This window comes from Chiloscyllium plagiosum, unplaced genomic scaffold, assembly GCF_037043375.1.
Source record: "Chiloscyllium plagiosum isolate Xiang-an unplaced genomic scaffold, Cpla_swu_hap1 HiC_scaffold_34, whole genome shotgun sequence".
NCBI classification, from domain to species: domain Eukaryota; kingdom Metazoa; phylum Chordata; class Chondrichthyes; order Orectolobiformes; family Hemiscylliidae; genus Chiloscyllium; species Chiloscyllium plagiosum.
This window is the reverse complement of record NW_028270172.1, coordinates 42,432,048-42,576,226: the sequence shown is the minus strand read 5'-3', so window position 1 is coordinate 42,576,226 and position 144,179 is coordinate 42,432,048. Positions and strand designations below refer to the sequence as shown.

General features: G+C 41.9%; 2 long non-coding RNA genes across 4 annotated transcripts; one reads left to right on the top strand and one right to left on the bottom strand.

Annotated features, from left to right (window-relative positions):
• The first annotated feature begins 23,948 nt into the window (after positions 1 to 23,948).
• On the top strand, positions 23,949 to 34,875 carry LOC148141151 (uncharacterized). Its single transcript, XR_015752790.1, has 3 exons — positions 23,949 to 24,433; positions 33,307 to 33,518; positions 34,718 to 34,875. It is a non-coding gene; the product is annotated as an uncharacterized LOC148141151 (long non-coding RNA).
• Positions 34,876 to 76,736: 41,861 nt separating this feature from the next.
• On the bottom strand, positions 76,737 to 139,987 carry LOC148141150 (uncharacterized). 3 transcript variants are annotated; one of them, XR_015752895.1, is made up of 6 exons: positions 139,476 to 139,987; positions 109,056 to 109,433; positions 101,257 to 101,864; positions 78,757 to 80,169; positions 78,113 to 78,209; positions 76,737 to 78,003 (listed from the first exon to the last, which is right to left on the bottom strand). It is a non-coding gene; the product is annotated as an uncharacterized LOC148141150 (long non-coding RNA). The 3 variants fall into 3 exon arrangements; XR_015752893.1 differs by lacking the exon at positions 101,257 to 101,864; XR_015752894.1 differs by lacking the exons at positions 101,257 to 101,864; positions 139,476 to 139,987 and adding an exon at positions 114,556 to 114,732.
• Positions 139,988 to 144,179: the final 4,192 nt, after the last annotated feature.

Sequence of the window (144,179 nt, the reverse complement as noted above, 5' to 3'; positions counted from 1 at the left end):
GGAGTTGACATGTAGGTGATTGTGGAGGGCTCGATCGTAACACAGAATTTATAGCAAAAATTTGCAGTGAGATGTTTTTCTCACACTCTGGTGATCCTGGACACTTCCATTGTTTTCACTTTAGATTTAGAGCAGAGTCAGCACAGCTTCACTAAGTACAGGTCACACCTGACATATCTGTTAGAATTCTTTTGAGGAGGTAACTAGCAAGTTAGACACAGGAGATCCAGTGGATGTGGTCTATTCGGTTTACAGGAAGGCTAGGTTCCACACAGGAGGCTGCTAAATAAGACATGAGTCAATGACACTGGGGCCAAGATACTGGCTTGGACAGAGGACTGATCAACTGGGAGAAGGTGCAAAGCGGAGATAAAGGAGTCATTTTCAAGATGGCAGCTGGTGACTAGTTTTACAGGGGTCAGTGTTGGGACCACAATTATTCACAATAGCAATCCGGATGAAGGAACTGAGGGTATTGTTGATAAATTTGCAGAAGAAGATAAATTTGCACAAAGGTAGATGAGAGGGACAGGTAGTGTTGAGGAAGCAGGGAAACTGCAGAAGGTCTTGGACAGGCCAGGAGAATGGGTAAAGAAGGGGTACATGGAGAACAACTTGCGAGAATGAGATAATACAGTTTAGTAGGAAGATTAGAGGTGTTGACCATTTTCTAGATGGGGAAAGTCTTTGGAAATCAAAAGCACAAAGAGACTGGGGACTCTGAGTACAAGATTCTCTTTAGGTTAACATGCAGGTTCCATTTGGTAGTTAGGAAAGCAAATGTAATGCTGGCATTCATTTCAAGAACTGAAAATGTGTTGCTGGAAAAGCGCAGCAGGTCAGGCAGCATCCAAGGAGCAGGCGAATCGACGTTTTGGGCATGAGCCCTTCTTCATGCCCTTCCTAAAGAAGGGCTCATGCCCGAAACGTCGATTCTCCTGCTCCTTGGATGCTGCCTGACCTGCTGCACTTTTCCAGCAACACATTTTCAGCTCTGATCTCCAGCATCTGCAGTCCTTACTTTCTCCTAGATTCATTTCAAGAAGTCTAGAATACCAGAGCAGAAATGTAGTGCTGACGCTTAGGCTGTGGTCAGACTGCATTTGGAATATTGTGTGAGCAGTTTTGGATCTTGTATCAAAGGAAAGATATGCTGACGTTGGAGGGGTCCACAGACAATTTACATGAACGATCCCAGGGATGAAAGGTTTGTCATATGAGGAGCGGTTGAACATCTGGGTCTGTACCTGAGGGAGTTTACAAGCATGGGTTTGGTGATCTCATTGAAATTTATAGATTACCAATAAGCCTGGATAGAATGGATGTGGTGAAGATGTTTGCTCTAGTAGGTCAGACTAGGACCTGGGGACACAGCCTCGTGGTGAAGGGATGACCCTTTAGAACTGAGATGGGAAGAATTTCTTCCAAGTGAAAATGGTTAATCTGTGGAAGTCATTGTTGCAGATGGATGTGAAGGCCAAGTCATTGAGTGTATTTAAGGTAGCGAGGTTCTTGATTTGCAAAGGGGTCCGGGGTCACTCGGAGAATGGGGCTGAGAGACATAGTCATGATCAAATGATGGAGCAGATTGAATGGACTGAATGGCCTAATTCTGCTCCCATATCTTCTGGTTGTATTTCCAATATCCACAATAATGAGCTTTAGCAAGATGAAAAGCCATGGATATTTTAAATTGCATTTAATTAACATGCTATAAACCTTCTAAGTAAGGGAATCGTTGAAGTGTTAACATGTCTCATGATCCCAGCATTGGGTTGTGCTTTCCAGAGGGATGGAAGATTTATCTATACAAAAGGTGGCATGGTGGCTCAGTGGTTAGCACTGCTGCCTCACAGTGCCTGGGTTCGATTCCTGTCTCGGGCAACTGTCTGTGTGGATTTTTCATGTTCTCCCCATGTCTGCATGGGTTTGCTGTGGTTTCCTCCCACAGTCCAAAGATGTGCAGGTTAGGTGAATTGGCCATGGTGTTAGGTGCATTAGTCAGGTGGTCAATGTAGGAGAATAGGTCTGTTGGGTTGCTCTTCAGAGGGTTGGTGTAGACTTGTTGGGCCGAAGGGCCTGTTTCCACACTGTAGGGAATCTAATCAAAGTTAGTGTAATCTCTCCAGTTCTGAAGAGCAATCATATCAGATTAAACTTATACTATTACCTTTTCTCTATCTCTCAACAGATGCTGCCAGACTAGCAGAGTTTCTCTGGAATTATCTATATTTGTTTTGGATTTCCAGCATCTGCAGTATTTTGATTTTTATGTAATCTTGTGCAAGATATCCTCCTGCGTCTGCTCATATAATTTCTGTTTACTTTATTACTGATTTTGGAATGGTTATAAATGGCAGACATTTATTCTGCATATTCTGTAGCCAGAGCTAGTCACAATTCTATGATCTGTCAAGAATGTAAGAAATATGAGGAGGATTGAGACATTTGCTCACTCAAGCCTGCTGCATCATTCAAAATGGCTGATCTGCCCCAGCCCTCAACTCCTGGTGTGCCAGCTCTCTCTCCCAACCCAAGCTTTAATAATTATTTTCAGTGATAGCGACTCAGTTGCATGGTCAGCTGGTTTGCAATGCAGTGTGATGTCAATGGCATGGGTTTAATTCCTATTTCAGCTGAATTTAAAATTCATGAAGGACTCTCCTTCTCAATCTCTCCCCTTGATAAAGCTTCCCAGCCATCTCTCTCTCATTAGAGACAACGGTAACTTTCCTTCTTACTTTCAGTGTTTAAGCCTCTACAAATGCCTGAAGATATTTCACAGAATCACAGAATTCCTCCAGTGCAGATAGAAGCCATTCGGCCCGTTCCAGCCTGCGCCAATCTTTGAGAGAGTATCCTGCCCAGACACTCCCCCCGCCATTTTCCGTATTTCCCTTGGCTGACCCATCTAACCTGCACATTCTTTGACACTATAGAGTTTTTTTTAAACATGGCCTTCCCACCTAAGCTGCACATCTTCGGACATCATTTAAAGACTTCTTTGTTCTTTCTCTCTTTGCTGTTCTCAAGCTTGACAAAAGGGTCTCCCTATTAAAAACGAAAGAACTGCGGATGCTGTAAATCAGAAACAAAAACGGAAGTTACTGGAAAAGCTCAGCAATTCTGGCAGCATCAGGTCTGAGGAAGGGTTACTGAATCCAAAACGTTAACTTTGATTTCTCTGCACAGATGCTACAAGACCTTCAGAGCTTTTCCAGCAACTTCTGGATTTGCAAAGGATACCCCTGCTTTTTTTTAAAGATTAAATTCCCTACAATGTGGAAACAGGCCCTTCGGCCCAACCAGTCCATACCGACTCTCTGAAGAGTAACCCACCCAGACCTATTTCCCTCTGACTATAGCACCTAACACTATGGGCAATTGACCTTTGTGACGATGAGAGGAAACCAGAGAACAACCACACAGACATTGGGAGAATGTGCAAACTCCACACAGACAGTTGCCCGAGATAGGAATCGAACCCGGGACCCTGGCGCTGTCAGGCAGCCGTGGTAACCGAAGGTAGCAGTGCTAACCACTGAGCCACCGTGCTGCCCCAATTTATTTTTGTGTGCGCAGCAATAATTATTTATGTCACCTTAACTTTTTCTGTTTACCGCTGGTCGATGCAACTTGGAATTCGCCCTCAAGGGCCCCCTCACCTGAACTAAACTATAATCGCCAAGCAAAGGCTAAAGGCGCGGTTTCAAAGGTATTGCTAGAATTCTGCTCTTCAATCCTCGAGTTTGAAGATTAACAGTTCCCCTTTTTCTCCTGCTTTAGGCAGGAGCTTCAATTGTGTAAATAGTTCAACTGTATCCTAACTTTCAAACATCGCTGTTCATGATCGAGAATCAATGTGTCTCAAAAACCGCGTATTCACATTATCCCTCCGGCTCGCACTGGGGCTTCTCCCACCTTTTTCACGGAGCCAGGACATCACTGTCCCTTGGGAGGGATTTTTGGATTTGTTGAGTAATTAAGGGCAGAATTGTACCGTTTTGCAGATATCCACATTTGGATGTACAGCGGGAATCGAGCCGTTTTTCTCTCAGTCCAGTCCAGCTCAGCCCAGAAACCCTGCCGCAGTTACACACAGACACCACACTCTCACTGAGTGCTGGGCTGTCCTGCCTGCGGGAACTGCTCGCTTCAGCGGGAACAGTGCTCCGGCCTGAAGACATCAGCCACACAGACACGGCGTGAGTATAAACACCGCTCCTGGATTGCATTGGGTGAGGGTATCGCCCCGTTGGGAGAGTGCAGCGACCGCGCTAAGTTCCAGCCTGCGGCGTCTGAACTCGCTGTGTCCGGGATCCAGCGGGAAACCTAGTGCTTCAGTCGATGGGAGGACTTCAGCAAACAGCCTGCACGTTGGTGGAATATGAAGATATGATTTATTTCATTCTTGTCCAATGTACCTAGGTACAAAGTCAAGCCTTTGTGCAGTACAAGCAGAGTATACCATACAAAGTGCATAAGGATAATAGAACAGAGCGAAAAATACAATGTTAAAGCTGTGGAGAAGGTGCACAGAGAGTGAGATCAAGATTAGATTTAAAATTTGAGAGGTCCTTTCAGATCCTGTGCTGAATTATGGCTTTTTCAGAAACCATAATAGTCTACCCTGTGAAGTCGGCTCCATAAGGACCTATTTAAAGGTAGCTTCACACTGCAGTCGGCATTCATCGAGTTGGCTCCTGTTGCAGCTCTTTCTGCTAAGCATCCCACACCTCCACCACCACTGGAATATATAACTTCTTTGAGTTCAATCAAGCCATCAAATTATTAACACATCTTACCCAAGATTTGATTCTCATTCAGTTTTCAAAGTTATTTTCCCTGGTCCGGTAACTCACTTCCTGAGTTCCCTAAAACTGGTGTCGAAATGTTGCATCATTTGACAAGGCACACTGCCAGGGCTCCTTCAGCATCTGCCAACTTTGCAATCGTTTGTTATTTGGGGGAAAAAAAGTAGTTTTTTTGGGAAAGAAAACTGCCACCTGGAATATCCTAGATGAGGCACCAGCCCCCATAGTAATAGCATTGGTTCTGAATTGTCTTAGTAAACTCGATAATTCTGTATATGAAACCATTAAACAGCCTAAAAAAAAGTAGTGAATTACCTCATGTTAACCTAGTCACTGGAAACAGCAAATTTAACTGTCAACACTTCAGAGTCATCCTTACCAAAATCTGTTTACTCATTGTTAAAGTACAGATTTGAGACGGCCCAGGGAATCCCTTGTGGACTCAGACCTGTAAAGCCTCTCTTGGTTCATCCCGGAAATTGCACTCTTCGGAAGTCGAGAATAAAAATCTCTTACAGACAGTTTAGTTTAATTTTAGTCATCCCCATTATTTACCAATAGCATCGCTGTTACAATATAACACTCAAAACTTATAAGCTAAACTAACCAGGTTCTAATAACCTAGGAGAGTAGGGTACCAGCTCTTCAAGTGCCCCAACACGCTACTCCGATGTATTGATACAAAATAGCTTGCTTTACGCAAAAGTTTATAAAAACATTGCATGTTCTTAATTATACAGATTACAGTGAAAGACAATAATTCGTAAGGAAGAAAAGTTAATTGACAGATCTGTGTGCGTTTGACTGATCACTCCTACAGGCCTTGAGCTATCCATCAGGTGAGAAAAACAAATCCAGCTGAGTTAGGCATCTGCTGGCGAGATACGTTCCTATAAGGAAGTGCTGGTTTAAATTAAGTGGGAGATGTCATAAGGCAACCTTGGGCAACTCGCATGTCTGATATCATTGTTTTACAAAATATTGCTGGAAAAGCGCAGCAGGTCATGCAGCATCCAAGAAGCAGGAGAATCGACATTTCAGGCATGAGCCCTTCTTCAGGAATGAGTAAAGTGTGCCAAGCAGGCTAAGATAAAAGGTACGGAGGAGGGACTTGGGGGAAGGGCGTTGGAAATGCGATAGGTGGAAGAAGGTTAAGGTGAGGGTGATAGGCCGGAGTGGGGGTGGGGGCGGAGAGGTCAGGAAGAAGATTGCAGGTTAGGAAGGTGGTGCTGAGTTCGAGTGTTGGGACTGAGACAAGGTGGGGGGAGGGGAAATGAGGAAACTGGAGAAATCTGAGTTCATCCCTTGTGGTTGGAGGGTTCCTAGGCGAAAGATGAGGCGCTCTTCCTCCAGCCGTCGTGTTGCCATGGTCTGGCAATGGAGGAGTCCAAGGACCTGCATGTCCTTGGTGGAGTGGGAGGGGGAGTTGACATGTAGGTGATTGTGGAGGGCTCGATCGTAACACAGAATTTATAGCAAAAATTTGCAGTGAGATGTTTTTCTCACACTCTGGTGATCCTGGACACTTCCATTGTTTTCACTTTAGATTTAGAGCAGAGTCAGCACAGCTTCACTAAGTACAGGTCACACCTGACATATCTGTTAGAATTCTTTTGAGGAGGTAACTAGCAAGTTAGACACAGGAGATCCAGTGGATGTGGTCTATTCGGTTTACAGGAAGGCTAGGTTCCACACAGGAGGCTGCTAAATAAGACATGAGTCAATGACACTGGGGCCAAGATACTGGCTTGGACAGAGGACTGATCAACTGGGAGAAGGTGCAAAGCGGAGATAAAGGAGTCATTTTCAAGATGGCAGCTGGTGACTAGTTTTACAGGGGTCAGTGTTGGGACCACAATTATTCACAATAGCAATCCGGATGAAGGAACTGAGGGTATTGTTGATAAATTTGCAGAAGAAGATAAATTTGCACAAAGGTAGATGAGAGGGACAGGTAGTGTTGAGGAAGCAGGGAAACTGCAGAAGGTCTTGGACAGGCCAGGAGAATGGGTAAAGAAGGGGTACATGGAGAACAACTTGCGAGAATGAGATAATACAGTTTAGTAGGAAGATTAGAGGTGTTGACCATTTTCTAGATGGGGAAAGTCTTTGGAAATCAAAAGCACAAAGAGACTGGGGACTCTGAGTACAAGATTCTCTTTAGGTTAACATGCAGGTTCCATTTGGTAGTTAGGAAAGCAAATGTAATGCTGGCATTCATTTCAAGAACTGAAAATGTGTTGCTGGAAAAGCGCAGCAGGTCAGGCAGCATCCAAGGAGCAGGCGAATCGACGTTTTGGGCATGAGCCCTTCTTCATGCCCTTCCTAAAGAAGGGCTCATGCCCGAAACGTCGATTCTCCTGCTCCTTGGATGCTGCCTGACCTGCTGCACTTTTCCAGCAACACATTTTCAGCTCTGATCTCCAGCATCTGCAGTCCTTACTTTCTCCTAGATTCATTTCAAGAAGTCTAGAATACCAGAGCAGAAATGTAGTGCTGACGCTTAGGCTGTGGTCAGACTGCATTTGGAATATTGTGTGAGCAGTTTTGGATCTTGTATCAAAGGAAAGATATGCTGACGTTGGAGGGGTCCACAGACAATTTACATGAACGATCCCAGGGATGAAAGGTTTGTCATATGAGGAGCGGTTGAACATCTGGGTCTGTACCTGAGGGAGTTTACAAGCATGGGTTTGGTGATCTCATTGAAATTTATAGATTACCAATAAGCCTGGATAGAATGGATGTGGTGAAGATGTTTGCTCTAGTAGGTCAGACTAGGACCTGGGGACACAGCCTCGTGGTGAAGGGATGACCCTTTAGAACTGAGATGGGAAGAATTTCTTCCAAGTGAAAATGGTTAATCTGTGGAAGTCATTGTTGCAGATGGATGTGAAGGCCAAGTCATTGAGTGTATTTAAGGTAGCGAGGTTCTTGATTTGCAAAGGGGTCCGGGGTCACTCGGAGAATGGGGTTGAGAGACATAGTCATGATCAAATGATGGAGCAGATTGAATGGACTGAATGGCCTAATTCTGCTCCCATATCTTCTGGTTGTATTTCCAATATCCACAATAATGAGCTTTAGCAAGATGAAAAGCCATGGATATTTTAAATTGCATTTAATTAACATGCTATAAACCTTCTAAGTAAGGGAATCGTTGAAGTGTTAACATGTCTCATGATCCCAGCATTGGGTTGTGCTTTCCAGAGGGATGGAAGATTTATCTATACAAAAGGTGGCATGGTGGCTCAGTGGTTAGCACTGCTGCCTCACAGTGCCTGGGTTCGATTCCTGTCTCGGGCAACTGTCTGTGTGGATTTTTCATGTTCTCCCCATGTCTGCATGGGTTTGCTGTGGTTTCCTCCCACAGTCCAAAGATGTGCAGGTTAGGTGAATTGGCCATGGTGTTAGGTGCATTAGTCAGGTGGTCAATGTAGGAGAATAGGTCTGTTGGGTTGCTCTTCAGAGGGTTGGTGTAGACTTGTTGGGCCGAAGGGCCTGTTTCCACACTGTAGGGAATCTAATCAAAGTTAGTGTAATCTCTCCAGTTCTGAAGAGCAATCATATCAGATTAAACTTATACTATTACCTTTTCTCTATCTCTCAACAGATGCTGCCAGACTAGCAGAGTTTCTCTGGAATTATCTATATTTGTTTTGGATTTCCAGCATCTGCAGTATTTTGATTTTTATGTAATCTTGTGCAAGATATCCTCCTGCGTCTGCTCATATAATTTCTGTTTACTTTATTACTGATTTTGGAATGGTTATAAATGGCAGACATTTATTCTGCATATTCTGTAGCCAGAGCTAGTCACAATTCTATGATCTGTCAAGAATGTAAGAAATATGAGGAGGATTGAGACATTTGCTCACTCAAGCCTGCTGCATCATTCAAAATGGCTGATCTGCCCCAGCCCTCAACTCCTGGTGTGCCAGCTCTCTCTCCCAACCCAAGCTTTAATAATTATTTTCAGTGATAGCGACTCAGTTGCATGGTCAGCTGGTTTGCAATGCAGTGTGATGTCAATGGCATGGGTTTAATTCCTATTTCAGCTGAATTTAAAATTCATGAAGGACTCTCCTTCTCAATCTCTCCCCTTGATAAAGCTTCCCAGCCATCTCTCTCTCATTAGAGACAACGGTAACTTTCCTTCTTACTTTCAGTGTTTAAGCCTCTACAAATGCCTGAAGATATTTCACAGAATCACAGAATTCCTCCAGTGCAGATAGAAGCCATTCGGCCCGTTCCAGCCTGCGCCAATCTTTGAGAGAGTATCCTGCCCAGACACTCCCCCCGCCATTTTCCGTATTTCCCTTGGCTGACCCATCTAACCTGCACATTCTTTGACACTATAGAGTTTTTTTTAAACATGGCCTTCCCACCTAAGCTGCACATCTTCGGACATCATTTAAAGACTTCTTTGTTCTTTCTCTCTTTGCTGTTCTCAAGCTTGACAAAAGGGTCTCCCTATTAAAAACGAAAGAACTGCGGATGCTGTAAATCAGAAACAAAAACGGAAGTTACTGGAAAAGCTCAGCAATTCTGGCAGCATCAGGTCTGAGGAAGGGTTACTGAATCCAAAACGTTAACTTTGATTTCTCTGCACAGATGCTACAAGACCTTCAGAGCTTTTCCAGCAACTTCTGGATTTGCAAAGGATACCCCTGCTTTTTTTTAAAGATTAAATTCCCTACAATGTGGAAACAGGCCCTTCGGCCCAACCAGTCCATACCGACTCTCTGAAGAGTAACCCACCCAGACCTATTTCCCTCTGACTATAGCACCTAACACTATGGGCAATTGACCTTTGTGACGATGAGAGGAAACCAGAGAACAACCACACAGACATTGGGAGAATGTGCAAACTCCACACAGACAGTTGCCCGAGATAGGAATCGAACCCGGGACCCTGGCGCTGTCAGGCAGCCGTGCTAACCGAAGGTAGCAGTGCTAACCACTGAGCCACCGCGCTGCCCCAATTTATTTTTGTGTGCGCAGCAATAATTATTTATGTCACCTTAACTTTTTCTGTTTACCGCTGGTCGATGCAACTTGGAATTCGCCCTCAAGGGCCCCCTCACCTGAACTAAACTATAATCGCCAAGCAAAGGCTAAAGGCGCGGTTTCAAAGGTATTGCTAGAATTCTGCTCTTCAATCCTCGAGTTTGAAGATTAACAGTTCCCCTTTTTCTCCTGCTTTAGGCAGGAGCTTCAATTGTGTAAATAGTTCAACTGTATCCTAACTTTCAAACATCGCTGTTCATGATCGAGAATCAATGTGTCTCAAAAACCGCGTATTCACATTATCCCTCCGGCTCGCACTGGGGCTTCTCCCACCTTTTTCACGGAGCCAGGACATCACTGTCCCTTGGGAGGGATTTTTGGATTTGTTGAGTAATTAAGGGCAGAATTGTACCGTTTTGCAGATATCCACATTTGGATGTACAGCGGGAATCGAGCCGTTTTTCTCTCAGTCCAGTCCAGCTCAGCCCAGAAACCCTGCCGCAGTTACACACAGACACCACACTCTCACTCTGAGTGCTGGGCTGTCCTGCCTGCGGGAACTGCTCGCTTCAGCGGGAACAGTGCTCCGGCCTGAAGACATCAGCCACACAGACACGGCGTGAGTATAAACACCGCTCCTGGGTTGCATTGGGTGAGGGTATCGCCCCGTTGGGAGAGTGCAGCGACCGCGCTAAGTTCCAGCCTGCGGCGTCTGAACTCGCTGTGTCCGGGATCCAGTGGGAAACCTAGTGCTTCAGTCGATGGGAGGACTTCGGCAAACAGCCTGCACGTTGGTGGAATATGAAGATATGATTTATTTCATTCTTGTCCAATGTACCTAGGTACAAAGTCAAGCCTTTGTGCAGTACAAGCAGAGTATACCATACAAAGTGCATAAGGATAATAGAACAGAGCGAAAAATACAATGTTAAAGCTGTGGAGAAGGTGCACAGAGAGTGAGATCAAGATTTAGATTTAAAATTTGAGAGGTCCTTTCAGATCCTGTGCTGAATTATGGCTTTTTCAGAAACCATAATAGTCTACCCTGTGAAGTCGGCTCCATAAGGACCTATTTAGAGGTAGCTTCACACTGCAGTCGGCATTCATCGAGTTGGCTCCTGTTGCAGCTCTTTCTGATTAGCATCCCACACCTCCACCACCACTGGAATATATAACTTCTTTCAGTTCAATCAAGCCATCAAATTATTAACACATCTTACCCAAGATTTGATTCTCATTCAGTTTTCAAAGTTATTTTCCCTGGTCCGGTAACTCACTTCCTGAGTTCCCTAAAACTGGTGTCGAAATGTTGCATCATTTGACAAGGCACACTGCCAGGGCTCCTTCAGCATCTGCCAACTTTGCAATCGTTTGTTATTTGGGGAAAAAAAAGTAGTTTTTTTGGGAAAGAAAACTGCCACCTGGAATATCCTAGATGAGGCACCAGCCCCCATAGTAATAGCATTGGTTCTGAATTGTCTTAGTAAACTCGATAATTCTGTATATGAAACCATTAAACAGCCTAAAAAAAAGTAGTGAATTACCTCATGTTAACCTAGTCACTGGAAACAGCAAATTTAACTGTCAACACTTCAGAGTCATCCTTACCAAAATCTGTTTACTCATTGTTAAAGTACAGATTTGAGACGGCCCAGGGAATCCCTTGTGGACTCAGACCTGTAAAGCCTCTCTTGGTTCATCCCGGAAATTGCACTCTTCGGAAGTCGAGAATAAAAATCTCTTACAGACAGTTTAGTTTAATTTTAGTCATCCCCATTATTTACCAATAGCATCGCTGTTACAATATAACACTCAAAACTTATAAGCTAAACTAACCAGGTTCTAATAACCTAGGAGAGTAGGGTACCAGCTCTTCAAGTGCCCCAACACGCTACTCCGATGTATTGATACAAAATAGCTTGCTTTACGCAAAAGTTTATAAAAACATTGCATGTTCTTAATTATACAGATTACAGTGAAAGACAATAATTCGTAAGGAAGAAAAGTTAATTGACAGATCTGTGTGCGTTTGACTGATCACTCCTACAGGCCTTGAGCTATCCATCAGGTGAGAAAAACAAATCCAGCTGAGTTAGGCATCTGCTGGCGAGATACGTTCCTATAAGGAAGTGCTGGTTTAAATTAAGTGGGAGATGTCATAAGGCAACCTTGGGCAGCTCGCATGTCTGATATCATTGTTTTACAAAATATTGCTGGAAAAGCGCAGCAGGTCATGCAGCATCCAAGAAGCAGGAGAATCGACATTTCAGGCATGAGCCCTTCTTCAGGAATGAGGAAAGTGTGCCAAGCAGGCTAAGATAAAAGGTACGGAGGAGGGACTTGGGGGAAGGGCGTTGGAAATGCGATAGGTGGAAGAAGGTTAAGGTGAGGGTGATAGGCCGGAGTGGGGGTGGGGGCGGAGAGGTCAGGAAGAAGATTGCAGGTTAGGAAGGTGGTGCTGAGTTCGAGTGTTGGGACTGAGACAAGGTGGGGGGAGGGGAAATGAGGAAACTGGAGAAATCTGAGTTCATCCCTTGTGGTTGGAGGGTTCCTAGGCGGAAGATGAGGCGCTCTTCCTCCAGCCGTCATGTTGCCATGGTCTGGCAATGGAGGAGTCCAAGGACCTGCATGTCCTTGGTGGAGTGGGAGGGGGAGTTGACATGTAGGTGATTGTGGAGGGCTCGATCGTAACACAGAATTTATAGCAAAAATTTGCAGTGAGATGTTTTTCTCACACTCTGGTGATCCTGGACACTTCCATTGTTTTCACTTTAGATTTAGAGCAGAGTCAGCACAGCTTCACTAAGTACAGGTCACACCTGACATATCTGTTAGAATTCTTTTGAGGAGGTAACTAGCAAGTTAGACACAGGAGATCCAGTGGATGTGGTCTATTCGGTTTACAGGAAGGCTAGGTTCCACACAGGAGGCTGCTAAATAAGACATGAGTCAATGACACTGGGGCCAAGATACTGGCTTGGACAGAGGACTGATCAACTGGGAGAAGGTGCAAAGCGGAGATAAAGGAGTCATTTTCAAGATGGCAGCTGGTGACTAGTTTTACAGGGGTCAGTGTTGGGACCACAATTATTCACAATAGCAATCCGGATGAAGGAACTGAGGGTATTGTTGATAAATTTGCAGAAGAAGATAAATTTGCACAAAGGTAGATGAGAGGGACAGGTAGTGTTGAGGAAGCAGGGAAACTGCAGAAGGTCTTGGACAGGCCAGGAGAATGGGTAAAGAAGGGGTACATGGAGAACAACTTGCGAGAATGAGATAATACAGTTTAGTAGGAAGATTAGAGGTGTTGACCATTTTCTAGATGGGGAAAGTCTTTGGAAATCAAAAGCACAAAGAGACTGGGGACTCTGAGTACAAGATTCTCTTTAGGTTAACATGCAGGTTCCATTTGGTAGTTAGGAAAGCAAATGTAATGCTGGCATTCATTTCAAGAACTGAAAATGTGTTGCTGGAAAAGCGCAGCAGGTCAGGCAGCATCCAAGGAGCAGGCGAATCGACGTTTTGGGCATGAGCCCTTCTTCATGCCCTTCCTAAAGAAGGGCTCATGCCCGAAACGTCGATTCTCCTGCTCCTTGGATGCTGCCTGACCTGCTGCACTTTTCCAGCAACACATTTTCAGCTCTGATCTCCAGCATCTGCAGTCCTTACTTTCTCCTAGATTCATTTCAAGAAGTCTAGAATACCAGAGCAGAAATGTAGTGCTGACGCTTAGGCTGTGGTCAGACTGCATTTGGAATATTGTGTGAGCAGTTTTGGATCTTGTATCAAAGGAAAGATATGCTGACGTTGGAGGGGTCCACAGACAATTTACATGAACGATCCCAGGGATGAAAGGTTTGTCATATGAGGAGCGGTTGAACATCTGGGTCTGTACCTGAGGGAGTTTACAAGCATGGGTTTGGTGATCTCATTGAAATTTATAGATTACCAATAAGCCTGGATAGAATGGATGTGGTGAAGATGTTTGCTCTAGTAGGTCAGACTAGGACCTGGGGACACAGCCTCGTGGTGAAGGGATGACCCTTTAGAACTGAGATGGGAAGAATTTCTTCCAAGTGAAAATGGTTAATCTGTGGAAGTCATTGTTGCAGATGGATGTGAAGGCCAAGTCATTGAGTGTATTTAAGGTAGCGAGGTTCTTGATTTGCAAAGGGGTCCGGGGTCACTCGGAGAATGGGGCTGAGAGACATAGTCATGATCAAATGATGGAGCAGATTGAATGGACTGAATGGCCTAATTCTGCTCCCATATCTTCTGGTTGTATTTCCAATATCCACAATAATGAGCTTTAGCAAGATGAAAAGCCATGGATATTTTAAATTGCATTTAATTAACATGCTATAAACCTTCTAAGTAAGGGAATCGTTGAAGTGTTAACATGTCTCATGATCCCAGCATTGGGTTGTGCTTTCCAGACGGATGGAAGATTTATCTATACAAAAGGTGGCATGGTGGCTCAGTGGTTAGCACTGCTGCCTCACAGTGCCTGGGTTCGATTCCTGTCTCGGGCAACTGTCTGTGTGGATTTTTCATGTTCTCCCCATGTCTGCATGGGTTTGCTGTGGTTTCCTCCCACAGTCCAAAGATGTGCAGGTTAGGTGAATTGGCCATGGTGTTAGGTGCATTAGTCAGGTGGTCAATGTAGGAGAATAGGTCTGTTGGGTTGCTCTTCAGAGGGTTGGTGTAGACTTGTTGGGCCGAAGGGCCTGTTTCCACACTGTAGGGAATCTAATCAAAGTTAGTGTAATCTCTCCAGTTCTGAAGAGCAATCATATCAGATTAAACTTATACTATTACCTTTTCTCTATCTCTCAACAGATGCTGCCAGACTAGCAGAGTTTCTCTGGAATTATCTATATTTGTTTTGGATTTCCAGCATCTGCAGTATTTTGATTTTTATGTAATCTTGTGCAAGATATCCTCCTGCGTCTGCTCATATAATTTCTGTTTACTTTATTACTGATTTTGGAATGGTTATAAATGGCAGACATTTATTCTGCATATTCTGTAGCCAGAGCTAGTCACAATTCTATGATCTGTCAAGAATGTAAGAAATATGAGGAGGATTGAGACATTTGCTCACTCAAGCCTGCTGCATCATTCAAAATGGCTGATCTGCCCCAGCCCTCAACTCCTGGTGTGCCAGCTCTCTCTCCCAACCCAAGCTTTAATAATTATTTTCAGTGATAGCGACTCAGTTGCATGGTCAGCTGGTTTGCAATGCAGTGTGATGTCAATGGCATGGGTTTAATTCCTATTTCAGCTGAATTTAAAATTCATGAAGGACTCTCCTTCTCAATCTCTCCCCTTGATAAAGCTTCCCAGCCATCTCTCTCTCATTAGAGACAACGGTAACTTTCCTTCTTACTTTCAGTGTTTAAGCCTCTACAAATGCCTGAAGATATTTCACAGAATCACAGAATTCCTCCAGTGCAGATAGAAGCCATTCGGCCCGTTCCAGCCTGCGCCAATCTTTGAGAGAGTATCCTGCCCAGACACTCCCCCCGCCATTTTCCGTATTTCCCTTGGCTGACCCATCTAACCTGCACATTCTTTGACACTATAGAGTTTTTTTTAAACATGGCCTTCCCACCTAAGCTGCACATCTTCGGACATCATTTAAAGACTTCTTTGTTCTTTCTCTCTTTGCTGTTCTCAAGCTTGACAAAAGGGTCTCCCTATTAAAAACGAAAGAACTGCGGATGCTGTAAATCAGAAACAAAAACGGAAGTTACTGGAAAAGCTCAGCAATTCTGGCAGCATCAGGTCTGAGGAAGGGTTACTGAATCCAAAACGTTAACTTTGATTTCTCTGCACAGATGCTACAAGACCTTCAGAGCTTTTCCAGCAACTTCTGGATTTGCAAAGGATACCCCTGCTTTTTTTTAAAGATTAAATTCCCTACAATGTGGAAACAGGCCCTTCGGCCCAACCAGTCCATACCGACTCTCTGAAGAGTAACCCACCCAGACCTATTTCCCTCTGACTATAGCACCTAACACTATGGGCAATTGACCTTTGTGACGATGAGAGGAAACCAGAGAACAACCACACAGACATTGGGAGAATGTGCAAACTCCACACAGACAGTTGCCCGAGATAGGAATCGAACCCGGGACCCTGGCGCTGTCAGGCAGCCGTGCTAACCGAAGGTAGCAGTGCTAACCACTGAGCCACCGTGCTGCCCCAATTTATTTTTGTGTGCGCAGCAATAATTATTTATGTCACCTTAACTTTTTCTGTTTACCGCTGGTCGATGCAACTTGGAATTCGCCCTCAAGGGCCCCCTCACCTGAACTAAACTATAATCGCCAAGCAAAGGCTAAAGGCGCGGTTTCAAAGGTATTGCTAGAATTCTGCTCTTCAATCCTCGAGTTTGAAGATTAACAGTTCCCCTTTTTCTCCTGCTTTAGGCAGGAGCTTCAATTGTGTAAATAGTTCAACTGTATCCTAACTTTCAAACATCGCTGTTCATGATCGAGAATCAATGTGTCTCAAAAACCGCGTATTCACATTATCCCTCCGGCTCGCACTGGGGCTTCTCCCACCTTTTTCACGGAGCCAGGACATCACTGTCCCTTGGGAGGGATTTTTGGATTTGTTGAGTAATTAAGGGCAGAATTGTACCGTTTTGCAGATATCCACATTTGGATGTACAGCGGGAATCGAGCCGTTTTTCTCTCAGTCCAGTCCAGCTCAGCCCAGAAACCCTGCCGCAGTTACACACAGACACCACACTCTCACTGAGTGCTGGGCTGTCCTGCCTGCGGGAACTGCTCGCTTCAGCGGGAACAGTGCTCCGGCCTGAAGACATCAGCCACACAGACACGGCGTGAGTATAAACACCGCTCCTGGATTGCATTGGGTGAGGGTATCGCCCCGTTGGGAGAGTGCAGCGACCGCGCTAAGTTCCAGCCTGCGGCGTCTGAACTCGCTGTGTCCGGGATCCAGCGGGAAACCTAGTGCTTCAGTCGATGGGAGGACTTCAGCAAACAGCCTGCACGTTGGTGGAATATGAAGATATGATTTATTTCATTCTTGTCCAATGTACCTAGGTACAAAGTCAAGCCTTTGTGCAGTACAAGCAGAGTATACCATACAAAGTGCATAAGGATAATAGAACAGAGCGAAAAATACAATGTTAAAGCTGTGGAGAAGGTGCACAGAGAGTGAGATCAAGATTAGATTTAAAATTTGAGAGGTCCTTTCAGATCCTGTGCTGAATTATGGCTTTTTCAGAAACCATAATAGTCTACCCTGTGAAGTCGGCTCCATAAGGACCTATTTAAAGGTAGCTTCACACTGCAGTCGGCATTCATCGAGTTGGCTCCTGTTGCAGCTCTTTCTGCTAAGCATCCCACACCTCCACCACCACTGGAATATATAACTTCTTTGAGTTCAATCAAGCCATCAAATTATTAACACATCTTACCCAAGATTTGATTCTCATTCAGTTTTCAAAGTTATTTTCCCTGGTCCGGTAACTCACTTCCTGAGTTCCCTAAAACTGGTGTCGAAATGTTGCATCATTTGACAAGGCACACTGCCAGGGCTCCTTCAGCATCTGCCAACTTTGCAATCGTTTGTTATTTGGGGGAAAAAAAGTAGTTTTTTTGGGAAAGAAAACTGCCACCTGGAATATCCTAGATGAGGCACCAGCCCCCATAGTAATAGCATTGGTTCTGAATTGTCTTAGTAAACTCGATAATTCTGTATATGAAACCATTAAACAGCCTAAAAAAAAGTAGTGAATTACCTCATGTTAACCTAGTCACTGGAAACAGCAAATTTAACTGTCAACACTTCAGAGTCATCCTTACCAAAATCTGTTTACTCATTGTTAAAGTACAGATTTGAGACGGCCCAGGGAATCCCTTGTGGACTCAGACCTGTAAAGCCTCTCTTGGTTCATCCCGGAAATTGCACTCTTCGGAAGTCGAGAATAAAAATCTCTTACAGACAGTTTAGTTTAATTTTAGTCATCCCCATTATTTACCAATAGCATCGCTGTTACAATATAACACTCAAAACTTATAAGCTAAACTAACCAGGTTCTAATAACCTAGGAGAGTAGGGTACCAGCTCTTCAAGTGCCCCAACACGCTACTCCGATGTATTGATACAAAATAGCTTGCTTTACGCAAAAGTTTATAAAAACATTGCATGTTCTTAATTATACAGATTACAGTGAAAGACAATAATTCGTAAGGAAGAAAAGTTAATTGACAGATCTGTGTGCGTTTGACTGATCACTCCTACAGGCCTTGAGCTATCCATCAGGTGAGAAAAACAAATCCAGCTGAGTTAGGCATCTGCTGGCGAGATACGTTCCTATAAGGAAGTGCTGGTTTAAATTAAGTGGGAGATGTCATAAGGCAACCTTGGGCAACTCGCATGTCTGATATCATTGTTTTACAAAATATTGCTGGAAAAGCGCAGCAGGTCATGCAGCATCCAAGAAGCAGGAGAATCGACATTTCAGGCATGAGCCCTTCTTCAGGAATGAGTAAAGTGTGCCAAGCAGGCTAAGATAAAAGGTACGGAGGAGGGACTTGGGGGAAGGGCGTTGGAAATGCGATAGGTGGAAGAAGGTTAAGGTGAGGGTGATAGGCCGGAGTGGGGGTGGGGGCGGAGAGGTCAGGAAGAAGATTGCAGGTTAGGAAGGTGGTGCTGAGTTCGAGTGTTGGGACTGAGACAAGGTGGGGGGAGGGGAAATGAGGAAACTGGAGAAATCTGAGTTCATCCCTTGTGGTTGGAGGGTTCCTAGGCGGAAGATGAGGCGCTCTTCCTCCAGCCGTCGTGTTGCCATGGTCTGGCAATGGAGGAGTCCAAGGACCTGCATGTCCTTGGTGGAGTGGGAGGGGGAGTTGACATGTAGGTGATTGTGGAGGGCTCGATCGTAACACAGAATTTATAGCAAAAATTTGCAGTGAGATGTTTTTCTCACACTCTGGTGATCCTGGACACTTCCATTGTTTTCACTTTAGATTTAGAGCAGAGTCAGCACAGCTTCACTAAGTACAGGTCACACCTGACATATCTGTTAGAATTCTTTTGAGGAGGTAACTAGCAAGTTAGACACAGGAGATCCAGTGGATGTGGTCTATTCGGTTTACAGGAAGGCTAGGTTCCACACAGGAGGCTGCTAAATAAGACATGAGTCAATGACACTGGGGCCAAGATACTGGCTTGGACAGAGGACTGATCAACTGGGAGAAGGTGCAAAGCGGAGATAAAGGAGTCATTTTCAAGATGGCAGCTGGTGACTAGTTTTACAGGGGTCAGTGTTGGGACCACAATTATTCACAATAGCAATCCGGATGAAGGAACTGAGGGTATTGTTGATAAATTTGCAGAAGAAGATAAATTTGCACAAAGGTAGATGAGAGGGACAGGTAGTGTTGAGGAAGCAGGGAAACTGCAGAAGGTCTTGGACAGGCCAGGAGAATGGGTAAAGAAGGGGTACATGGAGAACAACTTGCGAGAATGAGATAATACAGTTTAGTAGGAAGATTAGAGGTGTTGACCATTTTCTAGATGGGGAAAGTCTTTGGAAATCAAAAGCACAAAGAGACTGGGGACTCTGAGTACAAGATTCTCTTTAGGTTAACATGCAGGTTCCATTTGGTAGTTAGGAAAGCAAATGTAATGCTGGCATTCATTTCAAGAACTGAAAATGTGTTGCTGGAAAAGCGCAGCAGGTCAGGCAGCATCCAAGGAGCAGGCGAATCGACGTTTTGGGCATGAGCCCTTCTTCATGCCCTTCCTAAAGAAGGGCTCATGCCCGAAACGTCGATTCTCCTGCTCCTTGGATGCTGCCTGACCTGCTGCACTTTTCCAGCAACACATTTTCAGCTCTGATCTCCAGCATCTGCAGTCCTTACTTTCTCCTAGATTCATTTCAAGAAGTCTAGAATACCAGAGCAGAAATGTAGTGCTGACGCTTAGGCTGTGGTCAGACTGCATTTGGAATATTGTGTGAGCAGTTTTGGATCTTGTATCAAAGGAAAGATATGCTGACGTTGGAGGGGTCCACAGACAATTTACATGAACGATCCCAGGGATGAAAGGTTTGTCATATGAGGAGCGGTTGAACATCTGGGTCTGTACCTGAGGGAGTTTACAAGCATGGGTTTGGTGATCTCATTGAAATTTATAGATTACCAATAAGCCTGGATAGAATGGATGTGGTGAAGATGTTTGCTCTAGTAGGTCAGACTAGGACCTGGGGACACAGCCTCGTGGTGAAGGGATGACCCTTTAGAACTGAGATGGGAAGAATTTCTTCCAAGTGAAAATGGTTAATCTGTGGAAGTCATTGTTGCAGATGGATGTGAAGGCCAAGTCATTGAGTGTATTTAAGGTAGCGAGGTTCTTGATTTGCAAAGGGGTCCGGGGTCACTCGGAGAATGGGGTTGAGAGACATAGTCATGATCAAATGATGGAGCAGATTGAATGGACTGAATGGCCTAATTCTGCTCCCATATCTTCTGGTTGTATTTCCAATATCCACAATAATGAGCTTTAGCAAGATGAAAAGCCATGGATATTTTAAATTGCATTTAATTAACATGCTATAAACCTTCTAAGTAAGGGAATCGTTGAAGTGTTAACATGTCTCATGATCCCAGCATTGGGTTGTGCTTTCCAGAGGGATGGAAGATTTATCTATACAAAAGGTGGCATGGTGGCTCAGTGGTTAGCACTGCTGCCTCACAGTGCCTGGGTTCGATTCCTGTCTCGGGCAACTGTCTGTGTGGATTTTTCATGTTCTCCCCATGTCTGCATGGGTTTGCTGTGGTTTCCTCCCACAGTCCAAAGATGTGCAGGTTAGGTGAATTGGCCATGGTGTTAGGTGCATTAGTCAGGTGGTCAATGTAGGAGAATAGGTCTGTTGGGTTGCTCTTCAGAGGGTTGGTGTAGACTTGTTGGGCCGAAGGGCCTGTTTCCACACTGTAGGGAATCTAATCAAAGTTAGTGTAATCTCTCCAGTTCTGAAGAGCAATCATATCAGATTAAACTTATACTATTACCTTTTCTCTATCTCTCAACAGATGCTGCCAGACTAGCAGAGTTTCTCTGGAATTATCTATATTTGTTTTGGATTTCCAGCATCTGCAGTATTTTGATTTTTATGTAATCTTGTGCAAGATATCCTCCTGCGTCTGCTCATATAATTTCTGTTTACTTTATTACTGATTTTGGAATGGTTATAAATGGCAGACATTTATTCTGCATATTCTGTAGCCAGAGCTAGTCACAATTCTATGATCTGTCAAGAATGTAAGAAATATGAGGAGGATTGAGACATTTGCTCACTCAAGCCTGCTGCATCATTCAAAATGGCTGATCTGCCCCAGCCCTCAACTCCTGGTGTGCCAGCTCTCTCTCCCAACCCAAGCTTTAATAATTATTTTCAGTGATAGCGACTCAGTTGCATGGTCAGCTGGTTTGCAATGCAGTGTGATGTCAATGGCATGGGTTTAATTCCTATTTCAGCTGAATTTAAAATTCATGAAGGACTCTCCTTCTCAATCTCTCCCCTTGATAAAGCTTCCCAGCCATCTCTCTCTCATTAGAGACAACGGTAACTTTCCTTCTTACTTTCAGTGTTTAAGCCTCTACAAATGCCTGAAGATATTTCACAGAATCACAGAATTCCTCCAGTGCAGATAGAAGCCATTCGGCCCGTTCCAGCCTGCGCCAATCTTTGAGAGAGTATCCTGCCCAGACACTCCCCCCGCCATTTTCCGTATTTCCCTTGGCTGACCCATCTAACCTGCACATTCTTTGACACTATAGAGTTTTTTTTAAACATGGCCTTCCCTTGGCTGACCCATCTAACCTGCACATTCTTTGACACTATAGAGTTTTTTTTAAACATGGCCTTCCCACCTAAGCTGCACATCTTCGGACATCATTTAAAGACTTCTTTGTTCTTTCTCTCTTTGCTGTTCTCAAGCTTGACAAAAGGGTCTCCCTATTAAAAACGAAAGAACTGCGGATGCTGTAAATCAGAAACAAAAACGGAAGTTACTGGAAAAGCTCAGCAATTCTGGCAGCATCAGGTCTGAGGAAGGGTTACTGAATCCAAAACGTTAACTTTGATTTCTCTGCACAGATGCTACAAGACCTTCAGAGCTTTTCCAGCAACTTCTGGATTTGCAAAGGATACCCCTGCTTTTTTTTAAAGATTAAATTCCCTACAATGTGGAAACAGGCCCTTCGGCCCAACCAGTCCATACCGACTCTCTGAAGAGTAACCCACCCAGACCTATTTCCCCTCTGACTATAGCACCTAACACTATGGGCAATTGACCTTTGTGACGATGAGAGGAAACCAGAGCACAACCACACAGACATTGGGAGAATGTGCAAACTCCACACAGACAGTTGCCCGAGATAGGAATCGAACCCGGGACCCTGGCGCTGTCAGGCAGCCGTGCTAACCTAAGGTAGCAGTGCTAACCACTGAGCCACCGTGCTGCCCCAATTTATTTTTGTGTGCGCAGCAATAATTATTTATGTCACCTTAACTTTTTCTGTTTACCGCTGGTCGATGCAACTTGGAATTCGCCCTCAAGGGCCCCCTCACCTGAACTAAACTATAATCGCCAAGCAAAGGCTAAAGGCGCGGTTTCAAAGGTATTGCTAGAATTCTGCTCTTCAATCCTCGAGTTTGAAGATGAACAGTTCACCTTTTTCTCCTGCTTTAGGCAGGAGCTTCAATTGTGTAAATAGTTCAACTGTATTCTAACTTTCAAATATCGCTGTTCATGATCGAGAATCAATGTGTCTCAAAAACCGCGTATTCACATTATCCCTCCGGCTCGCACTGGGGCTTCTCCCACCTTTTTCACGGAGCCAGGACATCACTGTCCCTTGGGAGGGACTTTTGGATTTGTTGAGTAATTAAGGGCAGAATTGTACCGTTTTGCAGATATCCACATTTGGATGTACAGCGGGAATCGAGCCGTTTTTCTCTCAGTCCAGTCCAGCTCAGCCCAGAAACCCTGCCGCAGTTACACACAGACACCACACTCTCACTCTGAGTGCTGGGCTGTCCTGCCTGCGGGAACTGCTCGCTTCAGCGGGAACAGTGCTCCGGCCTGAATACATCAGCCACACAGACACGGCGTGAGTATAAACACCGCTCCTGGGTTGCATTGGGTGAGGGTATCGCCCCGTTGGGAGAGTGCAGCGACCGCGCTAAGTTCCAGCCTGCGGCGTCTGAACTCGCTGTGTCCGGGATCCAGTGGGAAACCTAGTTCTTCAGTCGATGGGAGGACTTCGGCAAACAGCCTGCACGTTGGTGGAATATGAAGATATGATTTATTTCATTCTTGTCCAATGTACCTAGGTACAAAGTCAAGCCTTTGTGCAGTACAAGCAGAGTATACCATACAAAGTGCATAAGGATAATAGAACAGAGCGAAAAATACAATGTTAAAGCTGTGGAGAAGGTGCACAGAGAGTGAGATCAAGATTTAGATTTAAAATTTGAGAGGTCCTTTCAGATCCTGTGCTGAATTATGGCTTTTTCAGAAACCATAATAGTCTACCCTGTGAAGTCGGCTCCATAAGGACCTATTTAAAGGTAGCTTCACACTGCAGTCGGCATTCATCGAGTTGGCTCCTGTTGCAGCTCTTTCTGCTAAGCATCCCACACCTCCACCACCACTGGAATATATAACTTCTTTGAGTTCAATCAAGCCATCAAATTATTAACACATCTTACCCAAGATTTGATTCTCATTCAGTTTTCAAAGTTATTTTCCCTGGTCCGGTAACTCACTTCCTGAGTTCCCTAAAACTGGTGTCGAAATGTTGCATCATTTGACAAGGCACACTGCCAGGGCTCCTTCAGCATCTGCCAACTTTGCAATCGTTTGTTATTTGGGGAAAAAAAAGTAGTTTTTTTGGGAAAGAAAACTGCCACCTGGAATATCCTAGATGAGGCACCAGCCCCCATAGTAATAGCATTGGTTCTGATTTGTCTTAGCAAACTCGATAATTCTTATATGAAACCATTAAACAGCCTAAAAAAAAGTGGTGAATTACCTAATGTTAACCTCGTCACTGGAAACAGCAAATTTAACTGTCAACACTTCAGAGTCATCCTTACCAAAATCTGTTTGCTCATTGTTAAAGTACAGATTTGAGACGGCCCAGGGAATCCCTTGTGGACTCAGACCTGTAAAGCCTCTCTTGGTTCATCCCGGAAATTGCACTCTTCGGAATTTGAGAATAAAAATCCCTTGCAGACAGTTTAGTTTAATTTTAGTCATCCCCATTATTTACCAATAGCATCGCTGTTACAATATAACACTCAAAATTTATAAGCTAAACTAACCAGGTTCTAATAACCTAGGAGAGTAGGGTACCAGCTCTTCAAGTGCCCCAACACGCTACTCCGATGTACTGATACAAAGTAGCTTGCTTTACACAAAAGTTTACAAAAACATTGCATGTTCTTAATTGTACAGATTACAGTGAAAGACAATAATTCGTAAGGAAGAAAAGTTAATTGACAGATCTGTGTGCATTTGACTGATCACTCCTACAGGCCTTGAGCTATCCATCAGGTGAGAAAAACAAATCCAGCTGAGTTAGGCATCTGCTGGCGAGATACGTTCCTACAAGGAAGTCCTGGTTTAAATTAAGTGGGAGATGTCATAAGGCAACCTTGGGCAGCTCGCATGTCTGATATCATTGTTTTACAAAATGTTGCTGGAAAAGCGCAGCAGGTCATGCAGCATCCAAGAAGCAGGAGAATCAACATTTCAGGCATGAGCCCTTCTTCAGGAATGAGGAAAGTGTGCCAAGCAGGCTAAGATAAAAGGTAGGGAGGAGGGACTTGGGGGAAGGGCGTTGGAAATGCGATAGGTGGAAGAAGGTTAAGGTGAGGGTGATAAGGTGAGGGTGATAGGCCGGAGTGGGGGCGGGGGGGGAGAGGTCAGGAAGAAGATTGCAGGTTAGGAAGGTGGTGTTGAGTTCGAGTGTTGGGACTGAGACAAGGTGGGGGGAGGGGAAATAAAGAAACTGTAGAAATCTGAGTTCATCCCTTTTGGTTGGAGGGTTCCGAGGCGGAAGATGAGGCACTCTTCCTCCAGCCGTCGTGTTGCAACGGTCTGGCAATGGAGGAGTCCAAGGACCTGCATGTCCTTGGTGGAGTGGGAGGGGGAGTTGAAGGGTAGAGCCACAGGATAGTTGGGTTGGTTGGTCCGGGTGTGCCAGAGGTGTTCTCTGAAACGTTCCGCAAGTAGGCGGCCTGTCTCCCCAATATAGAGGAGGCCACATCGGGTGCAGCGGATGCAGTAAAAGATGTGTGTGGAGGTGCAGGTGAATTTGTGGCGGATATGGAATGATCCCTTGGGGCCTTGGAGGGAAGTAAGGGAGGAGGTGTGGGCGCAAGTTTTGCATTTCTTGCGGTTGCAGGGGAAGGTGCCGGGAGTGGAGGTTGGATTGGTGGGGGGTGTGGACCTGACTAGGGAGTCACGGAGGGAGTGGTCTTTTCGGAACGCTGATAGGGGAGGGGAGGGAAATATATCCCTGGTGGTGGGGTCCGTTTAGAGGTGGCGGAAATGATGATGGATGATACGATGTATATGGAGGTTGGTGAAGACCAGTGGGGTTCTGTCCTGGTGGCGATTGGAGGGGCGGGGCTCAAGGGTGGAGGAGCGGGAAGTGGTGGAGATGCGGTGGAGAGCATCGTCGACACCGTCTGGGGAGAAATTGCGGTCTTTGAAGAAGGAGGCTATTTGGGTTGTTCGGTATTGGAAGTGGTCCTCCTGGGAGCAGATGCGGCGGAGATGAAGGAATTGGGAATATGGGATGGCGTTTTTACAGGGGGCAGGGTGGGAGGAGGTGAAGTCTAGGTAGCTGTGGGAGTCGGTCGGTTTATAGTAAATGTCCTTGTTGATTCTGTCGCCCGAGATAGAAATGGAGAGGTCTAGGAAGGGGAGGGAGGAGTCTGAGACGGTCCAGGTAAATTTGAGGTCGGGGTGGAAGGTGTTAGTAAAGTGGATGAACTGTTCAACCTCCTTGTGGGAGCACAAGGCAGCGCTGATACAGTCATCGATGTAGCGGAGGAAAAGGTGGGGGGTGGTGCCAGTGTAGCTACAGAAGATGGACTGTTCCATACATCCTACGAAGAGGCAGGCATATCTGGGGCCCATGCGGGTGCCCATGGCTACTCCTTTGGTTTGGAGGAAGTGGGAGGATTGGAAAGAGAAGTTGTTCAGAGTGAGGACCAGTTCAGTCAGTCGAAGGAGGGTGTCAGTGGAAGGGTCCTGGTTGCTTTGGCGGGAAAGGAAGAAGCGGAGGGCTTTGAGTCCTTCGTGATGGGGGATGAAGGTGTTCAGGGACTGGATGTCCATGGTGAAGATAAGGCGTTGGGGACCGGGGAAGCGAAAATCATGGAGGAGGTGGAGGGCATGGGTGGTGTCCCGAACGCAGGTGGGGAGTTCTTGGACTAAGGGGGACAGGACCGTGTCGAGGTATGCAGAGATGAGTTCGGTGGGGCAGGAACAGGCTGAGACAATGGGCAGTCAGGTTTGTGATTTTGGGCAGGAGGTAGAAACGGGCGGTGCGGGGTTGTGGGACTATGAGGTTGGAGGCGGTGGATGGGAGATCCCCTGAGGAGATGAGGTTATGGATGGTCTGGGAGATGATGGTTTGGTGATGGGAGGTGGGGTCATGGTCAAGGGGGCAGTAGGAGGAGGTGTCCGCGAGCTGGCATTTAGCCTCAGCGGTGTAAAAATCAGTGCGCCAAACTACCACTGTGCCTCCCTTGTCTGCCAGTTTGATAGTGAGGTTGGGGTTGGAACGGAGGGAGTGGAGGGCTGCACGTTCTGAGGGTGAGAGGTTGGAGTGGTTGAGAGGGGTGGAGAGGTTGAGGTGGTTAATGTTGTGGCAGCAGTTGGCTATGAAGAGATCAAGGGCAGGTAAGAGGCCAGTACGGGCTGTCCAGGTGGATGGGGTGTGTTGGAGGTGGGAGAAAGGGTCGTCAGAGAGTGGGCGAGAATCCTGGTTGAAGAAGTAGGTGTGGAGGCGAAGGCGGCAGAAGAATTGTTCGATGTCTCGCCATGTGTTGAACTCGTTAATCCGAGAGCATAGGGGAATGAAGGTGAAGCCTCTGCCAAAGACTGATCTTTCATCCTCAGAGAGGGGTAGTTCTGGAGGGATGGTGAAATTACGGCAGGGCTGGGAGCTCGGACCTGGGAGCTAGTGTGGGGCTGGAGCTGGGAGTGGGGGCGGGGCTAGGCGTGGGGGCGGGGTTAGGCGTGTAAACGGAGATCGGCATGGGGGCGGGGTTAGGCATGCCGACGGAGATCGGCGTGGGGGCGGTGTTAGGCGTGCGAACGGTGATCAGCGTGGGGGCGGGTTTAGGCGTGCAGACGGAGATCACCGTGGGGGCGGAGATGCATGCGGGCGTGATCGTTGTGCAGGTGAGTGATGGCACTGGGGGCGGAAGTGGCTGCGGCGACGGCAATCCCAGGGGCGGACGTGGCTGTGGCGACGGTAGGAATGGTGTTGTTCCCGATAGCCGTGGAGGCTGCGAATCTGTCGGCGATGGTTTTCCTGGCAATCGTGGAGGCGGTTGTCTGGGCGGTGATCGCGGAGGCTGCATGGTTGGTGGGGACAGAAGTGATGTCATGGTTCGCGGCGGCGGTTGCTGCCACGCGTGCTGCAGCAGCCACGTGGTTAATGGCGCCCAAGTGATTCCGGAGGCCGATGGAAGATTCTGGAACAGTTGAGGAACCCAGAGTGTGGGGGTAAGTACATGAAAGTTTTTGGTACTTACTGTCTTTAATTTCCAATATGGCTAGGAAGAACTGTTTGTTTAGTGTATGGATTCTTCTGTGGATGAAGAATAGTAGAGGTCCTTTGCAAGTCTGTGAGAATGTTGTCCTGAGCTGGGGTAGCACTGATTGCAGGGAATGTAGGTAGCGGCGCATGGCTGCAAGCGTGGACCGGAGGGAGGTCTGTTACTGGAGGCTTCAGATTTGTTGTAGGTACTGGTTATCCTGGTTGGGTTCAAATTTTGTTGACCATAAAATGGCTTTCCAACAGATTGTGTCAGAATCTCTTCAATGTTAGGTTTAGAATAACTTTAAGCTGGGAGCAGATTCCTGCCTTTTACCTTAAGCACAGAATCATTTTGAAAATGAGGGTTAAATGTTACTGCAAAGTTATATTTAAAATGATTAATTAGTCTCGAATTAAACATGCCTTCTTTTCAAGTTTGTGATTCAAATTCAAATAAGACATAAGGCCTGATTAGTTAGAATTGACAGTGGGGCAGTCTGTAAGGTCTGTAGTGTGGTCTGCAAGAACAGCAAGTAGGTTAAGGCTTCATCAATATTAGCTTTTATAGAGTTTGTATTTGATAACTGGTAATGGCTACTCAATGTCATCAAAGTCCCAAAATGCAATAAAATTCAATCCATGGCAGATAAGCACCAAGAGGTAACTTTCTCCTGGCTTCAACAGCCTCAGCACTAAAATGGTCTCTCTCTTCAGTGTCCTTTTGAACTCTCGTCAGGGTTTTGTAACAGCAAAAAATTTTTCTCTCTGTGTCTGCCCCGCTTGCAAGGGATAATAAGAATCCACTATAATTAACAGCATCTGACTGTTAATTACAAAGTTTTTGATTGTACTAATTAAACTTATAAAATGTCTTTGGATTTTGCTTTATTTTAGCTACTTTTTCTCCATGCCTCCTCTTCATAATTTCTTCATTTGTAATACCCTGCACTTTCTATCCTCCTCTCAGATCCTGCTGTTTCAGCTCTCAGTACCTACCATAAGCTCCCCCTTTTCCCCCTTAACCAATCCTACGCATTCCTTGACATTTCTGGTTCCCTGGACCTATTTCCCTGCCTCTCTCCATTTACGGGAATGCGTTAGCCCTGCACTCTCACTACTGTCTTTTTAAATGACTCCCACTGCTCTGTGGATTTTCCTACAAATAGCTGCTTCCAGTCCACTCTCCACTCTCATCAAATCCTGCCTTGTCATTTTCAAATCAGCCTTTTCCCCAATTCAGCACCTTTTTATTCCTTGTCAAACTTTTCTGTACTTTTCTGTAACAATGTTTTTAAATAAAAGACTTATGGTCACTATCACCTAAATGCGTCTCCATTGACACTGCTTGAATTTGTTCCCTAAAATTAGGTTGAACAGCTTCCTTCACTTTAATAATGTTCTATGTGTTGGCTTTAATTTTGAGAATTCTGTACCCTTTTCCTTTCACACTTTGTTTATTCCAGTTAACAGTGGAAAAGTTGAAAGCCCATAATATTCCTCCCCGATTAGTTATACATTTGAGATTTCAAACTTTTTCAGATTTTATGTATTGTCATGTGTGCCGAAGTATAAGAGTGTTGGAGTACGGTGAAAAGTGTACAGAGTTGCCACTCTCCAGCACCATCTTAGAAACCAATAGATGGAATTAAAAACAAGCTGAAATGAAAGAAACAGAAACAAAAAAAATCCAGATCACCTTCGCCATTGTCATGAGTCTCGGGCCAGACTCACCAACACTGCCTGTGCTGGGCATGCCAATACCATGGTGCCACCATTGCTGCAGCCGCCAATGCCAATACCTCAAGTCCTGCGCCAGACCCACCAACCTGGAAGTCACCACACACCGGCACCGTTACTTATCGCTGGTGGCACCTTTTTGATATCGCCCACTTGGAATCAATTGAATTATCAGAGTCCACAAACTTTCTGAACAAATGCAAGAGTGTAACCCTTTATGAACCAGCACTGCCATGAGAGAAGCTGTCAATGCTGGTGCTGCCACATCTACTTTCTATCTCTCTGTTTGGGAGTTTATAGTACGCTCCCAACAAAGTTATTACCCATTGCTGTATATTAAGTTCTCCCTGTTTGGCCTCAATTGGAGAAGTCTTAATGACATCATCTCTTCGTGCAGTAATTTACTTCTTGATCAATACTGCCACACTGCTTCCCCTTTTCCACATCCTACACTTGTCTTACCTCAAGTTTGGAATATTGAGTTGCTGTTTTGCCCCTCCCTCAAACATGTCTCTATGACAGTAACAAAATCATATCCATGTCTGTTAATCAGCACCCTCAACTATCTGCCTTACTTGCAACCCTGTCATGCTCTCTTACTCCATATCGAGATAAGTGCTCTACCTTTCACATTGGCTTGATATTTTTCTTCTACAACTTTTCTGTGCATCATCCCCACTGCACCTGCAGTTTGTATCCTTTCCCCCTGTGAATTTAATTAAACTCCACAGACAGCCCCAGCAAACTCCTCGCATTGATGCTTGTCCAATTTCGATTCAATTCACCCTATCAAATTTGTATACATTCAGCCTTTCCTGGAATGTAAGGTCCTCCATTCTGCATTAACCATTCATCTCTCAATCAATCTATTCTGTCTGCTTATTCCTGTACTTAGCACGTGGTACAGAGTGTAATCCAGAGATTACAACCTTTTAAGGTCCTCACAAACTTTAATTCTTTAATATTCCAAGAGATATCAATGGAATAAGAAGTGAGGAACTGATTGCCTTTGCGAAAGTGATTATGAGCTGCTTCTTGAACTGTTAGTATAGGTTTGCCTACACCTGTTAGGCAGGCAGTTCCAGAACTTTTACTCAACGACTATAAAGGAACAGGTTCGAGATAGCATGGCATGTAGCTTGGAGATAAACTTGCAGGTCGATCTGTACACTTGTGTCTGCTGCCCTTGTCTTTCCAAGTAGTAGTTGGTTTGAAAGGTGCTCTTAAAGGAACCTTGGTGTGTTATCTTAGTGCAACTTGTACATAGAATGTACTGCTGCATTGTCTGTCAGTGGTGGAGGGTGTAAATGTTAAAGCTTTAGATAAGACGTTAGTCAAGGAGCTGCTTTGTCCCTGATATCATTGTGTTTCTGGAGTATTGTTGAAGCTACATCTGCCAACTTGTGCTTTGGAGATAATGAAAACATTTTGGGGAGTCAAGAGATGAGTTATTGATCGTTTCTTCTCTGCTCTTGTAGCCTACAGGATTTATAATGTTGTATTAACCACGTGAGTGGTTATCAATACCCTTCTTTTAAAATCCTCCCTTTGGTCAGTCAAAAGAAACTTTAATTTTCAATAGCAGAAGCTATTGCAATTCAATTAAGTTAGTTGAGTGAAAAATCGGCATTTTAATCATTTATCAAACCTGGGAAATATGAGAAAATGACATTAAACACACACAAACAGAGGTAATAAAAAGTTTCAAAAAGGTGGTGTCTGTACAGACAGGAAGATAAAGGCAGATGCTGTTTACAATTTTTAGAGTCTCAGTTATAAGACTGAAATATTTAGTTGATGTCTCGATGCCTCAAGAGTAGTGAAACTGAGTAATAACGTTAATGTCTTGAATAGTGGTTATTCTAAATTACTTTTTCACTGATGCTGGTTTCTGAAGTTGAGAGGAGACAGAGAGAGACTTCAGTGTCTTTGCTGTTATCATTCCATGTTGCTCTCTATCACTTTTGTTCCTCAAAGGATGCTGTTGGTATAGAGATTCTTTGCAGATTCATTTGTTTCAGTCAAAGCGAATCTTGGCAACATTTCTTCTCTCAATATGTGAATGAAAATTTTCACGCTAGTGTGAGTAAAACAAACAAATTTCTTGGGACCAAACTCTTTCAGTTTCAGGAGGAATCAATTACTAGGGGACACTGGTTCAAGGTGCCGGGGATGTTTAAACGAGATGAGTGAGGCAAAGGTTTCACACACAGAGTGGTAAGTGCCTGGAATGCGCTGCCGGAGGAGTGGTGGAAGCAGAACACAATAGCAGCATTCAAGAAACATCAGAACAAATTCATGAAGAGGAAAATAATAGAGGGATATGGATTCTTTGAGTGAAGATACTTTTAGTACGGAAGAACAAAGGGTGTTGGCACAGGTGTGGAGGGTCAAAAGGTTGATCTTGTGCTGTATTGTTCTGTTCTTTCGTTCCTCTAAATTAAAATGGTCATTCTAATGCAAATGACTTTATATTTTCTATGTGGGCAGCCTGAGTTTTTTTAAGATGAACACAGCAGCCACATTTAGTCAGTAGTGTCCTTTTCAAAAACAATTTTAGCCTGTGAAAGATTAATATATTAAAGTCAAATGATGAAAATTGAATATTGATCATCCATTTTCACTATGGTTGTAACAATATGGCTCGGTCATTTCAATTCATGTCAATGGTAAGTCCCAGAATTCACCACAGATCCTTAGGCAACTTCTTCCAAACACACACCACTTCCATCTAGAAGGATAAGGGTAGCAGTTATGTTGGAACATTACCGCCTGCAAGATCCCCAAGAAGCCACTCACCATCCTTACTTGGGAATATATCACTGTTCTTTCCCTGTCACTGGGTTAAAATCCTGAAATTCCCCCCAATGGCATTGTGGGTCGACCCCACAGCAGGTGGACTGCAGCGGTTCAAGAAGGCATCTTACCACCACCTAGGAATGGGCAAGCCAGAGACACCCACATAGCATGTGTGATTAAAATTAAAAAATGGTGAATGTTGATTGTAAGCACTTCTGGGATGGTAATGTCATTGAATGATAAGAATAGATGTTTAAATTCTCTTGTTTGAGGTAGTGATTGCTTGGCAATTATGATGCAAATGTTACTTACCACTTGTCTGCTTAAGCTTAAATGGTGTCCAGATTTTGCTTCATGAGAGTACAGTTTTGTCAGTATCTGAGGAGTTACAAAAGGTATTGAACATTGTCGAATTGTCTTCAGACATCCCCATTTTTGTTACTTGAAGGCTATTGATGACTTCTCACTTGGGCCGTGGAAAATACAATGCCATCTGAAATCCAAGTTTCTTTTAAAGATGCTTATTAAGAGATCTGGAGAACAAGCTCAGCATGTGACTTTGTAATAAATTTCAGATTTGAGCCAAATCTGTAAAAGTATTGTTACATTTTGTGTTATAAAAAGACAGAGGCAAGTTTAATTATTCTTTTGACTTTTGTTTGTCCTTGAATGCCTCATTTTGCAGTTGAGAATCGCTGATGAGTTATTCTGGAAACAGAAACATGCGATTACTCTGTTCATGAAATGGATATTACCAGATCAGCCAATTTCTCACCATGCCTGATATCCCTTCCACAGACATCCATGAAATGATAGTGCAAATTCACACCATGACTAATTTCATTACCCTGCCGTCTGTAAAGATGGCTGCTTTCTTGGCCTTCTCCAAGATTCTATTTCTTGAAGATGTCAGAGCTGGTTTGCTTCTACTTAATGCTCAAGGACACTAGCTGTTCATAAGCCAATCACATGTCATGTTCATAGACTTGTACTTTGTTTTCTTGAAGACATCATTATTAACTGTCTTTTTAAAAACCTGCAGAAGATGCAAATTCAAATTTTTAGAGAAATTGTATTTTGTTAACTTGGTGTTCATGATGATTCCTTCAAGGATTCTTACCTCCAGGGAATTGGTTTAGTTCAACTGGCTGGATCATTGGTTTATCGAGTATGATGCCAACAGCATGGGTTCACTTCCCATCATCGGTCTGAAGTTACCATGAAAGACTCTCCTCGATTGCTTGCCTAAGATTTGGTGGTCCTATGGTTAAAATCACCACCAATAACTTCTCTCTCTAATGTGAGAGCAGCCTCTACGGTCTGGTAAGATGATGGTGACATAACTCTTACCTGCATTACCAGCCTGGTGTTTGCAGACATTTGGATACCCAGTCTGTTGTTAATATTCAGAGAAACAAATTACGTTTTACTTTCCTAAAATAGCTGAGACAAAGGCACTCTTTAAATGAAATAATAGGCTTTTAGTAACATATCTGGTCTTGGGATTTCTAAATGAGTCCACAATTCTTCAGATTGTTGATTTTTTTCCCATGTTTTATCAAAAGTGCATTCACTTCATCAGAATGTGCATTCAATATCACATTTAAAGGAGTTGTTATACAGCTAAAATGATAAAATATTGCAAGGCAATACATGCTGTTGTTTTTAAGATGATACATGCCCTCATAATTTCATAAACCTTTTTCAGGTCAGCCCTCAGCCTGCAGGGAAAATAGCCCCAGTCTATTCAGTCTCTCCCTATAGCTCAAACAGTTCAACCCTGACAACAGCCTTGGAAATATTTTCTGAACTGTTTCAAGTTTAACAACTTCTTTCCTATAGCTCAGGGATGAGAATGGAATGCGGTATTCCAAAATGGCTTAACCAATGTCTGAAAAACAGCAACATGACCTCCCCACTCCTACAATCAATGCGTGGACCGATAAAGACAATTGTACCTAACACTGCCTTCACTACCTTATCTACGTGTGACTCCACTTTCAAGGAATTTTGAAGTTGCTCTTTGTTCAGCAACTCTCCCCAGGACCTTACTATTAAGTATATGCACCATGCCCTGATTTGCCCTACCAAAATGAAGAGAGTGAAAGGTTGTAGGTGTATACAGGAAATCTATTATTACCTATGAGTGAGCTTCCAAAGGTGTAGTCAATCCTGATAATCAGATTGCACAGTTAATTGTTTAAGGGAACATTTTTGTTCTCATGATGAAAATGTAGTAAACTAGACTAGCATATTTATATCCATTTCCGTTCACTTCTCATGGAATATTCATTGGAACATTTTAATACATTGCTGTGATATTCATATTGTTTCTCTCTAGAGAAAAACGTATCTAAATAAGGTTTAAATTGTGATAGGTGAAAATGAGCCTGTTTCAAAAGAAGGAAATTGGCAAGCCATTAAAGGTCTTTTCCGATTGTTACACTTGACTCGGGGTTTTATGTTGCAATATCTGAGTCTGTTCTTTTATTCAATTATACATTGAACTTTAATATACACAGAAAAGGTCACTTTACAATTCAAATGGGAGTGGAATGCAGGACGTGTGTTGCAATCCATCTTGGTCCTGTCAGAAAGATGAAGAATGGACAAATGAGGAGGAGAAAACTTTAATGGAAATAAAAATGTTATTCAAATTAAAATCGTATTTATGTGCACTCTATTTTTCATGTCTGGTGTTGTTGGGTATCTGGGCGTCAACCCAGTATGACATGTCCTGGGAATCTAGGCCTGAAGAAGGGTTACATCCGAAAAGTCAACTCCTGATGCTGCCTTGCTTGCTGTGTTCTTCTTTCAGCCTCCTGCCTGTCTACGTACTGGGAATTGAACACCCGTGTTTTACTGAAAGAGCCAAGTCATTTAACAGCTTGAGCCCTTCTATAAGACATTCTGTCAGGGAATCTTAGTCATTTTGATGTCAAGCACCTAAGATAGCACCAATTGACCACTAGGTGTTTTTGCTTACTATATTCCAAAACGAGTAAGTGTTAAAATGAACAGTCCTTTCACAGTTCTTACATGAAGCTTTTCCAAGTAGACAGTATATTCTTCAAGATCAATGTGTGTCTGTGTGGTGAAACATTCACTTTGCTGTTAGATCAGGAGTTCCAGGATTTTGACATGGTTTCTGACAGCAACTCTCCCACTAAGGGTTCTACGAGTGAATATTTCAGGTGAACTGGGAATCATGACCATTTTAAGTTGCGAGCTGGTTAAGTGTTTCAAGACAATTGGTAACTGATATTCCAACAGACCTATGTTATGATTTGAGGATATTAGCAACAGTTTATTGACAATCTACGTATAATGATATAGTGCACAAATATAACATGAGCAACATTGAGTACAGAAAGTAATTAATGCTGTAAATTTAGTGGTCTAATACTTGGATGCGCACTAGTGGTAGTCCTGGAAAACATCTCAATTACAAATTGAAGTACAAATTAAAATCAATAACACTGAAGCACTTTACAATGGCCATCCAGTGAAGTCCCATTTGTAAAGACTAATAAAGTACAGGGACTAGCATAAAGATACTGCCCTAATATAGGATACCCTGGGGATTTCTTTAATAAGGTTGGCACCAGTTATGTCTTGTATTTGATGTTATTGTCAATTCTTGCTGGATATGCTGTGGCCAGCAGAACAATGTGAGAAAAAAATCTAAACAATTACTTCAATCTGGACCAGACATACTGACTCATCCTTCACAGGCAAGTGTCAATGATTTTGAAAGTTCCTTTTGCCCAGTTGTTAGGATTAGTGAATTATTTTTATTTGTAGCTGCTGTTGCTATTTCATGTTGCACTGCAATAGAACTGTCTCTTTCCATAATGCGATTGGTAGCATTAGTTCAAGATTAGCACTTAGACCTCTGAGATAGAATGCCAAGAAATCAAGCCCTACTCACGGGACATGAGAATAGGCTGACATCTCGATACACAATTTGAGTACAGCACTATTGATACTTCCTTTCAGATGATTTGAAAAAAAAACTCATGAAATTATTTGAAGAGCAAGGGAATTCTCCTGGTGACCTATCCACTGGTCATCTTAGTCATAGAGTCATAGAGATGAACAGCATGGAAGCAGACCCTTCGGTCCAACTCGTCCATGCTGACCAGATATCCCAACCTAATCGAGTACTGCTTGCCAGCACCTGGCCCATATCCCTCTAAACCCTTCCTATTCATATACCCATCCAGATGCCTTTTAAATGTTGCAAAGATACTAGCCTCCACCACTTCCTCTGGCAGCTCATTCCAGACACGTACCATCCTCTGCATAAGAAAGTTGTCTGTTAGGTTTCTTTTATATCTTTCCCTCTCACCCTAAACCTGTGCCTCTAGTTCTGGACTCCCCCACCCGAGGGAAAAGACTTTGCCTATTTATCCTATCCATGCCACTCATAATTTTATAAACCTCTCTAAGGTCACCCCTCAGCTTTCAACACTCCAAGGAAAACAGCCCCAGCCTATTCAACCTCTTCCTATAGCTCAAATCCTCCAACCTTGGCAACATTCTTGTAAATCTTTTCTGAATCCTTTCAAGTTTCACAGTGATAGTCCTTCCAATGGGAAGAAAATCAATTGCGCGCAATATTTCAAAAGTGGCCTAACCAATGTCCTGTACGGCCATGACATGACCTCCCAACTCCTGTACTCAATACTCTGACCAATAAAGGAAAGCATACCAAACACCTTCTTCACTATCCTACCTATGATTCTACTTTCAAGGAGCTATAAACCTGCACTCCAAGGTCTTTTTGTTTAGCAACACTCCCTAGGACCTTACCATTAAATGTACGAGTCCAGCTCTGATTTGCTCAGACCAAGTCCCAATTTAGTCACTTATCTTTTGTAGTTGTAGTTTGAGAGAGATTACTGGCAGATGCATTCATTTACATTCCAATAGTGCAAGTTATTTTCAAATCTCAGTGCATACAATGCACTACAAAAATGCATTTTTCTTAGTGTTTATTGTATAGTAATTTGAGCAATCTAAATACCGGCTCCAGCTAATGTTTTTCAGTACTACTTCACGTAGTAAGTTACAGATCTGACTGTTCTATTTTACAGATAATTAGTTGGGGAATTACTGTATGTAAGTGACACTGTTGTAATTATGGAATAAATGTGCAAGGCACATATGATTTGTTGTAGTAGTTATGGATGATGTTGATTGAATTGAATCCATTGTCACACCACATAAAACATTGCAAATTGCCAATGTGATTCATGAAGTAGCTGTTGCATCATGCCAATAAAAAGCAAAGCTTAATACAATAAGTAGTTTGTAATTTCTGACACAGCTAGAGGTTTGTGCAGAGAATGTGATGTTTTCTTTATTCAGCCCTTAAGTATCAGCATACCCAAGTACACATCTTGGTAAACACTCTATATTTATTTAATCCAATGCAAGAAGGTTTTTGTACATTCACCTCCTCATTTTTTGCTAGATCTTCCCAAGTATGTAAACAATACAGATGATAAAATTGTCCAAAGCACAGTACATACAAATTCTGTAATACATAAATGCATCATTCAATGAAGTGGTCTATGCTAGTGTTTACACTTGACAGTAGTCTCAATCCAACTGTTATCACAGACTCAGAGGTTTACAGCATGGAAGAAAGCCCTTCAGCCTAACTTGTCCATGCTGCCCAGTTTTCACAATAAATCTAGTCCTATTTGCCGGTGTTTGGTCCGTAGCCCTCCAGATATATTGTTTCTTAAATAACAAAATTGTACTTGCCTCCACCACGACCTCTGAAAGCCCATTCCAGACACTCTCCACCCTTTGTGAGAAAAAATTGCCCCACTGGATACTTTTGTATTTCTTCCCTCTCAACTTAAACCTGTGCCCTCTAGTTTAGCCTCCCCTACTGTGGGTAAAAGCTGTTGGCTATCTCCCTTATCTATGCCCCACATCTGTTTATAGACCTAGTTAAGGTATGTCATAATATCTCAGAACAGGTTGATTATGGAAAATGTATATCAAGTCCAAACACTGAAGAGAGGACTAGACTGTAGTGATGCACTCAACATCGTTCATTGGGAAATGGAAGAGGAGCAGGATGCAGAGCAGAATAGTGCTCATGCTGTGTAGCAAGTTCGCCAGTACAGCTCAGCATTTAAAGTTGTCAACAGGTTACCATTGAAAACAAGGATATTTCTGATCTAGGAACATTGCATCTAAGTGCTACTGAACTTGCATGACTCCAATTGCTGCCAGTCAGGATGATCTGCCTGGGAGAACTGGAATGGCAAGTTTAAACCTTTATTGCTTCAAAATTCTTTAAACATTTATTCATGCACTAAAAATAGTGTATAGCTCAAATCTTTATTCCAAGAACAGTTTTATTTTAACCATTTTTACAGATAAACTTCCGATTGACTGACTTCCTTACAGCTCACAGTTTCCAATCAAAAGATGAAACATTTATTCGCCTATGTTTCCATCCAGCTTTGTTTGAATAGTTAACATTCTAAATTGGTACACATGACTATATTAGCCAAATATATTCAAATTAATAAATTTATTTATTGCCCAATTATATCAATACATATTTGTATCTCTGAGCTGAAATATGTGCTTGAGACTGCAGGAAAATCTACCCTATTTATTTCCCCTCCCTCCTGCTGGCCCTTGGTAAATACCCAAGACGACAAAACACATGGCTTAATGACTAGGCAACAGTAAGGACTGCAGATGCTGGAAGTCAGAGTCAATAGATGTGAAGTTGGAAGAGCACAGCAGGTCAGACAACATCTGAGGAGCAGCAAAACCCTTCGTCAGGACTCTTCCTGAAAAAAGGGTTTCATCCTGAAACATTGACTTTCGTGCTTATCAGATACTGTCTGACCTACTGTGCTCTTCCAGCTTCGCATCTATTCAGTGTCTACTGACATGCGGGCCTTTGTTCCTTTAGAAGAGGGATGATGTGGGGATTGCGTAGAGGTATTATCTAGCTAAACAGTCAATTCAGAAACTCAAGCTAATATTCTGGGGACCTCGGTTCAAATCCTGTCATGGTAGATGGTGGAATTTGAATTCAACAAGGAATCTGGAATTAAAGATCCAAAGATGACCATGAAACCTCTGTTAATTGTCAGAAAAATCCATCTGCTTCACGCCGACCTGGTCTGGCCTATATGTGACTCGAGAGGGTTGATTCTGAAGTGCTCTCTCGGCAATTAGAGATAGACAATAATTGCTGGCATAGACTGAGACATCCACATCCTGTGAGAGAATAAAAAATATTAAATTTTCTCACCAAGTGTGTCTTGTTCACTGTTAGCTGTTGCTTAATCTTCTTTTCGATGTCATACCTACACCCTGATCAATTATAAGTTACATTTTGATTGAGCTAAGCTAAGCAAGATATGGGGATGATGGACATTGTCCAAAGTCACCTCCCACTATCTCCTGACAGGCTGCTTAAGTTGTTAATTATCCATAGGTCCACCCTCTTCGTTAAGTTTGTTCTTGCAACTTTGTTAAGATGATTATTCTTTGCTGCTTTGTGAAGAGTAAAGTGAGGCCTCTGTCATCTTGACCTGCTGTCCCAATCCTAGCTTAATTAGTGAAGTTCCCATCAAATCAGACACTTCCTTATCACTAACCATTTGTTTTTCCCCCAGGTTTTTTTGCAGACACTTACAAACAGTTTATATTCCTTATATACCTTCATTTAGAAGATAAGGAAGTGTTAATTTCTGCAAATTATTATGAATTCTATACGGTCAATTCCTCTACTTTATGCTTCATAAATACAACAATACAAGGGCAGAGTTTTGTTGACGAATTGTGACCACAGCTAACAACCTTGGGAGTATATCATCTGTAACTGGATCTTGAAAATCTGGATTTTTGTATTTGAAACTAAACAGTCTGTCTTGCAGCTGCAGTTATCTATCTGTACGCTCTAAGCTGGTTTAAAAACAGAAATTCAGTTCCCTCATTGGACACCCATCCATGCTGTCTTTAAATTATTTGTTGTAACTTGTCACACTTTTTAATGAAGGCAAAAATGACACTTTGTTTTTCTTTGCTTCCACATTGGCACATTCCTATCATCAAGGGTGACTCTAATTCTAAGCTATCTCATGTGCTGTTCAATTTCAGAATAGAGGAGCGATGTAAAACATGATGTTCTGCTCTTAGTTTATATACTCAAAATGTGGGTTACCATGCTATCATTTCACTGTCATTATAACTATTAATACAGTATTACCATTGTTAAAAGATGAAATTCAATCATTGAAGTAGTGTGTGGGCCTTTGGTGTCCTTATCGAAGGAAAAATATACTTGCCCGTTGAGGTCTGTAGTTCTCCACCCTTCCTTTTCCTTCAATAGTGGAGTTACAATTGATAACCTTCTATTTGGCTAGAACCTTTCCCGAACCTTTTGACAATTATGGAGGAAAGTTATCGGCGCATTTGTTACCTATGTTGATACTTTCTTCAAGGAGCTCGGATAAAGTTTGTCTGGTCCAGGAGATTTATCAAATCGCAATCCAGCTTTTTTTAAAAGAAAAAGTACTATTTCTACACAAATACTAAATTTATTTTAGATCTTTAGTTACACTGCCTTGATCATCTTTATTTTTGGCAATTTCCTGTATCTGGTCTGTAGACAGCTGTGAGGGAACAGCTTAGTTTTTCTGCTGTTTCCATGGCCTAGACTATAAATTCTCTTGTCCCTAACTGCCCAGTTTTGCCATAGCTTGTCTTATACCTTTCATTATGTCAATGAAAGCTTGTGCAGTCTGCAAGTGTGTTAGTTGCTAGTGTGCCTTTGCATTCTCTTATCAATTTCTTAGATTTCCTTTGGGTCTTAAATTTCTCCCAATGCTTAAGCTTGTTGCATTTCTGACATTTCTATATGCCATTTCCTTTGACCTAAGGCAATCTTTAATTTATTTCATGAGCCATGAATGATTTACCTTTCATCTATCAGGTATTTTGTAGACCTTGCAGTATTTATTTAACTTGCTTGTCTGCTGCCATATCTTTTACATTATTTTGCCAGTCCATCCTAGTTGACTTTCCCTTCAGATCTTTATAATTTACTTTGCACAGATTTAAGATCCTGGTTTGAGAATGAACTTTGTCAGATTCAAAACTTCATGAAAAATTCTATCATATTATGGTTGCTATTACAGCAAGTTTGTTAATTAATTGACCCCTTCTCACTAATCCATACCAACCCCAAAATAGCCTGATCCTTAGTTATCTTCTCAGTATTATGCTCCAGATACCCATCTTCTACATGTTCTAGGAATTCCTCCTCTACAGCATTAGTGTTGACTTGGTTAACTCAGTTAATATACAAATACAAGTCATCAGTTATTACGATATTATAAAGGCATATAATGTGATTAATGTCAAGATTTATAATGCGACTAATATTAGTATTACAGTTTGGTGGTCTATGAACTTGCTTCAATGTTTGCTTCTCCTTGCTTTTGCTTAGATCTATGCAGACAGATTCTATCCTGTCCCTTCAGTCTATGATCCTGTCTTACTAATGTATTGATGACATCCCTCATTAGATATGCTACCTCATCACTTTTTTCTTTTCTGGTTGTCCCTTCTAAATGTAGAAAATACTGAATGATCAGTTTCCAATCTCAATCACCCTGTGGCTATGTCTCTGCAATAGCAATTAAATCATCCATTACCTTAATTTATGCATTTTGAAAATAATACATGCCGACAGATTAGAATACTTTGAATTCAGTCTATTTAAACATTATTCTCCATTTTGATCTGATTTGATGCCTGTCATTGTTCCATCGCTCTTATTTACTTACTACACTTCTACCTCCTTTTGATTGGATCTGCTTTTCTTGGATCTGACTTCACACTTGGGTTCCCAACTCCCCAACAATCTAGTTTAAAACCTTCCCAACACCAGCACCAAATATCCCTAATGAGGAAGTTAGTCCCATGCCAATATTTTTAAAAGGGAGCCTGAGAGAAATGGGGAACTACAGAACTCTTACCCTCATACTAGAGATAAGGAAATTGCTAGAGCCTATTATAAAGGTCTGGATAAATATCCAGTTGATGATGAGTTTAAGCCCATTGGAGTTTTAAAAAAAACATTGTTACTAACAAAATTGATAAAGTAGAGCTCCTGGATGTAATATACTTGAGTTTCAGAAGACTTTTGATGAAGTCCCCCACAGAAGACCAATTGGAAAGATTAAATGATTTGGAGTAAAATCCAGAAAACAGTAGGAATAAATGGTTCACTCGTGTTGATAGACTGTGAGTAACAGAGTACTGTAAGGACCAGTGCTTGAGCCATGGCTGTTTCCTCAAATAAATGACTGAGGTGGAGACCCAAAGCAATATTTTTTTCAACATTTACAGATAATACAAAGCTAAGTGGGAATAAGTACTGTTTGGAACATGTCAAGCAACTTCAGAACAATGACAGACTTAGTGAATGGGCAAGAACATAGTAGATGTCATATAATGAGAGGTTATTGACTTTGGTAGGAGAAACATATGCGGAATATTTCTTAAATGATAAGAAGTTGGAAAGTGTAGATAAACAGAAGATATAGAAAAGGTACAGAAGAACGGCAAGGTGATGGTGATCATGAGGGGTTTCAATATTCAGGTGGACTGGGAAAGTCAAGTTGGTAGTGGATTGCAAGAAAAGGAATTTGTGGAATGTCTACGAGATGGCTTTTTGGAGTAGCTTGTGGTGGGGGTCCACTAGGGAACAGACAATAGTGGATTCAGTGTTGTGCAACGAGGCAGACCTTCCCAAGATGAAGGAACTCTGAGAAGCCAGTGACCATAATATGATAGAATTTACTCTACAAACTGAGAGGGAGAAGGTGGAATCACATGCAATGGTATTGCAGCAGATTAAAAGGCAACTACTGTACAGAGGCATGAAGGAGGAGCTGACCAGAACTGACTGGGACAGGAGCCTAGCAGGAAAGATAGTGGAACAGCAATGGTAGGAGTTTCTGGGAGTAATTCAAGAGAGACAGCAAAAAATTATCCCATGGAAAAAGCAGCATGGTACAGGGAGGATGAGGCAACCAAGGAAGTCAGGTGCCGCATAAAAGCAAAAGAGATAAAAAAACACAGTCACTGGTTTCCACAACGTGGTGAAGGGCAGTCAGAAGCCAGGGGATTGGGAAACAAACAATGACAAACAGAGGAAAACGAGAAAAGAAATAAAGGAGGGGACAAGGTAAATATGGAGATAGCTAGCCAGTGATATTCGGAAAGATTGTAAGAGTTTCTTCAAATATATAAAAAAAGGGCAAAAGAGAGGCAAAAGTGGACACTGGGCCACTGGAAAATGTTGAAGCAGTAGTAAATCAGGAACAATGAAATGGGTGAGAAGCTGAATAAGTACTTTTTGTCAGTCTTCACTGTGGAAGACAAGTAATATCCCAAAATTTGAAGAGAGTCGGGCGGGGGGAGGAATGCAGAGATGAGTACAGGGGCTTTCACCAAGGTGAAGGTGTTAGAAAATCTGAAAGTGGTAAATCACCTGGACCCAATGGGCTACACCCTAGAGTTCTGAAGGAGATAGCTGAACAGATAGAGGCTTTAGTAGTAATCTTTGAGAAGTCACTGGAGTCAGGGAGAATCCCAGAGGACTAGAAAATCGCTAATGTAAACCAGCCCCCAGTATTTAAGTAGGGAATACTGCAAAAGATGGGAAATTATAAGTCAATTAGCCTGACGTCAGTCATTGGTAAGATTTTGGAGTCCATTGTGAAGGATGAGATTTCTGAATACTTGGAAGTGCATGGTAAAATACGGCAAACTTGGCATGGTTTCATCTAGGGGAGGTCATGTCCGACAAATCAGTTAGAATTCTTGGAGGAGATAATGGGCAGGTTACACCAAGGAGAGCCAATGGATGTTGTCCATCTGGACTTCCAGAACGCCTCTGATTAGATAGCACACAGGAGGGAGAGTGGGGTTAAAAGGGTCCTTCTCAGGATGGAAACCAGTAGCTGACAGTATTCCAAAGGGTCAATGTTGGCACCACAACTTTTCACTTCATACTTTAATGATCTGAATGAAGGAACGGAGAGCATTCTGGCCAAGTTTGCAGATGACACAAAGATAGATGGAGGGGCAGATAGTATTGAGGAAGCTGGGAGGCTGCAGAAAGTTTTAGAAAGTTTAGGAGAGTGGGCAATGAAGTGGCAGATGAAATACAATGTAGCAAAGTGTGAGGTTATGCACTTTAGTAGGAAGAATAGAGGCATGGATTATTTTCTAAATGGGGAGAAAATTCAGAAATCTGAAGTGCAAAGTGACTTGGGAGTCCTAGTCCAGGTTGAGTCAGTAGTTAGGAAGGCAGATACAATGTTTTCATTCATCTCAAGAAGAATAGAATACAGAAATAAGGATATACCTCTGAGGTTTTAAGAGGCTCTGATCAAATCACATTCAGGTATTATGAGCAATTTTTGGCCCCACACCTCACGAAGGATGTATTGACCCTGGAACGGTTCATGATCCCATGAATGAAAGTCTTAACACGTGAGGAATGTTTGGAGGACTCCAGGAGTATACTCGATGGAGTTTAGAAGAATGAGGGGGATCTGACTGAAACACAGAATACTGAACGGTCTGGACAGAGAGGACATTGGGAAGATGTTTCCTTTGGCAGGACATATGAGGACCCGAGGGCACAGCAGAAGGAAAGAGGAAAGACCCTTTAGAATGGAGATAAGAAGAAACGTCTCAAGCCAGAGAGTGGTAAATCTGTGGAATTCACTGCCAAAGAAGGTTGTGGAGGCCAGGTCATTGAGTATATTTAAAAACAGTGATAAATAAATTCTTGATTGACAAGATGGTCAAAAGGTTACAGGGAGAAAGCGGGAAAATGGGGATGAAAAACCCATCAGCCATGATTGAATGGCAGAGCAGATTAGATGGGCTGAATGGCCCAATCTGCTCCTATATCTTATGGACATAGGTGTCCTTGTCAATGGGTCACTTAGGACTCACATGCAAGACTTGCAACTATTAGGAAGGCCATTAAAATATTAGGTTTTATTGCAAGAGGATTTGAGTACACGAGTAATGAAGTTTTGCTTCAATTCAGAGTTTGCTGACACCATACAGAGCCAACTTTGTGCAGTTTTGGTCTCCTCTCAGGACGAATATTTTTTACCATGGAAGGAGTGCAACTAAGGTTTATCAAACTTGATTTGCAATGGTGGGATTGTCCTCACAGAGATTGGGCAAACTAGGCCTGTATTCTCTACAGTTTCAAAGAATTAGAGGCGATCTTATTGAAACTTTGAAAATGTAAAAAGGGATAGACAAGGTAGATGTAGGTAAGATGTCGCTCCTGGTTGGGGAGTAGAGAACCAGGGCAAATTTTAAAAGTTACATGTATGATTCTTAGGTCCAAGATAACAAGGGATTGCTTTACTCTGTGTTGTGATTGTTCAAAATTCTCGACCACAGAGAGCTGTGGAGGCTAAGTCTTTGTGTATGTTTAAGGTAGAGATTGATAGACTTCTGATTAATAGTAGCAATTCAGGGTTACGGAGATGGAGTGAATAAAAGCCACTGAAATGTTCAATCAGCCATGATCATGGGGAATGCCAGGACAGTCTCTCTGGGCTAAACTGCGAAGTCTGTCAGTGGAATGTTTTCCAAAGGTTTCCCTGTTAGAGGCTCATTGGCCAATACTACCCTGGTTTATCCCCACCAACCTTCTTGGATAATGGCATCTATTAGTGGTTTCCAGTCCCCTGACCAGAAAGTATTTGAAAATTTAATGTCAGAGCCCATGAACTATCCTCTCTTGCCTCCCATAGCAGTCTGGAATACACCTCATCTGAACTTAGGGAATTATCTAACATGAAGCCTGCTAAATCCTCTAATATCTGCTCCCTTCCAATGTTGACTTGTTTGTTTATCACAGTCCCCCTTCACGGTTTCTATACCGATTTGGTCCTCCTCTGTAGTGAATATAAATGCAAGGTACTCATTGAAAACCTGACCTGTACCTTTGAGCTCCATGCACAAGTAGTGACTCTGGCTCCTAACGGACCTGCTCTTTCCTTTTCCTTTATCCTCTTGCCTTCCTTAAACTGGTAAAATATAATTGGATTTTGTTCTATTTTAGCCTTTTTTAAAAAAAATCATGCCTCCTGTTTGCTGTAATAATTTATTTATAATTAATACCCTACACTTTCTATCCTCCTCTGGCATTTCTGTTGTTTTAGCTCTCAGTACCCATCATAAGTTTTCCTTTTTCGCTTTACCCAATCCTATACATTCCTTGACATCTCTGGTTCCTATTTGTCTGCCCCTCTCCATTTATGGGAATATTTTGGCCCTGCACACACACTACACTTTTTTTAAAAATAAATGACTCCCACTGCTCTATGAATTTTCCTACAAATAGCTGCTTCCAGTCAACTTCACACTCTTGTCAGATCCTGCTTTGTCATTTTAAAGTCAGCATTTCCCCAATTCGGCACCTTTTTATTCCTGGTCAAACTTTGTCCTTTTCTATAGTTGTCTTTTTAAATCTTTCAAGTGACAGAGTTATGGTCACAATCACCAAAATGCTTCTGCACTGACCCTGCTTCAATTTGTTCCCTAAAGTTACGTTGAATAGCATTCCTTCTCTTGAATAACATTCTAGATGCTGTCTTAAAAACCTTTCTTAGATGCAAGGTTTGTCGCTCAGGTTGAGATTTAGGGTGTAGGTTTGCTCGCTGAGCTGTAGGTTTGATATCCAGACGTTTCATTACCTGGCGAGGTAACATCATCAGTGGCGACCTCCAAGTGAAGCAAAGCTGTTGTCTCCTGCTTTCTATTTATATCTTTCTCCTGGATGGGGTTCCTGGGGTTTGTGGGGATGTCATTTCCTGTTCGTTTTCTGAGGGGTTGATAGGTGGCATCTAGATCTATGTGTTTGTTTATGGCGTTGTGGTTGGAGTGCCAGGTCTCTAGGAATTCTCTGGCATGCCTTTGCTTAGCATGTCCCAGGATAGATGTGTTCTCCCAGTCGAAATGGTGGCTTTTTTCATCCGTGTGTAGGGCTACGAGGGAGACAGGGTCGTGTCTTTTTGTGGCTAGCTGGTGTTCGTGTACCCTGGTGGCTAACTTTCTTCCTGTTTGTCCTATGTAATGTTTGTGGCAGTCCTTGCATGGAATTTTCTAGATGACGTTGGTTTTGTCCATGGGATGTACTGGGTCTTTTAAGTTTGTTAGTTTTTGTTTGAGAGTGTTGGTGGGTTTGTGTGCTACTAGGATTCAGAGGGGTCTTAGTAGTCTGGCTGTCATTTCTGAAACTTCTTTGATGTATGGTAAGGTGGTTAGGGTTTCTGGTTGTGTTTGGTCTGCTTGTCGTGGTTTATTCTTGAAGATTCTGCGCACTGTATTTTTTTGAGTATCCGTTCTTCTTGAATACATTGTATAGGTGGTTCTCCTCTGTTTTGCGTAGTTCGTCTATACTGCAGTGTGTGGTGGCTCGTTGGAATAGTGTTCTGATACAGCTTCGTTTGTGTGTGTTGGGATGGTTGCTGGTGTAGTTAAGTATTTGGTCAGTGTTTGTCGGGGGTTTTCTGTATACGCAGGTTTGTAGTTCTCCGTTGTCCTTTCTTTCGACTGTGATGTCCAGGAATGCAGGTTTGTTGTCGGTTTCTTCCTCCTTGGTGAACGAAATGCCTATGAGGGTGTCGTTGATGATGAAACGTCTGGATGTGAAACCTACAGCTCAGCGAGCAAACCTACACCCTAAACCTTTCTTAGATAAAGTTTGAGAATTCTGCACCCTCTCCCTTTCATGCTTGGTCTATTCCAGTTAAAAGCCCTTAAGTATTCCTATCCAATTATTTTTACATGAGACATTTTCAGATTTTATTTATTGTCACATGTACCCAAATACAGAAGTACAGTGTCACCACTATCTTAAAATGCATTAATTAAAATTAAAAACAAGCCAAAATTAAAGAAACAAAAAAAAATTGTCCAGGTCACCTCCACCATTATAAGTCTTGAGCCAGGCACAACAACACCACCTGTGCTGGACACCAACGCCATGGTGCCAACACCACTGCAGCCACCAATGCCATGCCTCAAGTCTGAAGTGGACCTGCCAATGTCGAAGCCACCACACTCTGGCACCATTACCCGTCACTGGTCACACCTTGCTGACGTTGTCATCTTGGAATCAATTGAAATATCAGAGTCAACAATCTTTCTGAACAAATGCAAGAGTGTAAACTTTGAAAACCAACACTGCCATCAGAGAAGCTGTCAGTGTTGGTGCTGCCACATCTCCCTTTCTATCTCTCACTGTTTGGGAGTTTATAGTACGCTCCCAAAGTTATAATCCATTGCTGCATTTTAAGCTCTACCTGTTTGGCCTCAATTGGGAAAATCTTAATGACATCATCTCTTCTTGCAGTAATTTACTTCTTGATTAATACTACCACACTGCTTACCTTTTTACACATCCCACACTGGTCTTGCTGAAACCTTGGAATATTGAGTTGCTGTTCTGCCCCTCCGTCAAGCACGTCTCCGTGACAGTAACAAAATCATATCCACGTGTGTTAACCAGCACGCTCAACCTGTCTGCCTTACTTGCAAGCCTATGTGCATTAAAATAAATATCATCCAACCCTGTCATGCTTTCTTATGGTATAACTTGGTAAGTGCTCTATCTTTCACACTGACTTGATCCTTTTTCTTCTACGTTTTACTTGCACTCTGTATCCTTTCCTCCTGAAAAATTAACTTAACAGCCAAAAACAACCCCAGCAAACTCCCTGCATGGATGTTTGTCCAGCTTTGACTCAGGTTCAACTTGACAGATTTGCCCATATTCTGTCTTTCCTGGAATCTAAGGCCCTCCCTTCTTCACCACCATTCAGTTTCTATCTGCTTATTCCTATACTCTGTACCACGTGCTGAGTGTAATCTAGAGATTACCTTTTGAGGTCTTGGAATATTAAAAAATTATCAAAACAGATGAATGGAATAAAAAGTGAGGAACTGATTGCCGTTGAGAAAGTGATGATGAGTTGCTTCTTGAACCACTGGTGCAGATTTACCAGAACTTGTTTGGCAGAGAGTTCCAGAATTTTGACTCAACGACTGAAGAAACAATTTCAAGGTAGCATGGTGTGCAGCTTGGAGACAGACTTGCAGGTCATTGTTTTCACTTGTGTCTGCTGCCCTTGTCTTTCCAAATAACAGTTGTTTGAAAGGTGTTCTTGAAGGAACCTTGGTGTGTTATTTCAGTGCTACTTGTACATAAAATATACTGCTGCATTGCACGTCAGTGGTGGAGGGTCCAAATGTTGATGGCATTAGATAGGGCGCCAGTCAATGAGTTATTTTGTCCCTGTTAACATTGGTGTTTCTTGAATGTTGAAGCTACATCCAAAATGACGTCAAACACATACACAAACAGAGGTAGTAAAAAGTTTAAAAAAGATGGTGTCTGTACTGACAGGAAGGTAAAAGGCAGGTGCTGTTTACATTTTTTAAGAAGAATCTTAGAGTTGAGAGTGAAATCCAAATCCAAACTATTTCGCTGGCATCTCCATTCCTCAAGAGTGGTGAAATTTAGAAATAACCACTGTTCAAGAAATTAAAAGTTATTCCAAGTTGCTTTTTCACTGATGCTGGTTTCTAAAATTGAGTGGAGAGAAGAGCTTTCAGTATCTTTGCTGTCTATCATTCAGTGTTGCTCTCAACCTTTATAAATCAAACCATCCATACCCAGCAACAACCTGGTATATCTTTTCTTCATCTATCCCAGCTTAATTATATCCTTCCTACAAAACAGGGCAACCTAAATTAGATACAGTACACCAGAAGAGGCCTCACGAATATCCTTTGCAACCTTATCATGACATTCTGACTCCTTTACTCAAAAGGTCTGAGCAATGAACACAAGCATGCTAAACGTCTTTTTTTAAAAATCACCCAGTCGACAGGTGATGCAAACTTCCACAACGCTACCCAATAACAGAAATAAAGATTTACGTTAAGAAAAAGAAGGAAGCATATGCCAAGTACGGACAACAGAGATCAAATGAATCCTCGGAGTGGAAGGCAGTAGGGGTATAATTAAGCAAAGGAAGTGATTGCTGGGCCCCTTGCTAAGATATTTGTATTATTGATAGTCACAGGTGAGGTGCTGGAAGACTGAAGGTTGGTTAACATGGTGCCACAATTTAAGAAAGGTGGTAAGGACAAGCCAGGGAAGTATAGACCAGTGAGCTTGACATTGCTGGTGGGCAAGGTGTTGGAAGGAATCCTGAGGGACAGGATTCCATATATTTAGAAAGGCAAGGAATAATTAAGGATAGTCAACATGGCTTTGTGCATGGGAAATCACGTCTCACACACTTGATAGAGTCTTTTGAAGTAGTAACAGAGGATTGAGGAGGGCAGAGCATTGATGTGATCTATATGGACTTCAATAAGACGTTTGACAAGGTTCCTCATGGGAGACTAGTGAGCAAGGTTAGATCTCCCGGAATCCAGGGAGATCTATCCATTTGGAAAAAGAACTGGCCCGAAGGTAGAAGACAGAGGGTGGGGGTGAAGGGTTGTTTTTCAGACTGGAGGCCTGTGACCAGTGGAGTGCTACAAGGATTGGTGCTAGATCCACTACTTTTCACCATTTATATAGGTGATTTGGATGCAAACACAGGAGGTATAGTTAGTAAGTTTGCAGACTACACCAAAATTGGACGTAGTGGACAGAGAAGGTGTTTATTGACGAGTACAATGGGATCTTGATCAGATGGGCCAAAATCGGCTGAGGAGTGGCAGGTAAGTTTAATTTAGAAAATTCTAGGTACCTTCGCATTTTGGAAAAGCAAAATCAGAACAGGACTTACCCACTTCATGGTAAGGTCCTGGTGTGAGCATTGCTGAATGAAGACACCTTGGAATGCAGGTTCATAACTTCTTGAAAGTGGAGTCACAGGCAGACAGGACATTAGGTATGCTTTCCTTTATTGGTCAGAGTATTGAGTATAGGAGTTGGGAGGTCATGTTGCGGCTGTACAGGACAATGGTGGCAACTTTTGCATACAATTCTGGTCTCCTTCCAGTTGGAAAGATGTTGTGAAACTTGAAAGGGTTCAGAAAAAATTTACAAGGATGTTACAGGGTTGAAGGATTTGAGCTGTGGGGAGAGGCTGAATAGGCTAAGGCTGTTTTCCCTGGGGCGTCAGAGGCTGAGGGGTGACCTTATAGAGGTTTATAAGGGGCATGGAAAGGATAAATAGACAAGGCCTCGTGCTCATGGCATTAAGGAAAATAAGTCCCACTGGGAGATCTGCTCTGAAATGAATTGCTGCAATGCCAATGTGGTTTAGCACAATACGGATTAGGTCAACCTGGAAAATTGTTTAATTGTTGTAGATATTGTGCCCAAAATAGTTTGTTACATGCCAGTGTTCATTGCATTTCTGAACCTTACAAAAACCCATTGGTGTGATTAAGTTTACACATCATTCACTGCAAACACCCTTATCCTCGCTTCATGTTTGTTAAAAAGATCATAAAGCAAAATTTTCAGGGTAGAAATACCTTTCTTTATGTTACAAATGGTAGTCACCTAAAATACTTTGGATTCCAAACTTGTTCAATGTTCACAGTCCCTTCCTCAGAGCCATCAGCAAGTTCTAACAATCTTTCAACCTGTACCACCAAGTAAAATAGGTTTAAATCTGGTGTACCTTAAAACGCAATATATTATAAAAGTGAATAAAGCATTTTAACTTTTTTAAAAACTGAGTTGTCAATTGTTTATGACAAGTCTATTAGGTTATTGTTAAACTGTAGATACAAGTTTGTTCAGGACAGATTATACATCTGAAATACAATACGACGACTTATTTTCTGCCATTTAGGCTTTCATTTCAGTGCTTATTACCCACTTCAGCTATCACTGCTTGCTGTTGGTCTTTAAGACAGACCACTGGAGGAACATTACCCATGACTTGCTGGGAAATGAGAAGGTACCTCTAACCTTTCACAAAAAAAATATTTTAATTGGAATTTGCCCATCTCAAGTCAATAAATGCTCCCAGTGCATTTTCACTATGAATGTTTCTTTATGAACTATAGATAAAACAAAATATGGTTTGGTTAACATCTACTGTAACAAAAATGGTGCAACTTTACAGAAAAGGTGGTAATGATGACAATTACATGTGGAGAGTACTTTCCTAAGAATTGCTGGACACGATTATCTTTTTTCCACCAAACTGCTTGCCACCTCATAAGTTCGACATGCTGAAAAGTCCACAGTCAACATTAACTATAATGCAATCAATGAATTTGTGAAATCTGTATATGGGTGAATTAAATCTTGATTACCAGATCGCCACGACTCAGCAATTTAAAATACCTTGAAATATTATTACAACCAGATCAGTCATTTCTATTTATACCAAACAAATTATTTTAGATTTCAAATATAAAATATAACTAATTGTCAAAGAAGCCAAGAGTGATTAAGCAAATTGTTTAGAGAGTGTAAAAGTTGTACCCTTTGGAGTAAACGTTCCATCTTTTTGTTTTGATTTTTATAAAAAAAAAGTTAACAAGTTTCTGCAGTCTTTTTGAGAATAGACTTTATCTTGAGACTTTGTTCCTTTTCTTACATTACGATAAAAGATAACTGAAAGATCGGTTGTGAATTATTTCTCAAAAACTTTACATGTTCTTGACAAAGACTTTTAAAACCACAGTCCAAATAGCAAAAGGAAAAATTCCTTCAGTGATTTCTGAACTGTAACTGCTTGCTTACGATCAAGCTCATTCAGTCAACATCTACTATTGATATTATTACAATCTAACCATAAACTGCTGGAATACATAACAGCTGCACTGTTTTTATATTGAAGAATAAAGTCGCATTTGGGTGTTTGAGGCATGACTGACAGTTCAAGATACTGAGGAAGTCTGGAGGCAGATATCCAAATCAAATCTGTAGAATGTTCACCAAGGCTGCATTTAAAATATGTAGTCTCAACAGCATATTTATATAAAAAGGTGGGATATGAAAACAGGGAAATTGTAGAATATTAAGTCATCCTCAGATTTGACTCTCTACAGGGAAAGGATGATGTGGCATATGGTATAGCAAAGACCTTTACAGGTTAGGAGAACCTGTATTTAAGAATGTTCTTCCTCCAGCCATAAGCTTGTAACATAAAATTAGTATTCAAAATGTGACATGTGAAAGATCAAGAGCAAATCTAAGTATTTTTGATTTGGAAGGGTGATAGTGGCACATTGGAATGAAAACATATGGTATGTTTAAAAAAAATCACACTGTGACAAAAAAATAAGAGTTTCAGAGGGATAACTAGATGGATTAATGTTCTGCTTGCCCTAAAACATTGATGTATCATACCTTGTACCATGTTTTGTTTTATTAAAAACAATCCAGTTCAACATTAATGCATGCTCAGATAGTTCATACACTGATGATCTTTCAGTTCTGAGTAAGTTTTTGAAAGTAATATCAGAACAACTTGAATTGTTTCCTTATGATGCATTTAACCTTTGGGAAGAATAATAGCTTCAGAACATAAATTTGTACTTTGGATCTCTCAACATTATAGTCATATTTCTGAGCTAACTTCAGTGACAGTGGGTTCACCTGAATTCTTGCATTGTCTTAGCATCACCACCTAAATCCAAAAGCCTTTCTAATAGGCTGGTTAGTGCTGGCCAGAGGGCAAGAGAGAAGATTTAAACTAATTTGGCAGAGGCAAAGATCCTAAGGTAAGTCTGGCATAAATAAGGGGAGGGATAAGTTCTTAATACAGGAGGGAAGGGATAGAAAGTGGATGACCAGTTAATCAAAGAAACTGTTCCAGCACCAGAAAGGGATGATATAGATAAGTGTTCTAACATAGATTGTTTAGAATTAAAGAATAATAGAGAACCTGTTATGATGTTGTATGAATGCGTCGAGCACCAAGTTGTAGAAAGTTTTAGACAAATCACAACAAGGTGCAAGAATTTGGAGACTCGTGATAATGGAGCTCTTCAATTGCTTGAGAAATTAACAGCATGGTGGCACTACTGCTTCAAAGGGCCAGAGACCCGGGTTCAATTCCTGCCTCAGGCAACTATCTGTGTGGAGTTTGCACGGTCTCTCCGTGTCTGCATGGGTTTCCTCCCACAGTCCAAAAATGTGCAGGTTAGGTGAATTGGCCATGCTAAATTGCCTGTAGTTTTAGGCGAAGGGGTAAATGTAGGAGAATGGGTCTGGGTGGGCTGCTCTTCGGAGGGTTGGTGTGGACTTGTTGGGCCGAACGGCCTGTTTCCACACTAGGTAATCTAATCATAAAGCACAGAAGTTACAAATTCCTGGAATGTTTATCAGAAAACTCCCTTGTTCATATTCCTTTCTAGTTGGGGTGGAAGCAATAAGTATTGGATCTAGCTCTGTGTTTCAATAGGGAAATAAAGAAAAAATAAGTTGGTGATTTATGATCACAATGTTATTAAGGTTTAGATTGTCATGAAAAAGAACCAGGAAATAGCAAATTTGAAAATACTCAACTGGAGCAAGCTAATTACAATGACGTGAGAAGGGACCCCTAGTGTACTGGAACAGAGTTTCACAGGTAAAACACTGAACGAACAATGAGAGGGCTTCTACAGAAGATGATTTGGATACAGGTTAGCTAGTCACACTCCTATGAATGGGAAAGAAAGAGAATACAACTTCCTATATTACAAAGACAGAAATTCAGACTCAAAAGAAAAAACAATGTTGTTTAGATGGACTTTACTGAAGCCTTTGACAAGGTTCTGCAAGGTAGACTAATCAGTAAAACAGAATCACACACATTCATGGTGAGCTTGCCAAATGGCTACAAAATTGGCTTTATTCTGGGAGACAGAGGGTGGATTGCTTTTCAGAAAGGAGGCCTGTGACCAGCAGAGTTCCGCAAGGATTAGCACTCAATCCACATTTGTTTGTCATTTAAATCAATGATTTGGATGAGACTATTGTTCGTAAGTTTACAGATGGCACCACAATTGGTGGGATAGTGAACAGTGAAGAAGGTTATCTAAGATTAGAAAAAAAGATCTTGATCAATTGAGTTAATGGGCTGAGGAGTAGCTGATGGAGTTTAATTTGGATAAATGTGAGGTATTATATTTAGGTAATACAAACAAAAGGACAGGAGTCGAAACACTACCCAGGGCCCTACCATTAACTATACAAGAACAGAGACCACATGGTTCAGGTACATAATTCTTTGTAATTTGCGTCACAGGTTGACATGGTGGTTAAGAAAGCATTTAGCACACTTGCCTTCATTGCTCAGACCACAGAGTATAGGAGTTGGGACATGTTGAGATTGTACAGGACATTGGTGATGCCTCTTCTGGCATTAAATGGTAGGTTTCTTTTTCCAGGATGCAGGGATATCAACACTAGGAGGTATATTTTTAACATGAGAGGAAGGAGATTTAAGAAAAAAAACATGAAGGGCAATTTCTTTCTTAAAAGACGGTGTTTCGCACATGGAATGAATTTCCTGAGGAAGGGGTGGATGCAGGCATAGTTACAATGTTTAAAAAGATAGTTCGATAAGTATATGGAATACAACTGGTTTGGATGGATATGAGCCAGGAGCAGGCAGGTGCAACTAATTTATATTTGGCATGGATTGCTTGGACTGAAGGATCTGTTTCCGTGCCATATGACTCGATGAGTCAAAGTGATAAATGTTAAAATCATTATTCAGCTCCCTAAATGACAAAGACAGAGATTAAGACACAAAAGAGAAAGGAGTCAGAGTGTGATGAACGTTACACACATTATTTCATAGAAAACCAACCTGAATACGAATAGAGGAATTGAAAAAAAAACCCCACAAGACAGACTACACGTGCCCAGATATGCTGCTATCATTATAGGAAACCCAAGGAGCTCTTCTGGAAATTTGCAAACAGGAAAAACTTAGTCAAAAGGAATTTTTCACCACTTAAGACCAAAAACATGGAGGCCGAGTTTCTAAATGAGTACCTTAAATTAGTTTCATTCCAGAAGAGGATGCTGCAAATGTAACAGTTAAGGATACGATAGAAATAGATAAAACAAGATGGTTGGAAGTTCTCATGAGAGAAAACAAAATCATCTGATCCAGAGAAGATGGAACCTAGATTGTTAAAGGATTAAAACAGTAAAGAAAAATTGAATGATTAATTGATTTGACATTTATATTTGTTGGTGATTACCCAGTTTTGATGTTGATCTTCACAGTTGATGGATATTATTCATTCTTTCATGTCATGACAAAAACCAAAGTAGTACTTATAGCTCAACGCTCAGTACTGATGAAGTTCTTAATTCGAGAGCTTTGAGAAGATTTGTAGCTCAGGTTGAGGTTCTCGTTGTAGGTTTGCTCACTGAGCTGGAAGGTTTGTTTCCAGATATTTGTCACCATATTAGGTAACATCAGTGAGCCTCCAGATGAAGCACTGGTGGCATGGCTCACTTTCTATTTGTATGTTTAGGTTTCCTTAGGTTGGTGAGGTCTTTTCCTGTTCTTTTTCTCAGGGAGCAGTAAATCGGATCAAAGTGTTTGTTGATAGAGTGCTGGTTAGAATGTCATGCTTTTAGGAATTCTTGTGCATGTCTGTTTGGCTTATCCTAGGATGGGTGTGCTGTCCCAGTCAAAGTGGTGTCCTTCCTTATCTATATGCAAGGATATTAGCGAGAGGGGGTCACGTCTTTTTGTGACTAGTTGATGTTCATGTATCCTAGTGGCTAGCTTTCTGCCGGTTTTTCCAATGCAGTGCTTGATACAGTTCTTGCAAGGTATTTTGTAAATTACATTACTTTTGCTTGTTGTCTGTATAGGGTCTTTCAAGTTCATTAGCTACTGTTTTAGTTTGTTGGTGGGTTTGTGGGCTACCATGATGCCAAGAGGTTTGAGTAGTCTGGCAGTCATTTCTGAGATGTCTTTGATGTAGGGGAGAGTGGCTCAGGTTTCTGCAGTAAACCCACATAAACACAGGGAGAATATGCAAACTCCACAGTAGCCTGAAGCTGGAAGCGAACCAGAGTTCCTGGCGTCGTGTGGCAGCAGTGCCAACAACTGAGTCAGAGGACTTTACTATGAAAACACTAAACTCAGACCATATTTGAGTGTATTGTGCACAGTTTTGGGCCCCATACCTCAGGAAGCATATCCTCATTCTGGAGCATGTTCAGAGGAGATTCATGAGAATGGCACCAGAAATGAACAATTGAGGTCTGTGGCTCTATATTCAATTGAGTTGAAAAGGATGAGGAGTTATCATATAAGTTTCAATTACTGAATGGTTTGGACAGTGGATATTGGGAAGATGTTTGCGTTGGTATGAGACACCAGGACCCAAGGACATAGCCTTAGCATAAAGGGAAGGCCTTTTAGAATGGAGTTTGACTGAAGAAGTTTCACTTTGAGAGAGTAGTGAATCTACAGAATTCGTTGCCACAGAAGGCTTTGGAAGGCAAGTCATTGAGTGAATTTAAATAGAGATAGGCTCTTGACTGTCAAGGGCACCAAGGGTTACAGGCAGAAGCAGGAGACTAGAGTTCAGAAACTTATCAGCCATGAGTGAATGGTGGGGCAGACTCAATGGGCTGAATGGTCTAACTTCTAGTCTTATCTCTCTCCAATGAGAATGTCCCCATGGTCCTCTAGGACTTTGATAGTAGGCACAAACAAAGCCTCAAGGAACAGCTGGAGTATTGTAATAACAGTTAACAACAGGGTGAAGATATGCACAGAGTGGCCTCGGCACAGTGGTTGGGGTGGCACGGTGGCACAGTGGCTTACACTGCTGCCTCAAAGCACCAGAGACCCTGGTTCAATTCCCGCCTCAGGCGACTGTCTGTGTGGAGTTTGCACATTCTCCCTGTGTCTGCGTGGGTTTCCTCTGGGTGCTCCGGTTTCCTCCCACAGTCCAAAAATGCGCAGGTTAGGTGGATTGGCCATTCTAAATTGCCCGTAGCGTTGTGAAGGGCTAAATGTAGGGGAATGGGTCTGGGTGGGTTGTGCTTTGGGGGGTCGGTGTGGACTTGTTGGGACGAAGGGCCTGTTTCCACACTGTAAGTAATCTAATCTAATGTAACTTTTTATACCACATAGTCACAACTAATATTACCATTTTAATTCATTGCTTTTGTGCAATTCTGCAGCACTACAAAGAAGTATACTGCCCATTAAAACTCAGCTCATCGGACAGCATGGTGTGTAAAGAGAAACACTTAACATTTCCAGTCCAGTGAACCTTTATCGACTCATCCTCACGTGTTTTGTTCACTAATCGCAAGAATACAAAACTCTGGAGTTAGAGTCACTGATTATCGTTCGCTCGTTATCCTCCCGAAAAAGCAAAGGCTTGCTACTCAGCTCTGCATTGGTTGTTAGTTCATTAGTTTTTACAATACAATTTTGATGCATAAATACAAATTCTATTTAAACGAGGACATACAATATAATTGCAGCATCTGCTTGACATGTACGACGTTGAGATCTTATCTCGGTGGTAACAGGAACTTTAAACCGCCTTCAAAAATTTAAACGTGCAAATCTGACCACTTGGTATGTTTGATACCTCTTACTTACTAGTAAATATAAATTGATTATGTACAAATACTCACTTTGATTTAGAGAGGAATTTCTTTAGTAAGCTCTTGTTTGCATACAGACAGCCAGTGCTGTGCACTTGCCTGCACTGACCTCCGGTCAGAGACAGACCCTGCCATTTGTACCAACCACCAGGGACCGCATACCTGCGCAGTGCGCTCAAAACTCCAACTGCTGCCATGAGGCCAACTGGGAAAACTCAGGAAAAGGTTCAGCCTCCATCCATAGACGCTCCTCCATCGCTGACTCTAGGGAAGCGAGAAGAAAAAAGGACATTTCCTTCCAACCAGAACTCTCGTTATATCAAAAACACAAAACTATCCCTGAACTGCTCTTCACTAAGACACCCTGCCATTGCCGCTCATGCGCGGTCTGGATCAGGTACATGGTCACATTGGTGCACGTGCGAGTAGCACCTCATGGGCACGCGGTTGTTGGTGCGCACGAGCCTTCTTAGCCGTTGGGTTTCCCGGCAAAGTGCGCGTGCTGCTGACAGCAACCCTTGTCCGAGATGACAATTGCTCTTATGGAATTTGTAATGTACCGCAGTTAGTATAAGACTTATATTTGAGCTCCTAAAGTTATTTCGTTTGTGAATAGCAGAAAAATGTCGGTGGTGAAAATTTGCAATAAAATCAGAAACGACGGGAAATACCAGCATCTGTGAAGAGTTATCGCATAATTTCAGATCAGACAGGTAATGTAATTTCAAAAAATTGCAAGGACCATTATATGTGACATAAAGGTAACCACCTTTTCTTCAGTCACACTCTGGGTAAAATAAAGTCAGCGTTGTGTGTTTGGTCAGTCAATTATGTCTGTGTAATGTACAGCAACATTCAGCATCAAATCTAGAATATGTAGAAGTTTGTGATGTTATAACAATGGAAATGCTTTGTGTTAATTAAAGCTTAAGGCATTTGTCTCAATAAGCACGTGATATTTATCATATACTTTACGTGAGCTAACATATATGCCAGTCTCATATTGATAGCAGTGCTTGACCCAAGAAACCATATCTTGGTGACACATTATTTAACATTCCAGATCAATTTTTTTTTATTAAAACTGGGGAAAGTTAAAGAGCTAATAGACTTTGAGGCTGAACAGGTGGGGTCTGTTTTCCTTGGAACGTCGGAGGCTGAGGGGTGACCTTATAGAGGTTTACAAAATTATGAGGGGCATGGATAGGATAAATAGACAAAGTCTTTTCCGTGGGGTCGGGGAGTCCAGAACTAGAGGGCATAGGTTTAGGGTGAGAGGGGCAAGATATAAAAGAGACCTAAGGGGCAACTTTTTCATGCAGAGGGTGGTACGTGTATGGAATGAGCTGCCAGAGGATGTGATGGAGGCTGGTACAATTGCAACATTTAAGAGGCATTTGGATGGGTATATGAATAGGAAGGGATTAGAGGGATATGGGCCGGGGGGTGGGACTAGATTGGGTTGGGATATCTGGTCGGCATGGACAGGTTGGACCGAAGGGTCTGTTTCCATGCTGTACATCTCTATGACTCTATGACTCTAAGAGGTGAGGACAAAATGAAGATCTGTGATAAGATGGAGGACAGGAGAGATTGAATGATAAAAAAAGTTACTTCCATGGGGTAGAAGGGAAATGTGGTAGGGCAAGAACAGAAACAAAACAAAAGAATGTCTGGAGCACGTGTGCTACTGGAATTAAAGGCTAAAGCTCTCAACTGCATTTTGTGGTTATGATCTGTTGTCATCACAGCCTCCATACCCACTTTGTTGGCCAGGAATCCACACTGAACACCAGTTCTCCAACTCTTCTTATGAGGATTATGACTTCACCGTTGACCATCAAGCCACCATTTTGAAAGCAGACGCTTCCCACATCTCTTCATAAGCAAGTTTGAGGAAGCAAATGGCCTCCTCCTGTTCCTATTTCTTATGATCTTTATGGGGTTCTGGAATTTTCTCTGAACAGCTTTCTACCTGCCTCCCAAGATCAATAACCAGCTCTGCTCTGGTGGACACAACCTTCCTGCCCCAGTAAATTAATTTCTTCCAATTTTGACTCCATTTGTCTCTCTCTAAACTATCTGCATGTATCATTATTGCTTTGTGTTTAGACTAAAAATGTTTTAAAAAAGCATTTTTTAAAAAGAATCATCACCCAATGTGGGAATCTAGACAGTGGCTCTGGGAATAAGAGACCTTGAAAATTAGCTAGCTGCGCTGTCCAAATATTGGGATTTGCTGATAACTGCCACTCTTGCCAGTATGTCCCACCATTTCAGATGTCCTTCTGGTTTGTATCAGGTGTTACAGTGTTCATGAGTGGGCACAATTTATTACTATTTCAGAAAACAAAATTTCATTGCTTCTGCCACCTGAAACTGATGATAAAACTACCAATAGACTTCAATAAAAAAGACGGTTACCAAGACTGGTTAAAAAAAGTCCTTGTCAAGGTAACTATTCATGAGAATGTATGATTCTCATCAGTTCCAGTCTGGCATAAAATCAAAGCTGATGGTGATATTTCAGTGCAAAGCTCTTCCTGAGGAGATTTTTTTGATTTTATTGTCACATGTATTTTACAGTCAGAATGCAATAACAAAGTTTTCATTTGTCACCACTGTGAAATATTGTATTATAGATCTCATTACAAACCCACTCACAAGCGCCTTAAGTTTATTCATCCGTAACCCCTTTCTTACCCACTCTCAAGCGAACACAGTGTTCCCGTTTCATTCATTCGTAACTCCCTACTATAACACAATTTCATTTGTTCATTCATAAAAATGCAGATATGTATTATAATTTTACTATCATAAGATAGACCAAATTAAAACCCTAATATAGACCAAATTCTAAAATAGACCAAACCCATTACTGCATGTTCACACCTTATCAGCCCTTGCAGTGTTTAGGCCTATTTAACTCTGAAAAAGTGGAACATATTCAGAACAATACCAACTCCACCATCAAGTCTCCATGAAACATTATAATATTAATGAGCCCTTACCAACTATCTCTCAGACCTGATAAGATTACAGAACACCAAACATTTCCTCCAATTAGTATGTACCTGTTAAATACCTTTCAACTGGGCTGTTATGTAATTAAGAAACCAATTGTCATAACAGCGCTGATGTGAAATTGCATGAATGAATGAAACGCACACCAGCAAATACTAAACAAATTTCACAAACCGGCTGTGATAATCAGTTTAATATCCTTTATTCTTTTCTTAAGTACAGGTACAATCGCTAACTTATTTAGAGCATGATTCGGAGATGCCGGTGTTGGACTGGGGTGTACAAAGTTAAAAATCACACAACACCAGGTTATAGTCCAACAGGTTTAATTGGAAGCACACTAGCTTTCGGAGCAACGCTCCTTCATCAGGTGATTGTGGAGGGCTCGATCGTAACACAGAATTTATAGCAAAAATTTGCAGTGTGATGTAACTGAAATTATACATTGAAGAATTGATTGTCGGTTAAGCCTTTCATCTGTGAGAATACAGTGATAGTTTCACTTCTTTCATGTGTAAATCACAAAACCCTTTTTTTTAAAGTTGCATTCTCGGGTTAGCTGTTAACAATGGTGATAGCTAGACAATATGTTGAAGGTCTTAGCCCCCTGTGTTCTCTGTCTATGACCTGATGTTTAGATTGATTCCATCTAAAAAGTGAGATAACAGAGTTTTACATAAATTCATGCAGTTTTTGAGCTCAGAGTTCTACATGAATGTATGTGGTTTTTGAGCAAAGTGCACTGTAACTCTGAAAGTACCAAAAAAATTCACCACACAAAATATATATGTGTATGTGGGTCTTTGTCTGTGTGTGTGTGTCTGTCTGGGGTGGGGGTTGTGAGTGTGAGAAAGTGTGTGTGTATGTGTGTGTGTAGTGAGTGCAGAGTGTCTTAAGTCTGTGAGGGGGCGCATGTGTGCGAGTCTGTGTGTCTATAAGGGTGTGTGTGGGTGTCTGTGTGCGCGTCTGTGTGTACCCTTCGTTGTTCAGTACTTCCCAGGGGCTGAAAAATTACGCCATGTTCTTTGTGACCTGCAACACATTATCAATGAGGATGAGCACCTCACCAAGACCTTCCCGACACCTCCACGACTTGCCTTGAAACAACCGCCAAACCTCAAACAGATCATTGTTCATAGCAGGACAACTCCATACAACCCTGTCACGGTGGACGCTGCAAAACATGTCAGATTGTGGACATAGATACCACTATTACGCGTGGGAACACCTCCCACCGTGTACATGGCAGGTACTCATGTGACTCAGCCAACATTGTCCATCTTATACGTTGCAGGCAGGGATGCCCAGAGGCATGATACATTGGGGAAACCGAGCAAAGGCTATGACAACGGATGAATGGGCACCGCACAATAATCAACAGACAGGATGGTTCCCTCCCAGTTGGGGAACACTTCAGTGGTCCAGGACATTCAGCCTCGGACCTTCGGGTGACCATCCTCCAAGGTGGACTTCGGGACAGGCAGCAGAGGAAAGTGGCCGAGCAGAGGCTGATAGCTAAGTTCTGTACCCAGAGGGAGGGCCTCAACCGGGACCTTGGGTTCAAGTCACATTACAGGTGATCACCATTGCACTACAAACACACACACAGATATTCCTACACACACACACTCTCACATATACACGGACACAGATACAGACGCGCACACAGACACCCACACACACCCTTATAGACACACAGACTCGCACACATGCACCCCCTCACAGACTGAAGACACTCTGCACTCACTACACACACACACTCTTTCTCACACTCACAACCCCCACCCCAGACAGACATACACACAGACAGACAAAGACCCACATACACACATATATGTTGTGTGGTGAATTTTTTGGTACTTTCAGAGTTACAGTGCACTTTGCTCAAAAACCACATACATTCATGTAGAACTCTGAGCTCAAAAACTGCATGAATTTATGTAAAACTCTGTTATCTCACTTTTTAGATTGGAATCAATCTAAACATCAGGTCATAGACAGAGAACACAGGGGGCTAACACCTTCAACATATTGTCTAGCTATCACCATTGTTAACAGCTAACCTGAGAATGCAACTTTAAAAAAAAGGGTTTTGTGATTTACACATGAAAGAAGTGAAACTATCACTGTATTCTCACAGATGAAAGGCTTAACAGACAATCAATTCTTCAATGTATAATTTCAGTTACATCACACTACAAATTTTTGCTATAAATTCTGTGTTAAGATCGAGCCCTCCACAATCACCTGATGAAGGAGTGTCGCTCCAAAAGCTAGTGTGCTTCCAATTAAACCTGTTGGACTATAACCTGGTGTTGTGTGATTTTTAACTTTATTTAGAGCATGTCAACCTAGTAAATGTTTTATTATTGTTTACTAACAATTGAGACAAAAGGATTAACACCTCTTAATTATGCAAGTAGACAGGACAGTCACTCTTAATCCTATCAGGAGTAGCAGCTAGTATTTAGCACATGTTTTAATCAATCTCCTGTCTCCCAGGACAGAAGCCTGTCAAACCATTGTGTATTATAGATAAAACAATGTAACATCACAGTAATGGGAATTTTAATATATGTAAGAACTGTGCATAAAGAGGCTCGTGTAAGATCTGTATTTTGGGACTCTGTTGCCACCTTGAAATTATGCTTCTTGTGGTTGCTGAATAAAGAGGCTATTTTTTCCACTCACTGATTTCGATCGTTATTTGAAGACGATCCCACACCACAAATCGGCGGCCTTTTAAATAATTTAAGAATAGGGACAAAACAAATTTCAGAAAGGCACTGTGATCCACTTGCACAAGAAAGGTTTAATTGAAGAAATAGATCAAATAAGTGTGAAATTTGAGAATGGGGGACTATCAAGGAAAGAATTTTGCTTCTCTGGGATTTGTTCATATCCCACCTTGTCAACAGTGTAGTCTGTGTTATACAATCAACCAAAACCAACTTAGCAGTTACATCTGGACTTATGAATGTCGTTCAGCCGTTGGAAATGTGCAAAAATAAACTTACCTAGGACAGCATCTGAAATATGTGCAAAAACTGCAAACATCTGAAGATAAACAATTTCACTAAGGGCAGAAGTATGTGACCATCCTTGCAAGCAGTTGTGTCACAGCGTCATGGAAATGGGGAATGAATTTGATCCTAAAATTGTCAAAAAGTTAATTTCTAACATTGAATATCAAATGTACCAAGAGCAATTATTGATGCAACAACAATGCCAAAGTTAATGGGGTACTGAAGGCGCTAAACTCAGGGACGAATCAAATTTTGATATTATACAACTAATCTGCTCATATATATTTTATGGATCCATGCAGAGACAACACTATTTTGTATGAACGTAAGTTTCATTTACTGTGCTTTAAATTATTTACATTACTGTTTTCTGAGGCCCACCATCCAACCTAACCAATTAAGCATAAAGAGGATCAAGAGTAAACAGACTACAACATGATAATCAAACTCTTAACTATTGAATACTACATTTTTTCCCCTTGGAAAATTCAAATACCTCATTTTAAATGAAACCATCCGAACGAACAGATATTTGTATATAAAGTTATTTCGTAGAATTCAATTTGCCTTGTTTGACCAAGTACAGAAATAATATTTGTATCGAGACATCAAAGTTTCTGTTGTGATGAGCAAATTTGAGGTTGGAGTTCTGTGTGATCGACTAATGAAAAAGATAGTCAACCTGATTGCAAGGACCTGCAAGATATTCAATCTTGAAGTTATTATGATCCTGATTCCAACGATCTGTCAAATACTAGATCCTAAAATGGCTTAACCATGTAGTCAGCACTTGATAATTGATGCAGAGTGAATCTTCTACCAATGTGGCGCATGTGTCAGTGTCGACAGGTGTACGTGTAAACTAATACTTCCTGCACTTCAGTAAAATATTTGCATTCACTTTCTGACATCATATATGATGCGTAAGTGATTTTTTCTTTGCTTCCTTTATGTTCTGTGTTAGTACAGCTGCAAGCATATTTTCAGATGTACCAGTTGTGACAAACATTTCCACAGGTGAAGAACTGTGAGGACTGGTGCAGATACAGTCTTCACCTTTAATGTGCCAAATGTGGTTGTTGTGCAATTGTTAATTCCCAATGGGTGTCTTTGCACAGTAGTTTTTGATGAGTCTCCATGATCTCTGAGGATTTGGAATGAATATACTATGACAAAATTAGCTACAACACTTCATGTTGAAATCCTTCAAAATCATTCTGATCACCAAACAATTCATCCCAATTTTAGTTTCTGTTGTTCATTACTAGATTATGTGAGTCTGAATACAGGTGTTCTTCACTGTGCTTAATTGGTTCAGAAAATAAATTTTTGAAACATTGCCAGGTAATTACCATCTCCAGTAAGAGACAACCTAACCACCGCTCTTTGACATTTAATGGCGTTACCATCACTGAATCCCTCACTATCAATATCCTGGGGATTGCTGTTGATCAGAAACTCAACTGGACTCACCATAAAACTCCATTGGCCATGTGAACAGGTCAGAGGCTAGGAATACAGCAGCAAATAACTCACCTCCTGACTCCCCAGAGCTAGCCCTCCATCTACAAGGCACAAGTCAGGAATATAATGGAATACTCATCACTTGCCTGGATGAGTGTAGCTCCAACAACACTCAAGAAGTTTGACACCATCCAGGACAAAGCAGCCTACTTGTTTGGCACCACATCCACAAGCATCCATTCCCTCGACCACTGATTCCCAGTAACAGCAGTGTACTATCAACAAGATGTCTTGTAGAAATTCCCTAAAGATTCTTGGACAGTAGATTCCAAATCCAAAACTACTTCCATCTAGAAGCACAAGGGCAGTAGATATACAGGAACAGTACCACTTGCAAGGTCCCCTCCAAGATATTCACCTCCTGATTTGGAAATATATTGCCATTCCTTCACTGTCCCACCAAAGTCCCGAAATCTCTCCTTAATGATATTGTGAGCCAATCTATAGCTTGTGGGCTACGGTTGTTTAAGAAGGCAACCTCTTATGGGTAACTATGGATGGTCAGTAAATGCTGGCCCAGTGGGAACCCTCATATTCCACAAGAGAATAAAAAGATTGGGTGTGGACCTAGCTAAGAAAACAAGCTGTTGAAAGAGATGGAACCCAGGGCTGAAGTGTGGACAAATCATTTTAAAGCATGGCAAGTAGTAATGATGATCTCTGCATGGATAGGAATGAATTTGTGTCAAATATTGTTAGTACAGAGAAACGTTGCCACTGTTTCACTCTAGCCAGGGTTGTCATGACTTTAACGTTGTGTTTCGGCTTTGCTCCAGGCTCTGATCACAACTGAAACTGATCAACGAAGGAGTTTTTATTCAAGGCATCTAGTAGGGATCAGAATGGCTGAACTCAATATTGGTTCCAGAGACTTCAGAAAGCAGAAAAATGGAAGTGAGGCTTTGTTTTTAATATTTCAAGGAACATAGCAAATGTACAATTATTTTAAATGAACTATATTTTGTGAATTTTGTTTACTTGTTTGTTTTGTCATTAAATCATTTATTTTCAGTTATCTGGGAGCATGCATCTTTTGGAGGGTAAATGTTCATCTAAGAGAAGAGTCAGATGATGGCTAATGTTCCCTCTAAGATTTCTTTATTTTGGCAGGCTCGAAGCTCCTCTGAACACTGTGTTGAATTTTATGGAGTGAGAGGGGCAGGTATGGTACATATTGTTTCCCAAATCCAGAAATAAAGTCATTCCCAAATGGACATTTTATAGAGGCCAGCCCACAGCCAAAATGTACAACTTGGGGATATGAGGATAGATATTTCCAACCCTTAGCACAAGGATGTTCTAACTTCAAGAGCCACCCAGTTCCAACAATGCCAGAATGTGGCAATGGAAACGTTTGGAGCTATAAGCAAACCCACAGAGGTTGTCAATTGGATCTAGCTAGGACAATAGACAATAGGTGCAGGCCATTCTGCCCTTCGAGCCTGCACCACCATTCAATATGATCATGGCTGATCATCCTTAATCAGTATCCTGTTCCTGCCTTATCTCCATAACCCTTGATTCCACAATCCTTGAGAGCTCTATCAAACTCTTTCTTAAATGAATCCAGAGACTGGGCCTCCACTGCCCTATGGGGCAGAGCATTCCACACAGCCACCAGTCTCTGGGTGAAGAGGTTTCACCTCATCTCTGTCCTTAATGGTCTACCCCGTATTTTTAAGCTGTATCCTCTGGTTCGGCACTCATCCATCAGCGGAAACATGTTTCCTGCCTCCAGAGTGTCCAATCATTTAATAATCTTATATGTCTCAATCATATTCCCTCGCAGTCTTCTAAACAGTTCCTGATGAAGGGCTTTTGCCCGAAACGTCGATTTTGCTGAAGCTCCTCGATGATGAAGGGCTTTTGCCCGAAACGTCTATTTTGCTGAAGCTCCTCGATGCTGCCTGAATTGCTGTGCTCTTCCAGCACCATTGATCCAGAATCTGGTTTCCAGCATCTGCAGTCATTGTTTTTACCTCAAGGGTATACAAGCCGAGTCGCTCCAGTCTTTCAGTGTAAGGTAATCCCGCCATTCCAGGAATTGACCTCGTGAACCTACGCTGCACTCCCTCAATAGCCAGAATGTCTTTCCCCAAATTTGGAGACCAGATCTGCACACTGTACTCCAGGTGTGGTCTCACCAGGGCCCTGTACAGCTGCAGAAGAACCTCTTTGCTTCTATACTCAATCCCTCTTGTAATGAAAGCCAGCAGGCTATTAGCCTTCTTCACTACCTGCTGTATCTGCATGCTTACCTTCATTGATTGGTGTACAAGAACACCCAGATCTCTCTGTACTGCCCCTTTACCTAAATTGATTTCATTTAGGTAGTAATCTGCCTTCCTGTTCTTGCCACCAAAGTGGATAACCATACATTTATCCACATTAAACTGCATCTGCCATGCACTTGACCACTCACCTAACCTGTCCAGGTCACCCTGTAATCTCCTAACATCCTCATCACATTTCACCCTGCCACCCAGCTTAGTATCATCAGCAAATTTGCTAATGTTATTACTAATACCCTCTTCTATATCATTAACATATATTGTAAAAAGCTGCGGTCCCAGTACTGATCCCTGTGGTACCCCACTGGTCACTGCCTGCCATTCCGAAATGGAGCCGTTTATCACTACTCTTTGTTTCCTATCAGCCAACCAACTTTCAATCCAAGTTAGTACTTTGCCCCCAATACCATGCACCCTGATTTTGCTCACTAACCTCCTATGTGGGACTTTATCAAAAGCTTTCTGAAAGTCCAGGTACACTATATCTACTGGATCTCCCTCGTCCATCTTCAGAGTTACATCCTCAAAAAATTCCAGATTAGTCAAGCATGATTTCCCCTTCATAAATCCATGCTGACTCTGACCTATCCTAATACTACTATCCAGATGTGTCGTAATTTCATCCTTTATAATAGACTCCAGCATCTTTCCCACCACTTTGGCAGGGAGTTAGCAAGGAGCCTAAGGAGGAGGGTGAGGCATAGGATTTGGTGGTCAGATGAGAATTGGCAAACAGCAGTTACATCGGAATGTGCTCCTGACACATACAGGATGCATGTACCGTCTTTCATACATGTTTACGTAGGTATGTTGGACTATCATTTTAAGAGTCCAATCATGTGATGTTCTTTGCCTATATGCATCATGTTACTGCACTCCAAAAATTGTTGGTGGGCAGAAGCCAAATTCAAAGGGCTGAGAAATGATAAATGATTCTTTCAATTTCTGTGAACCTTGTATATATGATTGCAAATACTGTACATGTTTTCATTGCATTTCATTTTTTAATTTAAAGGCGGAGAGATATTGTTTGTTTATCTAAGTTTGTTGGACTATCGCTTTAAGAGTCTGATCATCTACATTTTGGAGGAAAGCATCTTAATATGAGCCTTGCCTGCAGAGTGGTCACATTGTAATATAAAGCTTCTGCTGTTGTGAAACACTTTGGCCTTCCATCCTTCTTGGAATGTTGACACTACTACCTCCCACTTCCTTCCCACCTTTCAACCAGCTGAATGAAAAAAGTGCTTTTAAACTCTTACCTGTCTGCTGTAGCTACAGTATTATAGCACGGCAATGTAATATTGTGATCATTTGGCTTGTTAAGAATTTCAATTTCCATTAGTTACTTTTGAAAACATGATTGGTGGGTAGGTTGTCGGTTTCAGCACCCACCAGCCAATGAGGATTTGTCATGGATGGAAGGGAAGGCATGGACTAGCCACCTGACACTTTAAATGAAAACATGTCCAGCAGAGAGCCATAAAATTCAGCCATATATTTGTGACCGTAAACAGTTTTCATTTTAAAAGAAAAGCAAAATATTGAGAATGATGGAAATCTGAAATAAAAAAATGCTGGAGAAACTCCAGATCAAGAGAACGAGAAGAAGTCATTGGATTTGAAATGTTTACTCTTATTCTCGTTCCACAGATGCCTCCAAACTTGCTATGCTCATTCACATTTTCTGTTATTATTCCATTTTAAAGATCATGACTTATATTATTGCTGGAAATTTCTCCTGAAGAAATTGTGAGCTGTCTGTCTATTTCAGTTTTCTGATTGCATGGCTGCACATGTGTGTATCTGAGAGAGAACATAGTGATGGATTGTGATACTTTTTAAGCTAGAATATGGTGGCCAGGCTATTACTTACCAGAAACCCTGGCTATTACTTAGATCTATTTAGATACTAGGCATGTTATGGTACATCCTGACTTGGGGACATGGAAATTATTTGCAAAAATAGTGTTTGATCCAGAACCTGAGCAAGACATGTAGTGGAACCCCAAATTAGTGGAATCACTCTATATAGGCAGGTTTGCTTGTAGAACTCTAAAATCTACAGTGTGAAAGGTGTCAATTTTGCGTGCTGTGCCTCTGTTTGCGTTTTGAAAGAGCAGTTGTACTGACTCCCAAACCCTCTTCTTATGTGTATAACCCTGAAAAGACCTAATCCTGGAGTACATTTTAAAATAATTTATGGATTCAACTTCTGCTATCTTTTCATGTTGAGCATTCCAGAGGTTATTGATTCTGAATTTTTAAAAATTCCTTCGTGTTCCCTCTAGATCTTTTGCTGATGATTTTTAAATCTGTAACTTCTGGATTTTGATCCCCTCAACAGAAGGACCGGTTCTGTCAAATCTCTCCTCATTTTGTAAACCTTGAATAGGCCATCTCTGAACCTTCTTTTGGATCAAGGATGAGTCTGATTTTTCCAGCCTCTCCTCATGATTGATGTTGCTTATCCTTGGTAAACCTTTGGACCCTTCCGGAGGCTTTCTCAAATAGAATAGAATTAAATAGCAATTATTTGTCACTTGTATTTATAAAAATACAGTGAGATGTGTATAATTCAGGTCGACACCATTGTAATTGCAGAAATTTTAAAAACAAAGTTCATCTTTTGTTCCCTCCAGTGTTGTATGATGAATCCTCATCACTGCATATCATGTTGTATGAGCTAGCAGGATTTTGGGTCCCCATAACTCTGCTACTACCATATTTTAGGTAGAGATCCACAAACCTGTTTTGTTCAGAATCATAGAATTCTTACAGTGTGGAAAGAGGTCATTCGTTGAGTCCACACCAACCCTCTGAAGAGCACCCCATCCAGACCTAGCCCACTACCCTACCTCTGCAGCTTCATATTTACCATGGCCAATCAATTTTTGAAGGTGGAAGGAAACTAGTTTGGTTGAAATTCACACAGGAGAATGAGCAAACTCCACACTGTGACCCAAGGTGAACCTGGGTTCCTGGCGTTGTGAGACAGCAGTACTAACCACTGTGCCACTCAACTTTGTTCAAAGTATTTATAGAAAACCAATAGGTAGACCAATCAGAAGTGGTTCTTATCTCTAACAAGATATACTCAAATGTAGCTATCAGATACACCCCTGAGGAGGAATATCTGCGAAGTTCTGAGAATGCACCATCAAAATGTTCTTCCCATCTTCCACAAGTGCAGATACGTTCACTTGGGTGTGTAATCTATCCTGAACAGGCTCAGGGACAACTGCTGGTGAGCTTGGCACTGACATGGGCCTTATCTCTAATGGATGAAGTCATGACTAAGCTCTCTAAAACCCAGAGGACATCTGGAGAACAGCACACTATGATGATGAGACTCTGGATGTGGACATGAATGAACCAATGGAATGCATGAGTAGCAGAGGAATGTTAGGCAGAGGTGTCAGAGATTATGTGCAGACTGGAACAAGATGCCTCGGAATATGGCCAAGTTCTGTCTGACCTGGTAGTTCTGGCATGGCAGCCTCCATAGTGATGGCCGCTGCCCTGGGAAGTTAGGTCCAGCAGAGCAAACAAAGGGAACTTCAATCTATTATTCAAGCTACAGGTGCATGGATGAATTCATTCAATGGCGAGGTGAGGCCTCCCTGCAAGTGTCACATTCCTTCAAAGTGTGAAGATGGTGGCGTTGTGCCCCAACAGGGAGGAGGTCTGACAGCCAGACATCCAAGAATTGTTAGCCTAGGATACTTCGGCAGTGAAGTGCCTCTCCACCTTCATCTGCCTGTGACCTAATAACCTCAAGGAGGGTAGGCCAAGAAGATTACACCTGTGCAGGCTTCCCACAACAGGCCTCACTGCTCTAGCTCCTAAACCACTAGAATTCATCCACCAAAGTCATCTGAGGCATTCTGTCAAAGTGGTCAGCAGGCTTCCTCAAGCTTAGCTGCAGCTGTCAAGGTAGCATCCAGCTGTAGCAGTAAGAAAAGAAAGAATAAAGAACATTACCATTTTCTTTTGGATGTGCAGCTGTCTATGTTATGTAGAATCAAGTATTTCACAAACATAGCACTTTGCACTAAATTAATGAAATTTCTTTCTCACTGTTAAGGCTTCTAAATGTTTCTGTTATGTGCAAGATGGATAGGGTAGCAGTGATAGGGTAGCAGATTGGGTCTGGAAGGGATGATGTTCAGAGGGGCAATGTGGACTTGATGGGTTGAATGGCCTGCTTCCACACTGCTGGGATTCTGATTCTATGAGCATCATGATTCTTTGCAAATGTCTCCCTGAAAAAAACCAGTGAAAGCGGAATCTTTGAATATTTCTGAGCAGAGGTGGACAGATTCAAATTAAGTAAGTGGTGAAAGGGGGGGAGAGGTGAATAACTTAGTTGGTTGGACAGCTGGTTTACAATTTACAATAATAATAAGTGTGGGTTCAGCTGCACCAGCTGAGGTTATGATGAAGGATTGTCCTTCTCAACCTCTCCCCTTGCCGAGGTGTGGTGACCCTCAGGTTATACCATTAGTAGTCATCTCTCTCTCATTAGAGAGCAGCCCTGTGGTCCAGTAGGACTGTGGCAACTTTATCTTTACCTGTAAGTTGCTCCCTGCAAATTGTTTCCACAGGCTTCTGAACAGTTTGGACTGCAAAGTATTTATCAAACAAATATGGTGGAACCTCTAGATGCCAAATACCCATGCCAGCATTCCACTTTCAGTATTGGAGTTATTTTCCTGTGCCATTGTGATGGGTTTTGGATCTGAATGTGACACATTAGTTGTCCTGCAGCAGACCCGTACCAAAGCCTTTTTGAGAGGTGTCTATTTTAGAATGGTAAGGTTAGAGAGTTTTCTGAGGTACACGTTGTCTCTTGATGTAAGACACAGCATTCTTTAGTGAAACAATATGTAGAGGTGACCAGAATAAAGTGTTTTTTCTCCAGTTATGAAACCAACTGAGCAATGTTCATGCATAGTGCTGTACCCAAACCTAGCAAATTTGTGTTGATCTTTCACTGCTCAACAGAGAGGTGATGAGAGGAATCCACCCGATGTCTACAGTTCAACAAAATTATCCAAAAGTGTGTTTCTCATGAATCTCAATGCACTTTGCCAGGTGCTATTGATAAACAGAGTTGAAAGTGTGGTGCTAGAAAAGCGCAGCAGGCCAGGCAGCATCCGAGGAGCAGGAGAATCGACGTTTCGGGCATAAGCCCTTCTTCAGGAATGAGGCCTCATTCCTGAAGAATGGCTTATTCCTGAAACGTTGATTCTCCTGCTCTTCGGATGCTGCCTGGCCTGCTGCGCTTTTCCAGCACCACACATTTCAACTCTGGTCTCCAGAATCTGCAATCCTCACTTCCTCCCGCTATTGGCAACCAATCAAGATTGCTTTCCACATTCATTTGGAAAGTTTTGGTTCACCTGATTAACATTGGGATCACTTTGATCCTCATCATTTTCCAAAGGAATATGTCCAATGTCTTCAAATACTCATATGCCACATGGTCACATATTGATACTTGGGTAACAAAGGGACACGAGTAGCGTCCTAAAGCAATTACCTGTGGAAGGGCTCACCAAAAACAACATGTATTATTTTCAAAAGAATGTATTTGCTTCTTGCAACATAATCAACAATGATGGTAGACCGAAAGAAAACTAAAGTCCTTTCAGGATTTTGCTACTTCAAACTCATTTCATGACTCCCAAGATCTTAGAAGATGGTAAACCAGTTGGTGATTGCTTTTGTCTCACTTTGCAACTACCACAGAATCCTGACACATTCTGCAAGTGCAAGAATATGGCTGCATCAATTGAATGCTTTTCACAGGATCAAGGGCATGTTGTGTCATAGATGTCCGAGCTTAATACAAGTTGGTCTTTCCAATCATTACAGCAGCTGAGGCTTTAGTTGTAGTTTTAGGAGGAGTGCTTTTCCAGTAGAAACCAGTTGGTTGTCATAAACTGGTCGATTATACATTATAAGCATTATCAGTCACAGTAAATTGTGCAGGGCCATTTCTGTGGTTCTGACACCTAACATCATCCCCTGAAGTAAACTGTCTCTCTTGCTTAAAGTAAGCAGGTGGCCTGCATTTGCATTCCTGCTGGTTCCAATCACTACACTCCCTTTCTTCTCTCTCTCTCTGTCTCTTTCTCTCTCTCTCTGTCCCCCTTTCTTCTGTTGGGGCCTTCCTCTCCTTTAGCTTCTGCTTTTAATCGTAATTCAAAGTTCCATTTCCTTTTCTCTTCCTTTTTGTTCTGATCTGGCTATTCTTTCCTTTCGTTTTCCCTTTCCATTGCCTTAAATTCCAGCTGCTTCACTTGCAATCAAATTTTAGCCATTTCCAAAGATTCCGATTGTATTCCTGACAATTTTAAATCCTGTGCAATTGCCACAACTATCTCCACTTTCCTCACAGGTACAGGCAACCCCACCTCCAGCTTTTTAGCCAATTCTGGAAGCTTTGCCTTGCTCACTTTTTGTAAAACGTTTGAAGTGACTTCTTCCATCCTGAGGAAACCCTTAGTGACTGAAAGAGCCATTATTACACAAGGCATACCCTGTTTAAACCAACGAAATACAATGCTTGAAATGAAAAAAAGTCAACACTTACTACTCACTGCCTTTGAGTCCAATAATCTTAAATCCAATCTAGAAATAGAGATTTTGATCCCAACAAGAGTCACCAATTTGTTATGGACTACAATATATTTTGAATTTATATATTAAGAAAGTAGACTAGACTGTACCCTTTTCTTATTTTAAAGGCAGTGTTCTGGGTGCAATTCAACTGGTCAAATTACCAGTCTTGAAGCAAAATGCACTTAACTTATACACTATAGTTAAAATACATTAGAAGACCAAATTGTAATAATTTAACTCTAATGGAAAACTTAACAGATCAATAGATTACTTAATGAATAAACAGTAACTGTTCCAATATCGTGACACCCCATAAACACACCCCAATAAAGGCAAATTAAGCAAAATAAATTGTCTTACAGGCAATTGACTCATCTAGGAGGAATGAAAAAATCAAGAAGACTGTGTGTGTGTGTGTGTGTGTGTGTGAGAGAGAGAGAGTCGCAGGGAGAAATGTATTATAGCTTCCACCCAGCTTCAAGAACCTAACAACTGCCACTGAAGCATTAACACTAAAAACAATGCTGGCTCTGTTGAAGCCTGACCCCACTCATTTAGGCTGCCTCCATTGCTCCAGCTGAAAAAAATACCCACGGGTTCATAAGCTGTTTACTTTATTGGATTCAAATAGACAGCTTGTTGTCTCCATCTTTAAACCTCTTTTCAAAAAAAACCCTGGACAATATACACTTATTAAAGCCATATTATCATCACATCACCACCCCGTCTACCTCCCACTCCACTAACTGTGCATCTGCACCCCTCGATCTCTTTTTATCGGCCACACTCTCCAGAACCGTATCATTAACTGTATAAGTTCTGCCCTGATTTGCCATACCAAAAGGCAACACCTCACATTTGTCTAAATTACACTCCATCTGCCATATCCCTTTACTGTGAATAGCCTCTCCCAATCAACTTGTGAAAGTTCTTTCCTAATCCTATCAAAATTGGCCTTACTCCAATTTAGGACTTTAACTTTTATATCAGGTCTATCTTTTCCATAACTATTTTAAAACTAACAAAAGAATTACATCTGTTTCTAATACAGTGAGTGATGATGCAGCTTATTTCAGAAATGGTTTGGAGATGCCGGTGTTGGATTGGGGTGTACAAAGTTAAAAATCACACAACACCAGGTTATAGTCCAACAGGTTTAATTGGAAGCACTAGCTCTTGGAGCACTGCTCTTTCATCAGGTGATTGTGACAACCACCTGACGAAGAAGCAGCGCTCAGGAAGCTAGCGCTTCCAATTAAACCTGTGGGACTATAACCTGGTGTTGTGTGATTTTTAACTTATTTCAGAAATGTGAGTGAATGCTAAACACTGTGTTTGCTCGCCTGTCAACCTCTGATATCCGGCAAGCTGATAAAGGAATGAAAATGATTGTGAAAATAGAAAGTCTTTAGATCTATTGGATAAAATGCTAATCTGGCTTGTACAACAGTTGTACTCCCTTGACTGACCAAGGGAATCTAATGTTATCCAGTTGGTAGGAATGTGGAATTGAGGCCACGATCAGATCCTCCATGATATAGTGGATGGTGAAGCAGCTTTCAAGGGGCCTACTCTTGCTCCTGCTTCATATATAGAATGTTGAAATTTGGATCTAACAGTGTGAAATGTACCCATAGCTTTGATGGTTTCCTTGAAGTTTAGTTCATCCATTTGCTTGGTTTTCAAGCTTTGGCAGAAGGCTGGGTATCTGATTATCTTCAAATGCTTTACTGAATTAAGCCAAGGAGAGTTTGTTGACCCAGTTCTTCAATGGAATCTTGTTATGAATAGTTGGCTGACTTTCAAAACAACTATTTGATTCCACTCTGGAGGATTAGTTCACATAGTGGTCAAACAGAATATGAACTTTCTTATTGCGACAGATTTTGACTTGGTCTGAGATCATGGTTTTCAAGTGAAATTCAAGTAATGTTTATTTATTTTGTCAGATTTATCACCTTCCCAAAGATTTGCAAATGTTAGTATAGAGCTTGTGAGTTATTTTTACCATGGATATTGGATGACTGGGCTCGGGGATATGCAGAGATGAGGGATATGTTGAGGGCGTGGGGTGGTAAAGGCGTGAATGTCAAGGAGCTGTACACATCACCAGACTGGGCTGTTATTTCAATGAACAGAGGTGGGCCTCAGTATTGATCAGCTCCTGTTCCTGAGCTGGGTCTGATGAATATAGTGTTGGTGGGCAGAAGTAGAATCACAATGTTTTACTTGTTAAGTCAATTCATTATTCATCTTGTCATATCTGCATGAAGATTCTTGTGCTTCAGTGTGAGAGCTGGCCTGAATTTTATAAATTAATATGAAAGGAGGGAAAAGGAAAATCCCAGTATTATTTTGGCTGACAACAGGAGATAAAACCTTATTTCTTCACTAAAATGTTGACATTCTTGTTTTTAATGAACTGATGTTGAGGTGGTCATTCCTACAATGTATTAGTATCAAAGCATCACAAAATCTCTACTGTTTAAACCCATCATGACAGCAGCACTTCGTCAGGCATCGGAAATCCACGAACAGCAGTCATTTTCTCCAGCATTTCACGATTTTTCTTTTCAGTAGCAGCTCCAATGTGGGGAGGCAGGATGACATTTGGTAAGTGTAGTAAAGGATGATTCCTTTTAGAAAAAGCACAAGATGGTTGTGATGTCAAATGGGTTTCTGTGCCAAGGTCATTGATTGCTATTTTTGAAATGATAATATGAATAAATTAATGTGACAACATACCTTGGAAGGGGCTCTGGTTCAGAGACATCTGGTGCTGCTGCACGAATAACCCCATTCTGAAGTGCTTTCACTCAAGCATCCTGATCAATCACTCCACCTTGAGATATCAAGCAAACTATGTTAGCTTGGTCTCATAGTCTACTGTATGTGGAACATAGATTTGAAATATGCATGCAAAGTAAAAGTTATATCGTTTTAGCAAAATTTATTTTGGGGAAATTTATCCCAAAAATGTTTTTTTGCAGTCTTGGAGGCCGTATCATTCATTTTACTTGAAATAAATTGCATCTAACACGTAACTGTAATGTTAACTTTATAAAGAATTCATTAATTCAGAAATGATTGGTTGAGGTAACCACTATCTTCTCAGCTGTTTTCTTGATTACTGTTCATTATGTTTCTCCATGGACAAGACAGAATGGTTCAACAGCAGCACTGTTTCAATGGTTAGAGCAAGTCAGTAGTGGCTTGAAGAGATAGGGACATGAATGACAACACCAGGCATGTTCACTTCATGTGCCTGGGCCTGAGTGGCTGCTGTGGGTAAATGTAGATGGGTTAGGTTTAGACTTGTGCAAGTGTAATTCCTTCTAGGTTGAATGGATAGACCACTAGTAAATGGCTGTGGATATTTGAGTACTTACCAACACAGTCGAGTTGTGGCCGGGAGAATGTTGCAATAATGACGAGGAGGAAGAGTGCTTACTATTGCCTTCCATCTGGAAATTGCAAGTGCAGGCTAAGTGACTGGGCCTGTGAGGAAGGAAACTGCAGCATACACGTCAGAGGGCTTTTAGAGGGAACCAACAAAGGTTACAGGCATGTGAAAAGTCAAGTGCAAAAGCCTGTATGATGCATACTCCCTGGCCAGGCTCCAAAATTGACTGTCTCTGAAGGTGGCACCTCTCTAGCACTGCCACGGATGGACAACTCTTTGACTGCTAAACTTCGTGCAGAAAGGTATTTAAACATTTGGAATCTTTATCCAGAAGGGCCAAAGGTGTCATCAGCACACAAAGCGATGTGTACACATTGTTCCCTCTGCTTATAAGTGATGCTGTCAGCTCTGTGCACAAACTTCAATCCATGAAGCCCCTTGTTTGACTATGAACTCCTGCTAGATGATGTGACCAAGTATCATAACTTGCCTCTGCCTCTACTTCATTGCATCTTCTCCTGAAACTCTTATGCAGGATTTATTTTTCTCCACACTCATTCTAAAACTCTCTCAATGGCTTCCAATTCTCCACTTAGCTTCAAGTCATCCTGAAACAGATCCTGCTCACACATCACCAGAACCAAGCTTTCTTTGTATTGATTCATAGTCCTTTTCTCAATATTTCATGCACAATCGATGAAAATTTCAGACAGTTTATATACCAGCAATACTACTCTAATCTTGACCTTCAAGTTGAAGATGGAAGTCCACTTTGTGAGGTGATGAATGAGTTTAACTACCGCATGGAAAGCTCTGTAATATGTTCTTAAATACAAGAAGTGTCTTGCCCAGTCCTGTTTGACCCTTACTAATTGGAGATGTTGCCCCTTTGAAAGGAAACATATTTAGCTGACATAATTACATAAATATTTAGGCTGCTCCCTGGAGATGCAATGCTGAAAACATCAATCAGTGGAATCCACAAGTGCTCCTGTGGAGAAGAGTATGAACTGTGGAATCTTGTAAAACCCGTCCAAACAAATTAGTTTTGATAATTTTCTGAGTTAGACATGTGTCACTTTATAAAAGATTTAATAAAATTCCACAATCAGAAACCTCTTAAATAAGGAACTTAGTCATAGCAAACAAATGGTGAAAACATTTTTGCAAACGACATCAATTTTTGTAAAACAAGCAAACACGTATATATATTTTCTTACCACGGGAGATATTAATGAGAGTAGCGTTGGGTTTCATGAGGCGAAGCTCTCTTTCCCCAACCATTTTGGAAGTTTGAGGAGTCAAGCTTACCACTATCATCACAAAATCTGACGTCAGGAGGAGATCATCAATTTTTGCTCAGTAACAAGCCCCAACCAGCCTCTCTTCTTCCTCAATCCTAAAAATAGATGAAGCAAGTGTTATTATAAAGATAGTGAATTTTTAGTACCTGGTAACCATTTTAGTTCAGTATGCTGTTTTGGAAATTGTAGGGGTGATGGACTCTCAAGAGAGTGTAGCACGAAAAGCCAAGTTTCTGGTATCGAGATTGGCTCTAATGTTATCAGGGGACATTGGGTTCCAAGCGATTGATTGTGATAGGGGACTCTGCAGTCAGAGGCACAGACAGACGTTTCTGCAGCCGACAGCAAGAAATCAGTATGGTGTGTTGCCTCTCTGGTGCCAAGTTCAAAGACATCTCTGAGAGGGTGCAGAATGATCTCAAAGGGGAGAGGGACCTGCCGGTCATTGTACACATTGGAACTAACAACATAGTTAGTCCTGCCAGTCCATCCCTGAGCCACGTTTCTGTAATTGCTATGATATCCCAGTCCTATGTTCCCAAACATGCCCTGAGTTCATCTGCCTTACCTGTTGGGCTTCTTGCATTGAAATAAATGCATTTGAATTCATCAGTCCAACCTGTTCTCTGCTTTGTTCCTGCCTGCCTTAACTGAGGTACTCCATTTTCCAATTGCAGCAGTCTCAGTCTGATCTCTTTTTTCATTATCTCCATGGGTCCACCTCTTACTGGTGTAAATCCTCCTGAGCATTTCTAGCGAATCTCCCCAATATGTTTTAGACTCCTTCCAATTCAGGTGCTATCGTTCTTCTTATACAGGTCACTTTTCTACCCCAGAAGAGATTACAATGATCTAAAAATGTGAATCCTTCTCTCCCACACCCGCTCCAGAGCCACGCATTCATCTGTTCTATCCTCATATTCCTACTCTCACTCGCTCATGGTAGAGAGTTAATCCAGATTTTACTACCTTTGAGGACCTACTTTTCAAATTCCTGCCTAATTTCCGATATTCTCTCCTCAGAACCAAGTCCTTTACTCTTCCTAACCAACAGCGAAATTCACAGCTGACCCTGGAGGAAACTCTGTGGGAGAGCTCATAGCACAGGAATGCATAAGTGCTTAGTTTTTAAGTGTAGACTTGCTGTAAATCAACAACAGTGAGTAGAGTAGGTTATTTGTTGATCACATTTTTAATTGAGATCTGTCTCCTGATTAAATTTTAAAAATATGAGCTATAAGTATTAAGTTAGCCTGGAGCAGTGTTTTTATTAGAGTGGTGCTGGAAAAGCACAGCAGTTCAGGCGACATCCAAGGAGCAGGAAAATCGACGTGTCAGGCAGGAGCCCTTCATCATTCCTGATTTTCCTGCTCCTCGGATGCTGCATGACCTGCTGTGCCTTTCCAGCACAACTCTAATCTTGATGCTAATCTTCAGTATCTGTACCCTCAGTTTTACCCAGTGTTTTTATTTAAGAAAAATAAGACTGTGCCATTTTTTGGGTCGGTAGATTGTGAAGGAGCAAAGATGGCCTTCAGTAGAGTGATGTGCTATTGCTTTCAGCTGTGGGAGTTGAGGGAGAGTTGCCATGTTACTGATGACTACGTCTGCAGGAAGTGTCTTTGGTTGCAAATCCTATCCGATCGCATGGGTTGGTTGGAGCAGCAGTTAGAGGCAATAAGGAATTTTCAGGAGCTAGGGAGTGTGATCAATGACAGTTATAGGAAGGAGAAAAGCCACAGATAGAGCCAGGATGATGAGTTCTGTGATCGGTCAAGAAGCACTCATTATCAATCTGGTTCTTTAAGACCTCTTTATTTCTTAATACGGTAGGGTACACAGCATCCAGAAACACAGAGGTTATACACTTCCGTGTTCCTCAGAGGAGTTGTGTACATGGTTAAAATAAAGGCATTTTTATACTTTTCTTAAAGAAAGGTACAGGCCATGATCACATAGTACATTCAGACAATTAGCAATCAATACATGATACTGCTTTATTTGACAGTTACTTGGTCCAATGATATTTTCTGGGAACTAACTTTGTTTCCCAACAGTCAGGCCACCCTTATCTCACTAACCAAGCCATTGCACTGATATCTGAAGGTCAATTAGGATGTCCAGTAATGTCTTATCTCGTCTAGTTATTTCTATGCTGTCAAGGGAGCATTGTCTTCTAATCTCTGTTGAAGCAGACTGTGGTTACTCAATTATACAGGAGAGTAGTCTGACACAGAACAAACGACCAAGAGGCGAGTCTGCTAGAATATGGGCATTTTATTCCCCGCAGCGTCGCCACAACCAGGTCCAAACAACGGGTCTGGCTTATACTCACTCTACATGTTACCGGAACTGGGAGCCGTCAGTTCTCGTAGAGCGGTTGCCAACAACCCACGCTCGGCGGTTAAACGTAACCCCGGAGCAGACTCACCGAACTGGAGACTTTTCCAGCTGATATACTCTTTTCCAGATATAAACATTCATGTGAACAGCAGAGCAAGGCTAAAAAACACATTCCATTCTGGTTACATACAGATAAGAAGATTCACACGGGGAGGTGTGTAATAAGATTCACACGGGACTAAGCAACACCTCCATTCCGGTTAGATTCACACATGTATTGGGACATAATTTTTAACCGTTTCACCACAACAGGTGAGGTACCGGAAGACTGGAGGTTGGCTAACGTGGTGTCACTCTTTAAGAAGGGTAGTAAGGACAAGCCAGGGAATTATAGACCAGTGAGCCTGACGTCAGTGGTGCGCAAGTTGCTGGAGGGAATCCTGAGGGACAGGATGTACATGTATTTGGAAAAGCAAGGACTGATTAGGGATAGTCAACATGGCTTTGTGCGTGGGAAATCATGTCTTACAAACTTGATTGAGTTTTTGAAGAAGTAACAAAGAGGATTGATGAGGGCAGAGCAGTAGATGTGATCTATATGGAATTCAGTAAGGCGGTCTACAAGGTTCCCCATGGGAGACCGATTAGCAAGGTTAGATCTCACAGAATACAAGGAGAACTAGCCATTTAGATACAGAACTGGCTCAAGTGTAGAAGACAGAGGGTAGTGGTGGAGGGTTGTTTTTCAGACTGGAGGCCTGTGACCAGTGGAGTGCCACAAGGATCGGTGCTGACACAAAAATTGGAGGTGTCGTAGACAGCGGAGAGGGTTACCTCAGATTACAACAGGATCTTGACCAGATGGACTAATGGGCTGAGAAGTGGCAGATGGAGTTTAATTCAGAGAAATGCGAGGTACTCAGCAGGACTTATACACTTAATGGTAAGGTCCGAGGGAGTGTTGCTGAACAAAGAGACCTTGGAGTGCAGGTTCATAGGTCCTTGAAAGTGGAGTCGCAGGTAGATAGGATAGTGAAGAACGCGTTTGGTATGCTTTCCTTTATTGGTCAGAGTATTGAGTACAGGAGTTGGGAGGTCATGTTGCGGCTGTACAGGACATTGGTTAGGCTATTGTTGGAATATTGCGTGCAATTCTGGTCTCCTTCCTATCGGAAAGATGTTGTGAAACTTGAAAGGGTTCAGAAAAGATTTACCAGGATGTTGCCAGGGTTGGCAGATTTGAGCTATAGGGAGAGGCTGAACAGGCTGGGGCTGTTTTCTTTATGTTACAGCATTGTTGCTTTCGCCCTGTTTGTATATTCCTCAGCCTTAGTAGCTTTACACTGTTTCTCATGTCCCTTCTATTTTTTCATCTCATGTCCCTTTTATTTTTTCATCGACCTGTTCACAGTCAGCTATGAACACCTTCCAGCTTGTGGGAGTTCCATCTGCTATACATACCTCTATCCCCCAATCACATGCAGAATTCCTTCAACTGGCCAGTAAGGTATCTTTCCATTCTTTCGTTAGCAACCAATTAATGCAGCCATGCTTCAAATTAATCATGAGGCAATGAGACAAGTCACTGACAATATGTAAAGGAATAAAACCAAGTAATCCTGCCAATTAATTCTGATTTTGTGCTTCAGGACTAGATTAGATTAGATTACTTACAGTGTGGAAACAGGCCCTTCGGCCCAACAAGTCCACACCGCCCCGCCGAAGCGCAACCCACCCATACCCCTGCATTTACCCCTTACCTAACGCTACGGGCAATTTAGCATGGCCAATTTACCTGACCTGCACATCTTTGGACTGTGGGAGGAAACCGGAGCACCCGGAGGAAACCCACGCAGGCACGGGGAGAACGTGCAAACTCCACACAGTCTGTCGCCTGAGGCGGGAATTGAACCCGGGTCTCAGGCGCTGTGAGGCAGCAGTGCTAACCACTGTGCCACCGTGCCGCCCAAAATAATTGATTATTTTATTTTATTTATTTATTTATTATTTTATTTATAATTTTTAATAATCATTATCTGTAATTCAGAGGTGGAAACTGAACAAATGACTCATATTTTAAAAATCATATAATTGGAAATTCGTTTATTCAGTATTCAATATTTAAATGTAAAATGTATACAATTTCCAACTCTGAAATCCATTATAATTATCTGGTTCTCGTCCCTAAATGTAAATCCAGATTAGGTTCCTTAAGCGGTCCTAACCAGTCATTGCTCATTTTCAATGCTATAGGCCGTGAAATGACTGCAACTGCCTTTAAAGGTCTTGTCTACTCACATGGTAACAAAAAACTTCTAATGCACAAACAATGGCTAAATCCAAAGATACAGATATTAACAATAGGATGTTAATTTTGTTACATAATGTTGAACTGAAACTTCAATTGTCATTGAGGGAGGAGATTTGATATAAAGTAAAGCTACGACTGGCACACGATAATCACCAATGAAACACAGGAGTCTTAAAATTAAGTGGAAACAAATGAGTCTGAAACAAAAATTAAATCTGCTAGTATCATTTTCTGAAAACAATGCTGTTGGTTTGGGATGTATTGGATCTATCTTTATACTTCCAGTATTAGAAAATTTAACTAAATTAAATAAGTTTCATGCAGTTTCTCTACTCAATGAGCAAATGTTAAAATCTGAAGTGAGTTTCCTCAGTGCTAGGTTTAGATTATAACTAAACTTGAGCAGAGACCTGCTCTCCTCCTGCAACAGAACGATTCTGCACCTGAGGCCCAGATTTAGTGCTACTGCTTTGCTTCCTTTAGTTAATTCTTTGATTAGTACAACACGTAGGGATGAGATGGGTAAAAATTATCTTTGGCAGTAGCATGTAAAAATGGGGAATTTGACAGCAAGTTTATACTGATGTTAAATGGTACAGAATCAAAGGAGAAGACTTTTTTAAAAAAGACTATAATATCGTCTTCCTCCATATTAAACTGATTTGAAATTAAATAAGATTGGCTTTCATGTAAGCATAAAAGTGATTAGTTAGAAATCGACAATAGGGCATCATGGCCTGCAAGACGAACAGGGGTTAATGTTTCATTTCATAATCACTGATGGATCCTTAACCTTCAAAGAAATCATGTTAAATTCCCAGAATGCAAATCAAATTCAAACCAGTCCTGGATCTTGAGCTCCAGGGATCACAAACATTCAATCACCAACAACCAAATATGCATTCAAACCGAACCTCAAAGGGTTAAACTTTCTGCAAGCTGCAGGGAATCAGCACTGAGTCTCTCTCTCTCGTACACACACATGAACATTTTAAGGGTAATGAGGCACTGAGACTCCAGAACAGTCAAAGTTAGGGAGTTTAGCCTTATAAATCCTTGCTGTGGCACATAGCTGCTTAACTAAGTGTGCGAGAATTGTATCACTAGCCAGCTTTCTTTTTTAATGTGACAAAAGCAGCAATACTTCATAAATAAAGAACAAACACCAAAACAAACAGAACAAAACCATAGCAGACAAACAAGACAAAGCAGCAAAGCAAGACAAGCCAAGCCAAACAGATATAACAGAGAAGATAATCTCAACCTAACATTTCCACTAATCAACAACCCGACAATGAACAACAAGACAAATGCTTTCTGCAAAATATTCTTGACATTCTAAAACCCTGACAGTCATGTTATAATATATCAAGATACTTCTTTATTTAGTCTTTCACAGAATAATTTGAAAACCAATTTAGACAACGCCAGTTTGACCGAATTTCAATCCCCGACCCATTTGAAGTATTTCCTCACGCAGGTCCCTGACCTGTTAGTGAAATCCCCCCACTCCTCTGTTTTTTTGTTAAGAGACCCTGTCTCTATTCAGGTCCCCGACCAGTTAGTGGGAGTCCCCGACTCTCTTCAGATCCCCGATCCGCATGTCCCCAGCCTGTTAGTGGGAGTCTCCAACTCCCTTCGAATCTTTTCTGAATGAATTCTTACAAGGCCGATCCTTCTCCGGCTGGACTGAGGGATCGAGTCAACCACGATTTGAGTGAGAGGAAAACCAAACAGAGAAAATACTCACGTCTGGCCAGCTGATTCCTCTACATTCAACAGTGGAGGACTCAAGACTCTTACACCACTGCCCACAATCTGTCCGTACTGGGTTCGAGTCACTGAGCCGGGGGGGTGGGGTGTGTTTCTCTGTTCCGTGATCCGTCAATAAGCACTCATTATCAGTCTGGTTCTTTAAGACTTCATTCTTTATTTCTTTAGTCGACCTGGTACAGAGCATCCGGAAACACAGAGGTTATACACTTCCATGTTCCTCAGAGGAGCTGCGTACATGGTTAAAATAAAGGTATTTTTATACTTTTCTTAAAAAAAGGTACAGGCCATGATCACATAGTACATTCAGACAATTAGCAATCAATACATGATACTGCTTTATTTGATAGTTACTTGGTCCAGTGATATTTCCTGGGAACCAACTTTGTTTTCCAACACTCAGGCCACCCTTAATTCACTAACCAAGCCATTGTACCTGCATCTGAAAGTCAGTTAGGATGTCCAGTAATATCTTATCTAGTCTAGTTATTTCTATGCTGTCAAGGGAGCATTGTCTGCTACTGAAACAGACTGTGGTTAGTCAATTATGCAGCTATAATAGCAGAATTGTCAATTTGCAGCTGAGAAGCCATTTTGTCATGTTATTTGCATCGCGAAGCCATTTTATTGCCACCTAAGTTATTAAGAATATCTGTTAAGCGGTTGTTCCTGACAACAGCTAGTTACCTCAGCCTGTATTCAGGTTTCAGATCCTCACTGCGAGCTAGTGAGGGTAGGAATAGGATGATAGAACTGATGAATGTGTGGTTGAGGAGCTGGTCCAGAAGAGAAGGGTTCACATTTTTGGATCATTGGAATCTCTTCTGGGTTAGAAGTGACCAGTACAAGAAGGACAGATTGCACCTGAACTGGAAGGGGTCTAATGTACTGGCAGGGAGATTTGCTCGAGCTGTTTGGAAGTATTTAAAATAGTAAGGTTTTTGGGGGGATGGGGGGAGTGTGGTGGAACACAGGGAAGTACTGAGGAAAGAGATCAATCTGAGACTGGTACAGTTGGGAAAATGAGTGAGCCAAACAGTCAGGCCAGGCAAGAACAAAGCAGAGAACAAGGTAGAGCTGACAAATTAAACTGCATTTATTTCAATGCAAGAGGTCTAACTGGTAAGGCAGATGAACTCGGAGCATAGTTAGGAACATGGAACTGGGATATCTAGCAATTATAGAGACATGGGCTCAGGGATGAACAGGATTGGCAGCTTAATGACCCAGGAGTCAAATGCTACAGGAAGAATAGGAAGGGGGGTAAGAGAGGAGGGGGAGTAGCGTTTTTGATAAGGAATAACATTGTGGCTATACTTAGGGAGGATATTCCTGGGAATATATATAGGGAAGTTATTTGGGTAGAACTGAGAAATAGGAAAGGGATAATCACCTGTTGTGATTGTATTGTAGAATCTCCAAACGTCAGCAGGAAATTGAGAAACTTGAAAGGGTTCAGAAAAAAATTTACAAGGATGTTGCCAAGGTTGGAGGATTTGAGCTACAGGGAGAGCCTGAATTGGCTGAGGCTGCTTTCCCTGGAGCATCGGAGGCTGAGGGTTGACCGTAGAGAGGTATATAAGATCATGAGGGGCATGGATAGGGTAAATAGGTAACGTCTTTTCCCTGGTGTGGTTGTCCAGAACTAGAGGGCATAGGTTTAGGGTGAGAGGGGAAAATGATTAGAAGATGTGAAGAGAACCTTGAATGATGAATACAAACTTGACAAGAATTGCAGTTAATGTTACAATCCTTTGAAGATCATTTCCTTAGCAAATGCCAAATGTATAAATATTGTTTAACATAAAACTAACTCAACAAAAGAGGATCAAAATTGAAATCATGTTAAATGAACACGGCAGTATGTACAATGATACAACAGTTAAGGTATTGTAGTTACTACAGTAATTGACTAGCTGTCCAGAAAGTTGCACTTTCACTGGAATTGTCAATATACTCTGGATTGATTTTATGGATCATTTTCCAGTCAAGGACATTTTCATAATGAAAAATTTAAAATCTTAAATTAATAAGCACAATTGGACAGTGTTTCAGAGCAGCCATAGTGTTCTTCCATTAAGAACATTCTTTGATACATTTAAGAATTATAATCTCAAACTTATAAATATATTTATGAATGTACAAACACACAAGTTAGAAGCAAGAGTAGGCCCTCATGCCTGCTCTGCCAATTCAATCATACTTGATCTAATGGTAACCACAAATCCACATTCCCAGCTACAGGAGATAACCTATAACTATGTTCTATCTACCTCTGCCTTAAAAAAATTCAAGAACTCATGAGAGGGGCCAGAGGACTAGAGAACATCAGTGTGATATAGTTATTGAAGAAGGGAGCAAGGGATAAACCAGAAAACTATAGGCCAGTCAGTACAACCTGAAAGGTGGGAAAACTATTGAAGTAATTCTGAGGAACAGAATTAATCTTCACTCAGAAAGGCAGAGATTAATCAAGAACTGTCAACGTGATTTTGTTACACTAAGGTTATGTCTGACCAATTTGATTTAAATTTTCGAAGCAATGACCGGTTGTACAGATGTGGGAATTACATTTGATGTAGTCTTTTTTGGCTTCAGCAAGTCTTTTGATAAAGTACTACATGGGAGACTGATAGCAAAGGTAAGAGCCCATTGGATACAAAGTTGTTTGGCTAATTGGATCCAGAAATGAGTGTCAGGAAACAGTGATGGTTGAGGGATGTCATTATGACTGAAAGCCTGTGTTCAATGGGGTTCCACATGAATCAGTGTTGTTTGTGACATATTTACATGACTTAGATGAATATAGGAGGGTCAATCACTAAGTTCACAAGTGATATGAAAATTGATGAGGTGGGAAATAGTGAAGAGGTTAGCCTTAGATTGCAGAAGGATGTAGATGGGCTAGTCAAATGGGCTGATCAGTGGCAAAGGGAGTTCAATCAGGACAAGTGTGAGGTGATGAACTTGGGCAGGACAAACAAAGCAAGGAAATACTTAATGAACATTAGGACCCTGGGAAGTATCAACGATCAGTAGGACCTTGGTGTGCATGACCATGAGTCCCCCAAGGTCATGGGACAGGAAGACAAAGCAGTTAAGAAGGCATATGAGGCTGGTGGTGGAAGGTTATATTTTGGACTGGAGGCCTGTGACCAGTGATGTATGGCAAGGATCAGTGCTGGGTCCACTGCTTTTCCTCATTTATATAAATGATTAGGATGGAAATATAGGAGGAATGGTTTGTAAGTTTGCAGATGACCCCAAAATTGACGATACAGCAGACAGCCAAGAAGGTTATCACAGAGAACAATGGGAGCTTGATCAAATGGGCTGATGGGCTGAGGAGTGGCAGATGCAGATTCATTGAGGGAAATGTGATCTGTTGCATTTCAGTAAGGCAGAATTTATATATTAATGGTAAGGTCCTGGAGAGGGTTGCTGAACAAAGAGACCTTGGGGTACAGGTTCATATTTCCTTGAAGATGGAGTCTCAGGTAGACAGGGCAGGGAAGAAGATACTTGGCACACTTGCCTGCATTGAGTATAGGAGTTGGGAAGTCATATTCTGGCTGTACAGGACATTGGTTCGGCCACTTTTTGAATACTGTGTTCAGTTTTGGTCTCCTTCCTATTGGAAGGATGTTGTGAAACTTGAAAGGCTTCAGAAAAGATTTACAAGGACATTGCCAGGGTTGGAGGGTTTGAGCTATCAAGAGAGGCTGAATAAACTGGGACTATTTTCATTGGCGTGTGGGAGGCTAAGAGGTGACCTTATCGAGGCTTATAAAATAATTAGGGGCATGGATAGTGTGATAGACAAGGTCTTTCCCCTGGGGTGGGGGAGTCAAAAAGTAGATGGCATAGGTTTAAGGTGAGAGGAGAAAGATTTAAAAGTGAGCTAAGGGGCAATTTTTCCATGCAGAGGGTGGTGCATGTATGGAATGAGCTGCCAGAGGAAGTAGTGGATGCTGGTACAATTATAACATTTAAAAGCCACCTGGATCGGTATATGAATAGGAAAGGTTTAGAGGGATATGAGACAAATGTTGGCAAATGAAACTAGATTAATTCAGGATATCTGATCAGCAAGAATGATTTGGACCGACAAGTTGGTTTCTGTGCTGTACAACCCCCTGACTCTATGACTTTCCTTTATTAGAAGTATTGAGGAGGGGGAGGGGATTTCTACTGGAACTATCTTAAACGTTGCTTAGGCTACAGATAGAGTATTGTGTGCAGTTGTGGAATCCACTGGATTGCACTGGAGAGGATGCAGAGGAGATTGACCAGGATGTTGCCTGGGCTCAAGACTTATAGTTCTAAATGGTTAGACTGGGTTGTCTTCTTGGGGAGAGGAGACTAGTGGGACATGATTGAGATGTATAAAATTATGAGGAACATAGATAGGTTAGACTTGAAGGAACATCTCTCCTTCGTGAAGGGATCAATGACCAGGGACATAGATTTAAGGTAAGGGCCAGGAGATTTTGAGGAGATGTGAGTAAAATATCAGTAGTGGGAATCTGAAACTCACTGCCTGTAAGGATGGTAGAAGCAGAAATCCTCAAACCATTTAAAAGGTATTTAGATATGCACTTGCAATACCAAGGCTTAGAATGCTTTAGGCCACGTTCTGGTGAATGGGATTAGAATAGTTATGTGATTGTTTTTGATGTGCTGTAGACCCCTATAACTCCATTTCCACCACCTTCTCGGGGAAAGATTTCCAAAGACTCATGACCCATCAGTGAGAATAAATTTTGTCTCAATTCCGTTTTAAAAGGGTGACCCCTGAGTTTTAAACAGTTTCCCCCTTTAAGAAGAAGCATTCTCTCTATCTCCACCAGGTCAACACCCCCCGGCATATTATACATTTTAATCAATCCTTCCTTACTCTTCTAAACTCCAGTGCAAGTTCAACTTGTCAACCTTTTGTCATAAGACAACCCCCCATTCCAGCTATGAGTCTCTTAAATCACCTCTTTACTGTCTCTAATGCATTTACATCCTGCCTTAAAAAAAGATTCCCAATATTGGATCAGTACTCCAGATGCAGTCTCACCAGTGTCCTGTAGAACTGAAGGATAACCTCCCTACTTTTGTATTCAATTTCCCTCATGATAAATTATAACATTCTATTTTTAATGACTTGCTGTATCTGCACATTAGCAAACGATTAATCATACATGAGGTCACGTAGATCCCTTTGCATCATTTCTACTTCTTATTCTTCGTGACAAAATGAACACTGTTGCATTTTCCCACATGGTACTCCACTTGTCACATTCTTGCCCACTCGCTCAACCTGTATAGCTTGTTATAGTTTCCTCATGGCATCTTCACAACTTACTGTCCTACATATCATTGTGTCATCAGTAAATTTGTCAACCATATCTTTGGTCCCTACATCCAAGTCATGTACATAAATGGTAAACAGTTGAGGTCTCAGCACCAGTCCCTAAGGTTACATCCTTCCTATTTACACCTACTTTCTGCTTCCTGTTAGCCAATCTTCTGTCTATATCAATATGTAACCCACTACACCGTGAGCTTTTATTTTCTGAATTCAATTATATGTGATACCTTATCAAATACCTTCTGGAAATCATAAGTCTAGACATATCTAGACTTGGTGGGCGGCACGGTGGCACAGTGGTTGGCACTGCTGCCTCACAGCGCCAGAGACCCGGGTTCACTTCCCGCCTCAGACGACTGACTGTGTGGAGTTTGCACGTTCTCCCCGTGACTGCGTGGGTTTCCTCCTGGTGCTCCGGTTTCCTCCCACAGTCCAAAGATGTGCAGGTCAGGTGAATTGGCCTTACTAAATTGCCCGTAGTGTTAGTTAAGGGGTAAATGTAGGGGTATGGATGGGTTGCACTTCAGCGGGTCAGTGTGGACTTGTTGGGCCAAAGGGCCTGTTTCCACACTGTAATGTAATCTAATCTAATCTAAACATCCATTGGCTTCCCTTTATCCAAAGCATGTGTAAACTGTTCCAAGAAATCCAAGAAATTGGTCAAACATGATTTCTCTTTCACAACATCATATTGCTGCTGCCAGATTATTGTTGAATTTATCGAAATAATCTGCTATAATGTTTTTTTGTCATAGCTTCTTCCATTTTCCCTATGACAGATGTCAATCTGACTGGTTTGTGTTTCCTGTTTTCTATCTCACTCCCTATCAAATAATTAAAACAGCTGACAATGAGTTTTCTTCAAAAATAAAGATTTTTACTAAAGAGTGTCTATTCTACCATCCATGAATAGGTCAACTTTAAAAGACAGAAAATGGGAGACCCAAGCTGGCAGTGACCCAGCAAGTCTGAGTCTGCAGAACTCTGCTCAAGACTCAGGCTGGATAGGGTGCCCACCCTCACTTTACCTGTTAAATTATTTAAAATGGTTTTTGCCCAGCATTTTGCATCAAACTTTAACACTTTAGTGCTTTTTTTAAAACGACTAAGGGCAAAGGCACCCGTAGTTCGCAACAGGCAGGGACTGCTCCCCCCTCACGCAGTAGCAGAGACGTCCGCGGCTGCCTCGGGGGACTTACCTGCAGAGGCGAGCCTGATCTCGGAGTTCGTTAAATTCCGAGAAAAGATTGATGCATCCATTGAGGAGAGCCGGTCCAGGTGGGAGTCAACCTCGGTCATGCTGCAGAAGCATGACCGGGAGATCGAGAAACTCAGGCAGCGTGTCAGAGAAGTGGAGCAATGCGCCGCAGCCTCGGAGACTGCTGCTGAGTCCTCCATGAATCAGGTCGGGCTCTGGAGCAGCAAGTCTGGATCCTGGAGGAACATATCGACAACCTCGAGAATTGAGGTCTCGGAAAACTATTCGGTTGCTGGGCCTTCCTGAACGGGAGGAGGAAGGCCAGCTTATGGATTTCCTGGAGCAATGGCTCCCACAGCTGTTGAAACTGGAGTCAGAGCTGGGCTGGATACGGATTGAGTGGGCCCACTGGGTCACTGTATATAGGCCTGGGTCGGACCAGTGCCCCCGCCCGGTTCTAGTCCGACTTCAACACGACAGGGAAACACAAACGCTGCTGGAGGCCTCCAGAGTCTTGGGAAAGGAGCCCCATGGCATGATGTACAAGGGTTCCAAGATAATGTTGTTTCAGGACTTTTCTCCGGTTGTGATCGCAAGAGGAGGGCATTTGACGAGGCAAAGAAGCATCTGAGAGAATTAAGTATTCAATATTATCCGGCAACGCTAAGCTTCAGTCATAGAGGATCATCGGAAAAAGTAAAAGAATTCCTGGATGCTCTCAAATTGACTGTGGGACTTGGAAGTGTATGGACAACAATTTTAATTTGCTCCCCCCACCCTTGTCTTTCCTTCTTCCTCTCTTCCTCTTTCTTTTCTCCATTTCCCCTTTGGGGAGGTGGGGTGGGAGGGGTGTGATCATTCCTTAGTCTTTATTTGGTCTCTTATCTAGAGCTCGTACAGTTGTCTCTGGGTGTCTCTGAGTGGATGTCTCTGAGTGTTTTTTTTTAATTTAGTTGCTTAATACTTGCTGGAATTGTAATTTTGTAATCTTGTATATTTTTATCTTGTGTTGGTTTCGTAAGTATATCTTGGTGATAGTGTCGGGTGGGGTGGCGGGGGAGGTGGGTCGCCCACTTTTAACTTCTGTTTTATAATATACTGGAATTTCTTTATTTTATTTTGTAATGCCGGCCGAGGGCAGGGCCCTAGCTGAGAGAGTTTACGGCGGGGTTATTGGAAGGTAGTGGTGCCCCCTGTGAGTAAGGGGGTAAATCTAACATTAGAAGAGTCTTAAATATGGTACACGCTTGCCATCAGGGAGTGATACCGAGTTTAGTTGTCTCCCTTGATGCAGAGAAGGCATTTGATCGGGTAGAATGGCCATATCTCTTTTATACGCTGGAACGGTTCGACGTTGGAGAGGTCTTTGCTAAATGGGTTTCAGTATGATATAATGATCCCAAAGTAGCGGTTATCACCAGCAGTTTAAGTTCGGATGGCTTTAGCGTTGGCAGAGGCTGTCGTCAGGGATGTCCTCTCTCACCATTATTATTTATGCTAGTGATTGAGCCGCTGGAGGAAGCTATACGAACTGATCCTAACATAATGGCTTCGGAGGTTGGATTGGGCGAGCACAAAATTACTCTCTATGCGGATGATGTCCTCCTTTTCTTAAGTGATCCTTTGACATCTGTGCCCTGCCTAATTCAAGTGGTCAATTTATTTGGTATGTTCTCAGACTACAAAATCAGTTTTGTGAAATCGGAGGTCACGCCGTTGGGAGACCTTGCCAGTATATCCAATTTTCTGGATGGATCCTGTTTTCCCTTTCGGTGGTCACTAGAAGGTTTTCTGTACTTCGATATTTTCATTACTCAGCATTTGGTGAGCTATATAAAGCCAATTATACACACTTATTAGAGAAAATAAGACAGGACCTTCAATGCTGGGAAGATCTCTTGGTAAGGTAGAGTAGCCTGAGTTAAGATGAATATTTTACCTCATTTTTTTACCCTATGAGAATACTCCGTGTTGATGCTGCTGAGACAGGCGCTGCATAAGCTTTATGGTTGGCTCGGCTCCTTTATTTGGAGTCATAGACAGTCCCTTATCAAATTAGAAAAGCTGCAGCTTCCACAAAAAAGGGGAGGGCTGGACTTTCTGGATTTCAGGAGATATCAATTGAGCTCCCTATTATCTTATGTAGCTGATTGGGTCTCTTGTGACCCACAATCAATCTGGTTAGATATTGAAACCTCCCAAGCAAAATGTCTCCTCATCAATTTACTATTTATGGACAAGGTGAGAGTTATTACGGATTATTGTAAAAATCCTATTGTCTTAAATACAATCGAAGCCTGGAGGATAATGCGACAAGATGTGGATAACTTGCAAAAAAACCTCCCCTTATACCCTATAGTGGGAATATTAGGATTCCAGCCAGAGCTGACCGATGCTTTATTCAAAATCTGAGAGTCCAGAGGTATCTCCTGTTTAGGAGATCTGTTCGATGGGAAGGTCATGATGTCCTTTGAGTAGCTACACCAGAAGTTTGGGCTGCCCAGCAGGGACCTCTTTCGGTATTTTCAAATACGAGACTTTATCCAAAAGAAGACCACACTGATAATCAATCCTTATAAATCGGATAGAGAAAGGACCGAGGGTCCACCCTCGGTCAGTACTCTCTACTACCTACTATGCAATAAGATATTGAAAGACATGGAACAGTTATATAAAACCTGGAGTCAAGAATTAGTGTTGGAAATCTCCTTAGAAATGTGGGAGGACATCTGGGAAAATGCCAGGAAGATCTCTATCTGTAACAGAACTCAGGCTACTCAATTGAAGATACTTCGCAGGGCTCACATGGCACCTGAACAACTTGCAAAGTTCAAGGCAGGAGCATGTGTCCTAAATGCAAAATTGAAGATGGTACTCATGCATTGTCTGTTGACTTGCCATAAGATCTGCAGGTATTGGGACAGAGTAGCGAATGCCTTGACAAAGATTTTGGGTACGGAGATTGGATTGGACCCAGTGTCCCTACTCTTGGGCTCCCCAAATTTCCCCTCTTTGGATGTATATGGGAGGAAATTATTCACTATGCTTTCCTTTTGTGCGAGGAAAAATATTTCAGTGAATTGGGTATCGGAAGGTCCCCCAGGACTTTAAAACTGGTACAGGATAGTCATGGAATATATCCTCCTTGACTTTCTTATGAATATGGTGCACCAAAAACGGAATTATTTTATAGAACATGGCAGCCCCTTTTGAACTATACGGACATATATTTTGGTCACATTGTTCAGGGCCTTTGTTTAGCCGTGGTAATGGTTCTGGCTGATTCGGGGGCCCCTGAGGGGAGGAATCACGTATAAATATGGGCTTTGTTATAACTTGATATAAATCTATTTTAAGTATGTATTTAGTTAGTTATTTACCTATTTGTTTATTGTTAGTAATGTATGATACCCTATTTTATGTTTTGGTTGTTTGTAGAATAGATTAGTAGTTTTTTAATTTTATATTGGTGTTGTTAGAATATACTAGTTTGTATTATTTTTGTAACTTTGTAAAAAATCTTAAAAATCTTCTTTTTCAATAAAAAAGACAGAAAATTACTTTAAAAAAAGCTGTATGACCATTTTAAGTTTCATTGATGTACTACATAATGGTTAGCTTTCTCATAGATTATGCATTCTTCAAACATATAAAAGGTGTCAATTAGTGTCTTTGCAGCTCTTATAAAGGCATAATTTCAAAAATTTCTTGAAGCCCATAAACCGTGTCATGTGCTAGTGAGGGTTAGAACAAAAGGATATGGCAGGTGAAGGTGTGGCTAAAGACTTGGTGCAGGGCGCAGGGGTTTGGATTTTTAGATCGTTGGGAGTTTTTCTGGGGCACAGGAGACCTGTTCAAGAGGGATGAGTTGCACTTAAACTGAAGCGGGAGCAATATTCTGCCAGGCAGATTTGCTCATGCTGCAAGGGAGGGTTTAAACTAGATTGGCCAGGTAGTGGGGTGGGATCCTCAACATCTGGGAGGCAAGTGCGAGGCTGGAAGGAGATATAGTAATCAGAAATAGCAAGCTGAAGAGATACTTCAGGGTGGAACATGACAGGGAATGAGGAATGCCTATTGGATTAAATTGCATCTGTTTCAATGCAGGTAAGGCCAATTAACTTAGGCATGGATAGGTACGTGGGATCATATAGTCATTACAGAAGCATTGCTAAGGGAGGGACAGGACTGGCATCTTAATGTGCTGGGAACAAGAACTTTAGGAGGGATAGAGGTGGAGGAAAGAGGTGAGGGGGAGTTGCATTTTTGATAAAGTAGAGTATCACAGCAGTAGTCAGAGATGAAATAACTGAGGGATCATCCAGTAAGATTTTGTGGGTGGAGCTTGAAGGGGATGATAATGTTATTGGGGCTGGACTATAGGCCCCTAAATAGTCAACGGGAATCAGAGGATCAAATATGCAGTGAGATTAGGGAGACATGCAGGAGCCATAAGGTTGTCATAGTGGGGATTTTAATTTTCCTAATATAGACTTGGACTGCCATAGTGTTAAGGGCTTAGATACGTTGGAATTTAAGTGCATTTAAGAAAGTTTCCTCAATCAGTATATAGAGGGTCCTACTCAGGAAGGGGCAAAACTCAACCTCCTCTTGGGAAATAGGGCAGGACAGGTGACTGAAGTGATAGTGGGGGAACACTTAGGGACCAGTGACTATTGTTTTATTAATTTTAAAATAGTTATGGACAGGGACAAAACTGTTCCACAGGTTCAAGTTCTAAATTGGGGCAAGGCAAATTTTTATGGATAGAGACATGAGTTTGCAGGGGTTGATTTGGAGTAGTTTGTTTGCAGGCAAAGGGACCTCCAGCAAGTGGGAGGCCTTTAAAAGTGTGATTTAAAGGTCTACATGTTCTGTGAGGGTGACAGGCAAGGTTGGCAGGAGTAGGGAACCCTGAATGACAAGAGATATTGAGGTTTTGACCAGAAAAAAAGGAGGCATGGCTCAGTGCTGGCAGCTGGGATCAAGGGAATCCCTGGATATATATAGGGGATACAGGAGTTTACTGAAGGAGAAAATCAGGAAGGTGAAAAGTGGGCATGAGATAGCTTTGGTTGAGAAGATTATGGTGAATCCAAAGAGATTCTTTAAGTATATCACAGTAAAAAGAGTAAGTGGAGACAGAATAGGACTCCTCAAGGACCAAAATGTATGTATGGAACCACAGGAGATGGGTGAAGTCCTCAGTGAATATTTCTCCTCTGTTTACCATGGAGAAAGGCATGAAGACTTGGGAACTTGGGGATGTTAATGGTGATATCTTGGGGACAGTCCATATTAAAGTGGATGAGGTGTTGGATGTATTAGAATGTATGAAAGCGGATAAATCTCCTAGACCTGATCAGATACATTGAAGAACCCTGCAAGAGGCGAGTGAAGAAATTGCAGGGGCTCTGCCTGATATTTTTGCATCATTGTTAGCCACAGGTGAGATCCTGAATGACTGTAGGAGAGCTAATGTCATGCACTTATTCAAGAGGGATTGTGAGAAAAACCTGGGAACTATAGACCAGTAAGTCTAATATCTGTGGTAGGTAAATAACTTGAGAAGATTCTGAGGGATAAGATGTATGTGCATTTGGAAAGACAGGGTTTGATGAAGAATCGTCAACATGGCTTTGTGCATGGTTGATCATGCCTCACAAATTTGTTAGAGTTCTTTGAAGTGATCAGGAAGGTTGACGAAGGCAGGGCGGTAGATGTAGTCTGTATGGATTTCAGTAAGGACTTTGCTAAGGTTCCATGTGGTAAGCTGCACCAGAAGGTCAGATCGCATGGAATCCAGGGGGAGCTGGCAAATTGGAGACACAATTGGTTTGATAGTAGGAAGTAGAGGGTAAAAGTGGAAGATTGCTTGTCGGGCTGGAGGCCTGTGGTATGCCTCGGGGTTCGATGCTGGGCTCATTGCTGTTTGTTATCTATGTCAATTATTTAAATGAGAATATACAAGGCATGATTAGTAAGTTTGCAGATGACACTAAAATAGGCAGTTTCATGGACAGTGAGGAAGGTTTTCAGAAATTTCTGCAGAATCTTGATCAAATGGGGAAGTGGGCCGAGAAATGGCAAGTAGCGTTTAATGTAGATAAATGTGAGGTCTTGCATTTTGGAAAGTAAAATCAAGGTAGGAGTGTTGTGGTGAATGGTAGGGCCTGAAGGAGTGTAGTGGAACAGAAGGATCTTGGAGATCAGGTGCACGACGGGTACACAGTGCAGTGAAGGAGACTTTTGGCGAACTGGGCTTCATCAGTCAGAGCATTGAGTATAGAAATTGAGAAGTTGTGTTGCAGTTGTACAAGACTTTGATGAGGCGCACTTGGAGTATTGTGTTCAGTTTTGGTCACCTTGTTATAGGAAGGATGTTATTAAAATGGAAAGAGTGCAGAAGAAGTTTGCAAGGATGTTGCCAGAACACAAGAGACTGAGTTATAAGGAGAGGTTGGACAAGCTAGAACATTTTTCTTCAGAGCTTAGGAGAGAGGGGATCTTATAGAAGTGTGTAAGATCATGAAAGGCATGAATGGGGTGAATGTATTCAGTCTTTTTATCAGGGTTGGGGAATTGAGGAAGAGGCAAAAGAATAATGGGAACCTGAAGGACAACTTTTATACATAGAGATTGGTACACAAATGGAATGAGCTGCAGTGGAAGTGGTTGAGGCAAGTACATTAACAACATTTAAAAGGCATTTTGACAAATACGTGGATTGGAAAAGTTCAAAAGAATATTGGCCGAGAGCTCCAAGATGGTGGCGACCCAGCAAGTCTGAGTCTGTAGTGCTCTGCCCAAGACTCAGGCAAAGTGGGCTGCCCACCTCCACTACACCTGCCAAATCATTTAAAATGACTTTTATTTAATACAGCTAGTCATTTTGCACCAAACTACTCTGTTAAAATGACTAAGGGAAAGAATGCCCGCAGTTCGCAGCACACAGGAACCCCTCCCCCACCCTCCCCAGCTGCAGGAGAGGCGTCCGCAGCCACCCTGGGGGACTCACCTACCTTGGCGAGCCTTGTTGCAGTGATTTCCAGGCTTGAAGAGAAGATCGACGCATTTATAGAAGAGTCCAGGGGCAGATGGGAATCATTGTCTGTCGCGCTGCAAAATCACGACTGAGACATAGAAAAGATTGAACATCGAGTCGGAGGGGCAGAGCTAAAGGCCGCGGCCTCTGAGGCTGCTGCAGAATCAGCTGTGGGTCGGGTCCGAACCCTCGAACAGCGAGTCCCGGCCTTAGAAGATCACATCGACAACCTTGATTCTCGAGGTCATTGAAAAATTATTCGTTTGCTGGGCCTTCCCGAATGGGAAGAGGAAGGCCAGCTTGCAGTGTTTCTGGAGCAGTGGCTTCCTCAGGATGTTGAAGCTGGAGGCTGGATCAGGCCAGGTAAGGGTAGAATGGGCCCACCGGGTTGCAATACACAGGCCCGGGTCGGATCAGCGCCCCAGCCCAGTCCTGTTCCAGCTGTAGTGCTATAGAGATAAGCAAATGCTCCTGGAAGCCTCCAGAAATCTCGGGAAAGATCCCCAAGACATGACTCACAAAGGATCCAACATAATGCTGTTTCAAGATTTTTCCCCAGCTTTGGTCCACAAGAGAAGGGTGTTTGATGAAACAAAGAAACATTTAAGGGATTTAAACATTCAATACTCCCTGCGCTACCCAGCGATGCTACGTTTTCGCCACAAAGGGTCCATCTATAACTTCGGATCTCTGGAGAAGGCCAAGGAATTTTTGGACTCTCTTAAAAAAATTGTAAGAGTTAATTCGTGTGGTGAATGATGTTGTTCTGCAACCACCCCGCCCCTTCCCCAGTTTATCATTTTTTAAAATCTTATTACCTTTATTGCTTAATATTATCTCCGGTGGGGAGGGGGGATAGGGAGGGGGGGCTTATTTGTTCTCCATTTTGCAATTTTCCTTTTTTATTAATATATCGGCCGGGTGGTCGAGTTGATTCAGGTGAGGAGGGGTGTCTGCCTTGTCTCACCTTATCTCTTTCTTTTAGAGCGGGATTGTTTCCCCCTATTATTTTGTGTTACTATACTTAATTATTATCTGCTGAGACTGTAATTTTATAGTTTTATATGTTTATACGTGGTACTAACATTACCAAATATTTAGGGTGTAGCTTTGCTCGCTGAGCTGTAGGTTTGATATACAGACGTTCCATTACCTGGCAAGGTAACATCATCAGTGGTGACCTCCAAGTGAAGCGAAGCTGTTGTCTCCTGCTTTCTATTTATATGTTTGTCCTGGATAGGTTCCTGGGGTTTGTGGCGATGTCATTTCCTGTTCGTTTTCTGAGGAGTTGATAGATAGTATCTAGATCTATGTGTTTGTTAATGACGTTGTGGTTGGAGTGCCAGGCCTCTAGGAATTCTCTGGCATGTCTTTGCTTAGCCTGTCCCAGAATAGATGTGTTGTCCCAGTCGAACTGGTGGTTTATTTCATCCGTGTGTAGGGCTACGAGGGAGAGAGGGTCGTGTCTTTTTGTGGCTAGCTGGTGTTCGTGTATCCTGGTGGCTAACTTTCTTCCTGTTTGTCCTACGTAGTGTTTGTGGCAGTCCTTGCATGGAATTTTGTAGATGACGTTGATTTTGTCCATGGGTTATACTGGGTCTTTTAAGTTTGTTAGTTTTTGTTTGAGAGTGTTGGTGGGTTTGTGTGGAGGTGCTTTCACCCGCAAGGCAGAGATTTCTCTTTTTACTCTAATCCACATAAATGTCACACTGGAATTGATATGTTGTTTGACCCCTCGACTTTTTTGAATTCCATATCATCCTGCAAAATAGGTAATATAATAATTTCTGATCACACTGCTGTGTATATGGAAATCAAGGCTCGGAACAATGAGACATCTCCCCGACATTGGCGTATGGATTCCTTCTTAATGAATATTTTTCTCAAGAATTTAAAACTTTTTTGGAAATTAATTCAGGTACGGCTAGTGACCCATCAATGATGTGGGAGACCATTAAGGCTTATGCGCGAGGTCTGATCATTTCATACTTGGCAACCCAGAAAAAACTAAAGGGAGAACAACAGCGTCTACTTGAGGCTCGCTTAAAAGCAGCTGAAACAACGTATGTTGATAGACCTTCTATTACAAAATTACAAAGGATTGCGGTCCTTAGGACAGCCCTGCATATCGCGCTTACCCAAATGGCAAAGAGGGAAATACTATTTGCAAAGCAAAGATTACATGAATTTTGTGATAAACCTGGTAGATACTTAGCATTTCTCGCAAGGAGAAAAAAAGCCTCTCAAGCTATCATGTCCATCAGTGAAAATGCTGGTACTCTGACTCACGATCCTCAAAGGATCAACACAATCTTCAGAAAGTTTTATACTGATTTGTATAAGTCACAGGATTGTGGTGATAGAGCCAGGAGGATGCAGTCCTTTTTTAAAAGCCTGGCCTTTCCAGACTTAACCCCGGAACAGGTATCGGTCCTGAATGCTCTCCTAACAACCCAGGAAATACTTGATACAATCAGGCAGCTTCAGAGCAGTAAGGCACCTGACCCAGATGGATTTCAGGTTGAATTCTACAAAGAGTTTATAGGAGTATTAGCTGGTCCACTTATGGACATGTACAATTACTCATATAGTCAGGGCTGCCTCCTGCCTTCGCTGAAAGAGCCGAATATCTCCTTTATTCTCTAAAAAGGAAAGGACCCAGAAGATTGCGCATCTTACAGACCAATATCCTTGCTAAATGTAGATTTTAAAGTTCTTTCTAAAAGCATTAGCATTGAGGCTGGAGAGGGTATTGCCATATATCATAAAAGAGGATCAGACGGGGTTTATCAAGGGCCGTAGATCATCTAATAATATTAGAAGGGTTTTGAATGTGATTCAAGTCTGTCATCAGGAAAAAATACCGGGAATAGTTGTCTCATTGGACGCAGAGAAGGCATTCGACAGGGTTGAATGGTCATACCTGTTCTATACATTGGAAAGGTCTGGCATTGGAAAGGTATTTGCTAAATGGGTCTCAACATTGTATAATGATCCCAAAGCAGTTGTGATCACCAATGGATTAGGCTCGGCTAGCTTCAGTGTGGGTAGGGGCTGCCATTAGGGATGTCCTCTCTCACCATTGCTATTCACGCTAATAATTGAACCACTAGCGGAAGCGATATGGGCTGACTCTAACATAACGGCCCCGAAGGTTGGTACAAGTAAACATAAAATTACCCTTTATGCAGATGTAGATATTCTCCTTTTCCTTAGTAATCCTCTGATGTCCATGCCTCGCATAATCCAAGATATTAATATATTTAGTGCATTCTCAGGCTACAAAATTATTTTTTTAAAATCAGAGGCCATGCCAATGGGTGGCCTTGCTAGTATGTCCCACTTATTGGACGGATCTCACTTTCCCTTTCAGTGGTCTCTAGAGGGTTCCTTATATTTAGGCATTTTTAATCACCCCAGTATTTGGCCAGCTATACAAGGTCAATTTTGTGCATCTACTGGAAAGGATAAGGCAGGACCGTCAACGTTAGGGGGATCTTCCAATTTCTTGGCTAGGTAGAATAGCCCTAATTAAAATGAATGTCTTGCCCCATCTCTTATACCCTATGAGAATGCTCCCAGTGATGCTGCCGAGGCCGGCACTGCACAAACTGTATGGTTGGCTGGGTTCTTTCATCTGATATCATAGACGGACCCTCATTAAGTTAAGGAAGTTACAGCTTCCACATGCAAGGGGAGGGCTAGATTTTCCAGACTTTAGGAAGTATTAGCTGAGTTCCCTGTTAAGATGAGACAGGTCTCATCTGACCTGCAATCAATCTGGCTGGACATCGAGGCTTCTCAAGTAAAGTGCCCTCTTATTAACCTCTTATTTTTAGATAAGATGAAAATCATTATGGACCACTGTAAAAACCCTATAGTATTAAACACAATTAAAGCCTGGAATATAATGCGGCAAAACAAGGGTAATTCAAATAAAACATCCCCCTATACTCCTATAGTGGGGCATGGGGTTTTCAACCGGGGCTCACAGACGCCACATTCAAATCCTGGATATCCAGGGGTATCGCCGGTTTAGGGGATCTGTTTGAGGAGAGGGTCCTGATGTCTTTTGAACAGCTGCATCAGAAATTTGGACTACCTAATGTAGACCTCTTTCGAGATTCGAGATTACATACAGAAGAAGACTACGCTATTAGATAGCCTTTATAAATCAGATAGAGAACGTAGAGTGTTGTGGCCAATGGGTGTACCTCGGTCAGCACTCTTCATTTATTACATAATCATTTATTGCTTAGAACATGGGATCAGGAATTGTGGGATGACATCTGCGAAAATACCAGAAAAATCTCCATTTGTAACAGAACCCAGGCCATTCAGTTAAAGATACTCAATAGGGCTCATATAGCACCGGAACGATTGGCAAAATTTAGGGCAGGAGCATCTCCAATGTGTCCCAAAAGTAAATCAGAGCAAACTAGTCAGGAGCAGACAAATAAATGCTTTCAGAAATAAAAATATAAAACTGCTGGAAATATTCAGCAGGTCGGGCAGCATCTGTGGAGAGAGAAACAGAGTTATCATTTCAGGGCGATGACGTTCAAACAGAATGTTTTTCAGAAGCTGGAAGAAGGGGATAATTGAAGGCCAATATTGTACAACATCCTCATCGCCTGGCAATAAATAGGTCAACAATCTGTTGCAGTACTGCTCGCAGGTTAGCAGTTTACCAGGATTTCGCTACAGTGCAGTTTGAAGTTAATTAACTTTTAAACCTGCAACAATTAAACTAAGAAGCTTAGTGCAAATCTTCAGCACCTTAGCACCAGCAAACCTCATCCTCCAAACATCAGTTGGTTTCATATGAAACCCAGGGAGGAAGTGTGCACAAATCTTATATTACCAATCGATAACCTATAGGTTCATGTGCTAAATTGAAAATCAATTTTCAGTAATTTTGGTGGGGGGCTTATGTAAAGACTTTCCTTTTATAACCCATACATCATAAATGCCTACTGTATATGTAAAATACCACATCCACAAGAGAAACAATTCATATTGTGAAATGTAGTATCCCCATATGGTAAGACGTGGAGTCCCTGAGTGAACCGCATGGTTAAATTGAGATCAATTCTGTTGAATTCAGTTTTCATGTTATTTTTATGAAGACTGGAACATTCAGAAGTTAATAATTTTAATCAGATAAGCAACCCAATCTTCTCATGGTTTATACATTTTGACAAGGTATATTCCTTTTCCTTTCCATAAGACCATATGACATAGGAGCAGAAATTAGACCATTCAGCCCATCGCGTTTGCTCCACCACTCAATCATGGTTGATAAGTTTCTCAACCCCATTCTCTGGTTTTCTCCCCATAACCCTTGACCCCCTTGACAATCAAGACCCTATCTATCTCTGTCTTAAATATACTCAATGATCTGACCTCCACAGCCTTTTGTGGCAGTGAATTCCATAGATTCACACTCTCTGGCTAAAGAAGTTTCTCCTTATCTCCATTATAAAAGGCTGTGCCCTCGGGTCCTAATCTCTCCTACCAGTAGAAACATCTTCCCAACATCCACTCTGTTCAGCCATTCGGTATTCTACAAGTTTCAGTTAGATTCTCCCTCGTCCTTCCAAACTCCATTGCGTATAGAGCCAGAGTCCTCAAACATTCCTCATGTGTTAAGCTTTTCATTCCTGGGACCATTCTCCTGAACCTCCTTTGAACATGCTCCAGAGCCAGTACATCTTCCTGAGATATGGAACCCCAAACTACATGCAATACTCCAAATGTGGCCTGACCAGAGCCTTAGTGAGCCTCAGAAGTACATCCCTGTCTTTCCAGTCAAGTCCTCTCAAAAGAAGTGCCATCATTGCATTTGCCTTCCTACTGACTCAACCCTCAAGTTTACTTGAAAGAATCCTGAACTAGAACTCCAAATTCTCTTTGCACTTCAGATTTTTGAATTTTTTCCCTGTTTAGAAAATAGTCCATGCCTCTATTCTTCCTACCAACGCGCATGACCTCACACTTTCCCAGGTTTTACTCCATATGCCACTTCTTTGCCCACTCCCTTGTCCAAATCTTCTGCAGCCTCCCCATCTCCTCAATGCTGCCGGGCCCTCTACCTACTTTTGTATTGTCTGCAAACTTAGCCAGAATGCCCTCAGTTCCTTCAACTAGATCATTAATGCATAAAATGAAATGTTGTAGTCCCAATGCTGAGCCTTGTGGAACACCACTTGTCACTTGCTGCCATCCTGAGAAAGATGTTTTTATCCCCACTCTCTGCTTCCTGCCAGACAGCCAGGCTTCTATTTTTGTTAGAGCCTTGCCTCTAACACCATGAGCCCTTACCTTACTCAGCCTGCTGTGTGGCACCTTGTCAAAGGCCTTCTTGAAGTCCAAATAGATATATCCATTTGCTCTCCTTGGTCTAACATGCTTGTTACTTCCTCAAAGTATTCAAGCAAATTTGTCAGGCATGACCTTCCCTTGATGAAACCATGCTGACTTTGCCCTATTTAACCATGCACTTCCGAGTATTCAGAAATCTCATCCTTCACAATGGACTCCCAGATCTCATCCATGACCAAGGCTAGGCTAATCAGTCTGTAATTTTCTGTCTTTTGCCTTATTTCCTTCTGAACTTAGAGTGTCATATTAGTGAATTTCCAGTCTTCTGGGACCCTCCCTGACTCAAGTGATTCCTGAAAGATCACCACTATCTCTTCAGCTATCTCCCTTAAAACTCTGGAGTATAGTCCATCTGGTCCAGAAGATTTATTCACCTTAGGCTATTCAGTTTTTCAAGCACCTTGCTCCTTTGTGATGGCCACCATACTCAGCACTGTCAGGAGTGTGATTTGTAATATATTATGATTATACAATATCTTTTTAAAAAGTGTATCTCATGTAGGAATTCATAATTTACCAACAAAGCCTTTAAGAAATGCTGACAGCAGTTGTTCTCAGAGATAATAAATAACTATGAATGCAGATTTTCAGCATTTGTTTAAAAACAGAATGATGGGCTGGATTATTCACTGAGTCAAACTATTTGCAGTGTAAATGCCAGGAGTGGGTTTGGGCTTCGCCAGCCTATTCTGCTTTTTCAGCCAACATGCCTCTTTCCAAGAAGATGTCTCAGAGTTGCCAGCCAATCAAGGCCAGGAGCTCTACAGTGTTGGAGGTGTCATGCAATTGGTGGGTATTACCAGTACTGCAGCTAGGCCACCAAGAAAATGTTCAATAATGCATCTTGACCTCCAATGATTTCAGGCAGGCCCTTGCGATGATCGGGGGTGGGGTTGGGGGGCGGGTGGGGCAATGGGTGGAAAGATCTTCTTTAATAACCAATGGGAGAAAGCTGGATGTGGGGTGAGAAAACTGTCTTTGGTGGAATGGCCTCCAGTTGGCAGCAGAGACCAGGAAAGAAAGCACCTTTCCTTTCACCTCCAACAACGAGCAGGTTTGAAGTTGCCAAGCTGCAATTTGAGCAACAGGTCTTTTCTTTCATTTGGCGCAGTGGCTGGATGAGGCTCTTATGAGTATAAACTGCTCACTTAATTGGACTCTGAGCAGGAAAGCTGATATCAAACCTTACAGTCCAGACTTCAGTGGGGTGGGAGAAATTATTTGGGATCCCACCCTGCACCCTCCCAACCAATTAAACAACACTACTCACTTCAGAAGTTGCATCCTGGAAGGGCATTAAATTCTGCCCATAGGTTGATCAGAGAACCACAGAATTGTTATGAATAGAAGGAGGCTTTTTAGCCCATTGAATCTGGACCAGCTCGCTGATTGAGAATTAGGACTTTGTAAAAGGCAAGAGAATAGCACTGTGACTTCATTTATTGTTTCTGTTTAAATAATCATTTTAAACCTTGCTTCAATGCCTCCTTTGAACCTGACCACACTTCCAGACAGTGCATTCCATACCCTCTAACTATTTACTGTATAAAAAACCTTTTTCTGACATCACATTTGATTCTTTTGTAAATTACATTAAATTTGTGTCCTCTCATTTTGATCCTTCTAGCAGTACAAAATTTCTCCCTATTGACATTTGTGATTTTGAAAACTTTGATTAAATCTTATCTAAGCCTTCTCTTGTCCAAGGAAAACGATTCCAATTTCTCCAGTCTTTTTTCATAAACCACGTTTTTCACCCTGCAACCATCCTTGTAAACCTGTTCTGCACACTTTCTAACGTATTTACATCCTTCCTGAAGCCTGATGCCCAGAACTATAGACAGTATTCCAATCCAAGTCTGACCTGTGTCTTTTAGAACTTCAGCATTATTTGCTGTAAACTGGAGACTAGAGAGTGCAAAGTAGGATTACCCATTCTTACAGTGCTTCTTCCTTTACCTATAAATTGGATACACAAGAGATGAGTGAAATTAAATAATTCCTACAGGGTGAAAATGTGAAAAAAAGCCAAAGAAGCACCTCCTTCATCTAACTCCATCAATTCACCAAACTCCCAGCATTTCGTTCAAGTTGCACTGAGGTGCTATATGTAATAATTCTGAAATTGCACAGATAGCTGAGCCCCTGTTACTGAAAGAAAATTCAAACTAGCTTCCTCAATTTACTAACCTACCTATCCTACAGTGATAACTTGCATACATCTACTTAGGCCCTGGTCTGTAAATCTGCGGAATAACTTTTAGCTAAATATTAGATATAAGCGAGTTTAGATTTTTAGAAAGAGATTAAAGTCCCTCAATTCAGCAACTCCAGCACACTGATCTAGTCATTCAAACAGTCAGTAAATGCAGTTAGTCTATCTGACAGCGTGTTTCTGTGGTGCATAATTTTATGATTTGAACCTCTGTTTACTCTGATTATTATATGTTAATTTAAATGTTTAATACCACATGCTGTACTCCTTCCTTGGTTTTAAAGTTCAAAGTTATAGATTCAAAGTCATCATCTGTTTTGCCAAAATAGTTTACATTTTCAGCCCTATCTTACCTTCCAATATATTCCTGGCAGATGTCAACATTAACACCATCCCATTTCAGCAGTAGCATTGTCCACCACATGAGGAGTGTTGGCCACCTTCACCCCAGAATTGTTGACCAGAGGTAAGTCGAGATGGTCCACACCAACTCCATAATTTGTAATGGCCTTCAAATGAGGTAGAGATTTCAGAAGCTTTTCATCAATTATGGGATAGTGTTTCCAACCAAAAATAAACTGGATTTTCTCAGCAAGTTCTTTTTCATTTTTCAGGAATTCTTCATCGTAGACGATGTTGAAATGTTTCTTGATGAGTTCTGCAAAGCTTTCTGGAAAACCTTCAGTTTCATGAAGTGCATCAGCTAAAACGTGAGGCTGATTGTTCATTGTCTGTGGAAGAGCAGAAATGAAAAAGCATTATTCTGTAAATTTGTTGCTACATTTTCTTCTCATAATCCTTCACTTCTGATGCATCATGTAGGCAAACACCAGGGAGAGAGTTAAAATGGATTGAGCCACCAACATGTAGAAACCTCCTGGGTCACACACACACAGGTTTGGAAACAAGTCAAAGGGCAGAATTGGAAATTTGCAACTCTGGTTGGCACAATTCCACCCTCAAGCACTCTTGCCAGAGGCAGCACTATTGTCACAGAGGTCTTCCATTTTTAAAAATATTGGACAGATTCTGAGAGCGCCTGCATCTTGAGCCAACCTCACACTCTCCCATCTACCTCAACAACTCCACCTCAGCTGGTGGAACTTCTATTTTCCACTGTTGCAAGCCTTCCTAAAGGCTTTCCTGTCTTGGGAGCCCACCCATCGTCTTTCACAAGATATTGAATTTGAAGGCAGCCTATTCATTAGCTGCCTCCTAGAAGATTGCAACTGTCCAGTACCCCTGACCTGAACAGGGTTGGGGGCCAGAAATGGACTCTATTCATGAAACTTTCCAAAAGGCAGGTGATTCCGTCCAACATGTGTTATTTGGTGACTGATTTGTTGAATTCATGACACATGAAGTGAGTCAGCTCAGGGCAAATCCTTCTCTGTGATGGAAAAATTCTTTCCCACAATATACTGTCCAACGAGTGTCTGGATTAACTAACTAATCCTGCAAAGTAAATTAGTTTTACTACCATTTTAATTTCACTGCTTTGTTCATTCAGTTTATTTCGACTTCTATTTAGTGTACGTACATTTTCTGTTTTCTTAACGCTATACAGGGCAAGGGGGGAAAGAAGTAACTTTTGAACAGAACCACAAGGTGGAGATTCGAAGAAAAATGAAAACCAATTTTTTAAAAAATTCAATGATTTTTCTCCAGGCTGGTTGGAATGGCTTTATGAGATTCATTTTTAATTCCAGGATAATGCTGGAGGATTGATGTTCTGCACAAATTTGGATTTTTAAAATGAAACTCTAGAAAAATGAAAGGAAACAGCACACCTGATCCATGGTGCAAGTCACTTCATACCACAGCAACAGTTTGATTTCTGTTGTTTTGTAGCTTTGCTGGCTGTTCTCTGCTGTTAATGGATTTACAATCTATCTGGCAACTGCAATAATGAAACCATCAAATCTGAGCAATTATGAAAGTTAAATAAATAAAGCCAGTAATGTGTGAAATTAAGAAGCCACATTGTGAGCTGACAGTGATCGAAGTTTTAATTGCATCCCAACTATATTCGCCACAGGGAGAGGACATGTTCTGGTGGTGGTGGAGAGACTGCTGAATTGTTGCTACTAATTTCTGCCTTGCTGCAATCAGCTGCCAGGTTTATGGTCTTTGAAAGAGGAGATAAATTGAGGAAAATCAAAGCATTTATTTGTTTCAATGGTTTCTATCGAGATCGGCTATTTAAGTGGCACTCAGAGGAATGTTTGGGAAGCGTGAAGTAAAGATTGTGCATAAACTTGTAGTTGCAATAAAATGAAGTTGAACTGGATCTCTATGGATGGTTCATCTCTCTGGTACACTATCCATCCTTAATTGGAACCCTCCAATCCTAGCAATATGCTTGTAAATCTTTTCTGCACCTTTTCAAGCTTAATAGCATCTCTCCCACAGTAGGGAGACCAGAATCGAACACAGTATTCCAAAAGTGGCCTAACCAACATCTGTACAATGAATAATAAAATTCTCTTGTACACACTTAACAAATTCCTTGCCACCCAAGCCTTTAACACTATGGCTGACCCAGTCTATGTTTGGAACCTTAGAATTCTCTACCATTACAACCCTATTATTCTCACAGATATCTAACATCTCCTTACAAATTTGCTTCTCAATTTCCTGCTGATTATTGGGGGCCTTTAGTACACCGTGGTAAGTGATCATCCCTTTCTTATTTCTCAGTTCCACACAAATAATGTACTTCCAGGAATTATGCTCCCTAAGTATAGCTGTAATGTTATCTCAAACCAAAAACAACACTCCCCTTTTTCTCTTGCCACCTTTCTATCCTTCCTGCATGGAAAGCTGCCACCATGCCATTCCCTGAGCCACATTTCTGTAATTGCTATGATATCCCAGTTCCATGTTCCCAACCATGCCCTGAATTAATCTGCGTTACCTGTCAGGCCTCTTGCATTTTAGTTTATCAGTCTTACCTCATTCTCTGCCTTGCTCTTACTTACCTTGACTACTTGACTTGCTCCTCTTCTCAGCTGAACCAGTCTCAGACTTACCTTTCTTCTGACTATCTCTTTCAGTCCCATCCCCTTATTGGTTTAAAGCCTTCCGAGTAGTGCTAAACCTCTCACTGGGACATTAGTCCTCTTCCAGTCCAGGTGCAAACCATCCTTCTGAAACAGGTCACTTCCATTCCAGAAGAGATTCCAATGATCTAAAAATGTAAAAGCCTGCCTTTTGCACCAGTTCCTCAACAATGCATTCATCTGCTCTATCCTCCTTGTCCTACCTAAAAAGAGAGCTCAGAAGAGCCAGGAGGAGACATGAGAAGTTGTTGGCGGATAGGATCAGGGTTAACCCTAAGGCTTTCCATAGGTATGTCAGGAATAAAAGAATGACGAGAGTTAAATTAGGGCCAATCAAGGATAATAGTGGGAAGTTGTGTGTGGAGTCAGAGGAGATAGGGGAAGCACTAAATAAATATTTTTCGACAGTGTTCACTATAGAACATGAAAATGTTGGCGAGGAAGATACAGAGATACTTGCATCTAGACTAGAAGAGATTGAGGTTCACAATGAAGAGGTATTAGAAATACTGCAGAGTGTGAAAATAGACAAGTCCCCTGGGCCAGATGGGATTTATCCTAGGATCCTCTGGGAAGCAAGGGAAGAGATTGCCGAGCCTTTGGCATTGATCTTCAAATCATCATTGTCTACAGGAATAGTGCCTGAGGACTGCAGGATAGCAAATGTGGTTCCCTTGTTCAAAAAGGGTAGTAGAGACAACCCTGGTAATTACAGACCAGTGAGTCTCACTTCAGTTGTTGGTAAAGTGTTGGAAAAGGTTATAAGAGATAGGATTTATAACCATCTAGAAAAGAATAATCTGATCAGGGACAGTCAGCACGGTTTTGTGAAGGTAGGTCGTGCCTAACGAATCTTATTGACTTTTTTGACAAAGTGACCAAACAGGTAGATGAGGGTAAACCGGTTGATATGGTGTATATGGATTTCAGCAAGGCATTCAATAAGGTTCCCCACAGTAGGCTATTATACAAATTGCGGAGGAATGGGATTGTGGGAGACATAGCAGTTTGGATCAGTAATTGGCTTGCTAAAAGAAAACAGAGGGTTGTTGTTGATGGAACATGTTCATCTTGGTGTCCAGTTACTAGCGGTGTACCGCAAGCGTCGGTGTTGTGTCCAATACTGTTCGTCATTTTTATAAATGACCTGGATGAAGGCTTAGAAGGGTGGGTTAGTAAATTTGCGGACGACACTAAGGTCGGTGGAGTTGTGGATAGTGACGAAGGATGTAGTAAGTTGCAGAGAGACATAGATAGGATGCAGAGCTGGGCTAAGGATGTAGTAGGTTGCAGAGAGACATAGATAGGATGCAGAGCTGGGCTGAGAGGTGGCAAATGGAGTTTAATGTGGACAAGTGTGAGGTGATACACTTTGGACGGAGTAATCGGAATGCAAAGTACTGGGCTAATGGTAAGATTCTTGGGAGTGCAGATGAGCAAAGAGATCTCGGTGTCCATATACACAGATCCCTGAAAGTTGCCACCCAGATTGACAGGGTTGTTAAGAAGGCATGCAGTGTTTTGGCCTTTATTAATACAGGGATTGAGTTCCGGAACCATGAGGTTATGCTGCAGCTGTACAAACCTCTGGTACGGCCACACTTGGAGTATTGTGTACAGTTCTGGTCACCGCATTATAAGAAGGATGTGGAAGCTTTGGAAAGGGTGCAGAGGAGATTTACTAGGATGTTGCCTAGTATGGAAGGAATGTTTTATGAGGAAAGGCTGAGGGCCTTGAGGCTGTTTTCGTTAGAGAGAAGAAGGTTGAGAGGTGACTTAATAGAGACATACAAGATAATCAGAGGGTTAGATAGGGTGGACAGGGAGAGCCTTTTTCCAAGTATGGGAACGGCAAACGCAAGGGGACACAACTTTAAAGTGAGGGGAGAAAGGTATAAGACGGATGTCAGAGGTAGTTTCATTACTCAGAGAGTAGTAAGGGTATGGAATGCTTTGCCTGCGACGGTAGTAGATTCGCCAAGTTTAAGTGCATTTAAGTCGTCATTGGACAGGCATATGGACGTACATGGAATAGTGTAGGTGGGATGGGCTTCAGATTCGTATGACAGGGCGGCGCAACATCGAGGGCCAAAAGGCCTGTACTGCGCTGTAATGTTCTATGTTCTATGTGCTCTCACGAGCATGTGTCACTGTGAGAAATCCAGATGTTACTACCTTTTGAGGACCTTTTTAAGCTCCTGCCTAATTTCACGTATTCTCCCTTAAGAACCTATTTGCTTTCACTTTCCAGGTTGACACCACTGTGTACAATGACCTCCTGCTAGTCATGCTCCCTTTTGAGAATATTTTGCACCCTCTCCAAGACATCTTTGATCCTGGCACCAGGGAGACAACACATTTCTTTTTATCATGTTGTTGGCCGCAGAAACTTCTATCTGTGCCTCCAACTAGATAGTGTTGCAAAATAAAAAAGAATAAGAGGACATAGATTTAAAGTGAAGTGCAAATGAAACAAGCGAGGTGGGAAAAATCTTTATTGCACAGTGAGAATTTATAGAGTAATATAGAATAGAGACAGCCCCATCAGTCCAACTTTGTGCTGACCTGACATCCCAATCTGATCTAGTCCTATTTGCCAGCAGTTGGTCCATATTCCTGTAAATCCTGCCTGTTCATATACCCATTTTTGCAGTGGTCATGAAAGCTAAGACTATGTACTGTGCAGGATCCTTCCTTTATTCGTCCACAGCCACCACTGTGGTTAATTAGTTAATTGTGAATCAACAATAACACTACCTACTGTATGCATTTGTTATTCAGTGGTACCTACACAATCAGACTTTGTCATCTCCTATAGCACAGACCCACAAGCAAAAACACATTTCTGACTGAACTCCAATCCTCATGTTCCAGAATGTGGAGCAACCACAGCATCCGAGCTTCACCACTCAGTAGTTTCTTCCATTCATGCCAAGTCATTGGTTATTAACAATTCACACATTCCCCTCTACCTGCAACAAAATCAAAACAGTTGTTTGGTCACCTAAAATACAATCTGTATTACACCCTTGATCATGAGGGGTATAGAAAGGGTAGATAGAAATAAGCTTTCTCCCAGGGTGAAGGATTCAATAATGAGAGGTCATGGTTTCAAGGAGACAGGTGAAAAGTTTAAGGGGGATACATGCCACAAGTACTTTACACAGAGGATGGTAGGTGCCTGGAACGCGTTGCCAGCAGAGATAGTAGAGGTAGGCACAGTAGATTCATTTAAGATGCGTCTAGACAAATGCATGAGTAGGTGAGGAGCAGAGGGATACAGATGCTTAAGAATTGGGCGATAGGTTTAGTTAGTGGATTTGGATCAGCTCAGGCTTGGAGGACCAAAGGGCCTGTTCCTGGGCTGTAAAGTTTCTTTGTTCTTTGCTGATAATAAAATGTTTGCACACAATTTGAGGATGTAGTCCATACAACTCCAAAGAAGTCACCACTGACTGGGAGAAACAGTGTCCAACAATTCGGAACAGCTTTTCAAGAAGAAATTTCCGAGCTCAAAGATCCAGGATACTATTAAGAACAACAAAAAACCCTGTTCTAAAGAACTAAGATACTATTTTTGTTTTGAAAAACATGAGTACCACCTCCAAGAGGATATCTGACCTCTGAAGAAAATTCACGTGATTAATGGTCTCCAGTAAACCAACACCTGTTTTCAGCAGGAACTACTTTCAGTGAAGAAAATCCAAAGCGAGAAAAGGCATTCATTTTAAAGGGCTTGGACCTTGTTCTATCATAAACAGAATCAAAGTCAACAGTCTTCGACACTTAGACCTACCAATCTTCTAAACTGGAACAGAACCAGTTCTGGGAAATAGAGATAATACTAGACAAAGTTTGTGAGAAGATTTGTAGCTCGGGTGCTCGTTGCTGTGGTTCTGTTCGCCGAGCTGGAAGTTTTTGTTGCAAACGTTTCGTCCCCTGTCTAGGTGACATCCTCAGTGCTTGGGAGCCTCCTGTGAAGCGCTTCTGTGGTGTTTCCTCCGGCATTTATAGTGGCCTGTCCCTGCCGCTTCCGGTTGTCAGTTTCAGCTGTCCGCTGTAGTGGCCGGTATCTTGGGTCCAGGTTGATGTGTTTGTTGATGGAGTTTGTGGATGAGTGCCATGCTTCTAGGAATTCCCTGGCTGTTCTTTGTTTGGCTTGCCCTATAATGATATTGTTGTCCCAGTCAAATTCATGTTGCTTGTCGTCTGCGTGTGTGGCTACTAGGGATAGCTGGTCGTGTCGTTTCGTGGCTAGTTGATGTTCGTGGATGCGGATCGTTAGCTGTCTTCCTGTTTGTCCTATATAGTGTTTTAGATTTTCTCCTGAGGAGTAAAACCTATCAAGACCTCCATCGCTAGTAATAATATCTATATTATGTAATTTAGATGATCTCATGCAATAAACTACAACTTGTTAAAACAAGAGCTTCTTTCCATGAACGTTTTTACTCACACTGTTATTGATCAAACCGAAGCCCTTCAAAATATATTAAGAGGATAGCCCAAAACACTTTAAAGGCAAGTGCCAGATGTTGTGTTCTGGATTCAGTTCCAGTCTTAAAGCAAAACACACTTTATGCAGACACATATTTAAATTGTAAAAACAGATAGAAGAAATTGGGAATAACTTAATTCTATTGGAAAACTTAACAGAATAATAAATTGTTTAATGACTAAACAGTAACTCTTCCAAAAATGTAACATCCTGTGAATACATCCTTGGCAAAGACAAATTAAGTAAAATAGGTTGTCTCATAGGCAAATCTCCAGTTCAGGAGGAAAAAACATCAAGAGAATGTGTGTGTTTGGGCTACCCTCTTAATATATTTTGTGAGTGAGCGAGAGAGAGAGGGAGTAGCAGGGAGAGATGTACTGCAGGTTCTAAACCCATCTTCAAGACCCCAGCAACTGCTATCACTTAAAATTAAAACTAAAAATCCTGGTTCTGTGGGTGCATGACTCCACCCACTCAGACTGGTTGTATTGTCCAAGTCTTAGAAAAGAACCCCAAGGCTTCACAAATTGTTACTTTATGGGCTTTGAAGCATACCGGTTAACACCCCTGTCACAACCTTCAGTTAAAAAAAAAGACAAAGTAGACCTCTCAAAACCATTGTGTCATCACACCTTTTTCTTGCCAATCTTGTCTTTAATTCATTTCTTACCCAAAGATTATCCATTCCTAAAAGTGATTTCCCTGGTCCACCAGTTTTGTGAGATGCTCTCCTGATTCAACAAAACTTGTGGATAAATACTGTTCCTCCTGCTCATCACCAGCGACTTTTAGACGGTAAAGTCTATTGGAGCTCAGCTGCACACTGTTCTTCCTCAGCTGCTATCAAAGCAGGCAGGCACCTTTGTGATATTGCTACAAAGAAGGATGTTGCTGGGAGATGAGAAAGGCATAAATGTTTTGACTCTTGCAAGGGGTAGCCTGTGTCATTCTCATTGTGCCACTGCAGAAGTTTTGTGATTCCTTGAAAGCCCCTATTAACTTTGTCAACCAATTTATCCAAGGACATGATTTCTCACCAAAATGAAGCCCAAAATTTACATTTCCACCACTTGAGCTTCTACCAAAGCTGGGAAAGTGAGTAAAATTGAATCTTCCTGTGAAAGATCAGCTGCAGCATCCTTGGAGCTGGTCAGATTCTTCAGGGCAGAATGCAAACTCATGGAAATTACACCATGCAAATTAGAAAATGACTCAAACTTTGCAACATGGTGCTGAAATTTGTTGACAGGAATCCCAGTAACTTGTCTGCTTTGTTAGGTAAGTAGCTTGCATTTTTATATAAAACTGAAATCCATCTCCGTCCTGCTCAGCATAACTGGAAAAGAATGTAATCCTCTCTCTGCTGAGTTCAGTCTCATTATCTAGTCCATGCCGACAATGATGCTTGAGATAAAATATTTGGACAGGAGGTTTTTTTTTCCTTCAAGTACCTTCTTAAACGGAATTCAGATGCTAACAAGGCCTTAGTGGAAAAGGGACTGAACATCGGCAGGCTGGTCTTGAGAGTGTTACTGGCTGAATATTTGCTGAGTGAATGAGGTGTAACAAGTAATGTGTAGATCCCATGCTCAAATAAAAGCAGTTCTTTCACTGTTCCCAATACTCATTCTGTTTTTTTGGGCCTTAAAGATTCTTTTGGAAGAGATTTCCTTCCCTTCAACTATATTTCAAATATATTAATGCATTATTTTACACTGTGGTGCAGTTTATTCTGCTGAAGTAGAACTCTGTACCTCAGATGCAATTATGTCAAGTTATTTGGTTATTCAGAGAACATTATGATTTTTTTTCCTGGGGTCTTTAAAAATAGTGAAGTGCATGACAATTTTGGCTCTGAGCAAAGTATACCCAGCATTAAATAAAATGAATTTCCCCCTTTTACAAGAGTTTTCATCTCAAAAATGTTTAATATTTGGAATGCAATGCTTGGGGCATGTTGATGTACTATTTCTAAGTTCCTAATTTTATTTGAAGGGAACTTGTTTTAAACAATGAGAGACATTGTAATTACATTGATGGGCAAACTTTTGCCCTGACTTGGGAAAACTCAACCTGTGCACTTGTGTGTCTTTTTGCACAAAGGTGTATTTGCTTGTGGTGTGTTTTATAGGTAATGATGAAGTGGGTGAGGAATGTTGTTTGGTAGGCGGGCCAGTTAGAGGTCTGGCTTTGTTTTTCCACACAATATTGCAGCTCCTAATATTGTTTAAAGGCCACCTAAGCCTCACCTCATGCCCCTTCACCCCTCTGTCCAACATCTGTGCAACCCCTCTATGCCTCAGTGCAAACCTCTACTCTGCCACATTTCCCCAGGAAACCCATGTCCTCTGCTATACCCCCATGCCACCTCTGTCCCCATGTAATAGCATCATACAGTTTGTTTTTTACAGAAGGAGCCCTTTGGCCCATCAGGTCCACGTCATCAAACATCCATCTATTCTAATCCCATTTTCCTGAACTTGGCCCATAGTCTTGTTTCCTACGGTATTTCAAGTGTTCATCCAAATAGTTCTCAACTATCTTGAGGGTTCCTTGCCACATCATATTATCTATGCCATCTCAGGCCACCTCTATGCCCATCTTTCCTCTACCTAGTTTGTGCAGTTTTCAAGAATCTCTGCATCATTTGCTGTTCTTAGGAAATATGTGACAGTAATAACAATTACTTTAACATTATAAACCTCTAACAATCTCAGAAAACCCTGAATTCAAACTCACTATCATTGATATGGAGCAAAATAAAACTTAAGGAAAAAGAAAAATCCTGATCTTTTAAGTATCTATTAGATTTGTAAACAGACAAGAAATCACATTAAAAGATTCTGCAACTGTAAATTAATTCAGGTGACATACATATTCCAGAGGGATCCAATAAAGATATGGATATGGCAGAGGACTTGCAGAAGAACCTATGAATAAATTGAAATACTCGTTGAGTGTTCAGAATGATGGACAAGAAATGAGGCCAATGTATTAGTAAAAATGGGATGAAATAGTGGGAATAAGAAAGCTGAGTGAAGATGACGAAAGTAAATCTGGAAATGACCTTACATTAGAAAACGATCACAAACTTGAGAAAGAAACCTCAATACCATAAGAATGAGGATGAAGGAACTTCAGCAGGTCTAGAAATGCTAGTATAAGCTGCAACTTGAATCAATTAGATAAGAAATAAAGGCCACAGAAAAACCAGGAAACAGAACTAAAATCAGAACTCCTCACAATTATCAGAGTTTGGTGGCTGCCAATAAACTTGTGAATAGAGTAAATTTGATATTTGGACAGAGTTTGCAATTTATTCTGAGGCACTTTTCATGGCAACCAACTTCGTCTGTTAGGGTACTTGTACTGAAGATGTTCTTTCAGGTTGGACTTTTAAATCTGTCGGGGAATGAATTTTTAGGGTTTTCAAGGATGACTGGATGAAAGGGATGTTATAGTGGAATCTATTAAGGGAATCTAGTAAAATTACTTGTGTTCAGTTATGATAGAGTAGTTTTTGTAAACATAACTCTTTGACTCTATGAGTCTTTAATTACTTGTGCTCGGCACTTTGTAAGCAGGGTTCTCCCTCCCATGGGTTCAAGGGTCTCTGAAAGGGGATATGGCTAAGTGTCTTATTAAATGGTGCACCTGGAACTTCAAGGGAAGTCATTCGCCTGTTGAAAGGAAAAAAGTGCTTTCTCGCCTGAAGAGGGAAAAAGGGGTGATATCGCTTTGTTGTGGGAAACCCATCTTGATAATGGGGAATACCTGAAGCTACAACACGGGGGTTATGACTGGATATTCTTTTAATCTTTTACTACTAAAAGTAGAGGAGTAGCAGTGCGTATCCAGAAAAATCTTCCATTCACATTATTAGAGCAGGTGAAAGATGAGCAGGGATGGTTTGTGATACTTAAAGCCCTGATACATGGGGAGGAATATGGTATTTTAAATGTCTACTGTCCTCTGGTGCATCCCCTCAATGTTTTGATTAGTGCTTTCTCGAAGCTGAGTGCCCTTGGAACACGGAACATTATTATAGGGGAGGACTTTAATTGTCTTTTGGATGCAACAGTGGACAGGATGCCTTGTGGGGCCCCAACTATTTCTTTGCAGGCCAAGCAGGTGACTGACGTATGTGAGGAGTTAGGGCTGGTGGACATTTGGAGATGTCTTCACCCTACCGGCAGGGACTTCATCTTTTTTTCAAACTCACATAAATGTCACATGAGGATTGACCCCTTTCTGGCTCCCTTGGCCCTTATGGTGTCAATTATGGGCTGTGAAATTGGGAATATAGCTATCGTTGATCATGTGGCCTTTGCTAGGGGATTAGTTATTTCCTATTTGGCTAACCGGAAACAACAGAAGGGGGAACAGCAGCATCTATTTGAGACGCAGTTGAAAGCCGCGGAGGCAGCACATTTTGTGCGGCCTCCGGTGACTAAGCTACAGCGGATCACGGCCCTTCAGGCTGCCTTGAATTCAATACTGACACAAAACGCAAAGAAAAAACTTGCTTTTGCTAGACAAAGGCTGTTCGAGTATGGGAATAGGCCAGGGAAGTATTTAGCGTACCTGACTAGGAAGAAGCGTGCTCCCCAATCCATTACTGCTATCCGAGACAGCGCGGGGGTCCTTACATACAATAACAAAAGCTCGAATGAAGTTTTTCAGAGTTTTCACTCTGAATTGTATCGGTCTGAAGGTTGTGAGGACAGGAAGGCTAAAATGGAGGCCTTTTTTTATGAAGTTGGACCTCCCAGGGGTAACCTTGAAACAGGCCTCTCTCCTTAATGCCCCCTTGACAGTTCAGGAAAGACAGGAGGCAGCTAGGCAACTTCAGAGTGGGAAAGCGCCTGGCCCTGATGGTCTCCCATGGGAGTTTTATAAGGAGTTTATAGAGATTCTGTCAGGGCCGATGTTGAAGATATACAATCACTCCTATATGCATGAACACTTACCACCATCTTTGAGAGGAGTTAATATTTCCTTAATTCTTAGGAAGGGGAAGGTTCCTGAGGATTGTGCCTTATACAGGCCCATCTCTCTATTAAATTGAGATTTCAAGATTATGTCTAAGATCTTGGCACTGAGATTGGAAAAGGAGTTGCCCCATATTGTTAAAGAGGACCAGACAGGCTTTATAAGGGACCATAGGTCCTCCAATAATATTAGAAGGTTGCTGAATATGGTCCAAGTTTGTCAGCAACAATCGATTCAGGGGTTGGTGATCTCCTTAGATGCAGAGAAAGCACTTGACCGGGTGGAATGACCATATCTCTTTTATGTCTTAGAGTGGTTTGGGTTGGGTGGAGTCTTTGCTGGATTGGTGGAGGTTTTATATCGCCCCCTTCTGGGCGCAGTCATCATTAACATGGTGAAGTCTGGGAACTTTAGGATTGGTAGGGACAGTCGTCAAGGCTGTTTGACGTTTGTTTTATATTATAGGGTAGGTTAGTAGTTAGTAGACAGTAGTTGTATTGTAATTTGTGGATTTTTTCTCTTAATTATACTCTCATTTGTTATTGATTTAATTTTCAATAATTTTATATGTATGCAAAGTTGAAAAAATTTGCTATTAAATATATTTACAAAAAAAATTACTTGTGTTCTTTTGGTCATATATTCAAGGGTCATGAAAGTGGTATTTGAAAATTAATTCAGGTGACATACATCTTCCAGAGGGACCAATAAATAGATAGATGTGGCAGTTAGAGGACTTGCAGAGAAAGATATGACTGACACTGCCTGAAGAGGCAATAGGTTCAGAAGGAAAATAAAAGCATTAAACAAATGCATCTATAGCTTGAATAATGTTTCCAGAGAACAGAAGGATGCTTGGTCGACTGGAGGCCCAATTAGTGGAGTGCCTCAGAGTTTGGTGCTGGGCCCATTGCTGTTTGTTATCTACAACAATGATTTGGATGAAAATGTACAAAACATGATTAGTGAGTTTGCAGATGATACCAAAATAGGCGGTATCATGGACAGTTAGAAAGGATATCAGAAATTGCAGCAGGATTTTGATCAGCTCGGGAAGTGGGCTGAGAAATGGCAAATAGAGTTCAATATAGATAAGTGTGAGGTGTTGTATTTTGGAAAGTAAAATCAAGGTAGGAGTTTCATGGTGAATTATAGGGCCTTAAGGAGTGTAGTGCATCAGGGAGTTCAGGTGTAAGGTCCTCTGAAAGTGGAGTCATAGATACACAGAGCAGTGAAGGAGGTTTTTGGCCATAGTGGCCTTCAACAGCTAGGGCACTGAGTATAGAAATTGGGAAGTTATGTTGCATTTGCACAGGACATTGGTGAGGCCGTACTTGGAGTATCGTATTCAGTTTTGGTCACCTCACTATTAGAAGGATGTTATTAAACTGGAAAGGGTGCAGACGAAATTTACAAGGATTTTGCCTGGACTTGTGGGACTGAGTTTTAGGGAGAGGTTGAACAAGCTAGGACCTTTTTTTCACAGTGTAAGAGACTGAGGGGGGATCTTTTAGAAGTGTATAAGATCATGAGAGGCATGGATTGGGTAAATGCACTCAGTCTTTTGCCTAGGTTTGGGGAATCGAGAACGAGGGGACATCAATTTAAGGTAAGAGGAGAAAGAATAAATGGGAACCTGAGGGACAACTTTTATACACAGAGGGTGGCACACAAGTGGAATAAGCTGCCAGCAGAAGTGTTTGAGGTGAATACATTAACAATATTTAAACGGTGTTTAGACAAATACATGGATAGAAAAGGTTTAGAAGAACATGGACCAAGTGCAGGGAAATGGGGTTAGCGTGGATGGACATTTTGGTCAGCATGGACCAGTTTGGGCTAAAGGGACTGTCTCTGTGCTTTAGGATACCATGACTCTATAACCTCAACCCCCACTTAAAAGATGAACCATCAATTTCCGAAGATGGCTTCATTTTAAAAAATCTTTAGTCTTCCGTTATTAGACAGTACAATATATATGTTATATTGACTGTAATCACTCTCCACAATTACAGTCCATGCATTTTCTTTCCCATCACCAAATACCTCCATTTTCCTTCATCAAAGTCATGACAATGTGACAGCAATTACATTCTCTCATCCTGCCATGCGTATAATTTTCAAATTGAATTGCTGCAATAATAAGCTCCACTTGAATAGTCTGGAATTTTTATCCCTAAATTTTTCCAATACCTTTTAATGCATTACAATCAGCGTATAAAATTGTGTCAGACATGTCACTGACAATATAAATGTTGAAATGTTCCAACGCCAACATCAAGCTCAAGGTCCCCTTCTGAATCATGGAATTTTTTGTGTTCATGATTTTCAATAAAAAAAACCAACACTCACCACTCACTGCCTTTGAGTCCAACGATCCTAAACCCAAGCTAGAACTGGAGATTTTAATCCCAACAAAGCCTTCAATTTGTTATGGATCAGATCGAACTTCTTCAAAATATATTAAGAAGATAGCCTAAGCTTTACCTTTATTTTTCTTTTATAGGCAATTGATAGGCATTGCTTTCCAGATGTAGTTTGATTAGTCAGACTACCAGATTTGAAACAAAATGCAATTTATTCATACACTATAGTGAAAAGTACAACAAAAGAAAGAACAAATTGGAATAATAACTCCATTGGAAAATGTAACAGAATAGTAGATTATTTATAGAGTCATAGAGTTGTATAGCATAGTAACACACCCTTCGGTCCAACTCATCCAGCCGCCCAGATATCCCAAATTAATCTAGTCCCAATTCATGTACCCATCCAAATTGCTGTAATTGTACCAGTATCCACCACTTCCACATACACACCACTCTCTGCAAGAAAAAGTTGCCTCTTAAGTTTAAAGTGAGAGGCGAAAGATTTAAAAGAGATCTATGTCCTCTACTTTGGACTCGCCTACTCTGGGAAAAAGACCTTGGCTATTCAACCTATCCATGCCACTCATGATTTTATAAACCTTTATAAAGTCACCCCTCAGCCTCCAATGCTCCAACTAAAATAGCAAAGCCTGTTCAGCTTATACCTATAGCTTAATCCCTCCAGCCCTGGCAACATCCTTGGAAATGTTTTCTGAACCCATTCAAGTTTCACAATATCATTCCCTATGGCAGGGAGACTGGAAGTGAAGACAGTATTCAAAAAGTGGCCTAACCAATACCCTGTACAGCCGCAACTTGTCATCCCAACTCCTATACGAAATACACTGACCAATAAAGGCAAGTGTACCAAATGCCTTCTCCACGAGCCTGTCTACCTGCATCACCACCTTCAAGGAACTATGAAGCTACACCTCAAGGTTTCTTTGTTCGAGAACACTTCCTGGGACACTACTATTAAGTGTATAAGTCCTGCCTAGATTTGCCTTACCAAAATGCAACATCTCACATTTATCTAATTTAAACTCCATCTGCCACTCCTTGGCCCATCTGATCAAGTTTCCATTGTATTCAAATCATTTATATAAATGACAAAAAGCAATGGACCCAGCATCAATCCTTGTGGCACACCACTAGTCACAGGCCTCCGGTCCAAAACAAATCCTCCACCATCAACGTCTGTCTCCTACCTTCAAGCCAATTTTGTATGCAAATAGCTAGCCCTCTCTAGATTCCATGTAATCTAAACCTTGCTAACCAGTCTACCATGTGGAACCTTGTTGAGTGCCTTGTTGAAGTCCATATTGACAACATCCACCACTCTGCCTTCATCAATCTCCTTTCTCACTTCTTCAGGAAACTCAGTCAAGTTAATGAGATGCTATTCCCTATGCAGAAAGCCATGTTGACTATTCCTAATCTGTCCTTGCCTTTCCAAATACTTGTAAATCCTGTGCCTCAGAATCCCCTACATAACCTTACCCATCACTGACATCAGGCTAATCGGTCTATGGTTCCTGGCTTTTCCCTATGACCTTCCTTGAATAATGGTACTGCAATAGTTAACCTCCAATTTTCCAGCACGTCATCCATGGCGATTGGTGATGTAAATATCTCAGCAAGGGGCCCAGCAATCACTTCCCTTGTTTCCCACAAAGTTCGCGGATACACCTGATATGATCCTGGGGATTTATTCATCTTCATGTGTTGTAATTTGGACACTTTTCAAGGTATCACTATTTATTTCTCCGAGTTCTCTCGCTTCCATATCCTTCTCCATAGTAAATACTGACATGAAATACACGTTTAGTATCTCAGCCCTTTCCTGCAGTTCCACACATAGACAGCCTTATTGATCTTTAAGAGGCCCTGCACTCTCCTTAGTTACTCTTTTGCCCTTACTATATTTATGGAATCTCTTTTGGATTCTCCTTAACCCTGTGTGCCAAGGCTATCCCATGTCCCCTTTTTGCTGTCCTGATTTCCCTCTTGACTATACTCCTTCTGCCCTTATACTTCTCGAGGGATTCACTCAAACCCAGTTGTCTATATCTGTCTCTTTTTTCTTGACCAGAACCTCAATTTATAGAGTCATACAGCACAGAAACAGATCCTTCAGTTCAACCAGTCCATGCCAAACATAATCCCAAATTTACACTCGTCCTACCTGCCTGCTGCTATTCCATATCTCTCCAAACCTTGCCTATTCATGTATTTATCTAAGTGACTTTCAAATGTTGTAAGGTGCCCATATTCACCACTTCCTCAGGAAGTTCAGTCGAACCTCCCTCTCATTTAGAAGCTCAGTCATATCCTCCACCATCGTTTTGGTCCTTACTTGGTGAAAGATTCCTTTGAATAAATTCCTCCTAACTGCAAGTTACTAAAAGGGTTCTTGGGTTTCCTCTAAGACACCAGAACATCTGTTCTGATCCACACTTTGTCCTGTGTGTTTCATATTTCAGTTCCTCTATCAGTTGTACTCAGTTTGGTTTTCTATTTAATAATGAGTTTAACATTTATCACACATTATTGGAAACACACATTTCAGTCCAAACAGTCCATGCAGAACATGATTCCAAACTAAACTAGTCCTCACCTGCATGCTCCTTGCCCATATCCCTCAAAACCTTTTCAGTTCATGCACTTATCTAAGTGTCATTTAAATATACTAACAATGCCCACATCTGCCACTTCCTCAGGAAGTTCAGTCCACACACAAACCACCCTCTGTTAAAAAAATAAACTGTCCCTCATGTTTTTAAATTCCTCTTACCTTAAGAATCTGCCTTCTAGTCTTGAAACCTCCCATCCGATGGAAAGGTCACCAACCATATATCCCTCATGATTTTATAAACTTCTATAAGGTCACTTCTCAATCTTCTATGGACTAGTGCAACAAGTCCCAGCCTATCCATCCTTTCTTTATAACTCAAACCCTCCCTTCCTGGCAACATCCTGGTAAATCTTTTCTGAACCCTCTCCAATTTAATAATGTCCCTCCTATAATAGGACAACCTGAACTGCACATAGTGCTCCAGAAGGGGCCTCATCAATGTCCTGTACAACCTCAACATGACTTCCCAACTCCTCTACTCAAAGGACCGAGCAATGAAGGCAAACATGTTAAACACCATTTTTTTAAATCACCCTTTCTAAATGTGATGCAAACTCAAAGAATTATGTCCATGAATGCCTAGGTCCCTCTGTTCCACAAACTACCCAAGGCTCTACCATTAATATACAGTCCTGCCCCTGTTTGTTGTACCAAAATTTTGTTGTGCCTTGCACTTATCCAGCTGAATTCCATTTGCCATTTTTAAGCCCATTGACTCATTTGACCAAGATCCCTTTGTAATCTTAGACTGTTCTTCACTTTATTATTTGGAGTCATCCACAAACTTACTAACCATGCCTTCTATTTTCTCATCCAAATCCTTTGTATTAATGACAAACAACAGAGGACCCAGAACCAATCCCTGTGGGACATCGCAGGTGACAGACCTTCAGTTCAAAATGTAACCCTCCACCATCGCTCTGTCACCTACCATGAAATGAGTTATGTATCCAATTGGCAAGCTCACCCTGAATCCCATCTGACTTAAATTTACGAATTAGCCTACCATGCAGAACCTTGTCAAAAGCTGTACCAAAATCCAAGTAAACATTGTATATTGTTCTTCCCTCATCCATCTTTTTGGTAACTTCCTCAAAAAACTCAATGGAGTTTGTGAATCATGATTTTCCTTGCACATAACCTTTCACATAGAGCTGAAAAGTGTGGTGCTGGAAAAGCACAGCAGGTCAGGCAGCATCCGAGGAGCAGGAGAGTCGATGTTTCGGGCAAAAGCCCTTCATCAGTTACTGGGAGGGGAAATGGGACTGAGAAATAAATAGTGGGGTGGGGCTGGGGGGAAAGTAGGTGGGAAGGCGATAGTTGGATGCAGGTGGGATGTAATTGTGATAGGTCGGTGAGAGGGTGGAGCAGATAGGCGGGAAAGAATATGTACAGGTAAGACAGGTCAAGAAAGCGGTGCTGAGTTGGAAGGATGGATCTGGGATGAGGTGGAGGAGGGGAGATTTTGAAACTGGCGAAGTCAATGTTGATGCCATATGTTTGAAGGATCAATTTTTACCTCTCTAAATGTTAATAAATCCTATCTTTTCGAATCACCTCCAACAATATACCCAAACTGAATTCAAGTTCATGGGCTTTTCTTTCCAATCCTTCTCACACAAAGGCACAACATTAGCCATCCTCCAGTCATCAGGCACCTCACCCATAGTTCGAGATGATACATATATTCCTACAAGGAGCTTGCAATTTCCTCCCTTAATTCCCACAGCATTCTTGCATTGAAATGATTGTAACTTGCACAGACCTGTTGCATTGAAATGATTGCAATTTAGTTCTTTAGAGTAACTACGTTCTCTGACTTTCTCTTGTTTTGTTTTCTAATTGACTTGCTCTTTTCATATTGAGAACCTTCCCCATCACTGCTGCTTAAAATTCCTCCCGCACCCCCACCCCGCCAAAGCAGGATTAAGTCTCCCGACTCAGTCGACTGACTGTTTGGAGTTTGCACGTTCTTCCCGTGTCTACGTGGGTTTCCTCCGGGTGCTCTGGTTTCCTCCCACAATCCAAAAATGTGCGGGTCAGGTGAATTGGCCATGCTAAATTGCCCGTAGTGTTAGGTTAATGGGATAAATGTAGGGGTATGGGTGGGTTGCACTTCGGCGGGTTGGTGTGGACTTGTTGGGCCGAAGGGCCTGTTTCCACACTGTAAGTAATCTAATCTAATCTAATCTAATGTGTAAGTAATCTAATAATGGACCCTAGGAAATCTCCCTACTAAGATAGTAGTTCAATCGTTTAGGTTAAACCCATCCTTTTTTGAATAAGTCTTTTCTGTCCCAAATGAGATTTCAATTATTCAAAAGCCTGAATCCCTGAGCAATGCACCACCTCTTCAGCCATTAATTTATATTCTTGATCTTTTAGTTCCTTCCCTTGTTCGAGTTTGGCACTGGGAATAAACCAGAGATGACTACTTTTCAGGTTCTGTGTTTTTATCTTCTACCTAACCTCTTTAATTCACTCAGTAAAGCTTTAAACTTTTTCACACAAATGTCAGTCCAAAGATATGCAGATATGTGAATTCACAATGCTACATTACCCATAGTGTTCTACATCAATCAGGAGAAATGTAGAGTAATAGGTTAGGGGAATGGGTCCAGGTGGGATGATCTTCGGAGGGTCTTTGTGGACTTGTTGGGCTGAATGGCCTCTTTCCATACTATGGGGATTCTATGATATATGATCTGCCAACCTGTACAATAATTTCTGGCTTCTCAATCTCTCTTTAATAATATGCTTAAAATGTTTAGTAATGTCATTAATCCCAGCACCAGGAAAGCAACATACCATTCTAAATTTACTCTCACTGTCACAGAATCTCTGGTCTGTGCCCCTGACAGGAGAGTTCCCTATAACAATTGTTGTTTTAAATTTTGTTAACGCAGCCTACATAGAAATCATTCCTGGTGTCCAAAAACTTACTACGCCTTATATTTTTGTCAGAGCAACGATACCTTTCAACAGTACGAGAACTGAATATTTATCTGATAGAGGAATAGCCACCAGAGACTTTTGAACTAACTTACCTTTCCTGACAGTCAACCTTCTCTTTTACTGATTCTGCCATATAATCACTTTTCTAAGAGGAGAAAGTGAGGACTGCAGATGCTGGAGATCAGAGCTGAAAATGTGTTGCTGGAAATGTGTTCCTGAAGAAGGGCTCATGCCCGAAACGTTGATTCTCCTGCTCTCTGGATGCTGCCTGACCTGCTGCGCTTTTCCAGCAACACATTTTCAGCAATCACTTTTCTAAAACTACTAGCCATCGGATTTGTGTACCTCTTATATGCCCTCATTAACATTAAACTAAAAAAGAAGCAACTTTCAATAATACCTCTATGTTTCAACTACCTTCCATTATATTCAGAAAGTAATATTAAAATGTAAAAACATTGTTAAAAAAATCAAAAATCTTAAATAAAATCAACTACTACACTGATTAACTTAATTAAAACAACTCATCTTCAATAAATTTCTCTGATTTAAAAAAAACTTCTCCAGAGCCAACCATGTGTCGCGCTCCCCAAAAGAAAACACAACTCTGTCAAAAAAAGACTGTTCAGCTATTCAAGAAAAATTTACAGTGTTAAAAAAACTGATAAAAACATGTACAGTTTTCTTAAGCTTCTAAATTTAGAATAAAGAAACCTTCAGCCATTCACTGCAGGTCTTTGAAACGCTTCTTTTTCAACAAATGTCTATTTGAAAAAAAAACGTGATTTTTTTTGTTTGTTTTAATGTTAAAGAAACAAAATGAACAAAAATCTTTTACTGATGAAATATAATAACTGTATTTCTCTAGGCATCCAGCATTCCCTACACCTACCAGCCTTGCCTTCACACTGACAGGAACATTCTTTCTCCAGAATCTCATTCTCTCATTTTGAACGCCTCCCGTTTTCCAACCATACCTTTACATCTGTATAGCTTCTGCTAATAAACATTTGGAAGTTCTTGCCTAATACCGTCAAAATTGCCCTTACTCCAATTTAGAACCTTAACTTTTAAGATCAAGTATTTAACTACTAAATAGTATAATTCTATAAACACACCCTTGGTAAAGGCAAATTTAGTAAAATACATTGTCTCATGGGCAAATTTCCAGTCCAGGAGGGAAAAAATATCAAGAGAAATCAGTGTGTAAGAGAGTTAATGGCAGGGAGAGATGTACTGCAGCTCCCAAACCCAGTTTCAAGACACAGCGATTGCTACTGAAAAACTAAAACTCAAACTCTGGGCTCTAAGGGGGCTTGACCCCATCCATTCAGGCTGCTTCTCCTGTTCCAACCTTCGAAAGAACACCAAAAAACTCACAAATTGTTCACTTTATAAGCTTCCAAGCAGACCGATTAGCACCTCTGTCTCAACCTTTCTTCATTTAATAAAAAAGCTGAACAAAATACAGCTCTTAAAGCCATTCTATCATCACAACAGGGACAGCACAGTGGCTCAGTGGTTAGTGCTGCTGCCTCTCAGCACCAGAAATCCAGCCTTGGTCAACTGTGTGGAGTTTGCACAAGATGAGAGCGTTGCTAGCCAGGCAGCATTTATTGCCCATCCATAGTTGTCCAGAGGACAGTTAAGAGTGAACCAAATCACATGTAGACCAGATCAGGTAAGGATGGCAGGTTCCTTCCCTGAAGGACATTAGTGAACTAGGTTGGGTTTTTTTTCAGACAATAGATTCATAATCATCATTAGACTCCTTAATTCCAGATATTTACTGAATTCAAATTCCATCATCTGCTATTTAAATCCAGCTCCCTACAAAATTATCTGGGTCTCTGAGTTAACATTCCAGCAATAATACCAATCCACCATCACCTCCCTGTGCAAAATGCCTTTTCTCATGCATCTTTGGGTCAAGTGGAGATTTTGTAGGGTCATTGTGCCAGATCCACACTCAGTGGCTCAAGAAAGGCAAATTAAATATTTTTCAAACATTACTTTATTCTTGCATCTTCTCAAATTTTCATACAAATAAACCTATTCACTTTCTTTTGTATATTTCCAATTGAGTTAAGATTCCCTTTGTTTTCTCTCTTAAAAACCATCAAATCCAAAATCCAGCATGGTCTTAGTCTCAGGGTTGCCTGTTTTGAAATACTGTACCTTTAACAATGATTTATACTGGATGTGATTTGAGTTTATTATGTTAGTGTGCCATTAACATATAATCTTTGAACACATTATCAGCAGTTCTGTTGGAATGTACTAGAATTTGTGGATTATTTGTCAAATATGAGCTGTTATGTAATATCCTTCTTGACAAGCTTTTTATGGCTTAAAGTATACTTTTGGGAAATAAATTCATCCTTTATTCCTGATTTTATTTGGTGTGCCATCACTGTCCATATCATTGAAATAATCAAATTGCTAATCTACATATTCTTCAAAGCTTAATTGGACACTTTTTAAAGCCAGCATTTTTGCATTGTATTTTGAGGAATTGTAATTGAGATGGTATCTATGGTGATTCATTCCACCAACCAAAACTTCAGTCACATTTTGTTCACTTTGAATTAGAATCATAGAGTCATAGAGATGTACAGCATGGAAACAGACCCTTCGGTCCATGCCGACCAGATATCCCAACCTAATCTAGTCCCACCTGCCAGCACCCGGACCATATCCCTCCAAACCCTTCCTATTCATATATATATCCAAATGCCTCTTAAATGTTGCAATTGTACCAGCCGCCACCACATCCTCTGGCTTATTCTATATACATACTACCCTCTGCGTGAAAAGGTTGCCATTTAGGTCTCTTTTATATCTTTCCCCTCTCGCCCTATCCTTACTATGCCCTCTAGTTCTGGATTCCCCGACCACAGGGAAAAGACTTTGCCTATTTATCCTATCCATGCCCCCTCATCATTTTGTAAACCTCTATAAGGTCGCCCCTCAGCCTCCTATGCTCTAGGGAAAACAGCCCCAGCCTGTTCAGCCTCTCCCTGTAGCTCAGATCCTCCAACCCTGGCAACATCTTTGTAAATCCTTTCTGAACCCTTTCAAGTTTCACAACATCTTTCCGATAGGAAGGAGACCTGAATTGCACGCAATATTCCAAGTGGCCTAACCAATGTCCTGTACAGCCGCAATATGACCTCCCAACTCCTGTACTCAATACTCTGACCAATAAAGGAAAGCATAGCAAACACCTTCTTCACTATCCTATCTACCTGCGACTCCACTTTCAAGGAGCTATGAACCTGCACTCCAAGGTCTCTTTGTTCAGCAACACTCCCCAGGACCTTACCATTAAGTGTATAAGTCCTGCTAAGATTTGCTTTCCCAAAATGCAGCACCTCACATTTATCTGAATTAAATTCCATCTGCCACTTCTCAGACCATTGGCCCATCTGGTCCAGATCCTGTTGTAAGCTGAGGTAACCCTCTTCGCTGTCCACTACACCTCCAATTTTGGTGTTATCTGCAAACTTACTAACTGTACCTCTTATGCTCGCATCCAAATCATTTATGTAAATGACAATAAGTAGAGGGCCCAGCACCGATCCTTTGGCTTTCCACTGGTCATAGGCCTCCAGTCTGAAAAACAACCCTCCACTATCACCCTCTGTCTTCTACCTTTAAGCCAGTTCTGTATCCAAGTGGTTAGTTCTCCCTGTATTCCATGAGATCTAACTTTGCTAATCGGTCTCCCATCGGGAACCTTGTCGAACGCCTTACTGAAGTCCATATAAATCACATCTACTGCTCTGCCCTCATCAATCTTCTTTGTTACTTCTTCAAAAAACTCAATCAAGTTTGTGAGACATGATTTCCCACGCACAAAGCCATGTTGACTATCCCGAATCAGTCCTTGCCTTTCCAACTACATGTACATCCTGTCCCTCAGGATTCCCTCCAACAACTTGCCCACCACCGAGGTCAGGCTCGCTGGTCTATAGTTCCCTGGCTTGTTTTTACCACCCTTCTTAAACAGTGGCACCACGTTTGCCAACCTCCAGTCTTCCGGCACCTCACCTGTGACTATCGATGATACAAATATCTCAGCAAGAGGCCCAGCAATCCCTTCTCTAGCTTCCCACAGAGTTCTCGGGTATACCTGATCAGGTCGTGGGGATTTATCCACTTTTAACCGTTTCAAGACATCCAGCACTTCCTCCTCTAATCTGGACATTTTGCAAGATGTCACCATCTATTTCCCTACAGTCTATATCTTCCATATCCTTTTCCAGAATTGTTGACATTTTTACAGCGAAAGCTTAGTAAGGTTGGTTGTGTGCAGTTTTGAAATATATCTTGAGGTGCAAAGTCTAGTATTTTAGCAGATTGGGAATTGCAAGGAAGATTTAAAGCCGTTTTAAGGAGAATTTGGACAAGGTTAGTGAATGGGCAAGTTAATGACAGATGAAATATAATGTAGAAAAATGTTAGGTTGTCCATTTTGGTAGGGCAAACGGGTGAAAATAATGTTTATTTTAAATGGTAAGCAGTTGGAAAGTTTAGGTGTACAAAGAGATCTTGTTGTTGTTGTCAATATGTTACTGAAGCCTAACATGCATTTTCATCAAGCTATGAGGAAGGTAAATGGAATATTAGCATTTTATTGCAAAAGGATTTGAGTACAGGAATAGTGAAGTTTTACTTCAGTTGTACAGAAGCTTAGCCACATTACACCTGGAGTACCATGCTGCTGTTTGATCTCCCCTCTGGAAAGATATTACCATAGAGGGAGTGCAACTAAGGTTCACCTGACTTGTTTCTAGGATGATGGGAGTACCCAATGAAGAGACATTGGGCAAACTTGACTGTATTCTCTCGAGTTTGAAACATTAAAAAGAGAGATTAGTAAATTAATAGGTGGATTCAGAGTAATGGAGAAAATAGTGAAGTCTAAAAATTGGGGATAGATTTCAGTGTATGTGAATGCATAGAGTATAGTTCATAAAAGTGGGGAGTTACAGACACGTTTCTTTCTGAGATTAGAATGTTATGGTAGTAACAAAGACGGGACCTAACAGAGGGCAGATTAGAGATTTAAGTATTTCTACTCACAAGGTGTTCAGAAAAGTTATGAAAGGAAGAGAAACAGAAAGGGTGGCGATTGTGGCAAATGGATATTAGAGTACTAGGAAAGAGGATGTCTCAAAGGGTTCAAGGACAGAATTGATTTGATTAGAGCTAAGGAATAAAAAAAGGTCTAATTATATTGCTCATTGTAATATATAGACCAATAGCTGGTGGGAAGGATAGAGAGAAAAAATTTCCTACAGGAATATTTATTCAGTCCAACAAGAGGGCACTGCTCGACTGATTTCTTGGCAATTAGGTGGGGCAAATAGATCAAGTGACAACTGCAGAGTATTTAGGGACCAGTGATTGTTGCAGCATGAGGTTTAGGATGAAGGAAAAATTGTTTTGGTTAATGAAGAGTAGAGACATTGGGATGAGAATGGAGCTACTGTTTAATCGACTGAAACTAAGAGTTGGCAGGAAAATAGTGGTTCAGCAATGGGTGACTTTCAAAGAGGAAATGGTTTGGACACAGTTAGGGTACATAATCCAGTTCTCCCTCGATGATAGTGGGATAGAAATTCAGTTAAAGAAACAAAGTGCCGAATGGTAAGTGTCAGGTAGTAAATACAGTTGAGAACCAAGCTGAATATGTAAGGTGTAGAAAGGAGGCAAGACAAAAAATGAGAAGCAAGGAGGGATTATGAAAAATGACTGGCAGTTAACATAAAGAGGAATCCCAATGTCTTTTATAAGCACATCTATTGTAAAAATAGGTGATTAAAAAAAGTAGGGCTAATTAGACACAAAGAGAGAAAATTTATACTTAGAGACAGAAGGTATGGTTAAAGGTGTTGAAATTAATACTGTGCACCTGTCTTTATCTGTGAGGCTGATGTTTAACAGGCCTTAGTAACAGTGGAGGAAACTCAGTCACAAGCAAGTTAAAATTGGTAATGAGGCAGTATTAGACAAGTTGTCTGTACTGAGGTTAATAAGACAAGGGGACCAGTTGAGATGCAAAGGATACTAAAGGAAGGGAGAGTGTGTGGTAATTACAGAGGCATTGGCAATCATCTTTCAATCTTCTCTGGATTAGGACTTGGGGCTGGAGGACTATAGAATTGCAACTATTCCTCCCTTGTTCAAAAAGGTCGTGAAGATGAATTCAGCAGTTAGAATTCCAAAAGTTAACAACCCTCTCAGTAAAAATAAAAATTCTCGTCTCAGTAGCATTCCCCTTAATTTTAAACTTGTTTCCTCCATTTTATTATTATTTTCTCCATTACTCTGATTCCACCTATTAATTTACTAATCTCCCTTTTTAATGTTATCTCCCTTTCTTATTATGTCATGCACCTTTTTAGTATTACTTTTTAATATTCTCTTCTGGTTCTTATGTGCCTGCTGAGCGGAGTTAAATCCTCCCAACAATACAAGCAAAACATTCTCTCTCTCTCTTCCCCCACCCCGGTCTCTCTGTGGAAAGAACTCAGTCCTCGCTCTGTTCAACCTGTCCTGCTTCTACAGGTGCCATCTTCCCCAAAGCTACACCCTGTGTCCCAGGAATCTAAAACCCGCCATCTTGCACTACCTTTCAAGCCATACATTAACCTGCCTTATCTTTCTAGTTCTGAACTCACTTATAGGTGATACTGGGAGTAATCTGGAGAGTACTATTTCACAGGTCCTGCTTGCTAGTTTTCTAAATTCAATTGCAAGATCACCTCACCCTTCCCACCTAGTGATTTAGCACCAATGTATGTTAATACAATGACCCCTGGCTGCTCATCCTCCCTCAGAAGAATGCCCTGCAACTGTTCCGTGACATCCCTAACTCTATCATCAGGAAGGCACCAAACCATTCTGGAGTCACACTGACAGCCACAGAGACACCTGTCTATTTTGGGAACTAAAGAATCCTGGAATAATAGTAGTGTTCTTCCTCCACTCCAGTACAGCGTAGCTTTTAGATTAGATTAGATTCCATACAGTGTGGAAACAGGCTCTTCGGCCCAATAAGTCCACACCGACCCTCTGAAGAGTAACCCACCCAGACCCATTTCCGTCTGACTAATGCACCTAACACTATGGGCAATTTAGCATGGCCAATTCACCTGACCTGCACATCTTTGGACTGTGGGAGGAAACTGGAGCACCCAGAAGAAACCCACACAGACAGTTGCCCAAGGCTGGAATTGAACCCAGGACCCTGGCGCTGTTATGCTGCATTCCTCCAAGGATCCATTGCCCTCACCATGATCAAGAATGGAAAACCAATTGGTGAGCAGGATCTCTGGACACTTTCTTATGCTACCTGTTAGTTTCTCGTGAAGTTTTTGTGCTGTATAACACTATGACTCTACAATCAGTTAAAGGTTTATTTTTTATTTCCGAACTAATATTATCTGCTTGACAATGAATGCCCACACAAGCTTGAGGAAAAGCACCTCATCTTCCCGTTTGAGATTATAACCACTTTATTTCCTGGCAAAAATAGAGGATGATGATTTATTCTCCTATTTACACCTCCTCCCGACCTTTTTCATATAATTTTCTTTTCCCATTGCTGCTGTTTTTCTCTTTGCTCCATAGTTTTCAGGAAAAATAAAATCAATCCTGTCTTTGACCTATCACAGGCCTCCCCAGTTGTTCCATCCTCTCCTCCCCCACTTTCTGCTTAAGGCCTTTTCACGTCATTTCTGGTTTGACTGAATGATTACTGATCCAAAACATGATCTTTTCTCACTCTCGGGTGATCCTGGACACTTCCATTGTTTCCATTTTAGATTTAGGGCAGAGAGAGTACAGCTTCACTAAGTACAGGTCATGCCTGACATATCTGTTAGAATTCTTTTGAGAAGGTAACAAGCAAGTTAGACATGGGAGGTCCAGTGGATGTGGTCTATTTGGCTTTCTGGAAGGCCTTTGCCAAAGTACCACACGAGAGGCTGCTAAATAAGACATGAGTCCATGATGCTGCGGACAAGGTGCTGGCCTGGACAGAGGACTGGTCAACTGGCAGAAGGTATAAAGTGGGGATAAAGGAGTCCTTTTCAAGATGGCAGCTGGTGACTAGTTCCACAGGGGTCAGTGTTGAGACCACAATTATTCACAATAACAATCTGGATGAAGGAACTGAGGGTATTGTTGATACGTTTGCAGATGACACAAAGATAGGTGAGAGGGACGGGTAGTGTTGAGGTAGCAGGGAAGCTGCAGAAGAACTTGGACTGACCAGGAGAGTGGGTAAAGAGGGGGACATGGAATATGTGTAAGAGTGAGATTATACAGTTTAGCAGGAAGAACAGAGGCAGTGACAATTTTCTCGATGGGAAAAGACTTTGGAAATCAGACGCACAAAGAGACTGGGGAGTCCAAGTACAAGATTCGCTTAAGGTTAACATGCAGCTTCCATTTGGTCGTTAGGAAGGCAAATGTAATGTTGGCATTCATTTGAAGAAGTCTAGAATACCAGAGCAGAAATGTAGTGCTGAAGCTTAGGCTGTGGTCAGACTGCATTTGGAATATCGTGTGAGCAGTTTTTTTTAAAGATTAGATTCCCTACAGTGTGGAAACAGGCCCTTCAGCCCAACCAGTCCACACCAACCCTCTGAAGAGTAACCCACCCAGACCCATTTCCCTCTGACGAATGCACCTAACACTATGGCCAATTCAGCTGACCTGCACATCTTTGGATTGTGAGAGAAAACCCACAAGAGACGGGGAAAATGTACAAATTCCACACAGACAGTCACCTGAGGCTGGCATCGAACCTGGGACCGTGAGGCAGCAGTGCGAACCACTGTGCCGCCAATCCGATTTAAGCTGCACATCTTCGGACATCATTTAAAGATGAGAAAAATAGACTTCTCTGTTCTTTCTCTCTTTGCTGTTCTCAAGCTCGACAAAAGGGTCTCCCGATTAAAAATGAAACAACTGTAAATCAGAAACAGAAACGATTTGCTGGAAAAGCTCAGCAATTCTGGCAGCAGTAGGTCTGAGGAAGGGTTACTGGACCCGAAACGTTAACTTTGATTTCTCTGCACAGATGCTGCAAGACCTTCTGAGCTTTGCCAGCAACTTATGGTTTTGAAAAGGTTACCCCTGCTCTTTTTGTGTGCGCAGCAGCAGTTATTTATGTTAGCTTAACTTTTTCTGTTTACCGCTGGTATATGCAACTTGGAATTCGCCCTCAAGGGTCCCCTCACCTGAACTAAACTATAATCGCCAAGCAAAGGCTAAAGGCGCGGTTTCAAAGGTATTGCTAGAATTCTGCTCTTCAATCCTCGAGTTTGAAGATGAACAGTTCACTTTTTCTCCTGCTTTAGGCAGGAGCTTCAATTGTGTAAATAGTTCAACTGTATCCTAACTTTCCAACATCGCTGTTCATGATCGAGAATCAATGTGTCTCAAAAACCGCGTATTCACATTATCCCTCCGGCTCGCACTGGGGCTTCTCCCTCCTTTTTCACGGAGCCAGGACATCACTGTCCCTTGGGAGGGATTTTTGGATTTGTTGAGTAATTAAGGGCAGAATTGTACCGTTTTGCAGATATCTACATTTGGATGTACAGCGGGAATCGAGCCGTTTTTCTCTCAGTCCAGTCCAGCTCAGCCCAGAAACCCTGCCGCAGTTACACACAGACACCACACTCTCACTCTGAGTGCTGGGCTGTCCTGCCTGAGGGAACTGCTCGCTTCAGCGGGAACAGTGCTCCGGCCTGAAGACATCAGCCACACAGACACGGCGTGAGTATTAACACCGCTCCTGGATTGCATTGGGTGAGGGTATCGCCCCATTGGGAGAGTGCAGCGACCGCGCTAAGTTCCAGCCTGCGGCGTCTGAACTCGCTGTGTCCGGGATCCAGCGGGAAACCTAGTGCTTCAGTCGATGGGAGGACTTCGGCAAACAGCCTGCACGTTGGTGGAATATGAAATCCGTCCTGAATCGTGGCTATTTCAGGAACCATAATAATCCCAGAGTAGGCCCCATAACGGCCTATTTAGAGAAGCTTCCCCGTGCTGAGTCGTCTCCTCCCGCAACTTTTTCTGCTAATCATACCGCACGTCCACTGGCATTATTTAAGCTCTTCTGAAATATTTAACTTCACCTCTTTCAATTCAAACAAGCCATCAGATAATTAAAACATCGTGTCCAAGATTTGGTTATCATTCAGCGTTCAGAAGCTGTTTTCTCTGGCCCAGTAACTTACCTCCTGATTTCTCCAAAGCTGGTGCTACACTGGCAGCTGTACATCGACAAAGCCCACACGCCAATGCTCCTTCAGCACTTCTCAAATCTGCAATCAGTTGTGTTGAAATAAAAACCAAACTGGCATCCTTACCTCATCTGTCCTGCATGTGGCACCAGATCCCCATAGCATTAGCATTGGCCAGTAAGAGTTCAGTTTATTAAAAATGAACCACCTCGTGTTAAACAATAAACTGAACTATTTACCCTTCGGAGTCGTCCTTATGGGATATTACGTAACTGTCAGCAAACGTTCAGCACTATTCGCAACTCATTCAGATGCTGAATCATTCCAGCCCAAATGCATCAAGGCTTGGATAATATCTTACGCTGACAAGTGGCAAATAGCATACACACCCCAACTGCCTTGCAATGGCAGTCTCCAAGAGGGATAATTTAATCATCGCATCTTGACATTCAGTGGCATTACTATCACCAAATTAGCCCTTATCAACATCCTGGGTGTTATCATTGGCCAGAAGTTGAATAAGAGCAAGTCGAAGTTTAATGACTTTCTCACTCCCAAAGCCTGCAATTGTATAAGACATTTGTTTGAGTACTGTGTACAATTCTAGGTCCATGTAGCCATAGATTCGTACAGCACAGATTTGTATGAAAGATGTGATGTGCTGGAATGGCTTACAAGATTGGTTCCAGAGTTGAAGAACTTCAGTTATGAAGATACATTGAAGAAGTTACGTCTTCTCTGAGAGAATGCAGCCCAGATACTTTCAAAACAAGTGGGTTGGACAGGCAGATAGGGAGAAGCTATCCATACTTGTAAAAAGAATATCAAGAAGACATAGATTTAAAGTGATCTGCAAAAGAAGCAAGGATGAAGTGAGGAAAAGCTTGCCAATTCAGGGTGGGTTAGATGTATGAATTGTATTTACCTGGTAGTGCAGTTCAATCGAGTCATTCAGGAGGGCATTGGGTGATTATCCAAATGATACCACAAGGATTAGTGCTGGGCCCTCTACTTTTTGTCATTTACATAAATGATTTGGATGCGAGCATAAGAGGTACAGTTAGTAAGTTTGCAGATGACACCAAAATTGGAGGTGTACTGGACAGCGAAGAGGGTTACCTCAGGTTACAACAGGATCTGGACCAGATGGACCAATGGGCTGAGAAGTGGCAGATGGCGTTTAATTCAGATAAATGCGAGGTGCTGCATTTTGGGAAAGCAAATCTTAACAGGACTTATACACTTAATGGTAAGGTCCTAAGGGGCATTGCTGAACAAAGAGACCTTGGAGTTCAGGTTCATAGCTCCTTGAAAGTGGAGTCGCAGGTAGATAGGATAGTGAAGAATGCGATTGGAATGCTTTCCTTTATTGGTCAGACTATTGAGTACAGGAGTTGGGAGGTCATGTTGCGGCTGTACAGGACATTGGTTAGGCCACTGTTGAAATATTGCATGTAATTTTGGTCTCCTTCCTATCGGAAAGATGTTGTGAAACTTGAAAGGGTTCAGAAAGGATTTACAAGGATGTTGCCAGGGTTGGAGGATCTGAGCTACAGGGAGAGGCTGAACAGGCTAGGGTTGTTTTCCCTGGAACGTCGGAGGCTGAGGGCTGACCTTATAGAGGTTTACAAAATTATGAGGGGCATGGATAGGGTAAATAGACAAAGTATTTTCCCTGGGGTCGGGGAGTCCAGAACTAGAGGGCATAGGTTTAGAGTGAGAGGGGAAAGATATAAAAGAGACCTAAGGGACAACATTTTCACGCAGAGGGTGGTACGTGTATGGAATGAGCTGCCAGAGGATTTGGTGGAGGCTGGTACAATTGCAACATTTAAGAGGCATTTGGATGAGTATATGAATAGGAAAGGTTGAGAGGGCCAAGTGCTGGCAAATGGGACTAGATTGGGTTGAGATATCTGGTTGGCATGGACGGTTTGGACCGAAGGGACTATTTCCATGCTGTACATCTCTATGACGCTAAATGCAAGGCTATGGGGAGAAACTAGGAAATTGGCACGAGGTAATTATACTTGTTTAATGACCCAGTGCAAGCACAATAGTCCAAATAACTTGGGATTTGAGGTTTGTCCTCATTTCCCTGAAAACCGGTTGAATGTCAGGGTTTGGGGCTTGGCTTTGCCATTCCTCTCCCTTGTAAAATTGCTGTTTCTCACAGCTATAAATGTTAATGTTCTGTAAACTGTATTGTTTAATAAAATAGTCTAAATCACTTCCTTCTGTGGCATAACACTTCAGTGATTCTGCTCACCATCTACAAGGCAGAAGTCAAGAGTATGATGGAATACACCCATTTTGCCTGGATGAGTGGAACTTCAACAATACTCAGGAAGCATGGCAAAGCAGCCCCCTTGATTGGCACCACATCCAGAACTCTTCACTCCCTCTACCACTGATGCTTCGTAGCAGTAGTGCCCTGTCTATAGATGCACTGCTGAAATTCATCAAGGTTCCTTGGATAGCACCTTCCAAACTCAACCATCTAGAAGGACAAGGGCAGCAGATACATGGGAACCCGCTATCTATACATTTCTCTCCAAGTCAGTCACCATCCTGACATGGAAATATCACTGTTCCTTCAGTGCCACAAATGCTGAAACTCCTTTCATAATGGCATTCTGGCTCTGCCTACACCGACTGGGCTATGATAGTTAAAGAAGGTAGCTCACCATTTCGACAAGTTGTCTTATGTGATGTGCAGTTGCATAATAGTTAATCACACATTTATGGAAACTGATCTTTTTGCACAATTAATAGACATGCCTTGCAGCAAAACCTGCAAAGTGTAATAATTAGGTTGGGTCAGAGATTCAGAGAGAAAATACATGGATTTATTAAACAGCATTAATATTTTTCGTCAGTGTTCTTTTTGTAAATACATTTAGTCAGAGTATTTAGACCATGAAAAGGCAGCCTTTGGTCCATACAGGACATCAAGCATTTAACGACTCTAATCCCACTTCCCAGCACTTGGCCCTTAGCCTTGTATGCTGTGAAGTTTCAAATATTTATCTTTCATTTGATTTATTTCACGTAGGTACATATGACAAAGTTTGTTTTGTGTGCAGCACAGGCAGATCATAACATACAAAGAGCATTGTATTTCTTGCACTATTCAATCACCCAAAGTTATGGCTACAAAAAAGGTTCACAAAGAAAGAGCAACACAGTTTAGTATGCCTTCCTTTATTGGTCAGAGCACTGAGTATAGGAGTTGGGAGGTTAAGTTGCGGCTGTACAAGATGTTGCTTCGGGCACTTTGGAATACTGTGTGCAATTTTGGTCTCCCTCCTAGGATGTCGTGAAACTTGAAAGGATTGAGGAAAGATTTACAAGGGTTTTGGCAGGGTTAGGGAATTTGAACTATAGGGAGAGGCTGAATAGGCTGGGGCTGTTTTCCCTCCAGTGTCAGAGGCTGAGGGGTGATCTTATAGAGGTTTATAAGATTATGAAGTGTATGAATAGGGGAAATAGACAAGGTCTTTTACCTGGGGTGGGGGAAATCCAGAATTAGCAGGCATAAGTTTAGGGTGAGAGGAGAAGAATTCAAAAGGGAGCTTAGGGGCAACTTTTTCACACAGAGGGTTGATTGATTGATAGAATCCCTATTGTGTGGAAACAGGCCCTTCAGTCAAACAAGTCCACATTGACCCTCCAAAGAGTAGTCTATCCTGACCCATTCAGATACCCTATTAGTCAGGGGTAATTGTAGAGTAACGAACCTAACCTACACATCTCTGAACACTATGGGCAATTTAGCATTGCCAATTCACCTGACCTGCACATCTTTGGACTGCGAGAGGAAACCATGACACACAGAGGAAACGCATGCAGACACGGGGGAGAATGTGCAAACCCCACACAGACAGCCACCAGAGGTTGGAATCGAACCCGGGTCCCTGATGCTGTGAGGCAGTAGTGTTAACCACTGAGCCAGCATGCTGCTCCACCCCCCTTTATTTTTATAATTTAAGAAAGGGCAGTATCGCCCTCCGTTTAAAAGCACCCAAGGCCGCATGACACCTCCCCACTTGATAGTCTGGGCTGAGTGTTTAAACGCTGCAGCCGGACTCACACCAGGGCAGTTTGCACCAAATCACGATGCATATATGGAATAAGCTGCCAGAGGAAATGGAGGAGGCTGGGACAATTCCAACATTTAAAAGGCATCTAGATTGATATATGAATTGGAAAGGATCTGGGCCAAATGGGACTAGAGATTAAGTGAGGATATCTGGTCGGTGCGGATGACTTAGACCAAAGGATCTGTTCCCATGCTGTACATCTCTTCCTCCCTCTACAAGGACACGACGGCTGGAGGAAGAGCGCTTCATCTTCCGCCTAGGAACCCTCCAACCACAAGGGATGAACTCACATTTCTCCAGTTTCCTCATTTCCCCTCCCCCCACCTTGTCTCAGTCCCAACCCTCGAACTCAGCACCACCTTCCTAACCTGCAATTTTCTTCCTGACCTCTCCGCCCCCACCCCCACTCTGGCCTATCACCCTCACCTTAACCTCCTTCCACCTATCGCATTTCTAATGCCCCTCCCCCTAGTCCCTCCTCCCTACCTTTTATCTTAGCCTGCTTGGCACACTTTCCTCATTCCTGAATTAGGGCTCATGACCAAAACGTCGATTCTCCTGCTCCTTGGATGCTGCCTGACCTGCTGCGCTTTTC